The sequence below is a fragment of the Dipodomys merriami genome, unplaced genomic scaffold (assembly GCF_024711535.1).
Source record: "Dipodomys merriami isolate MVZ:Mamm:240054 unplaced genomic scaffold, mDipMer1.0.p SCAF_19, whole genome shotgun sequence".
In the NCBI taxonomy this organism is placed as follows: domain Eukaryota; kingdom Metazoa; phylum Chordata; class Mammalia; order Rodentia; family Heteromyidae; genus Dipodomys; species Dipodomys merriami.
Window position 1 is genome coordinate 28757686 of NW_027203270.1, and position 121896 is coordinate 28879581.

The 121896-nt window shown below is 49.5% G+C and overlaps 5 protein-coding genes, 1 long non-coding RNA gene and 2 other non-coding genes across 16 annotated transcripts in view; 6 read left to right on the forward strand and 2 right to left on the reverse strand.

Annotated features, from left to right (window-relative positions):
• The window catches only part of Stac2 (SH3 and cysteine rich domain 2), a 16869-nt gene extending 11517 nt beyond the window's left edge, over window positions 1–5352 (forward strand). For 2 of the 4 annotated variants that reach the window (XM_070028142.1, XM_070028146.1), the window contains 4 exons: window positions 1657–1754; window positions 2089–2140; window positions 2873–3010; window positions 3830–5352. In XM_070028142.1, the coding sequence (XP_069884243.1) occupies window positions 1657–1754; window positions 2089–2140; window positions 2873–3010; window positions 3830–3934 (393 nt within the window). In that variant the 3' untranslated portion in view covers window positions 3935–5352. Of the gene's footprint in view, window positions 1–1656; window positions 1755–2088; window positions 2141–2872; window positions 3011–3574; window positions 3786–3810 lie in introns of those variants that run through there. The other 2 variants (XM_070028143.1, XM_070028144.1) reach the window with 2 other exon arrangements.
• A 6305-nt stretch (window positions 5353–11657) lies between these two features.
• Window positions 11658–15830, reverse strand: Rpl19 (ribosomal protein L19). Its single transcript, XM_070028147.1, has 6 exons — window positions 15762–15830; window positions 14777–14883; window positions 13926–14048; window positions 12367–12487; window positions 11947–12057; window positions 11658–11870 (listed from the first exon to the last, which is right to left on the reverse strand). The coding sequence occupies exons 1-6, from the start codon at window positions 15764–15766 to the stop codon at window positions 11747–11749; spliced, it is 591 nt and encodes a 196-aa protein (XP_069884248.1). The 5' UTR covers window positions 15767–15830; the 3' UTR covers window positions 11658–11746.
• A 5951-nt stretch (window positions 15831–21781) lies between these two features.
• Cacnb1 (calcium voltage-gated channel auxiliary subunit beta 1) lies at window positions 21782–44120 on the forward strand. Of its 2 annotated transcripts, none has more exons than XM_070028148.1 (14): window positions 21782–22080; window positions 24550–24636; window positions 27610–27729; window positions 31814–31936; window positions 32447–32583; window positions 32785–32861; window positions 33241–33395; window positions 34428–34508; window positions 34939–34997; window positions 35166–35275; window positions 35417–35568; window positions 39609–39704; window positions 40409–40594; window positions 42235–44120. In XM_070028148.1, the coding sequence occupies exons 1-14, from the start codon at window positions 21997–21999 to the stop codon at window positions 42694–42696; spliced, it is 1929 nt and encodes a 642-aa protein (XP_069884249.1). In that variant the 5' UTR covers window positions 21782–21996; the 3' UTR covers window positions 42697–44120. The 2 variants fall into 2 exon arrangements, with proteins under 2 accessions (XP_069884249.1, XP_069884250.1); XM_070028149.1 differs by lacking the exon at window positions 33241–33395 and adding an exon at window positions 34144–34163.
• Window positions 44121–50801: 6681 nt separating this feature from the next.
• On the forward strand, window positions 50802–58522 carry Arl5c (ARF like GTPase 5C). 4 transcript variants are annotated; one of them, XM_070028152.1, is made up of 6 exons: window positions 50802–50894; window positions 51455–51515; window positions 53292–53439; window positions 54195–54278; window positions 55255–55406; window positions 57925–58522. In XM_070028152.1, the coding sequence occupies exons 1-6, from the start codon at window positions 50849–50851 to the stop codon at window positions 57971–57973; spliced, it is 540 nt and encodes a 179-aa protein (XP_069884253.1). In that variant the 5' UTR covers window positions 50802–50848; the 3' UTR covers window positions 57974–58522. The 4 variants fall into 4 exon arrangements, with proteins under 4 accessions (XP_069884253.1, XP_069884251.1, XP_069884252.1 ...); XM_070028153.1 differs by lacking the exon at window positions 57925–58522 and adding an exon at window positions 51832–52014 and having other exon boundaries at window positions 50868–50894; window positions 55255–56622; XM_070028150.1 differs by lacking the exon at window positions 57925–58522 and having other exon boundaries at window positions 55255–56622.
• Window positions 58523–58778: 256 nt separating this feature from the next.
• Window positions 58779–58850, forward strand: Trnac-gca (transfer RNA cysteine (anticodon GCA)). The gene has a single exon. It is a non-coding gene; the product is annotated as a tRNA-Cys (tRNA).
• A 636-nt stretch (window positions 58851–59486) lies between these two features.
• On the forward strand, window positions 59487–59558 carry Trnac-gca (transfer RNA cysteine (anticodon GCA)). The gene has a single exon. It is a non-coding gene; the product is annotated as a tRNA-Cys (tRNA).
• Window positions 59559–61256: 1698 nt separating this feature from the next.
• On the forward strand, window positions 61257–115154 carry Plxdc1 (plexin domain containing 1). Of its 2 annotated transcripts, XM_070028155.1 has the most exons (14): window positions 61258–61399; window positions 66659–66834; window positions 88369–88512; window positions 88778–88847; window positions 89383–89505; window positions 90280–90398; window positions 91317–91416; window positions 98132–98227; window positions 99596–99677; window positions 103531–103591; window positions 105934–106069; window positions 107121–107156; window positions 109664–109824; window positions 111298–115154. In XM_070028155.1, exons 1-14 carry the CDS (start codon window positions 61324–61326, stop codon window positions 111415–111417), a joined length of 1500 nt encoding a protein of 499 aa, XP_069884256.1. In that variant the 5' UTR covers window positions 61258–61323; the 3' UTR covers window positions 111418–115154. The 2 variants fall into 2 exon arrangements, with proteins under 2 accessions (XP_069884257.1, XP_069884256.1); XM_070028156.1 differs by lacking the exon at window positions 107121–107156 and having other exon boundaries at window positions 61257–61399.
• A 700-nt stretch (window positions 115155–115854) lies between these two features.
• LOC138831072 (uncharacterized) lies at window positions 115855–121632 on the reverse strand. The gene is made up of 3 exons (XR_011373104.1): window positions 121448–121632; window positions 121120–121232; window positions 115855–116638 (listed from the first exon to the last, which is right to left on the reverse strand). It is a non-coding gene; the product is annotated as an uncharacterized lncRNA (long non-coding RNA).
• Between the last annotated feature and the right edge of the window lie 264 nt (window positions 121633–121896).

Sequence of the window (121896 nt, forward strand, 5' to 3'; positions counted from 1 at the left end):
GCCTGCTTCCTACAAGGGCAGGCAATTTCAGGGTGCAGCAGGCAGAAGGTGTCTTTTCTTCCCAGGCCCAGTCCATCATTTCCAAAGTGAACAAGCACAGCAGGCAGAAGGGGTTTTGTTGTTGTTTGTTTAGTATTGGGGATTGAACCAGGGCCCTGGAGATGTAGCACAGGCTAGCTGCAGTTTACTGAGGGCTGGGATTACAGGTATGCACCACCTTGCTAGAGTGTCTTTTTTTTTTTTTTGTCAGTCTTGGGGCTTGAACTCAAGGCTAGCACTCTACCATTTTGAGCCACAAACCTACCAGTTTCTTAGGTTTGTTTTTTGTTTTTGTGGTTAACTGGAGATAAGATTACAGGCACACACCTGTAATCCTATCTACTCAGGCAGCTGAGATCTGAGGTTCAAAGCCAGCCCAGGTAGGAAAGTCCAGGAGACTCTGATCTCTAGTAAACTACTCAAAAAAAAGCTAGGTGCTAGGAATGTGGCTTAGTGGTAGAGTGGTAAAGTGCTTGCCTAGCATGCATGAAACCCTGCATTCAATTCCTCAGTACCACATACATAGAAAAAGCCTGAAGTAGTGCTGTGGCTCAAGTGGTAGAGTGCTAGCTTTGAGCAAAAGAAGCTTAGGGACAGTACCCAGGCCCAGAGCTCAAGCCCCAGGACTGGAAGAAAAAAAGAAGAGAGAGTGTGAGAGAGAAAGTAAGAAAGAGGGAGGGAGAGAAGGAAGGAAGGAAGGAAGGAGGAGAAGAAAGAAAGAAAGAAAGAGGGCTGGGAAGGTGGCTCAGTGGTAGAGCGCTTGCCTTGCATGCCTGAGGCCCTGGATTCGATTCCTCAGCACCACATAAGCAAAAAAAAGAAAAAAGCCGGAAGTGGCGCTGTGGCTCAAGTGGTAGAGCGCTAGCCTTGAGTTGAAGAGCTGAGGGACAGCGCCCAGGCCCAGAGTTCAGGCTCCACGACCGGACCCAAGAAAAGAAAGAAAGAAAGAAAGAAAGGAAGGAAGGAAAGGAAGAAAAGGAAGGTAGGAAGGAAGAAAAGCCGGGTGCCAGTGGCTCACCCTGTAACCCTAGCTACTCAGGAGGCTGAGATCTGAGGATAACAGTTCAAAGCCAGCCAGGGCAGGAAAGTCCGTGAGACTCTTATCTCCAATTAACCACCAGAAAACAGGAAGTGGTGCTGTGGCTCAAGTGGTAGAGCACTCCCCTTGAGCTGAAGAGCTGAGGGACAGCGCCCAGGCCCAGAGTTCAAACCCCATGACCCACAAAAAGAAAGAAAGAAAGAATGAAGAAGAAAAAGCCAGTAGTAGCACTGGCTCAAGTGGTAGAGGCACTATTCTTGAGTACAGAGAGACTCAAGGACAGAGCCCAGGACCTGAATTAAAGCCCCAGGACTGGCAAAAAAAAAAAAAAAAAAAGTCTCATAGGGATTTTCCTGCCTAAGCTGACTTTGAACCATGATCTTCAAATCTTAGCTTCCTGAGTAGCTAAAATTACAGGCATGAGCCACCAGAACCTGGCTAGAAGATCTTACTTCTATCACTGACATAGGACCCATTACGTCCTACCTCATGATTATTGGGGAAAGCATGCCCAGAATGCCTGGGCAGTGGGAAGAGCCAATGTGATGTTTACCGCTGACCCAGAGCTTCTCCCCCAGCTCCCCAGGCCGCCCCTGCGGAAGGATGTGGGCCCCATGTACTCCTACGTTGCGCTGTACAAGTTCATGCCCCAAGAGAACAATGACCTGGCTCTACAGTAAGTCCTCTCTGTGATTGGGCCCCATGGTACAGCTGCCGGACTCCAGCCTCAGGGATCTACCTCCCATTCCTTGCTACCCTGGCTACATGATGGGGTGGGGGACTTTCTGGAACCCCCTCCTTGCACACTTGAGGCTGCTGAGCCCAGACGGGCACCCAATCTACCCAGGGTTTAAGAGTGACTGGTGCAGCCCTTTCTGGGCTGTCCTCGAGAAACGCCTGCTGTACCTATGGTCACAGTGCACTCAAAGAACATTGAGGCTCCTCTCCCAGCTGAGGGGCATGCAGAGTGCCCAGCTGCCCAGATGCTACCCCAGCTCTGTCCTCCCCAGGCCTGGAGACCGGATTATGCTGGTGGATGACTCTAATGAAGATTGGTGGAAGGTAACTTGACAGAATGGGGCATGGAGGGACTCTGGCAGGCTCTGCCCCCAGCTTTTCTCAGGGTCCCAAAGAGACCTCCGTGTGTGTGTGTGTGTGTGTGTGTGTGTGTGTGTGTGTGTGTGTGTGTGTGTGTGTGTGTGTGTGTGTGTGTGTGTGTGTGTGTGTGTGTGTGTGTTTCTGTCTTTGCCAGGGTCCCAAAGAGACCTCCGTGTGTGTGTGTGTGTGTGTGTGTGTGTGTGTGTGTGTTTCTGTCTATCTGTCTGCCTTTGCCAGTACTTAAGGCCTGGCTGCTGTCCCTTACTTTGCTCAAGGCTGGTGCTCCATCACTTGAGCCACAACTCTACTTCTGGCTTTTTACTAGTTAACTGGAGATGAAAGCCTCATGGACTTTCCTGCCAGGGCTGACTTTGAATTGCAATCTCTGGATCTCAGCTTCCCGAGTAGCTAGATTTACAATAGTGAGCCCATGGGTGCCCAGCCAACCTCCCTTCTAACCACAGGCCCTGGCCCCAAGGCTAGGACCAACCCTGAGGCCTTGCTGACAGTTTGACTTCTTTGCCTTAGTTTTGTCCCCTGATCAGCTCATGCCCTTCCCATCTCAGAAGCACCAGCTGAGGGTTGGAATTATGACAACCCAGAATCTGGAGGATAATGGCATTGGCTCTGAGTGTGAACTAGGTCTAGAGAAGGCATGGGGGTAGCACTGGGGCTCAATGCCAACCTCATCCCCAGGGCAAGATCGGCGACCGGGTTGGCTTCTTCCCAGCCAATTTTGTACAGCGGGTGAGGCCAGGAGAGAATGTTTGGCGCTGCTGCCAGCCCTTCTCCGGGAACAAGGAACAGGGTTACATGAGCCTGAAGGAGAACCAGGTAGGTACCTGGGGTGCTAGCTTACGCCCTGCTGAGAGCATGGGAGAGAGGTGCAGAGACAGGGAAGGGTGCCCTGGGAAAGGTTTTGTGGCCTGACACAGGAGGAAAAGCAGGTTAGAAGTGAAGAGACTTCAGGGCCCTCCCATCATCCCCTGTGGGAAATTAGGGCTGGTGATTGATAGAGGCAGGGAGCTGAATGACCCTGGGGCATCACAGGAGCACTGGGTTGAGTTCAGAAGTTTGTTGAGTGCGGGTGGCTCACACCTATAATCCTAGGTACATAGGAGACTGAAATCTGAGGGTCAAAGTTCAAAGCCAGCCAGGGCAGAAACATCCATGAGATGCTTATTGTCAGTTAACCAGCAAAAACCCAAAAGTGGAGGTTTGGCTCAAGTGGTAGAGCTAAATGAGAGGCCAAAGCCCCGAGTTTAAGCCCCAATACTGGCACCAGGAGAAAAAAAAAAAAAAAAAAAAGCCCAGAAGTTTGGGTTTGAATGCTGATTCTGCCTCTGGCCTGTTGTGTCATTGTGGATGAGCTCTATTCCCTCTGTTACCTCCTCTGAGAAATGGATATAGGGAAGGACATTGGACCAGCTAATCTCCAGAGTCAGCCCTGAAGTGCTTCCTGGTGCCCACTGAGCCCAGGGCCTGATGCTGAACTCTGCACCTTCATGGGATCTGCTCCCATCAGCCCAGAAGACTCCATCCACATCTCCCATGGGGCCCGTTGTCCTCGGGGGTGGGTCCCCTGGGGCATCTGCAGCACTTGGGCCAGGGCTGTAGATCATGCCAGGCCTCAGCTGTGTGTCTTGCATCCAGATCTGTGTGGGCGTGGGGAGAAGCAAAGATGCTAACGGCTTCATCCGCGTCAGCAGTGGCAAGAAACGGGGCCTGGTGCCAGCCGACGCCCTGACCGAGATCTGATGGAAGCCAAGAAAACCCAGATGCCACCCCTGCCCATGCCTGGCCCTTGCTTCTGGCCCAGGAAGGGAGCAGGCATCCTGGCCATGCCCTTCCTCCCTCTGCCTCTCTCCTAGGCGCCACCCATCACAGCTTAGGAAACTTCTGCACTGAGGAAGGTTTATTTCTTGGGCAGGGTGCCCTTGAATGGGTTGATACTACTCTGGGACTTGGGAGCAGGGAGGAGAAAGTGGGAAGGAATAAGGTAGGTCCACCCAGTGCCCTGGCACGCCCAGTCCCCTTGTAATGCTGAGTCCTACCGTGGGGAGGATCCTTGCTGTGTCTTTCAGAGACTGTCCACATGCCTTTGCATGCCTGACCCACCCTCTCTGTCCACAGAGCCTTTGCTTGGGTCTATGTGTGTTTGCCCCTTTGCAAATGGGGCTTTGGGAGGGGGCGTATCCCTGTCCCTTAGCTCTCTACCCTGACTCAGGGCCATAGGAGAGCCCTGAGTCCATCTCTTGGTCTCACCACCTCTATCACTCCGTCAATTCTCAGGAAAGTTCTGCAGGAATCTCTCCCATTACTTGAAACCTGGGCGGACAGAACCCGGAAGGGCTGAGGTCTGGGGAGGGGGTGACAAATAGGAGACTGTCTCTTCAAGGAAGCCCATCACCACAGAGCAGCCTCATCAAACTTCGTTTACCAGAAGAGGGTGTCCAAGAACATCGTGGACACAGAAATCCAACTAAGAACAAGATACTGGCCTATGCTTGGTTAAAACAACACCCATTTCACTGTCGGTCCTCCACTCCCTCCGTCACCAGGAACAGCCAGCCAAGGGATTGTCAGTTCTAGTTCCCCCAGGAGCCCCACCCAAAGGACTGACTTTCCTTACCCTTTCTTGCTGGAATCTGCAGTGCACAGAACTGATGTTTTGGGGGGCCCCTCTTGTTGGGTCTTCTTTGTCCAGGACAAAGAGCTGTGGGTGAAGATATCCTGGGGTAGACAGGGAAGGTGGAAAGCTCAGACTGATATCTGGGCTGGGATGTGAAGTAGCAAGGAGGCCTTACTATGGGGTGGGAAGTGTGAAAAGGACCTCTCCCTTGCAGGCTGCTTTAGTCTGGTGCCAGTCCCCTCACCCCCAAGCTCAGAGCCTCCTCTTGTGCCCTTGGTTGTGTCAGCCCAGCGCCACTCATCCTGGGCTCAGTCACACCCTCCATACAGCGAGAGTGACACAGATTCTTCTATCCCACAGACCTTGCCCCACTTCTCCCCAGCAGAGGGGGGCTCAAGCCACACTGCCCTGTTTGCTGCCATGAGGCCTCCCCCCCGCCACCCCCCCGGGGTGGGCCCAATGCCCACTGTACATGAGGCTGCATGATGAGTCTACTGGGGTACTGCCAAACCCCCAGACTCCTAATTAAATGTTTCTTGTCCCAGCCTGACTACTTGCTGCATCTGACTGAGATGGAGGAGGGGTAGGGAGCAAAGGGTGGGGGGTGCTTCCACAGGGGCCGCTGATGGAGGGTGGGACCTGGGAGGTGTGGAGATCTCTGGAACCTAAAGAAAGGGGGGGGGGCAGGGAAGCAGTGATTTGGGAGGCTGGGGGGAGGGGATGCCCCCCCCCCCCCCGCAGTCACTTTCCCCATATGCTGAGCACTTGAGTCGAGCAGGGGGCCGGCCTCTACCTGGGGGGGTGTGTGTCTGGGTCACGGCCTGCCCATCAGGGAGTGCCCCTCCCACCCTAGGCCCTCCTGCCCTGGCCAGGGAAGGGTGCAGTACCCGCCCAAGATCAGCCTCACCCCCGGTCCCCCAAGACCGAAACGCTGGCAGAGGGGACAGTTGCGGATATTGGGACCCTGAGGTGACTCAGCCGTGCCCGTCATCGGGAGCCTGGCGTGAGAGGCCGAGCGTGCCCCGCCTGGCGCAGCCGGCCCGACGCCCACCTGCTCCGGCACAGCGGCCTCCTTCTGCGCCTCTCGGGCAGCCGCGTCACCGACGCAGCGAGCACGTCCTGGGCTATTTATAGGCCGAGGGGAGCGCGGTGGAGCACGAGGCGGGCTGCGTGGGGGTGCCAGGGCACCGTGGCGCTGCCAGGCTGCAGAGGGGGAGGGGCCTTCTCTCCTGACAAGTGTCCCCCTCCCTTTCCTGGGTCCCAGAACCCACCCTCGGCGTTAGGAAGGGCAGGAGGGGCCAGACTTTGAGTCCCTGTCCTTGAGCTTTCTTTGGGGCTCTTCACCCAGAGAAGTACCTAAAAATTGGATGTGTGTGTGTGTGTGTGTGTGTGTGTGTGTGTGTGTGTGTGTGTGTGTGTGTGTGAAGAGGAGGGCAGCCCTCTCCCTTTCTATGATCCCTGTCTGTGGGAGTAGAAGAAGGAAATAAAAAAAGGAGGGGGGTCACTCACCTAGATTGAAGGCTCAGAGCTGGACACTGGTGGCTCATGCCTACAATCCTAGTTAAGGAGGGCGAGATCTGAGGATTGCAGTGCAAAGACAGCCACGGCAAGAAATTCCAGGAGACTTGTATCTCCAATTAGTCATCAAAACTGGAAGTAGAGCTGTGGTGGGTCGAGAGGCACAGCACCAGCCTTGAGCAGAAACAGCTAAAGGATCACACCTAAGCTGTGAGTTCAAGCCTCAGTCCTGGGGCAGGAAAAAAAAGGAGACTCTCATAGAGAGGGGAACTCAGATAAAGACATCTGCTGTACCAAAAGGAGCAGGCCCCAGGCTGGGAAGGTGGCTCCATGGTAGAGCGTTTGCCTTGCATGCCTGAGGCCCTGGGTTCAATTCCTCAGCACCACATAAGCAAAAAGAAAAAAGCCAGAAGTGGTGCTATGGCTCAAGTGGTAGAGCACTAGCCTTGAGCTGAAGAGCTGAGGGACAGTGCCCAGGCCCAGAGTTCAGGCCCCACATCCGGACCCCCCCCCCCAAAAAAAAAGCATGCCCCAAACTTCCAGTGTTTTATTTCTCTCCATGATTCCATAGGGAAAGCCTTGCTGAACCCCCTCCACAGATGAAAATACTGAGGCATAAAAATGGTAAGTGGTTTTTTCATCCAAGGCTAAGACCAATCTGCCCTTTTCAAACACAAGGACGTTGAGGCCCAGAGCCAGTAATGACTTATCACAGAGTAAATCAATGGTCACTGTTTTTGTTTTTTGGTGCTAGTCCTGGGACTTGAACTGAGAGCTTCACTTTATTGCTCAGCTTTTCTGTTTATGATTGGTACTCTACCCTTTTTTTTTTTTTTTTTACTAGTTAATTGGAGATTAAGAATCTCACAGACTTTCTTCCTGCCCAGGCTGGCTTGGAATCACAATTCTCAGATCTCAGCCTCCTAAGTAGTTAGGATTACAGGCCTAAGGCACAGGTGCCTGGCAATGACTGTCAATAGAAACCACTTTTTCCCTTCAATTCAACTGTTGTCCTGACCCTAGTCCTTCAATGCCTTAAATCACCAAGATGGAACTAGAGACAGGGCTCCAGGGATGGATCTCCCACCTCACTGGAAACAGCAAAACTCTTGTAGCCACGCCTCTGCTCGCCCAGAGTCTGCCACTAGCCGGCAGCTGGTCTGGACCCTCCTCCTCCCCAGCCTGTTTGCTGCACTGCTGAGCACAGCAGCTTTTTCTGGTGGCTGACAGCATGTTCCTAGCCTAAGGGCTGGGAACAGCTGGTATCCCCATAGTAGCCCCTGCTGCCTGCCTCTGTGCCTACTCTTAGGGATTTGGACCCACAACAGCATTGGCCTAAAGCAGAGAATGTCCAGGAACCCTCTGGTAGGGCATCTACCATTTGTCTCTGCTCTCTGACCTACAGTTGCCCTTCACCCTCACCCCAGCCTGATTTTCACCTCATTTGCTGGCAATATGCTGGGTAAGTGATACTCTGACTCAGGTAGAGGTGCAAAAAAGAGAGTCTGGGAGCCAGACAAGGGACAGAGACAGATAGTGAGGTAGAGCAAGGCATAGGAAGCCCCTCCATGCACCCCCACCCATCTTTTGTATGTGTGCCAATACTAGGGCTTGAACTCAGCTAAACTCTCACTTGGCTTTTTTCTTCAAGGAATCCTCAGATCTCAGTATCCTGAGTAGCTAGTATAACAGGCGTGAGCCACCAGCGCTCGGTTCCCACCTGTCCTAGCCTGCTCCTTTCAACTCCTTTGGCCTTCTTCATCCCATTGCCACCCAGGGCTTGAATCAGCTATAGGACCTGCTGAAGGAATGCCTCTGGGGATGTCTAGCCTGTCTCTTGTCCCTGTCTCAGCTACAGAAAGGAGGCCAAAGTTCCTCATAGCCCTTTCTTAGCTCACAGCCCAACTGCATGCCTTCACAGTGTCCGCTCTGAGTCACACCCTCCCACAGCTGGTGACCCAGAGCTGGACTCAGGTGATACTAGTTGGGAGGCAACACAAATTCTGGTGAGTCATTGGCTCATCAGGGCCTCATTTCCTCATTGAGATATAAGTTGGGCTTGTTCAAAGAGTGTCTCTTGGTGGACAGTGAACCCCTTGGAAAAGTATATGAGTTATGAGGTCAGTTGTAGGCTTTTGAAAAGATACACCTTTTTTGGGGGTGGGGGGAGTTGTGTACTGGAGATAGAATACAGAGCCTTGTTTGTACTAAGCATACACTCTACCATTGAGCTGTACCCCTAGCCCCAGGTACATCCTTTAACTGGATCTTCATGAAGCTCTAAGCTCTAGAAGAGATGCCCCTATATAGTTCTTTCTGTTTGAGGCTTCCTGGGATTTGACCACTCCCCACCCCCATCCAAAGCACTGCTCTAGAAAGGGGTTGGAGGCCCATATGGCTTACTTAGGGTGTTAGCCAACCAGTAGTAGGTAAGGTTCAGAAAAGTAACATGGGGCTAGGGTGTAGGTAGCAGTGATAGAACTCTTGCCTAACATGTATGGAAGAAGAAGAGTGACTCAAAGCTTCTGAGAGGCATATCTCTCAACACAGCCCATCCTAAACCTTCCAAAAAATAACAAAAAACCCAATCAGCTAATGAACCAAACAAAAAGCCCCAGAGAGGACTGTGTACACCCATAGTGACCTGTGAGTGAATAGCACCATCTCCTGGCCCAGGGTGGAACTGGCCATAAGCTCAGGGCCTATGAATGGTCCAGTGCTTGGAGTACCTTGTTCTCTACTGAAGATGGGGTGGGCTGGTCTCCAACACCCTTTCTCTCTAATTCAAACCTGGCAAAGACATTTCCCCACATCGAGATGCTATTTGGCTATGGCCTTTCCCCTTCTGGGCCTCAATGTTTCCACTTAGGAAGGCAAAGATTTAGAGCAAGAGCCCATGGATAAAGAGCACACAGGGCCAGGCGCTGGCGGCTCACACTTGTAATACTAGCTACTGAGGCTGAGATCTGAGGATCATGGTTCAAAGCCAGCCCGGGCAGAAAAGTCTCTGAGACTCTTATCTCCAATTAACCACTAGAAAACCGGAAGTGGTGCTGTGGCTCAAGCGGTAGAGTGCTCGCCTTGAGCTGAGGGACAGCACCCAGGCCCAGAGTTCAAGCTCCACAAACGGGAAGGGGGTGGGGGGTGGAGGAGCACACAGGCTGCTCTAGTGGACAAGGGAGTTCCTTGCCTGATGCCCATGGGTGGTAGTGTGGGTGGATTCTTTGGATGTTTTAAGTCTAGGCTTCCCAGTCTTCTCCACCTGGATAGGGATTATGGAGCTGAGGAGTCTGCTAGTCCCAATGCCACTTCAGACCTGTCTATTCCATGTACCCTGTACATGTCAGAATACTGCTGCTGGTTATTCTAAGCATTCCCAGAAGATGGGGAGCAGGGAGGTAACCAGGAAGGGCATACACATGATCAAGATGTGCTTTATTATACTAAGCAAGTGCCCCTTGGCCCAACTTTCTCCCCAAAGTCAGTCCAAGTTATAACACTCACATGTAGCTGCCTGAGACCTCTTCTACAAAATATATGGCCCTTATTGCCACTCAGCTACTCTTCCTCTCCCCGTCCCTACCCTGATTGGTTTGTGTCTTATACTTCCAAGGCTTGGAGGCTTACGCTCGTGACTGCTTTCACCTTCAGTGTCTACTCCACTCCTATTTCAGGCTCTGTAAAACTTATAGATCCACAAGTGGAAATGGTGACCTTACTTCAGTATGGAATCAATGGAAGTTGATGTAATGTACTTACAAGTTCTTGGCTCACAAAGCAGATTTTTATTGAAAATATTATTGGCAGTTGTCACTACCAGTTAAGTGGGGAAAATAAAACCACTTCCTGCTAACAGCAAAAAAAATTCATTAAGCAGACATAAATTAAGCAACTATGAGACTGACATGCCTGTATTCTGATTCCTGCTGGAGGTCTTAGTGACCAACAAGTTGGTCATAAACTAGGGTAAAGATTGAACTCAGGTAAAGACACTGGTGGCCTGTCTGTAATCCTAGCTACTTGGGAGCTAGAAAACAGAGAAGGTGGTGGTCCAAGACCATCCAGAGCAAGTTTTAAGAATCATCTTGACTGGGCGCTGGTGGCTCACACCAGCTACTCAAGAGGCTGAGATCTGAAGACCTCAGTTCAAAGCCAGCCAAGGCAGGAAATGTCATGACACTCATTTTCAATAAACCACTCAGAAAACTGAAAGTGTGGCACTGCGACTCAAAAGGTAGTGCTCACCTTGAGATGAAGAACTCAGGGACAGCACCCAGGCCCAGAGTTCAAAAACAAAACAAAAAATCCAAAGCAGCTCAGGCAGGAAAGTCTGTGAGACTCTTATCTCCAATTAACTACCACAAAACCAGAAGTGACACTGTGGCTCAACTAGTAAAAGGGCTTGCCTTCAAGGGATAGCACCCAGGCTGAGTTCAAGCCCAGGACTGAAAAAAAATTTATCTCAACAGAAAAAGCTAGGCAATAGTGGTACACAAATGTTATGCCAGACACAAAGGAAGCATAATAGGGAACTGTGATCTAGCCCAAAAATCATTTCATCTTAACAATCAGGGTTGGAGGTAATAATTAGGGATCAGTAGTATATGTAGCACCTGGATAGTAACTCAAACCCCAGCATGACCAAAAACAAGGTGGGGGGAAAAAAACCTTTTAGTAAGAAACAAGTTTGTAAGATGGGTTGCTTAAGTAAGAACACCTTAATAAATTATACCTGTTTAGACATCTTAAGTAGTCCATTTCTGGATGAGTACAGTAATAATCCCCCACTGTCTAGGAGAACCCTAGAACAGTAGATTTCAAGTGTAGGCCTTAGAGTGCAGTTAAGAAGCACACTTTTGGGGGGGAGGGTGGGAAGGGACGTGAAGGGTAAACAAAAGGAGGAGGCTGCAATGCTTGGTAAGAAATGTACGCATTATCCTGCCCATGTAATTGTAACCCCTCTGTACAGTATGTTCACAAATAAAATAAAATATAAAAAAAAAGCACACTTTTTCTAGGCACCATTTAGAAAGTGTTGTATTCATCCTCCTGTCCCCTAGTGCTAGGACTGTAGGTGTATACAACCATGATGGGCCAGAGGGTATTCCGAGCATTGTTATTTTGGAGGATTGGGCTAAACGGCCAATCTTTGCCTACCTCCCAAGATGGCCCTGCATCCCAGTAAGGCAAGACCAAAGATATCTCTCTTGCAGTTGAAGTCAAAAGGAAATGGACTAATTGGGAAAAGACTACCGCGCAAGCCTGGTATGGCTAGCTCTGAAGATGAAATCAGCTCTGAATACTCATTAAAGCCAGAAATTTTGCAACCAGTAGAGAGGAAACAAGATAAAGGCTTGTTTTATTTCAACGATTGATCTGTGTAATCAGAGGCCACTATGTACAGACATGAGAGGGAAGCTTCATTTCTTGGTCTCTTCCTCCTTAGATAGAGTCTTGATGATCTCTTCCTTCTTGGCCTGAAGACGCTCCTCACGACGCTTCCGGGCTTCCTTGGTCTTAGATCTGCGAGCCTCAGCCTGGTCACTGAGAGAGAAAAAAGATGGTTAGTTTGGAAAGACCTGCTGGAGAAGCTGAAGTATAACCTTAGACTTCAACTTACGCCAGGAGTTTCTTGCGGGCCTTGTCTGCCTTCAGCTTGTGGATGTGTTCCATGAGAATGCGCTTGTTTTTGAACACGTTCCCCTTAACCTTCAGGTATAGGCTGTGATACCTGCAAGGCACAACAATGACATCAGAAGTGGGCTTCTGTGGACTTCTCCATCCCAGGCCACTAAGCTTAAACGTTTATTTTGTATCACATTTACCAAACTCAGACTTTTAGTACAGTTCCTAAACTTAAAGATTTTGATTTGCAAATAAATTCAATCTTAGGTTAGTCGAAGGGCATACACAAGAGTGGGGATGACAAAGAAAAACAGACCTTGGAAAGGCCCCATTCCCAAGGCCACTGAGACAGAGCTCTGTGCAAAAAGTGAATCATTAAGGAAACGAATGGGTCTTAGTTGGAGGGTAAGCTCACATGTGGCGGTCAATCTTCTTAGATTCACGGTATCTCCTCAGCAGCCTTCGCAGAATCCTCATCCTCCTCATCCAGGTCACCTTCTCTGGCATGCGAGCGTTGGCTGTACCCTTTCGCTTCCCTGTAGGGAAAGGAGTCAGAAATATTATCTGATGTTAATTAGACCCCTTGAAGCTTCAGTTACTGAAGCTACCTGAAGGGTCCACAATGAACCTGTAGTCTCATTTAAGCAGTCTCATTTTACAGATGCTGATTCTAAGTATTTAGCTTCTTTCACTTACTGAAAAAAAATTTTTTTTTTTTTGGTCAGTCGTGGGGCTTGAACTGTGGGCCTGGGCGTTGTCCCTCAGCTCTTCAGCTCAAGGTGGGCGCTCTACCACTTGAGCTACAGCGCCACTTCCAGTTTTCTGGTGGTTTATTGGAGATAGGAGTCTCACGGTCTCTCCTGCCCGGGCTGGCTTTGAACCGCGATCCTCAGATCTCAGCCTCCTGAGTAGCTAGGATTACAGGCGTGAGCCACCAGTGCCCGGCTTGAAAAATATTTTGACAATACTTGAGTTCAGGCCCCACGACCGGACCAAAAAATAAATAAATAAATAAAAATAATTTCCTTGGGTTTTAGGAAACATAGGCAACTTAAAAGTTTTCTTCTGGAGTTGGGGGCCAGTGGTTCATACCTGTAATCTCAGCTACCAACCCAGGAGGCAAAGATCTGAGGATCAGAGTTCAAAACCGATTCAGACAAGAAAGTCTATGAAACTCTTATTCCCAGTTACACCAAAAACCGAAGTGGAACTGTGGCTTAAATAATAGTGTGCTAGCCTGGGGTGGGTGGGAGATAGGAAAGGTAGGTGGGAAACAAAGGAGGAGGCAACAATGCTTGATAAAAAAATCTACTCATTATCTTGCCCATGTAATTGTAACCCCTGGGTACCGTATTTTCACAGGTTAAAAAAAAAAGAGAACAAAAAGAACAACAAAAAAAATCACGATAAAGACATATAAAACTCACAAACAAAAAAAGTGTTAGCTATAAGGCAAGAAGTTCAGGGATAGGCCCTGAGTTCAAGCTCCAGGACCAGAACCAAAAATAAAGATAACATTTCAGAGATAGGGTCTTACTACATAGCTCAGGCTGGCCTCAAACTAGATCTTTCTCTGAAGTCTCCTTCCTAGTGCTGAGATCAATTACAGATTGTATACCACCACACTGGACCCACACCAGGGTAGCACAATAAGCTGGAAGTGATCTTCATTCTTCTGAAACTATCCTGACATTACAAAGTAGTTTCATAAAACCATTGTTCAAGTACCCAGTTCAGCATAACACAGGGACTTTACCAAGAATATTGTCAATTCCAATATGTTCATATGAATACAAACAACACAATCGAATACCATGGCCAAGTGATAAGAAAAGAACACAACACAAAACAGATCCCGAATGTACTTGTTTGAGTTTTAATTTTGCTGGGGGTCAAACCCAGGACTCTAGCTCCTAGCTATGCCCCCCATCTTGTACACTTTAAGTCATAGGCAGAAATAAAAATCATGCTTACCTATACCCATATGTCTACCCTTTCGGCGAGCCAAGGTGTTTTTCCGGCATCGAGCCCGGGAGTGGACAGTCACAGGCTTGCGAATGATCAGCCCATCTTTGATCAGCTTCCGGATCTGCTGACCTGGGAAAGCACAGTAACATAATCATTGAGTGGAGACCCTATAGTCTGAAAAAATCTTGAAATTTACTCTTTGCTTTTTAAAACTTTATTGGGAACGTGTGGCTGCCTATAATCCTAGCAACTCAGGAGGCTGAGATCTGAGGGTCATGGTTCAAAGGTTTATGAGATTCCACTATCTCCAACAAACTACTCCTAACAAGACAGAAGTGGAAATGTGGCTCAAATGGTGGACCATTAGCCCTGAGGAAGAAGAAAAAAAAGGCTCAGAGACAGCGCCCAGTTAAAACTCAAGGACTGAAGGGGTGGGGGAACCTTTACTAGAGTTTGAACTCAAGGACCCATGTTAGAGGCAGACAGGCCTCCTACCACTTGAGTCACAACCTCACAACCTCCAACTTGATTCCTTGCCTTTTAATAAATGTCTTAAATGTTTTCGAGTACACTTAAAAGATCATCCTTGATATAATGTAAAGCAGGAGCCTTAGAGCAATTTATAGGACTGCTATCTGTTTAACTGCTATGAATAATCAATCATAGGCCAACAGGCCTGTTTATTGAGTGACTGCATTAACTTCCACTCTATCCTTCAGGAATCCTCTGATAGTTCTGTATTTTGAGTAACATTTTTCGACAGGTCACTTTGGTTGTGAGCTTAGGTTTGTACATGTAATTGATGTTTAACAAGGCAAGAGGTAAATGGATAAGAGCCAGAGAACAAAAATACTCACGAGAGTTGGCATTGGCGATTTCATTGGTCTCATTGGGGTCCAACCAGACCTTCTTTTTGCCACAACGGAGGACACTAGAGGCAAGCCTCTTCTGCAGCCGGAGCATACTGGGACACAAAAGGTTCCCTATTAAGCCCTGAAGTCACTCGGTACTCAAGAATGGGTTTCCCAAACAGAACTCTACCTTCCCAAGTATTTCAATACGGTAAAAGTTTACAAATAAGTAAAACATCAAGACACACACATAAGTCTAAGTGCACTTCCTCCTAAGGGCAAATAAATCTCCAAAAACAAAATCGAAATCATCGTTAAAGCCCCGGACGGTGTTAGCATGTCACATTGGAAGATTTGAAAATCCAATTAAACCTTGAACCTCAAATCTGTTTTTAACTCTGTTAAAAGTAGTACGGGAGCGGTGGTGTTTATCCCCTCTCTGGTATTCGGCTGAGTTTTAGTGCGATCGACTTAGGAAGGCAGATTCCTTTGCTTTCTGGCCTCGTAACTAAGTTTTGTCACGGTCGTAAACTACAACTGATCATCCTTAAGAGGTGGAAGGCGTTCAGAAGCTACGCGTCGCCTCACCCCGGGCGTGAGGCCTGCGCGAGGCCGGTCCCACGTCACATGGTAGCAGACAATCTGCTCGGCTCTGGGAGCGCCCAGGGAGCCGGGGATGAGGGGCGGGGGGAGCCGACTGCCTAATCCCCATCGCCGGCTCTGTTCTACCCGGGAGTCGCCGTCGCGGCGCTGCCACGAGCGGGACGCAGCGGCCGCCGGGACGGGCCTTTCCGGGTCTCGGTTCCCGCGACTCTGCCCACCCCCAGCTCCTACGGGCCGGGGCCTAGTGTGCTCCTTCTACCCCAAGTTCTCGGACCCGCCGGTTCGGAGTTGCCCGCATCTCCTCTTCTCTATACTGGACCATGATACTCGGCCCCGCCAACCCCTTCTGTCTCGGGTCAATTCAGAACAGAGCCCCGCGCACCCTCACCTCATGGCTGCGGCCGCAGCAGCGAAAGGAAAGAACTCGCTCCGGATTGGCTTCTCCCATTATCTGTGAAGGGGAGAGCCCAAATCCATCCCCATTTGTGTTCTCATTCCCCTCTGAAACTTTCATCCTCTGAAACCACCCCCACACTCATATCCTTCCTAGTGACCTGGGATAATAGGAACCTAGTATCCGAAATCGGCTTTAAACTTAAAAACGTAGAAAATATACCCCTTCCGTAAGACAAAGTGGTATAGCCCGACTTCCCAGTACACATGCGCAGTAAGGATATTTGATCACGTGGGTAGTGGACGGCCGGAAGTCACGCTCGATGGCGCAGGCAGAGGGAGGAGTTTGGTTCCCAGGGCCTAGCCGAATAGTTTAAATTCATCCTTCTGTGGAAGGTTGTTGTGTTAGATTAAAGGTGGTGAACGAAGCAAGAGAGAATAATGAGAGATATCAAATAAAGGTAACTTTTTATTTACGTGAGAGCTCCTGGAGCACAAACTATCACCAAAAGACTACGTTTCTGTGCCACTTGTTAGATCCTTAGATGCCGGGTGCCTGAATTGCCTCCTCTGTAAAGTGGACTTTAATTCTAATATTTGTGTTACATGAAGTAAGCTTTGCAAAAGAAAACATTAAGACAGCAGGCTTTTTGTATATGCCAATCCTGGGGCTTGAACTCGGGGCCTGATTGATGTCCCTGAACTCCTGTAGCTCAAACTAGCACTCTTACCACCGGAGCCACAGCTCTATTTCCAGCTTTTTCTGTGATTAATGGGGGATAAAGAGCCTCACCGACTTCTTCCTCCGGCTGGCATTGAACCGCAATCTTCAGAATGCAGCATGCACAGAACCTAGCAAGTAGCACACACCTCAGAAACACTGCACTGACTGGATAAATGTCGAAAATCAAGGGGAAAAAATTAAATGGCTTTGGATGACCCAAGCAAAACACCAGAGGGAGTGTTTTGGGTTTAAGAATCATAAGGAGCAAGGCGCTGGTAGCTCACACCTGTAATCCTAGCTACTTAGGAGGCTGAGATCTGAGGATGGGGGTTCAAAGTCAGCCCAGGCAGGAAAGTCCCTGAGACTCTTATCTCCAATTAACCACCAGAAAACCGGAAGTGGCACTGTGGATCAGGTGGTAGAGTGCTCGCCTTGAGCTGAAGAGCTGAGGGACAGAGCCCAGGCCCCAAAGTTCAAGCTCCATGACTGACCAAAAAAAAAAAAAAAAAAATCATATGGGAAACCCAAGGCCAAGTGGATCATGCCTGTAATCATAGCTATTCAGAAGGCTAAGATTTTTTTTTAACTTTTAAATTGTTATTATAAAGGTGATATACAGAGAGGTTATAGTTACATAAGTCAGGTAAAGAGTACATTTATCCTGAGGCTTGAACTCTGGGCCTGGGCACTATCCATGAGCTTCTTTTGATCAAAGCTAGTGCTCTACCACTTGAGCCACAGACCTACTTCCAGCTTTTTCTGAGTAGTTTATTTCCTGCCCAGGCTGGCTTTGAACCTCGACCCACAAATCTTAGCCTCTTGAGTAGCTAGAATTACAGGCATGAGCCACTGGAGCCTGGCTAAGAGTACATTTCTTTTTTTCTTTCTTTTGGGTCCGGTCGTGGGGCCTGAACTCTGGGCCTGGGCGCTGTCTCTCAGCTCTTCAGCTCAAGGCTAGTGCTCTACCACTTGAGCCACAGCGCCACTTCCGGCTTTTTTCTTTTTGCTTATGTGGTGCTGGGGAATCGAACCCAGGGCCTCAGGCATGCAAGGCAAGCGCTCTACCACTGAGCCACCTTCCCAGCCCCCAAGAGTACATTTCTTTTTGGACAATGTCACCACCTCCCTTATTCTCTCCCAGTTTTTCCCTCCCATCCACAAATTGTACAATTCATTTTCAATATAGTGTCCAGTGAGTACCATTGCTGCATTTGTTCACTTTTTGTTCCTCCATTTCTGTGAGAAAGCTGAGATTTTGAGGATCACAGCTGGGAGCTAGCAGGGGCAGGAAAATGTGTGAGGCTCTTATCTCCAATTAACCACCAAAAAGCTGGAAGTGGAGCTGTGGCTCAAGTGGTAGAGTGCTAGCCTTAAGTAAAAAAAGCTCAGGGATAGCACCCACATCCTTTATTCTAGCTCCAGGACAGGCACAAAATAAAGGAAGAAAGGGAGGGAGGATGGAAGGAAAGATGGAAGGATGGTAGGAAGGAAGAAAGGAAGGAAAGAAGGATTCTTTAAAAACAGAATCAGATTTGAGGTCTGGTTTCAATGGTTGTTTGGTTCAAGTTGGCTTTCTTTTCACCTGTTTGTTTTTGAGAGATGATTGTACTATGTTGTCCAGGCTAGCCTTAAACTCTGCAACTTTCCTCCCAGTGTTAGGATTACAGCTGTGCAACACCATGACAGGCCTTCATTCTGTCTCCATCTGAGCTTCTCCTGGCAAGTATAGTTGAGAAATCCAAAAAGAAAACTAATGTCTCATAACAATACAACATTTTATTTTATTTCTTGCCAGTTGTAGGGGCCTGGGCACTGTCCTTCAGCAATTCAGCTCAAGGCTAGTGCTCTACTACTTGAGCCACAGTGCCACTTCCAGTGGTTTTCTGGTGGTTTATTGGAGATGAGAGTCTCAGGGACTTTCCTGCTCGGGGTGGTTTTGAGCCATGATTCTCAGATGTCAGCCTCCTAAGTAGCTAGGATTACAGATGTGAGCCATTGGCACCCGGCACAATACAACTTTTTAAAACCTCATTTTGCAGCTGAAGTAGATTAAAAACACAGATCTGTCTGGGTTTTCAAAGCTCAGGCTTCCTGGTCATGCCAGGCTCTTGTTCCCAGTGAGTAAATGGGAATCTCAGCCCACAGTTGGAGCTATTCTTGGTATAATAAATAGTACTGGACTTCAGCTTAGTCACAGTTCTTCCCCCAAGTGACATGATCAGAGAAAAAACTATAAACATCAAGGGCATCCATGGCTCATGCTTGTAATCCTAGCTACTCAGGAGGCTGAGATCTGTGAGTCTCCTAGCTCCAATAAATTATCCAAAAAACCATAAATGGAGCCGTGGTTCAAGTGATAGAGCACTAGCCTTGAGGAAAAAAAAAAAGCTCAGGGACAGCTCCCAAGCCTTGAATTCAAGCACCAGCACTGACAAAAATTAAAAAAAAAATAAAAAAATAAAAAAATAAATAATAATAATAAAAAAAAATCCAGGGTGGACCATGTCTACAATTCTAGCTACTCAGGTGGCTGAGATCTGAGAATCACAGTTCTGTTTTGTTTTATGCCTCTTCTGGGGCTTGAACTCAGGATCTGGATGCTGTCCCTGAACTTTTCTTGCCCAAGGAGACTAGCTCTCTACCACTTGAGCCACAGCTCCACTTCTGGCTTTTTGAAGTTCATTGAAGAATATCACAGACTTTCCTGCCAGGGCTGACTTTGAACAACCATTTGAAGATCTCAGCCTCCTGAGTAGGTAGAATTACAGAAATGAGCCTGAGCACCCAGCTGAGAATCATAATTCTAAGCCAATCTAGGCAAACAAATCCATGAGATTCTATCTCCAATGAATTCTCAAAAAGCCATATCTGGCCGGGCACCCAAGGCTCATACCTGTAATCCTAGCTACTCAGGAGGCTGAGATCTGATGATGCTGATTCAAAATCAGCCCAGGCAGGAAAGTCCATGAGACTCTTATTTCCAATTAACCACCAGAAAACTGGAAGTGGCACTGTGGCTTGAGTGGTAATACACTCATTTTGAGCTAAAGAACTCAGGGACAGTACCTAGACCCAGAGTGCAAGTCCCATGACAAACAACAAAAAAAAAATGCCATATCTGGAGATATGGCTCAAGTGATAAAGTGCCACTGGGGATTGAGAAAACAGAAGCAAGGGGGCCTAGGGCTGGATTTCTAGCCCCATCATTGGTACAAGAAAAGAAAGAGAAAAGCTAGGCACAGGTGGCTCATCCTAGCTACTCAGGAGGCTGAGATTTTTTTTTTTTTTTTTTGTCGGTCATGGGGCTTGAACTCTGGGCCTGGGCGCTGTCCCTCAGCTCTTCAGCTCAAGGCAAGCGCTTTACCACTTGAGCTACAGCGCCACTTCCGGTTTTCTGGTGGTTTATTGGAGATAGGAGTCTCGCGGTCTTTCCTGCCCGGGCTGGCTTTGAACCGCGATCCTCAGATCTCAGCCTCCTGAGTAGCTAGGATTACAGGCGTGAGCCACCAGCGCTGAGATTTTTTTGAGGATCACAGCTGGTAGCCGGCCTGGTCAGGAAAATCTCTAAGATTCTTTTTTCCAATTAGCCACCAAGAAGCTGGAAGTAGAAATATAGCTCAAGTGGCAGAGTGCTAACCTTGAGTAAAAAAGGGACAACGCCCAGGCTCTGAGTTCAAGCCCCAGGACTGCCAAAAGAAAGAAAGAAAGAAGGAAGAAAAGAAAGAAAGAGGAAGGAAGAAGGAAGGAAGGAAGGAAGGAAGGAAAGAAGGAAGGAAGAGGGCTGACTGGGAAGGTGGCTCAGTGGTAGAGCGCTTGCCTTGCATACATGAGGCCCTGGGTTCAATTCCTCAGCACCACAGAAACAGAAATAGCCAGAAGTGGCACTGTGGCTCAAGTGGTAGAGCACTAGCCTTGAGCTGAAGAGCTGAGGGACAGTGTCCAGGCTCAGAGTTCAAGCCTCACAACTGGAAAAAAAAAAGAGAGAGAGAGAGAGGATGAATGAAAGGAAAGGAGAGGCGGGGGGAAGAAACAGAGGGTGAGAGGCTTTGCTCCATTAATTTGGCCTTATTTTAGGGGAAGTTGACTTGGAAAAGTCTTCATCAATTTTTCAAGGAACAGGGAAGGGGGGGGGAGATAGGAAGGAAATTGACCCTCATATCTTGACTCTGCTCTGCTCCTAGAACATCTACAGAAAATCTAGCAATCTTTTCACTCTTATCCTCCCAGTAATCCCAAGGGAGCAAATCACTAGTGTCAGAAAACCCTTTTGTGTGTGTGTGTGTGTGTGTCATGGGGTCTGAACTCTGGGCCTGGGCGCTGTCCCTCAGCTCTTCAGCTCAAGGTGAGTGCTCTACCACTTGAGCCACAGCGCCACTTCTGGCATTTTCTGCTTATGTGGTGCTGAGGAACCAAACCCAGGGCCTCATGTATGCAAGGCAAGCACTCTACCGCTGAGCCACCTTCCCAGCCCAGAAAACCCATTTTTATAAGAAAGAAAACGGAGGCTTCAAGAGAAATGCAGTGATTTGTCCACTGCCACACAACCAGAAAGGACTTGGAGTCTCTTACTCCTCCTTGCCATCAGTCAAGGTTCAGGCCTTCGAAAAAGGGAGAGCAATGCTAGGTCAAAGATCATGAGATCTGATTTCTGGCCTGTCTCACTTCTCTCAGCTCCATATTTCCTCCTCTTTCCTTTCTTATCTAAGGTATGGACCCTTGAGGGCCATAGGAACTCAACAAGGGCAGATGCCTTCCTGGGTCCCTGGGATTTCTTGTTGTGTGTTTTAGAGGCTCACCTCACCCCAGGTGTCAGCCCCCAGCCAGCAGCCAGGTTGGGGAAGCAGAAACAATTTTGCTTGGTTCCAGGAGACCTGGGGCCCCTTGCTGGAAAGAAAGGAGTTAAAGTCAGGTCCCAGGATCAACGGGACCGGGAAGTTCCGGTGGCCCCCAAGCAGGAATCGGTTAGAGAGACCCATAGGAATAATGGTTTAGGACAGAAAAGGAAGCGGTGCCAGCCATGCCAACCGGTGCTGGGGATACACTGGTCACCCCCTGTCACGCACCACACCCTCACCCCCAGCGGGTGGCCGTCACCCTGGGCCGGCAGGAGGCCAGCGATCCAACCCCTCCAGAATCCCCAGGGCCGGCCCCCCTCGGCCTCCCTCTCATTGTCTGCGCGCGGCGGGCGGAGGGGCTGCGCGGGGCGGGGCCGGCGAGGAGGGAGGGAGCGAGGGAGGGGCGGTGGGAGCGGAGGGGGCGGGGGGAGATGCTGAGCCTTCAGGGGCGGAGGCGGCGGCGGCGGCGGCGGCGGCGGTGGGGAGAGCGTGAGCGCGAGCGCGAGCGCGGAGGGAGGCCAGGCGGCGAGGGGCAGCCCGGGGCCCGGCTGGGTGGCCGCGCTCGGTGCGGGCTGCGCGGCGCCGCGCCGCTCTCGTCTCCGACCGCCTCTCCCATGCGCTGAGGGTGCCTGGCTGGGCCGGGCAGGCGGCCGGAGGGAAGGCTCCTCTCCATGGTCCAGAAGAGCAGCATGTCCCGGGGTTCTTACCCACCCTCCCAGGAGATCCCCATGGAGGTCTTCGATCCCAGCCCACAGGTGAGGGCTCCGTGCCGGGCAGGCGGGCAGGCAGGAAGGGAGCCGTGGTTGTGGCCATCGGGATGGGCTCGAGGAGTCCTGGGAAGGAAAGGGTTATTTATGCCGACGCCGAAGGGGAGAAAAGGGTGCCTGCGCCCCCCCCCCGTTCTCGCAGGTTAATGATTGATGGGCGTCTGGCCCGGAGTTGGGCTGCGGTGTGGTGGAGCGGGGAGGGGGCGGGTGGGCTGCCTGTCACTCTCGCCTCCTCGTCTCCCCCGCGTCCCGGTCCCTGCTGCTCCGGTACTGGCCTCAGTGGACGGAGAGTGGGGGTGCTGGCGGGGAGATCCGGGCCTTGTGAAGAGGAGGCTCGAGAGTGAGCCAAGGCCAGGGGCGACGCTCAGCACGCTTGGGGGCGCCGGGCGGGGGTGGGTGGGGCGGGGGTGCACCGGGAGATGGCCGAGTTGATGGTCAGAGGGCGGTGCCAACAAGGCCTTCGAAGCTGCAGACACTGGCTTTCGAGGGTGGAGAAGCGGGGGACAGTCCTGAGCCGGGATTCATTCCCCCTACCGGCCACCTGGGTTTCTTCTCTCTGTCTTGGATTAGTTCCCTTCCCCCCCCCCCCCACCCACGTTGGCTTGCCCTTCTCCCCAGCCCCCCTAAAACGCCTCCAAAGTTTGGAAAGTTGGACTGATGCCAACTCACTGTCCTGGAGGGGAGGAAGCTGTTTCCCTGCTTGAATGGGGTTTGCTGACCCCCTTCACACTTACGCTCCTGAGTTACCCCCAGATAGGAGCATTCTTGGGCAAGGTGGGTTTCCATAGAGTGACCAGCACAGTCTAGGGCAGTCATGCCAGGGGATTTCTCTGGGACACGTCCTTCTCCAAGGATAGCATTAACTCTTGCATTGCTGTGGCCAGCCTAAGCAACTGTTATCTGCCATGAGAGTGTGGTTATGGGTGTGTGTGTGTTGGGGGGGGGGTCAGGTCAGACCTAAAAATACTTCCTTCCTCCACCCCAGGCCCCTTGGAGCCTGAGAGGCAGCTGACTGAGGCCTTCCTTTCAGCTGTCCCCTGTCCCTCTGAGCGCCACTCCCTTTGCCCAGTGAGGGGTGGGGTGGATGGTGTGAAAGTGTCTGGGGCACACTGTAGGGATCCTCTAGGTTTGTAGGGAGCTTGAAAACTACCTTGGGAATGAGAGAAGAGGAGGGGATGGAGGCTCCTAGAAGAATCTTAAGATTCTTTCATCTCCCATTATCCATTCGCCTTCTTGTACCCAGGTCGCATGAGCCAGAGCCTGAAGTGTAGTTGTGGCTCATCTAGGGTCTTTAGCTGAAGGAAATCTGAGATGGAGGCTGGGACAGGGACTCAGCTGGGAACTAAGCCTCAGTCATCTAACGTTCTGGACTGAGTGAAGGCCAAGTGTGTGTGTGTGTGTGTGTGTGTGTGTGTGTGTGTGTGTGTGTGTGTGTGTGTGTGTGTGTGTGTGTGTGTGTGTGTGGAGGGGAGGGTGTAGAAGCAACTCCTCCTCTGAAGGCCTAAAGGTACCTGAAACCTATGGCTGCCTGATATTCAGGTAGCATCCATCTGCCTCAGCCAGGGGCCCTGTCAGAGAGGCCAGCCAACCTACAAGGGACCTGTGGGACTGTGTCCTAGGCTTGGCTTGGGGTGGGGCTAAGGGGCTTTTAGATTGATGTAGCTGGGTTGGTACTTTGGGGGTGGTAGGATAGGGCATGGGCAGCTGGGGAGGGAGCATTAGAGGGAGTTCTTGCCCCCTTGGAAAAGATATGGCCACTATGATTATGAGGAAGGGGCTGAGAAAAAGCGTCTCTGCCCACCCACCAGGGCACTAAACCAGAGGTGAGGTTTAGTATTTGATCTCCAGATAAGGTTTCATGGTGCTTCCCTCAAAATGTAGCTTTGGGTCTTCAAGAGCCCAGAGCCACCAACCCCTCCATGCACTAGAAGACAAGAATTGGACTCAGGGGAGAAGCCAGGCTGGGCCTGGGTTGTCCATCAATCCTTCTTCTCTCTAGAGTCCAGGCACACTCAACTGGAGCTGAGAGGAAGCAAGAGAGGACTTTCCTCTCCCCCCCCTCTCTCTGCACCCCCAGCACTGCAGGCAGCCTCTCCCTTCCCCAGAGGCTCTGCAGCCTGCCCAGCATCTTAATTAGCTTTGCTGCCTAATGAGCTTCCAGCTCCTCAGACGTTCCTCTTCCCAGCCTGTGGCTTGGTTTGGGGGGTCCCTGTATGAGCCTCCAAGGCTCTGTTCACTGTTCCCTACAGTGGTTGTGGTCGGAGCCCTTCCTGTGAGATCAGAGACCCTCCCTCCCTTTGGGCTGTACCACTTCTGCTAGAAGAGGCAGGGGTGGGAGTGGGGCTGTGCAGAGCACGAATGATATTCCCCAGGCTTGGCTGTATCATTAGCCCTGGTGGGATGAGGGCAGGAAAAGGGCCTGTCTGATTCCACTCTTGTTCCTCCTGGCCTCTCCAGGGCAAATACAGCAAGAGGAAAGGGCGGTTCAAGCGGTCAGATGGGAGTACGTCCTCGGATACAACATCCAACAGCTTTGTCCGCCAGGTAATGGGGAGGCTGGGCTGGGAGTGGGAGGTGGCTAGTTGGCAGAGGACAGCTTTGGTGAGCTGGCCTGCAGCATTCTTCAGGCACCCTTCCCCGTGTCATTTGTCACCTGCTTGGAACCACCCCAACACCCTGACACCCTGTGACCTCTCCTAGATGCGCTGTCAGCTGCACCCACTGCCTCAGCCCCCACCCCCGCCAGCCCCTCCTCCAGCACCAACCACCAGCCCCTGCGCCTGCCTGCCTGCGTCATCTCATTCAGGGACAGCCTGGCCTGCCTCCTCCTGGCTTGCTTCGGGCTGTCACCCACTCCCCCTGCCGGCTGTCTGCTTCTATGTCCTCCCCCAGAATCTGTGACAGGGTGGGGTGGAGGCAGGTGCTAGGGAATGAGGTGCTGGGACATTTAGGTCCCTGGAGCCCTGGGTAGGTATGGGCCAGGGAGACACATTCCCGACATCCAATCATACAGGGAAAGTGTGATGGGGTAGGCAGGAGGTATTTTGATTTTAGACTGGAGTCCCACACCCCTCTCTGAAGGTAGAGGTGCTGAGAGTAGTTTTCTGGGCCTCCTGCACTCAGCCAGGAAGCTGCCACTTGCTTCTCTTCCAACTCTCAACCCTGGGCCATCTTAGGCCCAGGGAGAGGCAGTGAGGAGGCATGTGGTTGCTATGACTACTGAGCATCTCAGCAAAACCTGGTACCCAGAAAAGGCGAGAGGAGCTTGGGATCAGACAAGGCAAGGAACACATAAAAGAGGAAACACGCAGGGCATGTGAGGGCAGAGGACTGCAGGTGGGAGGACACTTCTAGGGATGAGCCCCTTTTCTCCCCAGAGCCAGGAGAGAGGGCAAGAAGATCCCCCACAGATTGGAGTGAAGATCTTTTTGATTCTTCTGCCTCTATACTTGGCACATGTGAGCTTAAGCTTGACTTGGGCATTTCAGGAAGGGAGGCCTTCATCCCGGTGTCTGTTAAGTACACAAACAAATGGGAAGTCCTTTTTTTCAATCACTCCCTCATCCCTCCTGTTGCAGAACTGGGCTAGAGCTAGCACTAGGAAGATTGATAGTATACTTTTGTTATCCCTGTTGGCAGGAAAGCACCTTGGTTCCTTTTATTCATCTTTGCCAAGCAGGAGGTCAGACCCCAGCCTCTAATTCTTCCTCCTCTCATCTCCTAGCACCTATCTCCAGTAGGTGGCAGGAATGGGGTGGGGGGAGGTAGACCTTGCCACATCTCTGAGCTAAATATACCCCAGCAGTTTGCACATGTAGCAACTCTGCTTGTAACCTGAGCCTGTTGGGGGAAACAGGCAGCGTGGGCTACCTCCTAGGCCAGTGGGGCTGGGCACTGAGGGTGCCGGGATGGAGGCACCCAGCCGGACCCTGGTGGTGGTGAGCTGGGGATGGGCAGGTGGTGGGTGAGTAGAGCAGCCCTTGGAAAGCTGGTGGAGCCTTCATCTAGCCGCTGGCTGCTTCCTTGCTGTTTCCTGTCTCTTACTATTTCTGGTGTGTATGTGTGTGTGTGTTTGTGTGTGTATGTGTGTGTGTGTGTTCGTGTGTTCATGTATGTGTGTTGGTATTGGTGTCTGTGGGTGTCGGGGGTCAGTGAGCAACTCTGTCGGTTCATCTCTGCATCAGTTTCACTCTCTGTCTATCTCTGGCTCTCTGGCCGTCTCCCTCACTCTGGGTGCTTCTGGAAGGAGGGCAGGAAGGTGGGTAAACTATTTTTCCTTCTTGCTTTACATTTTTTTTCAGCCTGTAGTGACCCCCAACTCCAGCCTGTTTTCATGATTTGTCTGAGAAAAGGGTGGGCACCTATCCCAGCTAAAATCCAGGGACCTCTGGGGAGAGGTGGGACTTGGTCATCTCTTTCCTGGGTCCCCTTCCACGCCAAGCCAATGGGCCTTCCCCTCTCAGTAGCTTTTTTGTGCCATCAGGAAAGATCCCACCTCCCCACAGTCCTGATCCCACTTCCTAGCTCTGTCAGCTACCAGCCCAGAAATCACACATAAACCTACACCTCCTGTCTCCTGCACTTAGGTGGATCCCAGCCTCAGGGACAAACACCTCTGGGTATCCAGGATGGCTCAGTCACACACAGTCCACATATACCATAACCCTCCCGGCCCTTCCTCCCCCCCCCGCCCCACTTTTTGCCATTGATCTTTGAAATGTACACATGATTCAGCATGTTCATGACCTGTACTGACAGGTCTATGCCTGGTACATGTGTGTTACACATCTGGGTGTGTCTCTAAGAGAGTCTCTTGTGTGGTCACAGCTAGCGTCCTGGCACACCCAAGTTTTTTAATCTGCCTTGCACAGCCACCTGACAGTCTAATGTTGGGGAAAAGGCTGCCCCATGACCTGCTCTTACCCTGAAGTTTCTGTGTGTGACATCAGAGAATTGTGGTGTGGCCTGATTCCGGCAGAATATCAGCTAAAAGGGCAGGAGAGGTGGGACTCTGGCTCCCTACACCCTCAAGTAGAAAATAGCATTTGTTTTGGTAGCCTCATCATGCTGAGCAGACTACCCATTGGCAGTAATGCAGAGACTTAAGCCTTAGCTGGTGGCTGCAGTCCCTGGAAGGGATGCCACTAGGCTTCTGTTGAGACTTCTTAGTGATGCCGGTGGCAGGGCAAGGAAGGAGGAGCAGGGAGCAGGACTCGTCCCCTGGCACTCCTCCTCTGCCTTATGCCCCTATCAGGTTCCCTCTCCTCCCAGGGCTCCAGGCAGCTGTCCTTGGACTTGCCTTAACCCCCTGCTTGCTGCTGTCATTCTTCTCAGGGCCACACTCTACCCAATAAGACTGCAAACTCTGACCATTAGTCCCTTCTGCCTCCTCCTTGGCATCATGCTGGGTTTCCTGGGGCTTGAGATATTGTGGTGGGTGGCACCTCCACACTTTCCTTCCAGGCCCAGAAGCCAGGGAGGTAGCTCTAGCCTTGAGCTGGCCCCCTCTGCTTTCAGGGTTCAGCGGAGTCCTACACCAGTCGGCCGTCAGACTCCGATGTATCTCTGGAGGAGGACCGGGAGGCCTTAAGGAAGGAAGCAGAACGTCAGGCCTTAGCTCAGCTGGAGAAAGCCAAGGTAAGGGAGATGTGGGAGGGGCCTGCTGGTATGATTTTCCTACAGATTTCCAGATCCAACAGAGCTAGAATCAAATCCTGACCCATCACTCCAGTGGTGCACTCTTGACCTCCATGGCTCTCATCTTCCCCTGTAAAATAAGGATCATAACAGCTGCCTTAGATGTGGTATGAGAAGTGCCTGGTACTGTTTCTACACACAGTAGGGGCTTGATAGACACTAAAAGTGCCTGCTTCTTCCTGAATCAAACTGCTTAGGCTAGAATTGAAACCCTGATATAATATAATATTATATATATATATATATATATATATATATATATATATAATTTTTTTTGGTCAGTACTGGGAATTGAAACCAGGGCTTAGCATTTTCTATCTTTTTTTTTGGGGGGGGGGAGTCTGGTCGTGGGATCTGAACTCTGGGCCTGGGCGCTGTCCCTCAGCTCTTTAGCTCAAGGCTAGCAGTCTACCACTTGAGCCACAGCGCCACTTCCAGCTTTTTTTTCCTGGTTATGCGGTGCTGAGGAATCGAACCCAAGGCCTCATGCATGCAAGGAAAGCACTCTACCACTGAGCCACTTTCCCAGTCCCATTTTCTATCTTTTGTTGTTGTTTTTTGTTAGTCGTGGGGCTTGAACTCAGCGCTTGGGCACTATCCCTGAGTTTTTTTGCTCCAGGCTAGCTCACTATCACTTTGAGCCACAGAGCCACTTCCTGTTTTCTGGTGCTTAATTGGAGATAAGAGTCTCAGGGACTTTCCTGCCCAGGCTGGCAACCTAGATCCTCAGATCTCAGCCTCCTGAGTAGCTAGGATTACAGATGTGAGCCACCAGCATCCACAAACTAGCACTTTCTAGGCAAGTATTCTATGACTGAGCTATACTCCTGGAAATTTTGTTTTTATTATACTATATAACCCAGGCTGATCTAGAATTTACAATCTTTTACCTCTACCTCCAAGAGTTGGTATTATAGGTATGTGCCACTATGTTAGGCTATTTTTAAATTTTTATTTTGAGACCAGGTCTTGCCATATTGCAAAGGTTGGACTCAAACTACTGGTACTTCTGTCTCCGCCTCATGAGTGGCTGAGATTACAGGTATTTACTACCATATTTGGATAAATGCCAGGTTTTTAATAGGATATGCTCTGAAATTGTTGTTTTCTAACAGACAATGGTGATGAAGCATGATTACTTAGATGATTTTGAAATCTTTGCGGTGCTGGGAATAGTTTTGGACTCTCCAGAGCGTTAAACATGTGGAACAATTAGCAGTTCAAATATCTAAATAAATGACAGCTACTTAGTAGTAGTTGTCCCAACCTATTTGAAAATTAGAGACAGAAGGATCATTTGAGCCCAAGAAGTTGATGGCCAGCCTGGACAACATATCAAAACCCTGACTCAAAGGAAAAAAAAAAAAAAATGAAAGCAAGGGCTGGGAAGGTGGCTCAGTGGTAGAGCGCATGCCTTGTATGCCAGAGGCCCTGGGTTTGATTCCTCAGCACCACATAAGCAAAAAGAAAAAAGCCGGAAGTGGTGCTGTGGCTCAAGTGGTAGAGTGCTAGCCTTGAGCTGAAGAGCTGAGGGACAGCGCCCAGGCCCAGAGTTCAGGCCCCACGACTGGACCCAAAAAAAAATAAATAAATAAATAAAAAAATGAAAGCAAAAAAAGGAAGAAAATGGCAGAACACTGCTTCCATCCCTCAGTTTGATTTCACTGTACTGACTACCTCAACTGGCCTCACAAACCATGAAGAAGCAAGATAGGAACACACAGGAGGAAAATCCCGAGATTCTTTTTCTAGGGATGTGCTACTCATATAAATAGGGAGCCAGGAAAAGTTTCTCCCTCTCTTTCTCTTTTTTTTTTTTTTAACTTTATCCAGTTATATTAAAACAAGTCCTTGCTAAAATCCCAAAATAAATAAACAAATGCAATGAAGATAAAATGAAGCAACAGCATAGGATTTTTTGTAGGAATCAATGAGACACTACACATGAAGCCTGTGATAGTTCCTAGTATGATGAGCAGTCATTGCTGGCAGTGTTATTGTCATTCCTCCTGTTGGCATTCTAGGCTCCTCCCACTTGCCCCCAATACTTGCAGTCTTCATATTTCCCATCACCCATCACCCTGGGAGACCTGCATTCCTATTTATTTATTTATTGTTAGTCTTGGGGCTTGAACTCAAGGCCTGGGCACTGTCCCAGAACTCAGAGCTTTTTTGTTCAAGCTAGTGACATACCACTTTTTTTTTTTTCCTTTTTTTTTTTTTTGTCGATGTGGTCATGAACTCTGGGCTTGGGCACTGTCCCTCAGCTCAAGGCTAGCGCTCTACCACTTGAGCCACAGAGCCACTTCCGGCTTTTTCTGCTTATGTGGTGCTGAGGAATCAAATCCAGGACCTCATGCATGCAAGGCAAGCACTCTACCACTGAGCCGCCTTCCCAGGTCTGCTCTACCACCTTGAGCTGTAAGCAACACTTCTGGTTTTAAGATAAGAGTCTCATGGACTTTTCTGCCCAGGTTGGCTTTGAACCATGATCCTCAGATCTCAGCTTCTTGAGTAGCTAAGATTACAGGCTTAGCCTCTGGTACCAGCTCCTTTTTATTTTTTTGGTACCAGTATAGTAGCTTGAACTCAGGACTGGGTGCTGTTCCTTAACTTTGTACTCAAGACTGGTGCTCTACTACTGGATTTAGAGCTCCACTTTCCTGCTTTTGGTGGTTAATTGGAAATAAAAAGTCTCATAGACTTTTCTGCCTGGGCTGGCTTTGAATATCTATCTCAGATCTCAACCTTCTCAGTAGCTAGGACTACAGGCATGAACCACCAGCCCCCAATTTCCTTTTTTTGGGGAGAGGGGAAGGTCGGTCATGGGGCTTGAAGTCTGAGCCTGGGCTCTGTCCTTCAGCTCTTTAGCTCAAGGAAAGCGCTCTACCCCTTGAGCCTCAGCCCCACTTCCGGCTTTTTCTGATTATGTGGTGCTGAGGAATCAAACTGAGGGCCTCATGCATGCAAGGCAAGCACTCTACCATTGAGCCACCTTCTCAGCCCCTCCCCCCTTTTTAAAAAATAGTCCTGGGGCTTGAACTCAGGTCCTGGACACTGTCCCTGAGCTTCTTTTGCTCAAGACTAGCACTCTTTCACTTGAGCCACAGCCCCACTTCTGGCTTTTTCTGTTTATGTGGTACTGAGGAACCAAACTCAGGGCTTCATGCATGCTAGGTAAGCACTCTCCTACTAAGCCACATTCCCAGCCCTAATTTCCTTTTTTAAATTGCTTTCTTTTTAATTTTTAGGCAGTTTTGGGGATTGAACTCAGGTGTTGTATTACTTGAACCACATCCTCAGATTTAGTTCATTTCTGAGCTAAGTTCTTAACTTCTTGCTCAGGCTGGCTTTGAGTTGAGATCCTCTTATCTTTGACTCTAGAGTAGCTGGAATTACAGGTATATACCACCTTTCATTTTCATTGAAAATTTAACATACATACAGGAAACCACACAAACCATTTAATGTTCATTCTGTTTATTATTGTTTTGTTGGTCATGGGGCTTGAATTCAGGGCCTGGGGATTGTCCCTGAGCTCTTCTTACTCAAGGCTAGCACTATACCACTTTGAGCCACACAATCACTCCCATTTTTCTGGTTGTTAACTGGAGATAAGAGTTTCTCAGAGACTGGGAAGGTGGCTCAGTGGTAGAGCGCTTGCCTTGCATGCCTGAGGCCCTGGGTTCGATTCCTCAGCACCACATAAGCAAAAAGCCGGAAGTGGCACTGTGGCTCAAGTGGTAGAGCGCTAGCCTTGGGCTGAAGAGCTGAGGGACAACGCCCAGGCCCAGAGTTCAGGCCCTACGACCGGACCCCCCCCAAAAAAAAAAGAGTCTCTCAGACTTTCCTGTCCAGGTTGCCTTTGAACTGCAATCCTCAGATCTTAGCTTACAGGTGTGAGCCACCATCACCTGGCTTTAGTGTACATTTTAATTATTTACAAAGTAAACAGCTCCATTATTATTATTGTTAGGCTTTAGCCCTTTGGTGTCAACCTTTCCCCCTTTTGTGTACCTCCTAGACTAAGCCAGTGGCTTTTGCTGTGCGGACTAACGTTGGCTACAATCCATCTCCAGGAGATGAGGTGCCTGTACAAGGAGTGGCCATTACCTTTGAGCCTAAGGACTTCCTGCACATCAAGGAGGTGGGCTGGGTGCCTGGCACCTGGAAGGAGGATGGGAGTGGGTGCCAAGGGAAAGGCAGCCCAAGCTATTGTGGGCGGAAAATGTCTCCTGAGCCAAGCTGCTATGGCATCTTAGACAAATCTTTCTACCTCTCTGAGCTTCTAATTTCTCATTGTTTAATGGGTGGTAATGTCTAGGTCACTTTGTCATGTGGCCTGTGGCTGGAGTGGTGATGAGCTTGGAGTGTATAAATGTCTGCATTTGCTCCAGCAGCTTGGGTCCCAGAGGCAGGAAAGACTCTCTTCTTCTCTCTAAGGGAAGGGCACCATGGCCAGAGGGGATGATAGTTCTGGTATTGCCTTGAGAGCTGTGGAGGGGGGTGGGCACTATGCTTACAGGCTGGAGCTGGGGTAGAGATGCGTTGTGTGCAGGGTGAGCAATCCAGTGATTCCCCTGGAAGGGTGACTGTGGCTTGCACCTCCACTGCAAGACCTCCTGGTCTCTTCCACCCCACCTGCTGTTGTTTGCAGAAATACAATAATGACTGGTGGATTGGGCGACTGGTGAAGGAGGGCTGTGAGGTCGGCTTCATCCCCAGCCCCGTCAAACTGGACAGCCTGCGCCTGCTACAGGAACAGACAATGCGCCAGAACCGCCTCAGCTCCAGGTGTCTGGCTTGGGGGGAGGGGGAGCTCTACCACCCTGGGAGAGGCTACCAGCCGGGACTAGGCCTCACGGCTAGCCCCATTGAGCTGCTTGTGGGGATACTGGAGGACCTCTGAGGGCATAGCTTATAACAGGCCTGGGTTCCCCGCCTGCACGCCCACCCCATGGCTCACCAAATCCATTTGCCTCCCTGCCCACGCAGCAAATCAGGTGACAACTCCACTTCCAGTCTGGGAGACGTGGTGACTGGCACCCGCCGCCCCACACCCCCTGCCAGTGGTAAGAGTTTTTCTGCCAAACTAAGGGGTGGGGAGGTGTTCCTGGGTGGGGTGATCACCCCACTGCCTGACCCCCTCCTCCCTATAGCAAGGGAGTCTCCCCTCACGCAATGAGTACCCCTCCATGAGGCATAGGGTACCCCAACAAGCTACACCTGTCATGTCTCTCCTCCCCCTCTTCTTTGGTAGCTCCATCTCTCTGACTGCCCCTCCCTGCCCCTCAACCCCCCCCCCCATTCATTTCTCCCAGCCCTGTTCCATTCACCTCTTCTTCTTTCTTTTTTCCCCCATCCCATCCCTGTGTTCTGTTCTGTGTCTCCATGCTCATCTCACTCCTCTCTTCCTCACCTCCCTCTCCTTCCATCTCACCTCTGGTCCAGGTAATGAAATGACTAACTTAGCCTTTGAACTAGACCCCTTAGAATTAGAGGATGAGGAGGCAGAGTTTGGGGAGCAGAGCGGCTCTGCCAAGACTAGCGTTAGCAGTGTCACCACCCCACCTCCGCATGGCAAGCGCATCCCCTTCTTTAAGAAGGTAATTGTGACTGGGTTCCTGCAAGGTGGGTGGTGAAGGCCCAGCTCTTGGCAGGGAGAGGGGGCTGGAGTGGTCAGATGCAATCGGGTTTATGCTGTGGGCCTCAGGGCTTCCCGCTAAGCTGGAGGAGGGCTGGGGGCGGGGGGGACATCCCTCTCCACATACAACCCCACCTTGGCCATTCACCAGGAAGGGGTGGCTCTTGCCCTTGGAATTCTGCCTGCCCTGTGGAAGCAGAGATGGTGATAATAAGACATGATCTTTGGTCACTACCAATGCAGTGGAATAGTCCAATGTGTGCCCCCCTCTGGCTTGTGAAGTGGGGAGCGGGATGGCATTCCTTCTTTGTAGGCACATGGGGGGGGTCTCTTGGTTGCAGAGAAACACAGATAAGGGACCCCTTAAAATTTATGGGCTGATAGGAGGTGGGCTCCAAATTAGGGATTATCATATTTGCTCTTTCCCAAGAAGTGGAAGAAGGGTAGGGCTTGTCCAACGATGCCCAGGTCCAGTGGACTGATAGTGCCTCCTGCCCTGGGCCAGGGCCACTTCTCCCTTGCCCTTGGCATGGGGTCCTGTTCCCTTTCTGGCTCTGTCTGTCACTAACACGCATGCCCTGTTATCTCTCCTCGTCTGCCCGCTCTCCCTCCTTCTCTGGTCCTGGCTCCTCCCTTGCCCTTTGCCCCTGCCTGGGTGCCCTCCCCTTTCTCCTCCTCCCCTCCCCTCTCCTGGCAATCTCTGGACCCAGCCAAACAGAAGCAGAAGTCGGTGAGTATCACAGCTTTCTGTGTATCCCTCTCCACCCCTGGGATGAGCTGGGAAACCTTCTAACACCCACTCCCATATCTACCCTCTCTTCCCTACCCTTCCTGGTCCTCCCTGGCCATCCCTTCCCAACCCCTCCTTGATCCCCACATCTGGGCTCTGGGACCAGGGGGAGGAAAGGCTGCATGGGGGAATTGGAGGCTGAGGGAGAGGGTGAAATGCCATCTCCACTCTGGGGTTTCCCTTCCCTGCTTCCCCCCACCCCAGACAGAGCATGTGCCCCCGTATGACGTGGTGCCTTCCATGAGGCCCATCATCCTGGTGGGACCGTCGCTCAAGGGCTATGAGGTAGGAGTCTTAGAGGGGAGTGGGCCCAGAGGGACCAAGACCTTCAGAAAAAATCCACAGAAAGATCCCCAGACCCAGAGAAATCCACAAGAGGGGTCTAGTTCCCCAGGGTATCCTCTCCCAAGGGCCACAGAAATCCAGAGAAAATCCCTAGAAGGGCCTACCCTACAGGAGACACCCTTAGAGGGCCTCAGTCCTGCAAGGATGCCCCTAAAGAGCCCTCCAGAGATACCTAGAAGGACCTTTGAAATCACACTACACTGGAGTCCCAGCCCCAGAAGCCCCCCCCCCCCCCATCACACGGCAGCAGGCCCCTTCATCTCAGCACTTTTTAAAGAAGGTGGAATGTGAGGGTCCAAATGCCCATCAGGCCAACCCCAGCGTGGTTTTTCAATTCCTGACTTCTCCCCCTCCAAACTCTCAACGGCAGGTTACAGACATGATGCAGAAAGCTTTATTTGACTTCTTGAAACATCGGTTTGATGGCAGGTAAGACCCTGGGAGCTGACTTTCCAGCCCCACCTACAGATGAGCAGGCTCTCTGGAAGGACAAACCTTGGATTGAGGGACAAGAGGCAGGCCTGAAGGCTGGGGCCTGGGCCGTGCATTCTAGCCCATCCTGACTCCCCCCATTCCCTCCTGTGCCTCATCACCCAGGATCTCCATCACACGAGTGACAGCTGACATTTCCCTGGCCAAGCGCTCAGTTCTCAACAACCCCAGCAAGCATATCATCATTGAGAGATCCAATACCCGTTCCAGTCTGGGTAAGCTATTCACCTCCTCTACTCCCTGCTTCCTCTTCTGGACCACTGGGTGGGATGTGGGAAGTCTCTAGAAACTTCTCTTTTCTGGCTACCTCCTGGGCACTACCTTACATCCCCCTCCCCATGACTTCATGCCCCTAGCTGAGGTACAGAGTGAGATTGAGCGGATCTTTGAGCTGGCCCGGACCCTTCAGTTGGTCGCCCTGGATGCTGACACCATCAACCACCCGGCCCAGCTCTCCAAGACCTCGCTGGCCCCCATCATTGTTTACATCAAAATTACCTCTCCCAAGGTAGGTGCAGGGGCATGACCCCTGTGGAATGGCATGGTTCACGAAGAGGGCTCTGTAGTTGGCCTGCCTGGGTTCACTTGTTTCCTAATGGGGTGACTGAATAGTTTCCCTCTCAGTAAAACCCCATCCTGTGGACATGGGAAAGAGGCAGTCTAATGTGAATACACAGCAATCAGCACAGGGCCTGGGACCACATACCTCATCATGCACTAGCTATTACTGACATGATTATTAGGGACATGCATCCAATCCCCTGTTTCTACTCCGGTTGACTCCATCCTTAGACTAAATCACTGAAATAATTATGCTTTTGTCCCAATGTCACTCAGCTACTTGGCAGGGAGAAGTCTTTCCTGGCTCTGATGTCAGCCTTTTTTAAAAAAATTGTGCTGTCCTCATTTGGACTTGAATAGAGAGGGTATTGATAGGAAAGCTGATTTACTTGTCATGTTGCAGCTCCTTAAACTTTCTGTCTAATTGTTAGTGAAGACTTGAGGAATGTGGAGTGTAGGGTGAAGCTTTTGAAGTCAGTTTTTTTTTTTTTTTTTTTTTGTCGGCCGTGGGGCTTGAACTCTGGGCCTGGGCGCCGTCCCTCAGCTCTTCAGCTCAAGGCAAGCACTCTACCACTTGAGCTACAGCGCCACTTCCGGTTTTCTGGTGGTTTATTGGAGATAGGAGTCTCACGGTCTCTCCTGCCCGGGCTGGCTTTGAACCGCGATCCTCAGATCTCAGCCTCCTGAGTAGCTAGGATTACAGGCGTGAGCCACCAGTGCCCGGCTTATGAAGTCAGTTTTTTTTTTCTGTTGTTGGGGAGCAACTGGCCTTGTGCATGCTAGGTAAAGCACTCTATTATTGAGCTAAATCCCAGTCTTAAGGTTTTGTGGGGGTTTTTTTGCTTTATTTTTTATTGGTGTATATTAATTATATAAGGGGTCTCATTATAATATGTCATACCTGCATATAATGTGTGTGTGTGTGTGTGTGTGTGTGTGGTGTGTGTGTGTGTCTACTAGGGCTTGGACTTAGGCCCTTGCTTTTTTTTTTTGCCAGTCCTGAGGCTTAAACTCAACACCAGGGACTATCTCTGAGCTTCTTTTGCTCAAGGCTAGCACTCTACCACTTGAGCCACAGTGCCACTTCTGACTTTTTCTGTGTATGTGGTACTGAGGAATGGAACCAGGACTTCATGCATGCTAGGCAAATACTTTACCACTAGGCCACATTCCTAGCCTGCCCTTGCACTCTTGCTTGGCTGTTACACTCAAGGTTGGTGCTCTACCACCTTAGCAACACCTCCATTTTGGGCCTTTTGCTGGTTATTTAGAGATAAGAGTGTCTCAGATTTGTCTGCCAGTTCTGGCTTCAAACTTCAATCCTCAAATCTCAGCTTCCTGAGCAGCTAGGGTTACAGGCACGAGGCACCAGCACTCTGCTAGCAAATAATGTGCTTAGATCAGATTCACACCCCTACTCTTGTTAGGTTTTGGAGTTAGAAGGCAGTGTGGGGTTGAAATCTTTGCTTTGGTTGATTTTCAAATTCATTTATTGGTGTTAGTTGTTTTTATTAAGCTTGGGATTTGGGGGGAATTACTTAGTCCTTAAGTCTCAAATAATTCACTTACTAAATGGCATTCCTTCTCTGATGTGATTATATTTTTGATGCTGAGGATGGAACTCAAAGCCTCAAGCATGCCAACCATACACCCTACCATCAAGCTACATCCTCAGCCTCTGTTATTTCTGAGAGATTGGAGGTGATAGAGATAAAGATCCCAGAAGACTGACTCATGATGACTGGAAGTGCTACTAACTGTTGTTGTTCTACATTAACATCTTAGGAACTAGTTTTAAGTTTCCAATGAGATAAAAGTGACGATGGAATATAAGTACTTGGGAGTGTGGGAGCTGAAAGGATCAAATGAGGTAATGATGCAAAAACATTTTGTGACCTAGAAAGTAACAGATGCCCACAGAGGTTATGGTGGGTACTCTTGAGCTAGACTTAACAGCACTGTGTCCTTTTGGCAAGTTACCTAACGTCTCAGTGCCCTGGTTTTGTCATCTGTAACAAAGGCATTCTTGGGCTGGGAAGGTGGCTCAGAAGTAGAGTGCTTGCCTCACATTTATGAGGCCCTGGGTTTGATTCCTTAGCACCACATAAGCAGAAAAAGCCAGAAGTGGTGCTGTGGCTCAAGTGGTAGAGTGCTTGCCTTGAGCTGAAGAGCTGAGGGACAGCGCCCAGGCCCAGAGTTCAGGGCCCATGACCAACAAAAAAAAAAAAAAAAAAGAAAGAAAGAAAAAGACATTCTCCAATGAAGACTAAGTAAATAGACTGATCATGCAAGATGTCTGGTACCCACAAAGGTACTCTGTGTGTGTGGTGTGTGTGTGTGTGTGTGTGTGTGTGTGTGTGTGTGTGTTACTGGGAATTGAATCCAAGGTTTCATACTTGCGGGACAAATGCTATCCCAAGTTCTATTTTGTTGTTGTTGTTGTTGGTGGTGGTGGTGGTCATGGTCATGGGGCTTGAACTCTGGGCCTGGGCACTATCCCTGAGCTCTTCAGCTCAAGGCGAGTACTCTACCACTTGAGCCACAGAGCCACTTCTGGTTTTCTGGTGGTTAATTGGAAATAATAGTGCATGGACTGGGACTGGAAGGTGGCTCAGTGATAGAGTGCTTGCCTTGCATGCAAGAGGCCCTGGGTTCAATTCCTCAGCACCACATAAGCAGAAAAAGCCGGAAGTGGTGCTGTGGCTCAAGTGGTAGAGCACTCATCTTGAGCTGAAGAGCTCAGGGATAGTTCCTAGGCCCAGAGTTCAGGCTCCACAAAAAAAAAAAAAGTGTACAGACTTTCCTGCCTGGGCTGGCTTTGAACTGTGATTCTCAGATCTCAGTCTCCTGAGTAGCTAGGATTACAGGTGTGAGTGACCAGCTCCAGGCTTCAAGTTCTGTTTTTTTTTTCTTTTCTGTGTGTGTGTGTGTGTGTGTGTGTGTGTGTGTGTGTGTGTGTGTGTATGTGTGTATGTGTGTGTGTACTTGGGCTTCAACCAGAGATTTCACACTCTTGCTTAGCTTTTTTGCTCAAGGATGGTGTTCTACCACTTGATTAGCTGTACTTCTGGCTTTTTGGTGGTTAATTGGAGATAAAGAGTCTTATGGACATTATTACCTGGGCTGGCTACTCAGCCTCCTGAGTAGCTAGGATTAAAGGCATGAGCCACCAGTGCCCAGCCCAGTTTTCTTTAATGTGGAACAATTCTTTAGTCTTTCACGACACTGACATCTTAGTATAGCCCTGTTAATTTTGCAAACTATCCCTCAGTTTTATGCTTCCTTATGATTACTTTTAAATGTTGCATTTTATTATAATCATTATTGATTATAATTAAATTTAACTTTAATTTATTTAAAACTAAATTTATTTATTTTAATTATAAATTATAATTATTATTAATAATAACTAATGGGATTATTGTCAGAACTGAATTGAGAGTACAGAAAGCACACATCAATTGGTTAAGGTGGCATGCCTCTCTACCTGTAGTGGTCCCAACTACTCATCAGACTGAAACAGAAAGATCACCTTTTCTGGCCTGCCAGCCTGGGTGAACATAGCAAGACACGATCTCAATAAAAAGCACAGTGGCTCAAGTGGTAGAGCGCTAGCCTTGAGCATAAGAGCTGAGGGACAGCGCCCAGGCCCAGAGTTCAGGCCCCACGACCGGGACCAAAAAAAATAAATAAATAAAATAAATAAAAAGCACAATGACTGTTAACACAGGTTAGAGGAAGTAAAGCTGGAGGATGAAGCCCATAGACAAGGTTGGGCATGGGGGAGAATTACTGTCCTTCACATAGACAGCCTGAATGCATGTGGGGTGGACACAGGCCCGGTGAGGTCATTTTTGCAGAGGTGCCCAGGGCTGAGAGTCATGGAACATTCCATAGTCCTAACGCTGGCTCTTCATTCTGACTCCAGGCAGAATCTGACCTTGGTACATTGCCTGGGTCCCTCTAACTCTCCTTTCCCCAAACCAGGTACTTCAGAGGCTCATCAAATCTCGAGGGAAATCTCAGTCCAAACACCTCAATGTTCAAATAGCAGCCTCAGAGAAGCTGGCACAGTGTCCTCCCGTGAGTGCCCAGAACTGGGGGAGAAGGGGAGAAGGGTATTTGGTTTCCTCTGGTCTGCACTGAAGACAAAGTGACCAGAAACACCTGGGCCAAGGTCTGTGGGTACAGACCGATCTTGGGAAAGACAGACAAAGGGTAGACCCACGCAGGGATTGAAACCCCCTCTCTCCTAGTCATGGCTATCTTATTTCCAGAAGGAGGTAGTTGGGCTGAGTTGCACTAGCAGACTTCTGGCAGGTCTGCCAAGTCCCATTCTCCATATCCCTAGGCTTTTTTTTTTTCCTGGTCCTGGGGCTTGAACTCAGGACCTGGGTGCTGATACTGAGCTGTTTTTGCATAGTGCTCCACCACTGGAGCCACAGCTCCACTTCTGGCTTTTGTGGTAATTTATTGGAGATAAGAGTCTCATGGGCTTTCCTGCCCCAGCTGGCTTTGAACCATGATTCTCAGATCTCAGACTCCTGAGTAGCTAGGAGTCTCACAGACTCCTGCCCTGGCTGGCTTTGAACCATGATTCTGAGATCTCAGCCTCCTGAGCAGCTAGGAGTGAGCCACCAGACACCGGCCAGGCCACCCCCAGGAGGCTTCTTTTTAACTTTGTCCTTCAACCCCCTTGGCTCCACCCACTGCACCCAGGCCACACCCTCAACCCCTTGGACACGCCCCCGCTCATCCCAGCCCTGCCCCTAACCCCACCTCCGCAGGAAATGTTTGACATCATCCTGGACGAGAACCAATTGGAGGATGCCTGTGAGCACCTGGCCGAATACTTGGAAGCCTACTGGAAGGCCACACACCCACCCAGCAGCACGCCACCCAATCCGCTGCTGAACCGCACCATGGCTACAGCAGCCCTGGCTGCCAGCCCTGCCCCGGTCTCCAACCTCCAGGTACAGGTGCTCACCTCGCTCAGGAGAAACCTCAGCTTCTGGGGCGGGCTGGAAGCCTCTCAGAGAGGCGGCAGCGCGGTGGCCCAGCAGCAAGAGCAAGCCATGTAGCAGGTCCCCCTCTCGCCTTCCCTCCAGGAGTGGAGTGCAGAGAACACTGGGAAGGAAGGGAAGAGTTTTATTTTGTAAAAAACGTGGTTGAGTGGCACATTTCTGGTGTCTGTGGTTTTTGGTGGGGCTGGGGCTGGCTGGTGCTGCCTCCCTGGTCCTGGTTTTACCCGTTGGACATGAGACCTGATTGGGCCCTTAAAAAGGCCAGAGACTAATGAGGAAAATAGGAGAAAGATTCACTCACTGGACTCCACACCCATTTTAACTCAGGGCCTTGCACTTGTGTTTGTTTTTGTTTTCTACTTATGGCTGACACGCTACCATTTGAGCCACATCTCCAATTCCTCCGCACCCCTTTTAGAACCACAGAGCAGGAACTATTAGCTCCAGAGAAGCTGCTGCTATGTCAGAGCGTTAACTTCCTGGTCCCTCAGGAAGGGCCCAGAATGAGCATCTTCTATGAGTTGGTGCTGTGCTAGGAAAGGCCCTCCTTAGGTATCCACTGGGCCTCACCCTCCTCCTGTGGAAGCCACAACCCATCATCTGAGATCATACCATTAAGTATATGGTTCTGGGGGTAGAGCCAGCCCAACTCCATGAAACCTTCCAGGCTGCTGTTTTCCAAGCCTGTTTTCAGCAACAGCCCACTTGTTTACCAGGCCCCCAAGAAGCACTTCTGTGCTCTTTCTCCACTGAGACCCCAGAAACACTCCCTACCTCCTCCCAGAGCTCCAAAAAACTGGGTCACACTGCAGAAACATTTGCTTAGGGTCACACAGTTTAAGGTGGCAGGGTGTGTGTAGAACTTGATCCTCTTTGCAACCTACCTGACAATCTCTACTGTCCGTGGCCAGCAACTCAACTTCAGGGAGCATTTGGTGATGACAGCATTGAGCCACCATGGGAGGGGGGGGGTCTCCAGTTGAGGAAGGTGACCCATCAGCTTTTTCTAGCTTTGCATCCTTGTTGGGGCGGGGGGGGGGGGGGGAAGATGCTGTCAGCCCTGGAGACTCATCCAGGGAGGAGATGCGTGGGGTTCTAGAAGCCTGTGATTGAAGTCTGGTGTGGGCTGAAGAAGCAAGGGTCAGTGGAGTTTGAGTTGAAATCTCTTAATGTATTTGGAAAAGTGGAAGGATTGACTAACCTAATCAACCACTAGTGAGTGGCAGCAGTACTAATGAAGTGTTCATGATGATTAACCTCAAGACATTAATGATATGCATTGAGGAAGTGGTGACTAATTGTTCAGGGGCTTCCTTACCATAGTTTCTGTGAGAAATCGTGAGTCCTGACTTACCACGAAGTCGGTGCCCCAGCCCTAACAGTGGTGCAAATGTGTGCAGCCTTTTCCTCTGGCTGGGTTCTAGAGCCATTTGCCCAGGTACCAGGTACCCCTTCCCTAGATCCAGTGCCCTTCTCCTTCAGCCAGGCTGGGTATCGTGGTGCTGTCACTAACCTGCCTTGCTTTGTTGTGTTTTTCTCACCCCTGCCTGCCTGATCTGCATGGTGTGTGCCGTCTGTCTGCTAACCAGGGACCCTACCTTGCTTCCGGGGACCAGCCACTGGAACGAGCCACCGGGGAGCACGCCAGCGTGCACAAGTACCCGGGAGAGCTGGGCCAGCCCCCGGGCCTTTACCCCAGCAGCCATCCACCAGGCCGGGCTGGCACCCTGCGGGCATTGTCCCGCCAAGACACGTTTGATGCTGACACCCCCGGCAGCCGAAACTCTGCCTACACCGAGCCGGGAGACTCATGTGTGGACATGGAGACCGACCCCTCAGAGGGGCCGGGGCCTGGAGACCCTGCCGGGGGCGGCACTCCACCAGCTCGGCAGGGCTCCTGGGAGGATGAGGAAGACTATGAGGAAGAGCAGACCGACAACCGGAACCGGGCCCGGAATAAGGCTCGCTACTGTGCAGAGGGTGGGGGTCCGGTGTTGGGGCGTAACAAGAATGAGCTGGAGGGCTGGGGGCAAGGTGTCTACATCCGTTGAGGCGGAGGCTGCTTAGTGGGAGAAGGACTCGGAGCCCGGGGAGGGGATCCAGAAGAGGGGCTCACCGCCTGAGCTGTGTCTTGCCTCCAGGAGGCGCTGTCTCCCTCCTTTCAGATGCCTTTGCTCAGTGTTTGGGGTTTCTTTGATGGTTATCATTCCAGCTCCTGGGAGGCCTTTACGCCCCAACAGTAGGTTTTTCCCTACTTGTTTGTGGTTGATGGTTGTTGGATACCCATCTTCCTGAACTGGCCCATTTCCCCCATCTTAGGGGGCCTCTCCTCTCCCCCTCCCAAGAGAAAAGGTGCACTTCCTTAAATCTTTCTACTCGGGCCTTTAAGTGAAGGTCCTAAATGAGGAGGGGCCCCTTCTTTTCCCAACTTGGGGTATTAGTGAAGGGTTGGGTGGTTTGGCTGGAGAGGGAAGCCACAGAATCTTCCCCCATGGGGGCTCTCTTTCCCCACACCCCAGATCCAAGGTCCATCACCATGCCCCAGCTTTCTGGCAGTATTCTCTGGTAGGTGAAAGCTACAACTTGGACACCCATAGGGAGTGTGGTCTTGGGGAGGGGTCTGGGTGGGAACACAGACATCAGAGGTGTACCCTCTGCCCTCTGTGACTGTGGCAAAGCCCATGGCAGAGAACTTGGAGGACTGGGCAACTTGAGATGCTGCTACCCACCCCACCTCCATGTTTCAGCCCTTGCCTACCCAGGAATGAGCTTTGCCTACAAACTCTCCTGCCTGCTGCCATCAGAAGAGGGGGGGCCCACTCTGCATCTGAGCCCCCCGCACATCTCCATGCCACTTGGGTGTGGAGACTATGAACAGTCTGGTCCGCTTCATTCTAAACCAAAAAAACAAAAAAAACAAAAACAAAAAACCTGCTCCTTCACCATCATTCACTCTGAGGCCTCAGGGGAGAGGCCTGGTGGGTGGGTACCCAAGAGGTGACCACCACCCCAGGGGCCACCTGGGGACCTACCTGGGTCTCTCTCGGGGGACTTGGCTGCTGCTGCTTTCTGTACTTGCCTCTTGTGATCCTGTCCTTTACTAGTGTCCACTTCTCCCAGGAGAGGCCTTGGTAGCCCCCTCCCCTAGAGTGCCCTCCGCCTCAACATCCTTCTAGCCCAGCAGTCCTGCCCCTCCCTCAGCATCCTAGCTGGGCCAGAGAGAGCCGATTGTGCCAACGAGGACTGGGCCCTGCCCGGCTGCCCACCTCAGGGATGGGTACCCCCCCTCTCCACCTCCTGTGCCAATGTTGTCCCACCCTCACCTGAGGGTGGGGTGCAGCTTTCACTTACTGGTTAGAAGATACCACTGCCCAACCTATCCCCTGTCTGGTGTTCTGTTCGCCATCTATCTGTCTGTCTTGTCTGTACTCCTGTAGGAGAAATATTTTGCCACATATAAAACCGCCTTCCTATCCTTTGCGGCTACCTCCTGAGCCTGCCTCTTTGTCCCCGCCACACGGTTGCCAGCTCAAACAGCCTCACACGCACAAGGCACGTGGGAGCTCTGCCCACTTGCAGGGGCGGGAAGGGGAGGTGCAGGAAGCTGTGCCAGAGTTGTTGTTTTGCAAGGTTCTGCTGCTTCTGACACATCATCTTCAGGACTGACAGGAACTGCGTGGCTAGTCTCAGCTCCCCATTCAGCTGCAAGCTCAGACTTTTACCTGGCTCCCCCCACCCAGCACAGCCTGGGGACGTGGGGACTGAAGTGTTGCTGGGGGTGGTGGGGAGAGATTCACTGGTGCCTGGCACGTGCTTGTTTGTCTGCTGTGACCTCACTGAGCCCCAGCAGCTCAGAGAGAGAGGGGCTGAGCTTCCCGTTCCACTCATGCCCAGCTCAAAGTGAATCATCACTGAGGTTGGGAAGATGATCGACGTGGGTGCAGAGAAGACTAGGGACTCCCACCGGTCCTGCCTGAGTGAAGTGAGAAGAAAATCATCAAGTGGCTGGCCCCTCTCTGCCATTACCAGCTGGCAGGATGTGGAGTCTAACAGCTCCTACCGCTGTCACCTGTGTCCTATTTCATATAGCAGCTGCAAGCTTTCTCATGGTTTTTTTTTTTCCTTGCATTTTCTTCTTCTTCTTCTTCTTTTTTTTGTTTTTTTTGTTTTTTGTTTTTTTAGTGCCCTCAAGGTTAGCCCTCTACCACTTGAGCCATAGCTCTACTTCTGGCTTTTGGATGGTTAAATGGAGATTAGAGTCTCACAGCCTTTCTGGTGTAAGCTGGCTTTGAAACAAGATCCTCAGGTCTCAGCCTTCTGAGTAGCTGGGATTACAGGCTTGAGCACTGGCATCTGGTCTTTTTTCTAGTTTCTGAGGTGATCTGGAACATGCATACACCTAGGTCCTCCTCAATGCTCCAGTGCAACATGTGTGTGTGTTTTCACAGCAAACCTCCAAGGCCCTCCAGATGAGCAGTCAGCATGTCACTGAGAAGAGCAACTGGCCCAAAGTCAGGTGGCTGACCCAAACTTTCTAAAGGATTGGTGTCCAAGTTGCTGAGAGGCAGGTCTCTGACTCCCAGCACAGTGCTCTTCGCACTACTTTTCCATTTGAGTCAATGTTTATTCATTGAACAAACATTTATTCAGCACCTCCTGTGTACTAGGTCAGAGAGGGGAAGGGGTTGGGGAGGAAGAAGCAGGTGTCTGAATATGTTTATTTGCTCCTCATTTAACTCTACCTGAAATTACATTTGCCCAGAACTTGCAAGAAAGGCTTCTCCTCGTTGATGTAGAGATACAAGAAATGGGGAGAGATTTTGGTTTCTTGGTAACCACAGCTCTCAACCCACTCTGGTTGCTCAGTCGGCAAGCTAGTGGCTGTCAACATGTGAGCATCTCAACAGCCATGACATCAGCTGGCCCGGCTCCCACAGTCACCGCTGGGACTAAGGGACAGAGGCATGGAGGACTCTTCCTAGCTGGTAGCTCCCTGACGAGCTGGTTCTGTGTTTGTGGTGGACCCTGCCCCAGCGTGAACAGGAGTGGGGCAGGCCACAGACCCTAGGGGTGATCTAAGGTTTTCACTGTTCTAAAATGAAGTGAGTTGAGCTAAGGCCTCCATGGCCCCAAGGTCCAAGGGGTGCTCTTTCCCAGTACCCTACAAGAAGTCTTGTGTTAGTGGCGGTGATGGCTTCCTTAGAGAGAAATGACTCACCTCCCAAACCAGTCCTTTCCACCTGTCTCTCAGAAGAGTGTGTGTGTGTGTGTGTGTGTGTGTGTGTGTGTGTGTGTGTGTGTGTGTGTGTGTGTGTGTGTGTTTCTAGACTTTAAATTCTGGCCCAGGTGTTTTGTCTACTTGGTCTGTTTCCTGAATCATATTTGCTGAGTAAATGAAACATAAATTGTCAAATGAATAAATAAATGAATGTCCCACCACCACCAAGAGCTAGGTCCTGGGCCTCCCTGCAGAGTTAGGCTTTTTACCCCCCTTGTGATAAGGTCTCACTATAGCTCAGGCTGACCCTAAACTTCCTTTGTGTGTATGCCACTAGTCATGGGATTTGAACTCAGAGCCTGATCACTGTCCCTGAACTTTTTGTGCTCAAAACTAGCTCTTTACTACTTGAACCACAGCTCCATTTCTTGCTTTTTGGTGGTTAATTAGAGATAACTTTCCTGCCTGGGCTAGCTTTGAACCGATATCCTCAGATCTCATCCTCTTGGGTAGCTAGGATTACAGATATGGTTTAATTGTTCCGCCTCAGTCTCTCAAAGGTTGGCATTACAGTTGTGTATCACTGCATCTACTCGGAGGTAGCTCTTCAGTGCATCACTTTCTTCCTTTATGGTACTCATGCTGGCCAGGCAGGCCACTTTCAATTTTGCATTTGGTGGAGGATACTCAGTGCATGAAGACATGTCTTTCTCAGCATTCTCCCACCCACCCCCCCCAAAAAATCGGAAAAATATGGTAGGAATGCTTACAATACTGCTGTTGCCCCCAGCACTCTTCTGTGCCCCATACTGACTTTTAGCTCCAGCCCCACTTGTTCTTTTCCAGGGCTGAAATGGAATCCACCTACATGGGATCTGGAAGTCAAGCCAAGGAGCATGAATATCTGTGCTGAGTGAGCAGTTTCCCTCTGCTTTCTTTCCACAAGCTTTTCCTTCTTCCTCAGTTCTCTCACATTTGTGTTCACGTTCTTTTTTTCTTTTTTTTTTTTAACATTCCAAGTACATATTTTCAGACTGCAGCTTAATCATTCTAAGTCAACCCAATAGCAACACAGTTCTAACTAACCAGGCTCTGGGCCAGGCAGGAAGGGAACATGCACTGGTGAATAAGATACAAATTCTATCAGAGCACTGGTGGCTTGTGTCTATAATCCTAACTATGCAGGAGGCTGAGATCTGAAGATCCCAGTTCAAAGGCAGCCTGGGAAGACAAATACAATGGTTTCTTATCTCCAATTAACCAGCAAAAAGCCAGGAGTGGAGTCTATGCTTCAAGTGGTAGAGCACCAGCCTTGAGCAAAAAGCTAAGCCAGAGAATTAGACCTCGAGTTCAAGTTCCTGTACTGGTACACAACATACAATGCCAAAACATACAAAAATTCAAACATACAAATATTTCAAAGATACAATTCCTAGCAGTAGTCATGTGTGATTGAAGGAAGCAGGCTGGGAAATCTACAGGCCCTTTGTAAAAAGTGGCTCCACGTTGCTGGAGAAACCAAGCCAAGCTTTTGTGAGCAGGTGGCTTTTACACAGGGTAGCTGGAGTCCCTTTCAGAGCACCTGGAGGAAATGCAGAAACAAAGGCACATTTGGAAGAGCTAGGCCCATGTGGGCAAGAACCAGTGAATGCAAAACCCGGGAGATAAATGTACAAATGCAGGTGGAAGCTATTCATGGAGGCTCTTGAATATGAGAATGGGAGGCTGCTCTGGAGCCAGAGGGCAGTGGATGGTTATTGAAAGCTTCTGAGTTAGGGAGTAAGAGTCCCTGACCTTTGCTTTTGGAATACTAATAGGGCATGAAGAAGATGCTCTGGACAAGGTGAGGACCAGTTAAAAAATTACTTGTCAGTGGAAGAAAACCATCGTGGGCTGTAGGAGGACAGTGGCAGTGAGGTGGAATGTGATGACCACAGTCTCTTTCTCCTTGATTTGAAGGCAGGGGGCGCAGAACACCCAGACAACTTCAGTGTTTTCTGAGGGTGACAGAATCATCCACTTTTCTCAGCCTGAAACTGCTGTATTTTTCCCACTTCTCTTGTGTTTTTTGGGGTTTTCACAGTTTGTGCAAAGAAGGAAATTCACAAACAACAACCTTCTTTTTTTTTTTTCTCTCCCTCTTCTCACCAGGCCTTCTGTTTCTCTTTTGGCCCATGTTTCCTGTACTTCTAGCCTTACTACTGGCTTGCCTACTTCTGGCACCTGTGGTCCAGCTGATCAGGCAACTAAGGTAGGAGGATCACTTGATTCCTCTCCAAACCAAAACTAAAACCAAAAGACCAACAGAAGAATGTTTCTCTCCAAGCATAGTGGTTCACACCTATCATCCCAGCACTCTAGAGGCTGAGGTAGAGGGATCATGAGTTCAAAGTCAATCTGGACTACAAAAAGCTATAGGTGGGGCTGGGAAGGTGGCTCAGTGGTAAAGTGCATGCATGAGGCCCTGGGTTTGATTTCTCAGCACCACATAAGCAAAAAGAACAAAGCCAGAAGTGGTTCTGTGGCTCAAGTGGTAGAGCGCTAGCCTTGAGCTGAAGAGCTGAGGGACAGCGCTCAGGCCCAGAGTTCAGGTACCATGATTGGCAAAAAAAAAAAAAAGCTATAGGTTTGGCCGGGTGCTGGTGGCTCACGCCTATAATCCTAGCTACTCAGGAGGCTGAGATCTGAGGATCACAGTTCAAAGCCAGCCCAAGCAGGAAAGTCCATGAGACTTATCTCCAATAAACCACCAGAAAACCAGAAGTGGTACTGTGGCTCAAGTGGTAGAGCACTAGCCTTGAGCTGAAGAGTTGAGGGACAGCGCCCAGGCCCAGAGTTCAAGCCCCACGACTGACAGAAAAAAAAAAGAAAAAGCTGTAAGCCAGCCTGAAATATAGTGATCTGGGCACCAGTGGCTCCTGCCCATAATCCTAGCTACTTAGGAGGCTGAGATCTGAAGATAACCATCTGGGCAGGAAAGATAGTTATTTCCAATTAACCACCAGAAAAATGGAAGTGGCACTGTGGCTCAAAGTAGTTGAGTGCTAGCTTTTAACAGAAAAAGTTCAGGGACAGCTCCCAGGCCCTGAATTCAAGCCCCTAACCAACAAAATGAAAAAAGAATATACTGTTGAGACAGAAGAAGAAGAAGAAGAAGAAGAAGGAGGAGGAGGAGGAGGAGGAGGAGGAGGAAGAGGAGGAGGAGGAGGAAGAGGAGGAGGAGGAGGAGGAGGAGGAGGAGGAAGAGAAGAAGAAGAAGAAGAAGAAGAAGAAGAAGAAGAAGAAGAAGAAGAAGAAGAAGAAGAAGAAGAAGAAGAAGAAGAAGAAGAAGAAGAAGAAGAAGAAGAAGAAGAAGAAGAAGAAGAAGAAGCAGCAGCAGCAGCAGCAGCAGCAGCAGCAGCAGCAGCTGGGCGCCAGTGGCTCATGCCTGTAATCCTAGCTACTCAGGGGGCTGAGATCTGAGGATCACGGTTCAAAGCCAGCCGGAGTAGGAAAGTCCGTGAGACTCTTATCTCCAATAAACCATCAGAAAACTGGAAGCGTCGCTGTGGTGCAAATGGTAGTGTGCTCGCCTTGAGCAGAAGAGCTGGGGACTGCGCCCAGGCCCAGAGTTCAAGCCTCACGACCAAAAAAAAAAAGAAAAATCACCTCATATGTTTCTCTTCTGTTGGGGGTTTTCTTATTTATTTCTTTATAGGTTTGCCTATTTAGTTTTTTTTTTTTTTTTTTTTTTTTGTCAGTCATGGTGCTTGAACTCTGGGCCTGGGCGCTGTCCCTCAGCTCTTCAGCTCAAGGCTAGCGCTCTAGCACTCGAGCCAGAGTGCCACTTTCAGTTTTCTGGTGGTTTATTGGAGATAAGAGTCTCATAGACTTTCCTGCTTGGGCTGGCTTTGAACCGTGATCCTCAGATCTCAGCCTCCTGAGTAGCTAGGATTATAAGTGTGAGCCACTGGCTCCCGGCTGTCTGTTTAGTTTTTTTTTTTTTTTAATCTGCTTATAACAAACCTTTGTGTAGAGGGCTGACTTTCAATAGATCACAGCAAGGGAGCTGTTCTGCCACATACAAAACCCCAACCCAGCAGCAGGTTGTCTATGAATGGTTTAGCATCAGGTAGGTTCCACATGAATGTGCACATGTGTTACATGAGTTTGTGGGTTTTTTGTTGTTATTGTTGTTTGTTTTTAAGGGTCTTGCTATGTAGCCTGGGCAGGCTTAGAACTCTACATCCCCCTGTCTCTGCCTTCCCAGTTATAGGTGTGAGCTCCTCCAAGGGGTTTTAGTACCTGGGTCTTTACTGCAGGGTCTCTGCTGGAGATTTCTATTCTAGCCCTGTCTGAATTCAGACACCATTCTTGAGATCAACTGCCTGACCAGATCGTTTGTCAGTGGTGTGTAGAAGAGACCTCGGTTTCTCCTGGAAACTTCCTGAGAGGGACCTGAAGGTGGGGAAGGGACCATGCCCTTTCCCAGGAGATAACATAAGGCCCCAAGACTGGAATAACTAGAATACTTCTTAAGACTGGAATATTCTCCCACATCAGAGAGGATCAGAGATCCCTGTGTGTCTCACAGTTGTAGGTGCCTGGGGTCACCTGGGTCTTTAATCTAGGGTCTTGCCCTAGCATTGGCTCTTAGGGGAGGGAGAGCTGGCATCAGTGATTTGCAGTGAAGCAGCAGAACGCCCAGAGAACTTGTCAGAGTTTTCTTAGGGCGAGGGAAGGCTATAGAGTCTGAGACTCCCTTTTCCTTGCGTCTCCAGGGTCCAGGTCAAACAGAATATGGTCACGATAACCTTTCATGCCAGCCCTCCCTCTCCCAGGGGATTCCCAGGTGGAGCCGGTGGCACGAGGGTTTCCCCAATCTCGTAGGCAAAACCCGATTGGCTCTGCCCTGGGGGCGGGGCTCCCAAAACTTAAGTGAGACTCTGGGTAGAAAGAGAGAGAGAGACGATTGACTCCTACTGCTACTAGGTTTGGGAGGTGCCATGGGACAACTGATCGCCAAGCTGATGGGCATCTTCGGGAACCAGGGTAAGGGGTACACAGGGCACCTCGTGATCTCTTTGATTTCGTTGTCTCCTGGGGCTCCCCGGTTTAGGGTCGTTGAGGCAGGCGTGCTGGGGATCCTTGAACTCCTAGAGTCCTATGTGGGAGTTCTTCTCTTGCTTGGGGTGGGGTAGGGTGGGGGTCTCCTCGATCCTTGTGCCAGCCCTGTCCTCGGGTCTCCGCGCTTCCATGTGCCAGGGTGCCGGGTTAGAAAAGCCTCCTTCTTCCCCAACTAAACGGCGCTGGGCTGGTGGATCACTGCCGGATTTCCGCAATTGTGACTTAGGGTTTGTCTCTTTCCCACGACCCCCTGGCAAGCCCAGAGCCTCCCAGACTCACCCCCCATGCCCCCCGTCCCAGTCCCTTTTCTAGAAATGTGGGTGGTAGGGGGACTCTCTTATCCGCTGACCCAGGGCAGCATAGGTGGGAAGTAGAAAGTGGTGAGGTGGGCAGAGACCCCCCCTGGAACACTAGGGAGGAGGGATGAGCCCTTAGTTAATCATCGGGTTTGAATATGACCCTGCCTTTCCCTCGGATGCCTCCAGAACACAAAGTCATCATCCTCGGGCTGGACAATGCAGGAAAGACCACCATTCTCTATCAGTTGTAAGTGTCTGGGGTGGGGAGGGAGGGGGCGGGGCGGAGAGGGCGCGGGGAGAGGGGCGGGGCCTCCCAGTCGACTGACAGGCACTTGGGCCAATCGCCAAAACCCTCCCCTTGGTTCTGTAGCCACCGGGAGGGAAGGGTGATGGGAATGAGGATGAGGTTCCTGGCCTCGTGGCCGTCGGCCTGGCATTGGAACCCTGCAGCTGTGGGCAGCTCCAGATGCCACGGCCTCCGCCCTCCACCCTGGGCCACGCGCACACCCTGTTACAATCTGGACAGGTCTAGAAACCGGCCTCCTTTCCCGCACCTTGCACAGGTTAACTTGGGTCTCCAGTCTCCACCCCAGCTCCCGGGGAGGGCTCACCCTGCAGACCCCAGTCCTGCAGAGCTGCACACGTGCTCAGGGCTGCACCGCTGCGCTCGCGCTCACGACGGCCTCTCTCCCCTTAAGGAGCTCGTACTTTGTGGAGCTAGAACAAAGACTTTCCTGAAAAAAGCAGTATGTGTAAAAGTTATTTATTTTGTCGGTCGTGGGGTTTGAACTCTGGGCCTGGGCACTGTCCCTCAGCTCTTCAGCTCAAGGCTAGCGCTCTACCACTTGAGCCACAGCACCACTTCCGGTTTTTTTTCTGCTTATAGAGGTGCTGAGGAATGGAACCCAGGGCCTCATGCATGCGAGGCAAGCTCTACCGCCGAGCCACCTTCCTGACCCCTGTGTAAATATTTTTGAAAAATCTAAAAGTTGCTGGGGGGGGAGGGTGTCAAGTGGTAGAGCTCCTGCCTGGCAAGCGTGAGGTCCTGAGTTCAAAATCCAGGATGGCCAAAAAATAAGATTAGAGCAGAAAAAATTCAAGCAGTGCAGAGTAAATGTCCTTGTCACTCCCAGATTTTCTCCTTATTCTAACCAACATTATGAGCTTTGAAAAGCATTCATTTTGTATGTATGTGCTTCTGGGGCTCGAACTCAGGGCTTGAACACTGTCCCTTAGCTTTTCTACTCAAGGCTGGTGCTCTACCACTTGAGCCACAGCTCTACTCCTGGCTTTTTGCTGGTTAATTTGAAATAAGAGTCTCATGGACTTTGCTAGCTGGGTGGCTCAGGGAGTCTGTGTGGCTGAAGCGGTGGCCTCCTATCTCAGTCTCCTGAGTAGCTACAGTTACAGACATGAGGCACCAGTGCCCAGCTCACAAGCAATCTTCACATACATGTGCGTCTATTCCATGTCACTGGGAGTGGGGCATTTGTCTTATGGCACTTACTTAGATCTTTTTCCCAAGCCCATGCAACTCCAAGTGTGGTCCACAGACCAGAAGCAAGGACAGCATCTAAGAGCTTGTAAGAAATGCAAAAAAACCCTGGGTACTGTGAGTGATGGCCCATATGTGCCATCCCAGCACTTGGGAAGCAGAGGCCAGAGGATCTATAGTTCTAGGCCAGTGTGGGCTGCAGAGTAAGAACTTACCTCACTGCAGCTCAGCATGTTGAATCAAAAACCTGCATTTTTACAAGGCTTTCCATGATTCAACTACATATGAAAATTTGAGATTGCCCTAAAGACTTTCCCTTCTGTGGCATCCAAGCCTGCTCACTACTTGATCTCACTTCTGCCTTCATTTTCCCTAGGTCAACCCTGGTCCCAGCTTCCCCAGCAGGTGCTTGGTTAAGCTTGTTTGAGTTGTTCTGACTTAGACTAGGCTATGCATTTTGGGAATAAGAGATGGGGGGGGGGTCAGAGCTGGAAGTAGGCTGGGCTGATTCTTCTCCTGCCTCTCTAGCCTGACTAATGAAGCGGTTCACACGTGTCCCACCATCGGTAGCAACATGGAAGAGATTGTTGTTCAGAAGACCCACTTCCTCATGTGGGATATTGGGGGGCAGGAGGCTCTGCGCTCCAGCTGGAATGTCTATTATGCCAACACAGAGGTGAGGAGGACACCAGGCCTGTGGGGGATCTCCAAGGCAGCTGTGTGATGTTAGCTTGCCCACTTACCCTCTCTGAATATCCGTTCTGCTGCCTATGAAGTCAGGGTTTAAGAACTTCTCCAAGTCATGATGGAAATTAAATAACAACAGAACAATTGCTAACGCATGTGTGCCAGTACGTAACAGTGCAGTATCTATCAACATTTTTTTGAATCCTAGGTGGGGCATGATGGTGTGTATCTGTATCCCAGCTAGTTGGGAGGCTGAAGCTGAAGGATTATGAGTTCTAGGCCAGCCTGATAACTTTGTCTGCTTCTAGAAGTTTTCTATTTGATATTCTTCATGGCAGAGGCCCTTTGTCTCCATGGCAGAAGTCAAACTCCACGGTTTAATTCTTGGAGTGGGACAAAGCAGTTTGAATTCCAGCACTGTTACTCACAAGCTATGTGGCTCAGGGCAAGGTAGTTCATCTGACTGGGCCCTGTTCTTGTCTATAAAATGGGAGTCATAATAATAATGATTCCCCATGGTGATCATGAGGCCTAAATGGATCCAGGAATCTCCAGGGCTTAGCACCACCCACCGTGTACATCAGGTATGTGTATTCTGTCTGCACAGAAAGGCAGATAAAAGAGAACCAGGCTGTACAGTTCCTTTCCTGTGGGGCTGGCAGAGGCCAGTGGGCAGCACTGTGGATAGAAATCTGTTCCCCAAAAAGAAAGCCCCACCATTCATGGCTTTCCTCTGCTGGCCAGTTTATCATCCTCGTGATTGACAGCTCAGATCGGGATCGGCTGCTGACTACTCGAGAGGAGCTGTATAAGATGCTGGCCCATGAGGTAAGGAGAAGGCTCAGTGGGTCTAGCTGTGTGTCCTTAGTCCAATCACATAGTCTCTCTGAGCTTTGTTCCCAATGCCCTAGGCTGAGAGCATCTCTCTCATCTGTCCCAGATGAAAGATTGCAGTGCCCTCAACACAAGTGATCACAGAAGCCAGAGTTGCTTTGTTTTGGGGCTGAACTCAGGGCCTGGGCACCGTCCCTGAGCTCTTTCGCTCAAAGCTAGCGCTCTACCAGTTTGAGCCACTCTGCTCGCTTCCAGTTTTCAAGTGGTTAATTGGATATAAGAGTCTTACAGACGGGCTGGGAAGGTGGCTCAGTGGTAGAGCGCTTGCCTTGCATGCTCAAGGCCCTGGGTTCGATTCCTCAGCACCACATAAGCAAAAAGAAAAAAGCCGGAAGTGGCGCTGTGGCTCAAGTGGTAGAGCACTAGCCTTGAGCTGAAGAGCTGAGGGACAGTGCCCAGGCCCAGAGTTCAGGCCCCACAACCGGACCCAAAAAAAAAAAAAAAAAAAAAAAAAAAAAAGAGTCTTACAGACTTTCCTGCTCAGGCTGGCTTTGAACCATGATCCTCAGATCTCAGCCTCCTGAATAGCTAGGGTTACAGGTGTGAGCCACCAGTGCCTGGTCGCACTTCTTGCTGTGGGGATCTGGGCAAGGTGCTTCTTCTCTGTCTCTGTCACTGTCTCTGTCTCTCTGTCTCTGTCTCTGTCTCTCTCTTGCTCTCTTTCTGCTGTTACTAGGGCTTGAAGTCAGGGATAGCGGACTTTCTCTTAGCTTTTTTGCTGGTGTTCTACCACTTGAGCCATAGTTCCACTTCCAGTTTTGTGGTGGTTCATTCAATATAAAAGTCTCATGGAGTTTTCTTCCTGGACTGACTTTGAACTGCGCTCCTCAGATCTCAGCCTCCTGAGTAGCTAGGATTACAGGCAGGAGCCACCAGTGCCTGGACTTGACTAGGGCTTTTCTATCTACAGGCACTTCGAGATGCTTCAGTCCTGATCTTTGCCAACAAGCAGGATGTGAAGGACTCCATGACCACGGCAGAGATCTCCCAGTTCCTCTCTCTCAGTACCATCAAAGATCACCCATGGCACATCCAAGGCTGCTGTGCTCTGACGGGGGAAGGGTCAGTGGCAACCCCCTCCTGCAGAACCTGGACCATGCGTGGGATGATAGACCACAAGATCTTGTCCTCTGTCATTCCTCCTGTCAGAATTTGGTTTCCTATTGGCTCTGGCCTTAGTCAGATGAGCACTTGTCCACAGCCTGGGTGCTGTGGGTGCTCTGTGGGCAGGGCAGAGTCTCTGCTGACTGGGGGCTGTTAATAGTGAGAGGTAGCACATTCCCCAGAGGAACCATCATTTTAGTAACTAGGAAGTGTTGAGAAGGAAGTGAAACTGGGTAAGAATGATGGGGGGTGGGCAGGGACTGGTCTGATTGGATCCTGGTGGGCAGCAATAACATTTTCCAGGAGGTTGCCCTTGAGCCAACACCTCAACAAAGCAAAGGAGATGATCATGGAAAGGCTCAAGGGACAAACCTTCCAGTTGAAGTCATTGACTCTTCTGACATTGGATTTTTTGATCTGCCATCCCTACAGCTTCTGCAGAGAGTAAATGGTGGCACTGCTTCATCAAATCTTTCTGAGTACTGGAGAAACAGCAGTGAACAAGCAGACACATAGCCCTGCCCCTTGTGATACGCAATCCTAGCACACCTATAATCCCAGCACTTGAGAGATGGAGGCTGGAGGACCCCAGGCTTTACCATGAGCTGGGGATTTTGCATTTTTAATAAGATGGCAGAGGGAAGCTGCTGAGAAGGAAACTATTTTTCCAATTCCCAGAATAATACCTGGCACACAGTAGTTGTTCAAGAAATGAGGTCACTTACTCTGTGTAGACAGTCAGAGGAGCAGAGTAGTATAAAACCCAGCAAATACTTTCAGGGTATGAATGAGTTGGGCTACCCCAAAAGTACATTCCTTTGGTTTCGGACAGTTCCCTTTTCTTGGACCTCTTGAATAGAATGGTAGCAAGCTAGGAACCCAGTGTTTTCTTTTCTTTCTTTCTGGCTCCAAATTGGAAAGCCTGCTGCCTCAGCCTCCTGAAACTTGGCTGCCAGTATCACCCCCAGAGTCCTTTCTGAAGAAGATGCGTTAGGCAAGTTAGTCAAAGGAACCACAGATTTCCTTTTTGTGCCTGTCCTGAGGCTTGAACTCAAGGCCTGGGTGCTGTCCTTGAGCTCTTTTGCTCAAGGCTAGTGCTCTACCACCTTGAGCCAAAGTGCCACTTTTGGTTTTCTGGTGGTTAGTTGAATAAAGGTCTCATGGATTTTCCTGCCCACGCTGTCTTTGACCCATGATCCTCAGATCTCAGCCTCTTGAGTAGCTAGGATTACAGGTGTGAGCCACCAGTACCTGATGGAACTACAGATTTCTTTCTTTCTTGCTATGAGCCACCCGTGCCCGATGGATTTCCTTCTTTCCTTCTTTCTTTCTTTCCTTCTTTCTCAGTTGTGGGGCTTGAATTCTGGGCCTGGGCACTGTCCCTGAACTCTTGCTTAAGGCTAGTGCTCTACCACTTGAGCCACAGCGCCACCTCCGGTTTTCTGGTGGTTTATTGGAGATAAGAGTCTGAAGGACTTTCCTGCCTGGACTGGCTTTGAACCATGATCCTCAGACTCAGCCTCCTGAATAGCTAGGATTATAGGTGTGAGCCCTTGGCCCCCGGCTAAGGAAGCACAGATTTTTGGTAGTATATTTTCCCCTCTCTGTTAAGAAGGCCCTCCCTTCCCTCAACCCTATAGTCAGTTTGGTCCAACCAGTATTTCCTAAGTACTCCCCACAAGCCAGGGCCTGGAGATGACACATTCCATCTTGCTTTGAGCTTGTTTACTCTTTCATGGGAGAAGTTCCTTGTGAAGCTTCTTCCCTGGCAGTTGAAATCATCCTGCATTGTCACTAGTGACAACAGCTGGGACAAAGACCCAGGCTTGCCCAGAGGTATTGCTAAGGGACCGAGCAAGGTGGGACTCCAGTTTGCTTCCTCAGAGGAACCTTCCCTGACTCCCAGAGGCCCTAGTACATCTCCTTCACAATCACTGAAGCATGGTTTGTGGATTTACTGCTTGGAGCACTAGCTTGACACCCATGCCTCTGCTAGCCAGTAAACATCAGAGAATGTGATTGCTTTATGTCAGAAATCTCTGCCCCTGACCAGCACAGGTGACTCACGCCTGTAATCCTAGCTACTTAGGAGGCTGAGACGTGAAGATCACAGTTCAAAGCCAGCCCAGGCAGGAAAGTCTGTGAGACTCTTATCTCCAATTAACCACCAGAAAACTGGAAGTGTCGCTGTGCCTCAAGTGGTAGAGCCTTAGCCTTGAGCTGAAGAGCTGAGGGCCAGCGCCCAGGCCCAGAGTTCAAGCCCCACAACCCCCCACCCACCCCCAAAAAAGAAATTTCTGCCCCTGACCCAGATAGTACTTGATATATTATAAGAACTCAGGTCAGTTGCCTTTGGATATTAAATGACTGCATGTCACCTTGGCTGCTCCCTTAGTCTGCTCCAGCCAAGGCCTTCGCCTTCAAGGCCATCACCTTACAGAAGTGCTAATATCCTGCCCCTTTTTCCCTCCCACAGGCTGCCTGCCGGGCTCCAGTGGATGCAGTCTCAGGCCTCTGCTAAATGATGGCCCAGCCCCAGGCCCACTGGAAACTATGGGCATTCTGCACAGTTCAGTGTGGATGAGAAACCCCAGTGACTTTTGTGCTTTTCTCTGATTCACTGGTGGTTGCCGAGCAGCTATGGACAGTTGTCACAGCCAACTGTCACAGAGGAGCGAGTCCACAGACCCTAAGTTGCTCTGGCAAAGTTGTCATCCATTCTACAACCTCAGTGTTCTGGAGACCCCAGGGGAGCTGCGGGGTGTGTTGGGGAATGGGGAAGTGCAGCCCAGCACCCAGACAGGGAGGGACCTTTCACACCCTTTCACCCTTGCCTCTGAGGTGCTTACTCTGATCAAAGGGCTTGAGCTTTGGGCCGCCACGTGCTATCCCTTCCCTTCCCTTCCAGCATCCTTCCCTGAGAACCCCACTCCTCCCAAGGGTTCCAGCTTCCTATGGAAACTATTTATTTTGTTTGTCTTTGCATCATGATTTTTTGCCCTTTACATTGCATTAGGATTTTTTTTTTAAGATGCAGATGTAGTAATAAATATGTTGAAAATTGTTCATCTTTTCTACATGACTGTTTCTCAAACTGACTTGGTCTTTAAAGCTCTCAGAATATGGGGGGTAGGGGGGAGGGGAATGGGAGGCTGCTGCAAAGGTTCATGTGGCCAGGGGGCTGGCTTAGGTGCTTTAAGCTGAAGGGCATTCCTGATAGCATGAAGTTTATATTCAAGGAATCTTCAGATCAAAAGCGCAGGGAAGATTAGATAACGCTACACCCTCATCCTACCAAAGTGTATTCAAATGGAGCTGTGTTAACGCCACGGGGGTATAGCTCAGTGGTAGAGCATTTGACTGCAGATCAAGAGGTCCCCGGTTCAAATCCGGGTGCCCCCTCTGTGGTTATATCTTTTAATGTTTTGTGTGAGTATCCCTGGCCCCGTTTAGATGTTGTCAGGCAAATCGGAACGGAGTAAGCCTGGGGCCCACTCACTCTTCTACGCTTGGGTACGGGTGTGTGGGACTTCCATCCCCGCGCTTGCCATCGCTCGGCCTGTGTACCTCCAACGGGGCACGGCGGGGAGGACGCGCCGAACAACCCCCTCGTGGAATGACAGGTGTCGCCTGTGCACCCCGAGTGCGGGTCACCCCCTGCTCCCCCTCAAAGGGAAGCCTAAGTTTCCAGGAGCCTGGAACGGCCTAAGAAAGGAAAGGGGAGGCGGGAGAGGCTGCCCGAGGTTGTGCAAGGGAGAACGGGGCGCCGAGGAGCAGGGGACTCCGGCGAGCCGGGGAAGCGCCCCGGGAAGGGTTTCGGAGACCCGCACACTCTCTGATTCCATTTTCCTCCCATCGTCAATAGGAATCTTTAGCTCAGAGCGTTGGGAAACGCGTCCGGTTTCCAAGCGAGCGATCTCGATGGATCTAGTCGGTTTCTTGAAAATCTCCGAGACTATTTCCCTACTTTTGGTAGGGACGCACTGCGCCTGCGCAGGCGTAGCACTAAGGAACTACCAGCGGCCGGCCACCAGCAGAGGGGGTATAGCTCAGTGGTAGAGCATTTGACTGCAGATCAAGAGGTCCCCGGTTCAAATCCGGGTGCCCCCTTTCCTTTCTATTTTCTTCTCTCGAAACTGGGAATTTCTAGAGTGGTGTTTGTAAAAATATGCACCACCTGCGTTCGTGTCAGAAATGCAGATTCCCCGGCCTTGGCCCAGACCTAGTGAATTCGATACACGGGTATGAAACACATTTCCTAGAAACCTGGAAATAGGTTTTAATAAGCGCCCCAGGTGACTCTGACGATGCTCGAGTGCTACACATTTCAAACACGTGCAAGTCATTTGCTCTCAACGATTTCCAAGTTGCGAACAGCAACTCTGAGCCCCACTTGCATCTTATAAGATGGACCTCGGCCACGCCAGGCTCGGAGATTCTGTAGGGATCTGAAAGTCCATCCTGGGCTTCCTCACCTCCAACGAGGTGCGAGGCGGGGGCGAGCGCTGGAGGTGGGCACCGCGCCTGCGCAGGCCGGGGAGAGAGGGTCTGGCAGGAGGGTAAGGGGTAGCGGGGGAACGTGGGGAGACTCGGGGCGCGCGCGGGGAAAAGGGGCGATCCACCTCAAAACGCCGAGCGTTGCGGCTCACCACGTGTCCACTGGAGGGCAGTCAGCAGCCACCGCTGCAAACCGAGCCCATTTGATCTCTGGGAGTCGGTCAAGTTGGGCTTTAAGTTAGACATCCAGCTCTACCTTAACGGTCCCAGAGTTCCGAGGATCGGAGGTTTAGGGCTGGAGGAGGGCGGCCTCCCGGGACCCTGGGTCCTGAGGAAGGAGGAACTGGGATTCGGGGTGGGGGGGGGGGTGGGGGCTTTGCTTCCTTCCTCAGGCCTTCTTTTTGACCTCGGTGACAGGCAATTTGCTCCTTCCAGCTTACACTGTCCCTCCCCTCTCCCCACCCGGCCCCCTCCTTCCGAGGACATCCACCCCCCCAGGAAGTCCAGCACCCACATTCTTCCTATGGCGATCGTGAAGGTCCCCAGGCCTGGGGCCCCCTCCCCCTGCCCACGCCGGCGCCCCCAGCTCCTGGCTTTTCCCACGAAGTAGGTCGGAGGCGCCTCCGCGTCCTGACCTGATTGCCTGCCGTCTATTAAATCTCCTAAGTTGCGGGTATTTTTATTCTGTCCTGGAAGCGAAAAGAAAAAAAAAAAAAGATACTGTGTCCCCAGAGCCGGGTGATGACAGGGGGTGCGCGGGGAGGGGCCCGTGCAATTTCAGAGTGTGTGTGGGGGATCCAGACCCCGGCACCCCCTAGGTTGCCGTGCTGGGGGTGGGGTGGGGTCTCGAAGGAGTTTGGGAGGGGAGTGGAATCGGGCCGCTGTGGGGGTACAGCTGGGGGTCCTGGCGGTGGGGTCGTTTCGGGGTGTGTCTAACATCGCAGCCCCTCCGAACTCCGAGGGTCCGCTCAGAGAGTCGCGCTGCCTGGAGGAGGGGGCGCTGGGGTTGGGGGGGCTCCCTCTGGGCCTTCCTCCTGCGTTTCCTGGGGAGCGGGGGAGGGGCGCAGGACCCTTATCGACAGCGCGGGGGGTGGGGGAGGCAGCTCTGGAGGAGAGGGAGGAAACCCAGGCCGAGGGTCCCCAGCCCAGTCCCTCGCCACCCCCCTCCCCGCCCCGCCCCGGAGCCCCGGGGAGGCGGGGAAGTCGGGGCGCCCGCCCGGCCCCGCCTCCCTCCTCTCCCCCCTGCGTGGCTCGCGCTCCGGCTCCCCAGGCCGCAGCGCCGCCGCTCCGCTTGCTCCGTGCGCCCCGCGCTCTGTGCGCCCCTGCCCGGCCCGGTCCCCTCCCCAGCGGCGGGCCGGGGGCGAGCCCGGCGCCCACCATGCGGGGTGATCTCTGGTTCCTGGTGCTGGTGCTTAGGGGGGCGGCCAGCGCGCTGAACCCCCAGCCCCGAGCAGGTAGGAGACACCGGAACGGCGGGGTGGGCGCAGGCAGGTGCGGACCCGATGGGGAAGTCTGTGGTCCGGGAGGCCTGGGCTGGGGGAGTGAGGAGGAGGGACTCCACTTTCCCAAACACCCGAGGGGTACAAGGCATCGCATTGGACAGCGACGCCTCCTTACCTCCTTGGAAAGACGCTGGAGGGGGTTCTGTAAGGCTGTGGCCCCCAGGGAAGAGTGGGAACGGTGGGGACCCCCTGGCTGCTCTAGGGGACCAAGCTGAATTATAACGGAAAGAGTACTGGAGGACCTTCCCCCACACCCCTTTCCTTTCCTCTTCTCTGTCCCCAGTCCAGCTGACCCAGGCTGGGTGTGAGACCTGCCGGGTCTACCTGGGGACCTGCCCTCACTTGCCTCTCCCCCAGCACAGCCACAGCTGCCTAACTTGCCACTGCAACCCGCGGGGTACAGCAGAGAAGCAGGAAGCTGGGAAGAAGCAACTTGTGCCCCATCCCCAGCCTCAGTGGTCCCCTGGGTCTCTTGCTCTGTTCTGCCCTAGTGGCTTTTGGCTTTCCACTGATCGACCTCTAGATTGGGTGTGAGCAGGACTCCTAAGCTATACTTTCTCTGGGGAAGACAGAGATCTATGTCTCCCTGGCCTAGGTGCCCCTCAGGTGAGGGAAGGGGGTCTTCATAGGACAAGGGGGGGAAGGTGGGATTTGCCATCAGGGTTGATGGCCTCAGTGTGTAGCTGAGCCTGGGTCCCTGTTGAGAAGGTACATGGAGGGGGGGGAGGTGTGAACAGAGGGCAGTGGAAGGAATGTGTTCAGAGGCTGCAGGTGCAGAACTACCAGTTTTCAAGGCACCAGAGACTCTGCTTCTAGGCTTGTTTCATTTGCTGTGCAAAATGCTTTACCTCTCTGGGCTTTCTCCATTTACAAAGCCAGGCTGTAGGCAAAATCATTGATGTGGTTGTGGGATTTGAAGGATCTCTCCCCCCCTACCCCTTTTAGGATCACCTTTCCTTCTCAGACATGTATGAGAAACAAATAATTAGGCAGGGGGGACCCTATTGTAACCAGGAAGGGATTAGACAGGTTAATTTCTGAGATCTTTTGTTGCCCCAGTCCGGTTGCTCTTCTGAATTCAGCTGTGTTGGGTTGATGAGGGGTGGAACCTCTGGAGAGGAAAGGGAAGGGGAAGAGAAATCAAGCTTCAGGAGGGAGCCAGACCCAGACGTGGCTGAGCTCTGACTTCTGAGTCAGGGTGGGGTGGTAGATTGAGGAAGGCCAAGAGGAGGAAGGCAGAGATAACCCGGCTGAGTAGAGAACACCTTGTTTTCTCAGCATTGACAGGCTCCACTGTGAAGCATGGACTTTCTCTGCAGCAGGCAGGTTGAGGTAAGACCTGAGGAAGCTGTAAAGAAGCCAGGGGACAGCTGTCGACTCCCCATCAAGTGCTTTGTTGTTGTTTTTTTCCCCAGCCAGGCTGGATTTGGGGAGGCAGGGGATGTCATGTGGAAGGGGACAGGTTGGGAGATGGTCCCCAGCTGGTCTGGGTTTCTTCAGGAGGGAGCCTGTGTGGTCAGGAAAGAGCAGCTAGCAGCTCCTAGCAGCCCTCACTTCTGGCTCTCTGGGCTGGTGCTAGGGAACTGTGTTTCCAGGTTAGCTCCCATGTTTAGGGTCAATGGCACCAATGTTAGGGACCCTCCAGGAACACAAGCCAGTGCCAGCCCTGCTCCCGCATCCTGTTTTGTTTTGGTTGGTCGTGGGGCCTAAACTCTGGGCCTGAGCGCTGTCCCTCAGCTCTTCAGCTCAAAGCTAGCACTCTACCACTTGAGCCACAGCACCACTTCCGGCTTTTTCTGCTTACGTGGTGCTGAGGAATGGAACCCAGGGCCTCATGCATGCAAGGCAAGCACTCTACCACTGAGCTACCTTCCCAGCCTTCCCTCCTCCCCCCACTCCCGCATCCTTTTTTATTTTTATGTGTGCCAGAACTGCTTGAATTTAGCCTGGGTGCTGTCCATGAGTTCTGTTGCTCAAGGCTAGCACTCTACCACTTGAGCCACAGCTCCACTTCTGGCTTTTTGTGGTTAGTTGGAGATGAGTCTTTTGGATTTCTCCTGCCTGGCCTGGCTTCAAAACCTGGATCCATAGATTTCAGCCTCCTGAGTAGCCAGCTTTCCTGAGTTTAAATCCTGCTACCCAATGATTGCATGACCTTGAGAGGTTTCTTATCATCGTTGTACCTCCGTTTCCCCATGTATGAATGAATTTACTAGTACCTATCTCCTGGAGTTAATGTGGAGGTGAAATGAGTTCATGTGTTTAAAGCCCCTGGAACAGTGCCAGCCCAGTGTAGCAGCCTATAACAATTAGAGGCAACAGTCCTTAGACTGGCCACCACTAACTAGCTTGTGTTCTGGAAACTTCCTGACATTATATAGGGAGCAGGGGACACTTTCTTTTTCCTTTCCTTTTTCTTTTGTCTAAAGCCAGCACTCAATTCAGTATCTGAAGCTTGCTTTTGCTCTTCAGCTGGTGCTCTACCCCTGAACCATGCTTCCAACCCCTCAGGGGACCCTTTCACATACAAAGGCCGGGGAAGAGTGCTGGGGACAATGAAGGGGAAGGACCTAGGTATGCCACACACATGATGAGCACCAGCAGGGAGGATGGAGGCTTCCTGCCAGACTTCCTGGGTGTGCATGCGGGTACAGTGGTTGCTCCCATCTTGAGCTGAGGGCTGATGTTCTATGCCAGCCAATTGGGAGGAGGGAAGGTGGCTGAGTGACATCCCTTCAAGGTCAGGCCAAGCAAGGCCCAGCTCCTCACTGTCCCCATCTACCTTCTCTCTGCCTTCCTGGACTGTATGTCCCTGTTCCTGGCCGGAGCCCTCTTGTCCAAACCTCCACCTGAAGCTTATAGCAGGCTGATCATGGGGGTGATGCGCATCCTCATTTTAGTGCCTTATCAGAGGAGAATGGAGCGTCCCTAGCCTACAGCTGTGTATGGCCAGCCTGGTCTGTGGGGAAGACCCATGTGTCATCTCCCTGTCCTCTTCCCTCCACCATCCATTGCCTCCCTCCACCATCTTTCCTGGTTAGTGCCACTGATGGTGTGATCACCAAGCTCCTCTCTTTGTTCTACACAGCTCCTATCCAGGCCCAGTCCTGCCCATGCCCCCGACTGCTTGCCGAAAGACCCATATCCAGCCCAGCACAAACAGTTCTGTCTCTAAGGCAGCTTCAGGCCCTGCCCAGGAGGGGTAAGGCCACCCTGGCATGGGTCTGGGCAGGAGGCAGCTGCCTCCTAGCCCTGGGCTCTGTGCCATCCGTGGGCAGCCAATGGATATCCTGAGGATGAGGGTCAGGACCACCCCTCTCCCCACCTTCTCCAGGAGCATCTGGTTGTGATTAGGGACAGAGAAGTGAGAGGGGCAGGCAAAGGTCCAGCAGGAACCAGCAGCCAAGAATGACTTAATTGGATAAAATGTCTAATGACAAACTGGAGCCCCACAGCAGTGTCCTGGCCAGGCCTTGCCTCTACCTCTATCCTTGCTAGCTCCCAGGAGTTAATTCCCCACATCGTGTCCTCAATTAGGCAGTGATCGAGTGCTTACTGTTTGCAGTCTTCTTTGAAGAGAGCAGAGCCAAGCCTGGGGAAACTCAAGGGAGACAGGCACATGGTCACATCAGTGGTGGCTTCAGGAGAGTGACAGCCTAGGAAGGTGGCTCAGTGGTAGAGCGCTTGCCTTACATGCCTGAGGCCCTGGGTTCGATTCCTCAGTTCCACATAACAGAAAAAGCTGCAAGTGGCTCTGTGGCTCAAGTGATAGAGTGCTAGCCTTGAGCAAAAGAAGCTCAGGGACAGTGCCCAGGCCCTGAGTTCAAGGCCCAGGACTGGCAAAAAAAAAAAAAAAAAAAAAGGAGAGTGACATCCTGAGGCCTTGGCAGTGGTGGGGGGTGGGGGAGGAGGATTGGGGCTGACAGAATGAGAACTGAGGCCCATTTAACCTGGGATGGGCTTATCATTGATGAAATCACAGGTGTGGGGTGAGGAATGGCATCCATCTGTCTGGTGGGCTGGGTTCCTCATACATCCAGAGTGGGTAGACAATTGGAAGGAAAATCTCCATCTCAAATGGAAAAGGATGTTTTTTTGTGTCATTTAGAACTGATTTAGGGGTTGGATGTGATTTAGTGGCTGAGGTGATTAGAGAGGATCAAGGATGGAGGCTAGGCCTGAAGAGAAAAGTTTGAGAGACCTACATTTCAATCAAGGATCTGAATGTGGTGGTATACAACTATCCTCCCAGCTACTTGAGAAGTACAGATAGGAGGATTGAGGTTTAAAGCTGCTCTTGACACCTTATCTACAAAAGCCAAAACACTAAAGCTAAAAAGACTGGAGGTGTGGCTCAAGAGATCAAGGCCCCGAGTTCAAATACTAGTACCCCCAGCCCCAAGAGGAAAAAAAAATTGATTTAACAACCCGAGGGAACTGGAAAGAACATGCAAGTGTTAGTTCCTGGGCGAGGCTTTTCCAATTCTGTGCTGGTGGCAGACATTGCTAATGGATCCTGCCAATCTCTCCTATGAAATCCAAATGAAGCTTTAGAATTCTTTTCACTGACTGCTGCTGGCTGTCACTAATGAATTGGAGACAGCATTTGAGATGAAACTGTTTGCCTTGCCAGCTGGTCCCTGTGTCCCTAGTTTTATGGGGAAAGTGACTTGGCCAAGATCAAAGCATACAGGTAGTGAGGAGACTAAGATGCAGATGCAGCCACAGTGAGGGTCCATCAGGAGAGTCACTCTCCACACCTAGAACCTAAGTCTGAGCAAGAAGGCAGAGAAGTTGCCCACCTTGAATGCTGTGGAGAATATAAAATGGCTCAGTCATCTTACATGAACCATAGTATCAAAGTTCTATAGAGCCAGGCAGAAGTTGAGAATACTCACCCCTTTGGGAACAGATCAACCTGGATGTGAAGCTTTTCTCCGGCTCTCGATGTGACCTCTAACCTCTGAGCTTGCTTCCTCTCTACAGAACGGAGAGCATCTGTCTCTGGCAGAGGGGTGGTGAGAGTTGAAAGCATGGAATATGCAAGCTGTCTGGTGTGGCATTGAACACATGGGTTTGGGGATGTGCTGTGTATCGGCTGGATGATTTTGGTGTTGAGACCTCAGCAGGACATGTGGGCCGGTTGTAATTGAACCCTCTCTTGGTTCCTTACTGTGAGCTGCTGGCACTCAGTTTCCTGTCTTCTCCCAGGTCACCATGAAAGCCAGGCCTCTGCATGGGCTGGGAAGACCACACGGGGCTGGAATCAGACAGCCCGAGGAAGCCCTGGACAGGTGTCTGAGCCAGACAGGACCCAGCTGAGCCTGGACCTGGGTGGGGGCCCCTTAGCCATTGACACGCTGCCAGACAACAGGACCAGGGTGGTGGTAAGTGTTGGGTGAATGGGGGGGGGGCATGGAAAGTGGGGGCTGTCCTGGTGCCCCAGGTGCACATATCAGACACGCCTCACACAGCCTTTGGGGTGAGCCCTGGAGATTGGCTCAGCCACTCCTTCCAATGGGCCAATTAAAGAGAGGAGTTGCCAGGCACTGGTGGCTCACGCCTGTAATCCTAGCTATTCAGAAGGCTGAACTCTAAGGATCTGGTTCAAAGCTAGCCTGGGCAGACAAAGCTGAGAGAGACTCATCTCCAATTAATCAGCAAAAAGGCAGAAGTAGAGCTGTGGGAAAAGCTAAGGAACAGTGCACAGGCCTTGAGTTCAAGCTCTAGTACCAATATAAAACAAAACACCCAAAAGTCCCTCCATACTGTCTACTCATCCCTTTCCTCAGCATGGTACCTGTGAGCTGTCCCAGCTTCCACCTCCATCTCCCCATGTCAACTGCTGCTCTTGATAGGTCCCTCATAGACATAATCTGTGGACAGCCTCTGGTGGTGGATGAAGATTTGACATTTATATTCTTGGCCACCATTACTTTGCTATATCTTTAATCTTATTTATTTATTTATTTGGTCATAGGGCTTGTCCTCAGGGCCTGGACACTGGGCACTGTACCTGAGCTCTTTTTTGCTCAAGGCTAGCACTCTACCACTTTGAGCCACTTCTGGTTTTTGAATGGTTAATTGGAGATTAGAGTCTTATGGAGACTTTTCTGCCTGAGCTGGCTTTGAGCAGCAATCCTCAGATCTCAGCCTTTTGAGTAGCTAGGGTTATTAGCAAGAGCCACCAGCACCCAGCTTTTTTTTTTTTTTTTTTGGTTGGTCATGGGGCTTGAACTCTGAGTCTGGGCTCTGTCCCCGAGCTCTTCAGCTCAAGGTGAGAGCTCTGCCATTTGAACCACAGCACCACTTCTGGTTTTCTGGTGGTCAATTGGAGATAAGAGTCTCATAGACTGCCCAGGCTGGCTTCAAACCACAACCCTCAGCTCTCAGCCTCCTGAGTAGCTAGGATTACAGGTGTGAGCCACTGGCGCCCGGCCCAAATATAATTTTTAGTATAGTGAAACCTGTGAGCTCTTTGTTTCCCACGGAAACCTTGCTCCTGCCCGTCAGGCAAATTGTTTCTCCTCTGTTCTCTTGGCCCTGGCTCCTCTTTTTCCTGCTTTCCCCCCACCCTTAACCATTGTGCTTCCTGAATTTCTCATAAGAGGAAAAATTCTCTTGAGAACTTACAAGTCTGAAAATGCCTTTATTCTCAATTTGATTGATGGTTTTGTTGAATATAGATACATGGATTAAAAATGAGTTTCCTAGACGCTGATAGCTCATGCCTATCAATAATCCTAGCTACTCAGGAAGCTGAGATCTGAGGATTGTGGTTTGAAGCCAGCTTGGGCAGGAAAGTCTCTGAGACTCTTATTTCCAATTAATCACTCAAAAAAGCTGCAAGTGGAGCTGTGGTCCAAGTGGTAGAGTGTTAGCTTTGAGAAAAAAGCTCAGGGACTGCACCCAGGCCCTGGTTCAAACCCCAGGACTAATAAATACACAATAAAAACTTTCTCCCAAAGTGTGAAGGCATGTCACCTTGTCATCCAGTGTCACTTTAATAGCTTGGCTGTCACTCTTGTTTCTGACATTTCTATATACCTCTGAAAGTTTATGGGTGTTTCCTGTGAACCCAGCTTTTGGGAATCATGATGATTGTTTTTTTCCATTCCTCATGCTGGTCATTGGGGGAACCTTTTCAACTTGGGATTGATATTAGTGAATTCTGGATTTTTTTTCTGCTTTAATTCCCCCCCTCCTCTTTTTTTTTTTTTTTTTTTTGGTGCTGATCCTGGGGCTGAACTTAGGACCTGAGCACTGTTCCTGAGCTGGTTTTTGCTCAAGGCCAGCACTCTACCACTTGAGATACAGCTCTATTTCTGGCTTTTGTAGTTTATTGGAGATAAGCATCTCATAAACTTTCCTGCCCAGGCTGACTTCGAACTGCAATCCTCAGATCTCACCCTCCCTGAGCAGCTCGGATTATAGGCATGAGCTACAGGTACCTGGCTTCTAAGAGTTCTTTATTATTTTGCAATATTTTTCTTTAATTAATTATTACTACTACTATTATTATTTTTGTCAGTTGTTGAACTCAGGGCCTAGGCATTGTCCCTAAGTCTCTTGGTACTCAAGGCTAGCACTCTACCACTTGAGCCACAGCACCACTTCTGGTTTCTGAGTTAAGGTTAATTGATGATACTCTCACAGGACTTTTCTGCCTGGGCTAGCTTTGAACTGCAATCCTCAGATATCAGCCTCATCATTAGCTAGGATTACAGGTATGAGCCACTGGCACCTGGCTTATTTTTTCTTTTAAAGCCTCTTGTTCTTGTACCATGGGTGAAATATCTCCTCTCTCTCTAAGGATATTTAACAAAGTTTGGAGTGTTTTGTTTTTTCCCTCTCTGTTACTGAATTTTCCTTTTACCTCAGTCTCTGAAGTGACTTGGCACCATGAATAATTCTGTCTTTATTTTAAATTTTGAGACTTCGTTCATCAAAATATCATCAGTGTTAGGCACTAATTTTGATTTTTAAAATATCACTCTAAAATATTCTTTTTCTTGATCCCTGAGCTTTTTGATGCCATCTCTCTGACTATTGCATTGGAGGTAAGTGCCTCACCCACTCTATCCTAGCCCCAAGCCTAAGGACACAGCCCCACTCGCCTCCCTTCTGCCCTGCCTTCTGGCTTCTGCAAAGCAAAGGCCAGGCCAGGCATAGAGAAAAGGTGGAGTGGGCAGGCAGGGCTGGAGAGGTCTCTGAGGAAGGGTCTCCTAGCATCTTAGCCCCACAGCTTTGCCAGGCCCTGGGTTAAATAACTGTTACCTGCTCAGGGCCAGACATGATCGTCAGAAAGGCCAGTTTTTCCCAGTCTTTACAAAGAGGATCTGGCAGAAGACCAGCCACAGAGACACAATTTCTGGAAGCAATTGTCTGTGGGTGTTTGGGACAGACAGTGGGGGCTATTGAGAACAAGGATGGCTTCAATAACACCAGAGCTTCGACAACAACAGCACACATTTTGTTTGTTTGTTTTTCCTGCACTCTCGAATAGACTTGTTCAAAAGTATTGAAGATGGAGCCTGGGAATTTGTTTCTATAAGGTTCCCCGTGTAGCTGGGTGCCGGTAGCTCAACACCTGTAATCCTAGCTACTCAGGAGGCTGAGATCTGAGGATCGCAGTTCAAAGCCAGCCCAGGAAGAAAAATCCCTGTGAGACTCTTATCTCCAATTAACCACCTTCAAATTGGAAGTGGTGCTGTGGCTCAAGTGGTAGAGTGCTAGCCTTGAACACAAAGAGGCTCAGGGACTGTACCCAAGGCTCTGAGTTCAAGCTTCACAACCACTACCACCACCAACAATAAAAAAGTTCCCCATGTGGGGCCAGGTGTATTGATGCATGCTTATAATCCCAGCTGTGTGGTAGGTGGAGAGCAAGGTTCAAGGCAAGTTCCACAAAAGTTATTGAGACCTTATTTGAAAAATAAACTGGGCTAGGAAGCACATCCCTGGGGTCCCAGCTACTTGGGAGGCAGAGGTAGGGAGATGCAGGTCTGAGGCTGGTCCAGGCAAAAGCTGGAAATTCTATCAGAAAAGCAAACACCTAAGCAAAAACAAAAGGACTGGTAGAGCACTTGTCTACCAAGTATGAGGCCCTGACTTTAAGCTCTAATACGACTAAAAGAAAAACATAGTTCCCCACAGAGGTCATATCAGGAAACAAGGCCTCATCCTAAGTGGCCAGATGAAGCTACCTTGGATAAATATAAATCCTGGCGCTGAGGTCTCGCGAGAGTTTGGAGAGCTGCAGGTTAGTAGCGTTGCAGAGAAAGAGATTCTGGGTTCCTCACTGCACGTGGGCTGGGATGAGTCAGGCACATGGAGCTGCTGCCAAGGACTGAAAGGGGGGAAGTGGCGCATTAATGGCAACCCGTGACAGTCTGGGGACCAGGCCAGGCCTCTGGGGATTTTGCAGGCTGTTTCTTGGCTCGTGTCCCACTTTGAGGTGGTTATCTCAAGACCAGAAGATTCCAGGAGGCTGACACAGGATGGTGAAGAGACTTGACACCTAGACCTGGGAAGGGATGGCAGAAGGCATGCAGGGTACTTCCTGGTATACCAGGTTCTCGATGCTGCAGGGATCTAACGCTGAAGGTTCTAATCACTGCAGGGATGCAGCTGGGGCAGGGGGGAATAGATCTAATGTTCTCCATGTCACATGTCACCTCCCGAACGATCTCTGTATTCGTTTGCACTGCCTGTCTTTCCTGGAGCCCCTGGAGAGCCCAGGCTGTGGCTCTGTGGTCAGTGCCTAGCCATGGCAGGTACCCCTTCTTCAGGGGAACAAGGGACAGAGGAAGTCCTCCATCTAGGTGGTGCCCGCATCCTGTGACCTTAAGAAGTCTTAGTGGCAAGAAGGAGGCAAGATGAGGCACAATCAGGAAGTGGATACTTCAAGCAAGTTCCATTTGGTCAGCTCCAAAATGTTCTGAAGTTTCCATAGGAAGACATCTCTTTGTCCATCTGTATCACAGCCTGGTCTGTGCCATACCAACCCGGCTCAGGGACCTCTGTCCCTGGGCCCATCTCAAGGAGACAAAGGGCCTGATGAATGGGCATCCATCTCTTGCCTTCTCAAGCACCCCCAACTGAGAGCAGCTTGCTGTGGGCTCTGTGCATTCAGCCTGTACTGGTCAGAGCCGCCTCCTCTGTGCATCCCTGCACACAGTCTACCACCACCACCACCACCTCAGACTCCAGCTCCGTGGTGGAAGAACACTTGCCTGGCAAGCACTCTGGAGGCCCTGGCTTTCTTAATTCTCCAAGAACAAGGAAAATGAGACTTTGGGTGCAGTTTTCTTGTTCTGTTTTGGCATTTTGAGGTCCTTCTCCAAAGGGTTTCTTGGTTCCATGGTGTAGGTCTGGGGCCAGGATTTGGGAGGAACCCAGCTAAAGGCAGTTCAGTTCGGATTCAACTTCAACATAGCACGGCTCCCTGCTTCCCACCCCAATCTTCTCCCAGCCCAGCTTCCCTGAAGTCCCCCTCCTCTCTGGTTCAAGCACAGCTTCTGAGCTCAGATATCATGACAGGCCCAGAAATGCCAGGAGGGTGCCACGCATCCAGGAGAGTGTGGTGGGGTTGGGGGTGTAGGGGGGAGGGGGAGGAGCTAGTGAATGTGATGCCTGCTTGGTTTCTACAACCTTCCAAAGAAGGCAAGTCCTAAAGAAGTTGTGTGGGTGGGAGGAGGGAGGGGAAAGTTGGGATCCAAATTTTGGAGAGAAGAGATTTTTTTTTTGAGAAGAAAGGGTGTGTGTGTTGGGGGGGGCAGTGGGGTGAGTCCAGATGTCTGGTCTCCAGCTCTATTTGGCAATCCTGGCTCTACATTTTGATCCTGATATGTCCCAGCTGCACGGCCTTTAACTAGACACAACCCCTCAGTTAATGAACGTGACATTGGGAACCCTTGCTTGCTTCAGATTTCCAATATGTACTGCCCAGCATGGTGCTACATATCTGTAATCCCAGCACTTAGGGGTCTGAGGCAATAGGATCAAGAATTCCAGGGCTTGGGCTGGGAAGGTGACTTAGCATCCATGAAGCCCTGGGTTTAATTCCTCAGTGCCACATAAACAGAAGAAGCTGGAAGTGGTGCTGTGGCTCAAGTAGTAGAGTGCTAGCCTTAAGCAAAAAGAAGCTCAGGGACAATGCTCAGGCCCTGAGTTCAAGTCCTAGGACTTGCCAAAAAAAAAAAAAAAAAAGAGTTCCAGGGCTATGTAGCAGGACCCTGTCTAAAAAAAAAAACCAAAACATAAAAACACACACAAAAAAATCTAAGCTGGGCACTAGTGGCTTCTGCCTGTAATCCTAGCTACTCAGGAGGCTGAGATCTGAGGATCACAGTTCAAAGCCCGCTGAGTCAGACAAATCCATGAGACTCCAGTTAACCAGCAAAAAGCCAGAAGTGGAGGTGTGGCTCAAGTAGAATGCTAGCCTTGAGCAAGTGGCACACACACACACACACTCACACAAAACAGCCACGTGCTGTTGGTTCATACCTAATCCTAGCTACTCAGGGGGCTGAGATCTGAAGATCATGGTTCAAAGTCAGCTCAGGCAGGAAAGTCCATGAGACTCTTATCTTCAAATAAATACTCAGCCAGAAGTGGAGCTGTGGCTCAAGTGGTAGAGGCTAGCTTTAAACACAAAGAGCTCAGGGACACTGCCCAGGCCCTGATTTCAAGCACCAGGACCAGCAAGAAGGAAGGAAGGGAGGAAGGGAGGGAAAGGAAGGGAAGGGAAGGAAAAGGAAGGGAAGGGAAGGAAGAAACGGAAGGAAGGAAAAAGAAAAGAAAGTGGGGGAAGGAAGGAGGGAAGAAAGAAAGGAGAAAGAAAACTAAACAGACAACAAAAAAGTTCTCAGCTGAGGCTTGTAGATACTGGGTTATCAGAGTTGAGTCTGAAGAGCAAAATGTGAGGTGGGGGATGTTCTCTCGGTTCCAGTGATGTCCCCTCCTCTCCAGTAGCCCTGTGGTGCTCCCCTCCCTCCATGCCCATCTGCTTAGGCTGTGTTTCTCTTCCATTCTAGTCCTTCCTGTCGATTCTTTCCTTTTTTGTCCATCATGGGGCTTGAACTCTGGGCTTGGCCTTTCCCTGTGCTCTTCAGCTCAAGGCGAGCGCTCTACCCCTTGAACCACAGTGCTACTTCCAGTTTCCTAGTGGTTTATTGGAGATAAGAGTCTCACGGACTTTTCCTACCTGGGCTGGCTTCAAATCAGGATCCTCAAATCTCAGCCTCCTGAGTAGCTAGGATTACAGGTGTGATCCACTGGCGCCCAGCTTCCTTTTTAATTTGGGAAGGTTGGTCCCTTCCCACTCTTCCTTTCCTCCCTTTTTTCATTCTTCCCTTCCTCCAGAACTCCTAGATTCATATAACATAAAGTTAACTATTATAATTATTAAGACAGCTTTTGCTGCATAGCCAAAGATGGCCTCAAACTCAATCTTCCTTTTGCAGCCTCTGGTATGCTGACATTACAGGTGTGTACCATCATGCTTGACCTCCTTCCTTCCCCCCTCCCTCCCTCCCTTATTCCCTCTGGGTTTATTTTCGTTGTGAGGCTTGCACTCAGCTTTTTTTTCCCCTCAAGCCTAGCATTCTACCACTTGAAGCCATAGCACCACTTCTGGTTTTCTGGTGGTTAATTGGAGACAACTCTCAAGGCACTTTCCTTCCCTGGCTGGCTTCAAACCACGATCCTTAGCTCTCAGCCTCCTGAGTAGCTTGGATTACAGGCATGAGCCATCAGTGCCTAGTATCCCTCTTTCTTTTCTTTCTCCTTTCTTTTTGATCCCTCCCATCCCCTCCCATCCCCTCCCTTCCCCTTCCCTTTCCACTTCCCCTTCCCCTTCCGTGTTGCTCAGGCTGGCTTAGACTCCTAGCTCAAGCAATCCTCCTTCCTCAGTCTCCTGAATATCTAGGACTAAAAATGTGCCACTGTGCCTAATTTAAGATTATCCATTTATTTATTTATTTATTTTTTGAGTCAGGTCATGGGCCTGAACTCTGGGTCTGGGTGCTGTCCTTCAGTTCTTCAGCTCAAGGCTAGCGCTCTACCACTTGAGCCACAGTGCTACCTCTGGATTTTTTCTTTTCTTTTTTTTTTTGCTTATGTGGTGCTGAGGAATTGAACCCAGGGCCTCAGGCATGCAAGGCAAGCGCTCTACCACTGAGCCACCTTCCCAGTCCAGATTATCCATTTATTATTATGTTGTTGTTTGTTTTTGGTGGCGCCAGAGATGGAACCCAGGGTTTTTGTTTTGTTTTTGCCAGTCCTGGGGCTTGAACTCAGGTCCTGGGCACTGTCCCTGAGTTACTTTTACTCCATTCTTCCACTTGAGCCACAGTGCCACTTGTGGCTTTTTGTGTTTATGTAGTACTGAGGAATAAAACCCAGGGCTTCGTGCATGCTAGGCAAGCACTCTACCACTAAGCCACATTCCCAGCCCTAAAATGAACCATTTTAAAATGAACAATCCAATGACATTTAATACACTAATAATGCAGTGTGGCCAACATCTGTCTAGTTCCAAAACATTTTCATCACTGAAAGGATTCTCTGCATTGAGCAATTGTCCATCCCTCAACCCCACACTTGGACCCTGATAGTTACCAATCTGTTTTATTTCCTTTTTCTTTTCTTTATTAGCATATATTAGCTATGCTGGGGGGGGTTCATTATGACATTCCCACACATGCATGTAATGTATCCTAATGTATCCACTTCATCCTCTCTGCTATTTCTACTCCATTCTCCTATTTTTCTTTTTCTTTTGTATGTGTATTGGTCATGGGGCTTGAACTCTGGGCCTGGGCGCTGTCCCTGAGCTCTTTAGCTCAAGGCTAGCACTCTGCCACTTGAGCCACAGCACCACTTCCAGTTTTCTGGTGGATATTAGAAATAAGAGTCTCATGGGCTTCTCAGACTGGCTTTGAACCACAATTCTCGGATCTCACCCTCCTGGTGGGTAGCTAGGATTACCACTGATGCTGGGCTTCAATTCTCTTTTCTGAAAACAATTTTAATAGGTTTTATTGTTCTATATTCACACATGCTAGTAAACTATAATGCCCACATTCATACTCATTTACCCTCTTTGTTAGCCCTTCCTTGTCCACTTTCTATTTCATGTGTGTACACACGCATGTGTGTGCATGTTTGTGTGTCTTTTTTCACTCAAGACTGGTACTCTATGAATTGAGCCACATCTCCACTTCTGGCTTTTGTTAACTAATTGGAGATAAGAGTCTCATAGAAGATGGGCACTGGTGGCTCACACTTGTAATCCTAGCTAATCAGGAGGCTGAGATCTGAGGATCACAGTTCAAAGCCAGCCCCAGTAGGCAAGCCAGAGAAATTCTTTTTTTTTTTTGGTTGGTCCTGGGGCCTGAACTCTGGGCCTGCGCGCTGTCCCTAAGCTCTTCAGCTCAAGGCTAGCACTGTACCACTTGAGCCACAACGCCACTTCCAGCTTTTTCTGCTTATGTGGTACTGAGGAATCGAACCCGGGCTTCATGCATGTGAGGCAAGCACTCTACCACTGAGCCACCTTCCCAGCCCCACCAGAGAAATTCTTATCTGCAGTTAACCAAAGGAAAACCAGAAGTGGTGCTGTGGCTCAAAGTGATAGAGCACTAGCTTGAGCAAAAAGAGTTTAGGATTAGCACCCAGGTCCTGAATTCAAGCCTCATGATCAACAAAAAAAAAAAGTTTCATGGACTTTCCTGTTGGGTTGACTTCAGACTATGGTTTTCAGATCTCAGTTTCCTGAGTAGCTAGGATTACAGGAGTGCTTGGCTATTCATGTTCTACTTTTGTGGACTTACCAGACTGGGTGTTTCTGCCTTCACAAAATTTATATGCTGAAAGAGAGCCACTGATACTCAAATAAGCATTATTTGTAGGACATACAAATATCATACAATATATGTTCAAACCTTTTGTGTCTGGTTTCTGTCCCTTAGTATGATAGTTTTCTGTTTTAGGAGTTCTGGGGTTTGAACTCATGGCCTTATGCCTGCTAGGTCAGCACTCTACCACAGAGCTACACCTCCAGCCTCTTTTTTTTTGCTGGTGCTGGGGCTTGAACTCTGGGCCTGGGCGCTGTCCCTGAGCTCCTTTTGCTCAAGGTTAGCACTCTGCCACTTGAACCACAGTGCCACTTTTGACTTTTTCTGTGATTAATTGGAGATAAGAGGCACACAGACTTTCCTGCCCAGGCTGGCTTTGACCCTCAATCCTCAATCTCTCTCCTGAGTAGCTAGGATTACAGGTATGAGACACCAGTGCCTGGCCCTGTTTATTTCTGAGATAGTGCCTTGCTTCCTGCCTGGGCATGCACCTGGGCTGTAATCCCTCTGTTTTAAGCTTCTTGTATTAGCTGGGAGGACAAGCACACACACCTGGGCTCAGGTCTTCTGAACCTTTCTGCCCAGACTGGTGTCAAAAACAATCCTTCCAATCTCAGATGTGAGTCCCTGGCACTCAGCTTTGTTTCTGGTGTCTTGAGCCCAGGTGGCTATGAAGTCCAAGCTGGCCTCAAACTTGCCATACTCCTGCTTCAGCCTCTTGAGTTCTGGAATTACAGAACTCACTTTGGCAGCATAAAGTTTTTGAGACTCATCCATTTTATGGTTAAGTAATATTCCATTGTATGGATATACCATAAGTTATTTAGTATGGACATTTAGGCTGTTTCCACCTTTTGGCTATTGGGAATAGTACTGTTATATGCCTTATTGTAAATGTTTTTTTTTTTTTTTCTTTCAGTCATGGGGCTTGAACTCTGGGCTTGGGTGCTATCCTTCAGCTCTTCAGCTCAAGGCAAGCGCTCTACCTCGAGCCATAGCGCCACTTCCGGTTTTCTAGTAGTTAAATGGAGATAAGAGTCTCATGGAGAGGCTGGGAAGGTGGCTCAGTGGTAGAGCACTTGCCTTGCATGCCTGAGGCCCTGGGTTCGATTCCTCAGCACCACATAAGAAAAAAAGCCGGGAGTGGTGCTGTGGCTCAAGTGGTAGAGCACTAGCCTTGAGCTGAAGAGCTGAGGGACAGCGCCCAGGCCCAGAGTTCAAGCCCCACCACCGGACCCCCCTCCCCAAAAAAAAAAAAAAAAGAGTCTCACAGACTTTCCTGCTCCAGCTGGCTTTGAATCATGATCCTCAGATCTCAGCCTCCTGAGTAGCTAGGATTACAGGCTTGAGCTACTGGTGCCCAGCTGTTTTGTTTTGTTTTTTGGTCCAGTTCTGGGGCTTGAACTCAGGGCCTGGACACTTTCTCAGAGATTGTTTTTCTCAAGGTTAGTACTCTTACCACTTGAGCTACAGCTCTATTTCTGGCTTTTTACTGGTTAATTGGAGATAAGGGTCTCTTGGGGCTGGGAATGTGGTTTAGTGGTAGAGAGCTTGCCTAGCATGCATGAGGCCCTGGGTTTGATTCCATGGTACCACATAAATAAAGTCTATTTTTTAAAAAAAGAATCTCATGGACTTTCCTGTGCAGGCTGGCTTCAAACTGTGACCCTTGGATCTCAGCCTCTTAAGTAGCTAGGATTGCAGGTATGAGCCACCAGTGCCTGGCTGTAAATGTATTTTCTTTTAAATGTGTTTTTTTTCCCCCACCATCCTAGTGGGTTGTGAGTGGTACTGCTTTGTAGTTTTGATTTGCATTTACCCTATGAATAATGATGGTGGAGATCTTTCCCTGTGTGTGTTGGCTGTCTGTGTATCTTCTTTGGAGAAAAGTTTACCCAAATCCTTTTCCTATTGGTTTTTCTTTGTTCATTTTTAAATTGGGATGTTTGTCTTGGGAACATTCCTTAGGTCTTCTGAGCCAAGCCTACATCTTCCCTGTCAACTGATGATGCTGTTGCCCATGTGTTCCTGAAAAGATGTACAGCAATGCACATGAAGGCCTGGCACAGGGCTGATAAACAATAAATACTGGCTGACTCTGAGTTAATCTGTGATCTGTGGTGATAAGCTATTCTAGTTTGCCGAGAATGGTCTTGGGTTTAGCACTGAATAGCTAATATCCCGGGATAGCTCTAAGCTCCAGGTGAACCCCAAGTTGGCCCCAGGTAAGATAGGATGCATCTAATATGTCTGAAAGTTTGTGTCCCCCACATATTTTATATGGAACCCCCAGGAATGGGATGAATGCCCTTGTAAAAGATGGTTGAAAGCAGGGTGCTGGTGTCATCCTAGCTACTCAGGAGGCTGAGAAATTAGGATCATAGTTAAAGTCAGCCCACATAGAAAATCCATAAGACTTTTTTTTTTGTCGGTTGTGGGGCTTGAACTCAGGGCCTGGGTGCTGACCCTGTGCTCAAGGCTAATGCTCTACCACTTGAGCCACAGTACCTCTTCTATTTTTTTTTTGTTGTTGTTGTTTGATTTTTGTTGGTCGTGGGTCTTGAACTCTGGGTCTGGGCGCTGTCCCTCAGCTCTTCAACTCAAGGCTAGCACTCTACCACTTGAGCCACAGTACCACTTCCAGCTTTTTCTGCTTATGTGGCGCTGAGGAATTGAACCCAGGGCCTCATGCATGAGAGGCAAGCACTTTACCACCTTCCCGGCCCCACTTCTGATATTTGAGTGATTAGAGATGAGTCTTTTCTGCCTGGATTGGCCTTAAACCCCAATCCTCAGATCTCAGGCTCCTGAGTAGCTAGGATTACAGGTGTGAGCCACTAATGCCCGACTCCATGAGGTTCTTATCTCCAATTAGCCAGCAAAAGTAAAAACTGGACGTGTGGCTCAATTGGTAGAATACCATCCTTGAATGAAAAAGATAAAGGGGAGTGTCCAGGCCCTGAGTTCAAACTCCAGTACCATCTGGCACACACACACACCACACACACACACACACACACACACACACACACACACACACACACACACACACACACACACACACACACACACACACACACACACACACACACACACACACACACACACACAGCATTGAGAGAGCCTATCTGCTCCTTCACTGTGTGAAAACCCATTAACCAAGCACCATCTGTAAAGTCCTTAACCCCACACTGAACCTGCCCTTCCAGCCTCCAGAACCGAGGACAGCACATTTCTCTTATTGATAAATCACTCAGCCTAAGGTACTTTTTTTTAAAATAGCAGCCTAAATAGGCTCAAATGCTGCCAAGTCATTGCTTTAAACCAGTCTCTACATCAGAAACTTGGGGGTAAATAATGCTTCAGAGTTTTCATAAGCTCATTGCTTAAGAAAATTAGCCACAAAGGTCCCTCTGAGGCCTCACCTGAAAGTACAGAGGTAGGATCTCAGTAACAAAAGCAAGTGCCCTAGCCCGGCAGCAGCCGGCTCTGCCCTCCCTGTGCTCTCAGTATAGTTAGGCCAGCAGCAGTGGCAGCTGGCAGCCCCTGAAAGCTTGTCAGACCTGCAGGATCAGGGCTGAGTCCCATGTAATTAATCATCTTACTCAACTTTCAGAAGTACAGCTTCTACCAAAGGCTTTCAAGTAGGAGAAATCATTCCGGATACAGAAAATGCATCAATGTGTTCATCACAGTAGTATTTATAAGAGAATGAAAACTGAGCCATCATCCTGGCATTTGGGAGGCTGAGGCAGGAAGATCTTGAGTTCAAGACTGCAAAGCAAGACTCTGTGTTAAAAATAACAAGCTGGGTGCCAGTGACTCATGCCTGTAATCCTTGCAACTCAGGAGACTGAGATGCGAGGATCATGGTTCAAAGCCAGCTTGGACCAAGAAAGTCTGTGAGACTCTTGCTCCAATTAACTACCTGAAAACTGGAAGTGGCACTGTGGCTCAAGTGGTAGAGCACTCACCTTGAACTGAAGAACTCAGGGACAGCACCCAGGCCCAGAGTTCAAGCACTACAACCATCATCAACAACAACAACAAAAAGCAAACTATATAAATGATCAGTAAAAGAGAAATAGTTAAGAAAGTTGTGCCTAGTTATTCAGGAGGATGAGATCTGAGGATTATGGTTTGAAGCTAGCCTGGGCAGAAAAGTCCCCATGAGACTCTAATCTCCAATTAACCAGCCAAAGCCAGAAGTGTAAGTATGACAAAATAAGTACCAGTCTTGAGTGGAAAAAACAAGCAAGTGCAGGAGGCCCTGAGTTCAAGCCCTAGTACTGGGGTACACAAATGTATGTGCATACACACACACACACACACACACACAAATGTACCATGCTTGCCTTTCTACAATTTGTGACAGGTGTTGTGTATCTCAGCTGAGGTTTGGAAGGGAGCACCTGGGAGATAGTGTGAGATGTTATCTGTTTTCTGTTGCTGTGATAGAATACTTGAAGCTGAGCAATGAGTAGAGTGGAGGTTCACTTAGCTCACAGTTCTGTGAGCTGGAAGGCCATGATCCATGGGGTCATGTGCTGAGGGTCATGTGCTGCATTATAACATGGTAGGGAAAAAAGCACAGGCAGCTGTGTGCAGAAGAGAGAAAGCATGAGGTGTGGCCTTGCTTTCTAACAACCTGCTCTGTGGTAAGGAATCCAGGCATGCAGTAGCTTCATTGTTTCCCCTAATGACCTGATCACCTGGTAAAAGTTCCACTACCCTCCCAACACTGCTATGTGGGGAACCAAATTTCCACAGGACTTTTCAAAAAGGCCAGCCATCACGTGCAGATGCTTGAGCTGAGAGAAAAGAGTGTGGATGGATGGGTGGTGTGATTAGAGGGCTAACCTTGTTCTATCTAGGGCTTTATAGCAGCTGCCCTGTGAGACAGTTGTTCTAATAGTCTACTTCTTTATCAGAACAGAGAGGTGAAGCCATCTACCCAAGGTCACATAGCTACTGAGTGGTAGAGCTCAGACAAGAACACAGATATGTCTGCCCTTAGAAGCTGAGCTTTTTTTTCTTTTCTTTTTCTTTTTTTTTGGTCAGTCATAGGGCTTGAACTCTGGGCCTGGGTGCTGTCCCTGAGCTCTTCAGCTCAAAGCGAGTGCTCTACCACTTGAAACACAGTGCCACTTCCAGTTTTCTGGTGATTTATTGAAGATAAGAGTCTCACAGACTTTCCTGCCCAGGCTGGCTTTGAACTACTATTCTCAGATTCTCAGATCCTGAGTTGCTAGGATTACAGGCATGAGCCACGGGTGTCTGGTGAATCTGAGCTCTTTGAGGTTCATGGTTCTCAAACTTTCGCAGTCAAAGCACCCGTGGGGATCTTGGGGAGCCACTCAAGCCCCTCAGTGGTGCTGATGCTGCCATCCCTGGAACACACTTGGAGGAGTAGGGATTCCACACCTCCAACATGTTCCCGTTGGGCTTGTAAGGCCTCTAAGGAATGGGGGCAGCAGGGCCTGGGGTGTCCCTGCCCTCTTCTCACTTCCTGGCTTGGACCCAGCTACTGCAGTGCTATCCCTACCAGCCTGGCCAGCCGTACTCTCTGCCGGGGCCTGCAAGGCTCTCTTGGTTTCCTGCCAGCATCTCCACCTGCCAGTTGGCTGGCAGGTGACAGGCTGATTGTGACAGCTTAGCTGGAGTTCCTTTCCAGAAACAGCCTGAGCTCAGCCAAGGTAAATGCAGCCCTGCTGTCAGAAACCAAGGGCCTGCGGAGTCTCAGGGCATGAATAATTGAGGCAGAAGAGACACTTTTACACAGATGTTTAGGATGGAGCTGGGGTTGTTTGGAGGAAGCAGACCTCCATAATCAAGAAGTTTTCTGGGAAGGTCCAACAAAATTACTGTAATAGCTCCTACTGTGGGCCAGGCACTGGGCCATGAGCTTTCTGCTGATCTGTTTTGTCTAATCTGTTCAAGCATGCAACAAGAAAGGTTAACGGTTGGTGGGGACTGATGACCAACAAGGAGAGGGATGCTTGCTAGTAACTACTGTGAAAGGGAGCCAGGGTTTAAACTTGGGTCTGGCTGACACCATAGCCCATGCACCTGATCTGGGAGTCGTGGTTTTTAAATCACCGAGGTTCTGAATGCTCTATATAGTTGTGGGGTTTTTTTGGTTTGTTTTTTTTTTGTCAGTCGTGGGGCTTCAACTCTGGGCCTGGGCGTTGTCCCTCAGCTCTTCAACTCAAGGCGAGCGCTCTACCACTTGAGCTACAGCGCCATTTCCAAGTCGTGGTTTTTAAATGGTGTTCCATGGAACCTGTAGAGGTTCCCAGAGATTCTTTACGGGCTTCTATGGGGTGGAGGGTGATGGAGAACAAAGTAGCACAGCGGGCTGGGCCCTAGACCCATCTCAGTCCTTCCGTGAGCATGACTTTACTTTGATATGATTTATATACTGAGCTACCATGGAAGATTTGTTGGCAGAAAGGATTTCATGGACAAAAATGTTTGCAAGCCACATCTTGTGGCCTCTGAAAAATGAATGTGGATTACTGAGTGGATTTGCTGAAAGTTGTCTGGATCCTGCTGACTGTCTGAATCCTCAGTCACCATTGTCATTTTTTTCTGTGGTAGGTTAATAGATTGTGTGAATTTCTGGGGCAGATTCACCACCAGTTATGGTCTCTTCCTCCTCCTCCTTCTCCTCCTCCTTCTCCTCTTCCTCCTCTTCTTCCTCCTCTTCTTCCTCCTCCTCTTCTTCCTCCTCCTCTTCTTCTTCCTCCTCCTCCTCCTCCTCTTCCTCCTCCTCCTCCTCCTCTTCCTCCTCCTCCTCCTCCTCCTCCTTCTTCTTCTTCTTGTGTGATGCAGAGAATGGAACTCAGGGCCTTGTGTAAGCTAATATGGGAGCCTTGAAGTCAGCCTTGAGCTTTTGCTTAGCTTTTGCACTCTACCATTTGAGCTAAACCTCTTCTTTCAGCCTTTTGCTGGTTAAGTGGAGATTCTCAAACCTCAGGCTTCTGAGTAGCTAGGATTACAGGCATGAGCCACTGATATTTGGCTTCCCATCCTTTTTTTAAATTTTTCTTTAAAAATAGGTTCTCAGTAAATTGCCCAGAATGGTCTCAATCACAAAATCTTCCTGCCTCCAAAGTAGCTCAGATTACAGGTGTGAATTATCATGCGTGGGCCTGCACAGTCTGAAGAGATACAGTAGTATGGATTTCAGAGATTGGCTATGGTTTAGATGTGGTTTGAATCACCACTGTGAAGTGTGGGGAGGGTGGAGAGCTAATCCCACTATGGAGATGTAGGGCTGGGCCAGGTGCCAGCAGCCTATAATCCTTTTTTTTCTTTCTTCTTCTTTTTTTTTTTTTTTTTGTTGGTTGTGGGGCCTGAACTCTGGGCCTGGGCAGTGCCCCTCAGCTCTTCAGCTCAAGGTAGTGGTCTACTACTTGAGCCACAGCACCACTTCCAGCTTTTTTCTGCTTATGTGGTGCTAAGAAATCGAACCCTGGGCCTCATGCATGCAAGGCAAGCACTCTACCACTGAGCCAACTTCCCAGCCCCATCACGCCTATAATCCTAGCTACTCAGAAGACTGAGATCTGAGGATCTTGGTTCAAAGCCAGCCCAGGCAAGAAAGTCTGTGAGACAGAGAAGTGATTAACTGGAAGTGACGCTGTAGTTCAAGGGGTAAAGTGCATGCTTTGAGCAAAATGAGCTCACAGATAGCACGCAGGCCCTGAGTTCAAGTCTCAGGACTGCTCCCCCACCCCAACTACCCCAAAAAGATGGGGCTGGGAGAAGACTGTGACAAGCTAATGTCATGGGTTGGAGCCCTTAGGATTCAATCCTGGTGACCTTAAGAGAGCAGGATGTGACCAGGGAATATGGACACCCTGTCATGCATGTATGAGAGTGTTCTTTATATTGATTTTTTTTTTTTTTTGGTTGGTCGTGGGGCTTGAACTCTGGGCTTGGGCGCTGTCCCTGGACTCTTCAGCTCAAGGCGAGTGCTCTACCACTTGAGCCACAGCACCACTTCCAGTTTTCTAGTAGTTTATTGGAGATAAGAGTCTCAAGGTCTTTTCTGCCCAGGCTGGCTTTGAACTGTGATCCTCAGATCTCAGCCTCCTCAGTAGCTAGGATTAGAAGCATGAGCCACCAGAGCGCCCAGCTGCTTGTATTGATCTTTATCACACCTGGTTCCCCCCAGGACTCTGCCAGCCAGAAGCCCCTGTGAAATTTGGCCCATCAAACTTAGGCTAAACCATGGGCCCAAACAAACTTCTTGTTAAACCTACGCAGCTTGCAGTATTGTAGTGTTGACACCGGGATGGACTGAGACAGTTAGAGGGGGCAGCTCCTTCAGTTCTGAGTCTCCTTTTTTTTTTTTTTTTTTTTTTTTGTCGGTCATGGGGCTTGAACTCTGGGCCTGGGCACTGTCCCTCAGCTCTTCAGCTCAAGGCGAGCGCTCTACCACTTGAGCTACAGCGCCACTTCCGGTTTTCTGGTGGTTTATTGGAGATAGGAGTCTCACAGTCTTTCCTGCCCGGGCTGGCTTTGAACCGTGATCCTCAGATCTCAGCCTCCTGAGTAGCTAGGATTACAGGCGTGAGCCACCAGCGCCCGGCCTGAGTCTCCTTGAGTTCAAAGGGACACCAACTTGTGTCAGATAAGAGGTGCCAGTGCAGGGCCCCTTGAGAACTCCAAGAATGAACCCCCTCCTCCGACCTCAGAGCTGGGCCCAGGGCACACCATGGGATCCTCAGCACGGCCACGCCGGCAGGGGCACAGACCCAGACCATTTGTCTTCCTGTGGTGCACAGGATTCACCTTTGGCCTGGGCTGCTGTAGGTGAGGCAGGGAGAGATGCATTGGCGTCTGTTTAGGCATCATAGCTGCAGAGCGTGGCTTCTGTCACTTGCCAGAGTGCTGAGAAGCAGCATCCTGCCCTCCCCCAGCTGTCTTCAGCATTGCTCTGCTCAGATGCCCTGGGGGGAGGAGTGCAGTGGTTCTCCAAGCCCCTGAGAGCATCTGTTCCCCTCTTTGTGGCCTGCTGTTTCCTAAAGTGATCCAGATCCTGCAGCCACGATGAATGGAGGTAGCAGTAAAACATCCAAAGGAAGAGCAGGTCAACAGGGGAAACATCCAGAGGAGTATCTTTCTAGTCATCCCATCCCCCCCTCCCCTGCCCTCCACTTACCCCCGCCCCCCTGCCAGCTCCCTAGGAGAAAGGCATTCCTGCCCTTGGAGAACTTGTAGTCTTATAGGATAGATGGATGGACAGACAGCTGTGGAAGCAACAGGTATAAAAACAAAGAAGTCATCCTGAGTGTAAGACATTGCAGGGGGAGCTCAGGATATGATTAGAGGAGAGTGGGGGGAGAGGTTGGGGAGACCCCCCCCCGCCTTGTAGTGACCCTCACCCTGAGGTCTGATGGATAAGGAGTTGTAGGTCTCTGAATGGAGTGAGGGAAGAGATTTTAAGGACAGGATGCACAAAGGCCCTAAGGCAGGCTTAGTGATTTCTGGAACTGAAAGAAGCACTGAGAACAGGAAGAGAGGAGGAGGTGCTGGGGAGATCCAGACCACCATGTTTGAAATGGAGGGTTCCAGGAGGCAAGGATTAGCCACAGCCATAGCATGTGGTTCTACAGAATCTATATGGGCTTCCAAGTTGGGGTGTTCAGACTGCCTATTATGCATGTGTTTTAGCCTCCTCTCCCCACCCCCCGTATCTTCTCCTGCTCAGAGATGGAATAAAAACTGCTCACTTGCAAATCCCTGGAGGCCGGTTTGTCCACCTGTCTGCCAGGTCAGTGTGCACAGGGCTAGATGGTTGTTTTGCTGGTTTGTTTTTACTTAAGGAAGACTCCCCGTAAAGGATAGAGAATAGGAGAGGCAGAGCCCAAGAAGGGAAAAGCTGGCATTTCTCTCCTATGGAGTGCAGGGGAGGGCAGAGACTGTAGGTGCCTAGCATCAGCTCAGCTGCTTCAGTACCAGCCAGAGAGCAATGCACCCTCCTCTGTGTGAGAGAGTAAGTGTGTGCATGTGCATGTATGTACATGCCCTGGTACCAGAACTTAAACTCAAGGCCTTGTACTCTGCTGGTGCTTTACCACTTGAGACATGCCTCCAGTTGCAGCTTTTTTTGGGGGGTCCGGTCATGGGGCCTGAACTCTGGGCCTGGGCGCTGTCCCTCAGCTCTTCAGCTCAAGGCTAGCGATCTACCACTTGAGCCACAGCACCACTTCCGGCTTTTTTTCTTTTTGCTTATGTGGTGCTGAGGAATCGAACCCAGGGCCTCAGGCATGCAAGGCAAGCGCTCTACCACTGAGCCACCTCCCCAGCCCCAGTTGCAGCTTTTTGCTGGTTAACTGGAGGTAAGGGTTTTGCGGGATTGACTTTGAGCTGGGGATTGGCTTTGGACCTCCATCCTCAGATCTCAACACCTCCCGAGTAGCTGAGATTACATGTGTGAGCCACTAGTACTCAGCTCCCGTGTTTCTTCCCTCACCTTCCCCCCAGCCCTCCCTGACCTCAGGTCCCCAGAGAGTGTCACTTGTCAGAAATACAGAGTTTGCCTTCTGGCAGAGGAAAACAGAAGCTCCTGTCCCTGCTCCTGCTGGGTCCAGGGCAAGGGCTGGCTGGACAGCTGGCATCTTGGCAGGGAGAACATGGTTTGCTGTGTCTGCAGCTACTGCTGCTGGGAAGCCTGATTAATGACCCAGGATGCCCAGGGCATCTCTGCAGCCATGGCTGCCAAACCAGCCTGTGGCCCTGCCTCCCCGCTGCCTACCTCCAAAGCCTCCAGAAAGCTTCTCCCTCTTTCTTCTATTCTTTCTGCCAACCATTTATCCAGTCTCCTTGAAACCTTGGCCCCAGATTCTCCTCTGTGGGAGACACTGCTGAACAAACCCAGCCCACTGTGACCCCCTCAGGCCCATAAGGAAGAAAATTATGCATTGTTAGGACTCGCCCCTTTCACAGTCCCATGGTGGCTGCCACATGGGCTCTGCATTTGAGGGTCTCTGTAGGATGTTCAATCCACATATGGCCTGCCTCCTCCATCAGACTAGCAACTCTCAGGCATTAAGGAGCAGCCTCCTCTTTTTAGTCTGGTGGATGCTAAGATCCAAGTGTTTTCCCCTTAAATAAAAGGCCCCCAAGCCAGGTGCCGGTGGCTCATGCCTGTAATCCTAGCTACTCAGGAGGCTGAGATCTGAGGATTATGGTTCCAAGCCAGTCCAGGAAGGAAAGATCATGAGACTCTTATCTCCAATTAACCACTAGAAAACTGGAAGTGGTGCTGTGGTTCAGAGTGGTAGAGTGCTAGGCTTGAGCACAAAAGCTCAGGGACAGCGCCCAGGCTTAGAGTTCAAGCCCCATGACCAACCAAAGGAAAAAAAAAAAAAAGAAAGAAAGAAAAAAAGAAAAGAAAAAAGACTGCTAAAGGTCAGGCCAGCTGTCTGGGAGCTCCCAGAATACAAAGGTTCTAAGCTGGGCACCCCTGGTTTACGCCACCAGCTCAGCCTACAATCGTAGCTACTTGGGAGGCTGAGATCCAAGGATTGTGGTTTAAAGCCAGCCAGGGCAGAAAAGTCCCAATGAGACTCTTACCTCCCATTAATCACCCAAAACCAAAAACCATTTAATCACCAAAAACAGGAAGTGGTGCTATGGCTCAAATTGGTAGAGTGCTAGCCTTGAGCAAAAGAGCTCAGGGACAGTGCCCAGGCTCTGAGTTCAAACCCCATGACTGACACAAAAAGAAGAAGATAAAGGTTCTGCATGAGGCTATTCTATTTCTCCCCCATGCTCCAAGCTGCATCTGGTCTTGGTCATGCTTGGACACATTCAGGGGCTGCAAGATAAGCCTCCCGGCTTGTTTAGGTGTGGCAGGATTGAGCACTGGTGTAAGGGGCGTGGATGTGGCTGGGGACAAACCAGCTCTCTGAGCCCCAGGTCCAGCACCCTGGAATAGAGAGGGGTATTTTTTTATATGTAGCAATTTGGGTGGGGAGCAGCAGAGCAGGGCTCCTGGCCTTGACTGTTGTCTCATGCCTCTTTGGGCTGCCTCTGTGCCCACAGGAAGACAACCACAGCTACTACGTGTCCCGTGTCTATGGCCCCAATGAGCCCCGCAGCCGGGAGCTGTGGGTGGATGTGACCACAGCAAACCAGAGCCAAGTGAAGGTACACAGGATCCTCTCCAACACCCACCGGCAGGCTTCGGTGAGCATTCCTATCCCTGGCAGGGTAATCCAAGCTAGAGACTGGACTAGCCCATCCTGCCTGGGAACAGGCCTGGTGTGGCCTGAGGTCTGGGAGCTGGGGGGTTCTTGGCTACAGTGGGGACACTCATTCATTGTTCTAGAGGCCTTGGGGCCTGCTCTAGACATGTCTGCCCTGCTCTGTTCAGACAAGCATGGAGCAGTGTGGGCAAACAGTTCTTGGCCCATCAGCTCAGCTTGTGTTAACTCCTTCCTGCCCCCTACAGAGAGTGGTCCTCTCCTTTGATTTCCCTTTCTATGGACATCCTCTGCGGCAGATCACCATAGCAACAGGAGGTGAGGTGGAATCAGCAGGGGGCAGGTTACAGATCTCAGCCTGTACTTTAGGGGATGTTCTGGGGGAGAGAAGTGGGCTGGGAAGGGATCCACGCTTGGTCCACGCTCCGCTCTTAATCAGGGAATGTCTGGCCACTCCCATCACATCAGCTGACCCATATGTGTCTCCCTGGAACAGCATGGCTAGTGTGGACATCCCATAGGTCTTGCATTTCTCTAAAAGAGGGGGAGACAGAGGGGCAGCACTGAGAACTTGAGTTTCCATCCATATCAGGAATTTGAGTCCCATGTCCCACTTTCCCAAGGTTGGGGGAGGTGGGAGTCACCTCTTCTTCTTGCCTTTCCCCCCTCCCCACCATAGTCTGTGCCTTCCTAGAGGCATTGGGAGACCTTCTTAAGTCTGGGGCCCTCAAAGTACATATACATCAAGCCCAGAGCCCAGCAGGTAGGGATGAGGGAAAAGGGGACCCTTGAGGAAAAGCCTAGAGGCTCCCCCTAGAGGCCAGGTGTTACTGCTCTGAACTTCTCACCCTAGGCTTCATCTTCATGGGTGATGTGATCCACCGAATGCTCACAGCTACTCAGTATGTGGCCCCTTTGATGGCCAACTTCAACCCTGGCTACTCTGACAACTCCACAGTCACATACTTTGACAATGGTGAGACCATGCTTCAGTGTGCACGTTAACCCAGCATAGAGCATCCCTGGTCTGATCCCTTAATCGGTACCCAAGGCCGAGGGAAGGCAAAGGACTTGAGCATAGCCACACAGCCCAGCAGTGCCCCCTCACAGCTTTCTGGGTTTTAGTCTCATGAGTAAGATGGGGATGGCATGTCCTGCCTAGCAGAGTCTAATGAGATATGAAATGGAAACTGTTACCATACAATTCCCTGTTTGTCCTCCTTTTTATCTCTAGGGGGTCAGGAGAGACAAGAGGAAGGGCAGAATACGAGATAAGAGCTGGGCACCAGTGGCTCATACCTGTAATCCTAGCCACTCAGGAGACTGCTAGCCTTGAGCACAAAGAGGCCCAAGGACAGCACCCAGATGGGCAAGAGAGAGAGAGAGAGAGAGAGAGAGAGAGAGAGAGAGAGAGAGAGACAGAGACAGAGACAGAGACAGAGACAGAGACAGAGACAGAGAGACAGAGAGACAGAGAGAGAGACAGAGAGAGACAGAGAGAGACAGAGAGAGACAGAGAGAGACAGAGAAATAAGAGAGTATGGATTTGCATGCAGAAGCAGAAGTAGGACCCTTTGGTTCCAGGCAGTGTCTTCAGGCTGTACAACAACTGCCATCTCAAATTTGCAAATGACTTCCATCATCTTGAATAGACCTGATCCATAGCCAGTCCTCTCTGGCTTCCATTTTTGCAGGATCCCACTCCCTGCTCTACCTCCCTGCCCATCCAGGTCTCTGCTCTTCTCCTCAGGGACAGTCTTTGTTGTTCAGTGGGACCACGTCTACCTACAAGGCCGGGAGGACAGGGGCAGCTTCACGTTCCAGGTGGCCCTGCACCGTGGGGGCCGCATTGTCTTTGGCTACAAAGAGGTGAGGGGGCTCTGGCTGCAGAGATCATTGGGTCTTAGAGTTTTTCCTCGATTCAGCAAATACTTGTAGAGAATCTGGGTACAGCCTGTAGGCCCTGTTCTTGGAGTCATAAGTCTATATGGACAGAGACAAGTGCTCCTAAGTAGAGGTGCCTGGTGCTAGCAGAGGCCAGAGGAGGTTTCTCTGAGGAAAAGGACACAGGGGTTGGACACAAAAAGAGTGCTGAATTTCTGCTGTACCAGTTTAAGAATGCAGAGAGTAATGCATATAGATTCCCTGGTCAGTGAACATACCCAGGTGAACAAAGCACCCAAGACACACCACTGAACTTACAGAGCCCATGGTAGTATTAACCGACCCATGAGCCCGCCCTGTCACACTGAGACGATCCTTCCTGAAAAGGAGCAAATTGTTCCTAAACCAGAAGAAGAGGTTGTGCAGAAGAAAAACGTATTCCAGAAGAAACTGAAGAAACAAAACTTATGGCACGGGAATAAATTTAGCATAAAATAAATGCAAATAAATGAAAATGAAAAAGGCCACTCTGGCTTCAGAGCAGAGAACAGATTGTTTAGGGCTAGAAGATTATTCAGAGGAAAGATGAGGCAGCTTAGACAAAGACATAGAGAATGAGTTAGACTTGAGAGCCATTGGGCTAATAAAAGGATTTGGAGATATATTCAATGAAAAAGAAGAGAGAAAAGAAGAGGCCAAGAATGACTCTGGGTTTCAAACCTGCATGGAGGTACAGTCTACTGAATTGAAAATATGCGGAAGGTGGTGTGGGGAAGGTTTGGGACTGGGTAAGAATTTAGTCCTCAGTAGCTAAATAGGCACATAGGACTAGTGCTCCAAGAGGAGGCTAAACTGGCCCCAGAAAATGCTGGAGGGTGAATAGAGCCTCTTCTCCTGTTGTAGATCCCTATGGCTGTCCTGGAAATCAGCTCTTCCCAGCACCCCGTGAAAGCAGGCCTGTCAGATGCCTTCATGATTCTCAACCCATCTCCAGATGTGCCAGGTGAGTGTTCAGAGGTCCAGCAAGCACCTCATTTGGGGAAGACCCAGCTCAGTCAGAGGATGGCAGTTGGCTAGGGAGTGGGACTGAGGGAGGAAGAGGGCTAGGAATACCCAGTTTCCTTTTGATCAGTGAAACACCATTTTTCCCACTGTGTCCAGTAGGAAGCACTGGACTGGCTTTTAGGGGAGGGGTAGCCAGAGTCCTTGTACTCAGCACTTGCTCCACTTAGAAAACTTCCCAAAGATGTCAGGTGAGGGATAATAAGCCTTCCAAAATGCAAACAGTGGCTCTCAAGCAAGGGGATGAAAGGACCACTAGGCTGTCAGGAGACTCACAGTCTAGCCTCAGCCAGGCCATGAACTCTGTCCTGAAGTAAATGAGTCTCAGCAGCCACTGTAAAGTGGAAGAACCTCTTCCTCCAAGCTCTTCCTCCTGCACTGATAATTTAGGAACCCCAAATCTTTCCCTCTTGCTTTAGGACCCCCACCTCATGCCCACCAGGGTTTGAGTCACACCTCTGGGAAGGTTGCCAGTAAGCCACCTGCCACTTCCAACCTCAGCTCAGGGACTTGGCCCTGTCCTCCTCTGCAGAGCTGCATGTGTGACAATTCCATCAGGTGATGGACATCTGAGGAACATCATTCAGGACTGGGAAAAAGCCCTTGTCTGCTTGTCTCCCTCCTACTCGCGCCTGCTGTGAAATCTAGGGCTGAGGAAAATGTGGTATTTATCTAGAATCCAAATTCTAAGTCACTATGTATCAGACCAGTTGAGACACAATGGGGCAGACAGTCCAGCCCCCAGGACAGTCCTCTATCCTTGAGGTCAGAGATGCTGTTGAGTCTACCTGCTGGAAAAAGTGCACCAATGGCAGACACTGCCTTGTGGCTTCCTGCCTCTAGTCCTCTTAACCTCCATTTCTTCCGACCACTGTGAAATCAGATGTGTATCTAGCTGGCTCCTCAGTGCTTTTTAGGATCCAGATAAAATCTTTATGTGGTATTCAAGGCCCTTCACACCTGGGCATAGCATCTAAATCCTGCCTTTGTGCCCAGTGGTAGTGGCTCACACTTATAATTCTAGCTATTCCGGAGGATGAGATCTGAGGATTGCAGTTGAAAGCCAGCCTAGGTAGAAAAATCTGTGACTATTTGGATGCCAGCCAAGAGCAAAAAAGCTAAGTGAGAGACCCTGACTTCAAGTCCTGTACTGGTACAAGGAAGCTAACAAACAAAATACCCCTTCCATCAGCAGCCTCTCTTAAGTCCTGGTGTATGTATCCTTCTGTTCTCCCAACCTGCCAAGGGCTGGCCACATCCTGGTGACATAGTTCCCTGGTGGAAACCCCCCTCTCCCATTCCTTTTTATTTTATTTTTTTATTTTTATTTTTTTGGTCAGTTGTACGGCTTGAACTCTGGGCCTGAGCACTGTCCCTCAGCTCTTCAGCTCAAGGCGAGTGCTCTACCACTTGAGCTACAGTGCCACTTCTTTTCTTTTATTTTTTTAAACCACTGAGACCATGCATTGATTGGTCAGGCTCAGAACTCTGTATCAGCCAGTGCAAAACTGTTTCCTCTTCTCTCCCCCTAGCATTGTGCTGCACCTCCAACCCTCATCCTCCTGCCCTTCGCTGCTTCTGCCCCAGTAGGGGTGGTAATCCCCTGGGGACTCTCTGAGTTCTGAATAAATGTTAGTGCAAGGATCTGGATCCAATCAAAGAGTTCAGGATGCTACCCCAAGGATCAGCAGAGACCCCGTCCTCTGCTGCCTTTTGACTTTGACTCACTGTAAGAACAAGAGCCTGGAACCACTTGAGTTTGGGAGGGATTATTATTATTATTATTATCATTATCATTATCATTGTGTGTGTGTATGTGTGTGTGTGTGTGTGTGTGTGTGTGTGTGTACCTGAGTGCTGTCCCTGAGTTTTTGTGCTCAAGGCTAGCGTTCTACCACTTGAGCCACAGCTCCACTTCTGGCTTTTTGAGTAGTTTATTGTGACAAAGAGTCTCACGGACTTTCCTGTCCTGCTAGGATTACAGGTGTAAGCTGACAACACCCATCAAGGGAATATTTTGGAAACTGTATGCCTTTGTGTCTGAAGTTTCAGCTTGGAGGACCAGGCAAGGAATTGAAGAGATCTGGGAACTTTGAAATTGTAAATGGAATAAATAGGAACATAGACATTCATGCGTTTTTGTGGGATAGACTCTCCCACCTTTACTAGGTTTTAAAATGGGTCACATAGTGAATGCAAGACCTTGGGTTTAATCTCTAGGATAGGGAAAATAAGATAGGAGAAAATGGGCCATGACTCCTGCTTACAGGAGGGGTCAGAGGCCTCTAGTCAGATATCCTACCCAGCAAGCAGCGAATTTGTTTGGATTAAGCTGAACTGCAAATACCAGTCAACCCCAAATAACCATGACTTAAATGAGAAGCTCAGAGAGAAGCCTCCAATATGCAGACCCTCTTATCTCCATGGAGATAAACCAAACCCAGAACAAGGTAACTTCTGTATCCTTGTATCCAAGTTTGACTCCTCCCTGCCTGGGAAGATGTGAGGAATAGAATTTGGTTCCTTACAATTGGTGAAGACACTCTCCCAGCCAGTGAATCCTTTGTGGGGGAGGGGGAGAAGGCTCTGTCTTCTCCCAGGCTCCTCCCACCACCTCCTCCCACCCTTCATGGGGTTGAGGGAAGAGGAATTGAAAACAACCAGGTTTTCTTAAGCATTGCTGTATGCAAACAGTTATAATGCATGCTTTGAGCTGTGTGCAGAGCATCTTTGATGCAGAGAAAAGCCACGCACAGTTAGCATGGTCTGCTTAACACATGGGTGGCCTAGCTGCTCTTAATGTGGCTGGAGAGCCCGCCAGAAATCAGTCTAATTTCCTCTACTCATCAGCCTAAGAAACTCTTCATTTCACCCACAATATAAAAGGAAGGTGAGCATAGCCAACATCAAAACTGACAAGAGTCTGAATTAGTAGAACCGGCTAATGAGGATTTGATTATCAAGGGCTCCAGATTGTAAGCTGCTCTTTGGCTGGCCCCAGAATGGCCTCAGATGGCCCTAACACACTGGACCTTTCCCTTCTGCAGGCAGGTTTTCCTTCTCTGGGCCTCGGTGTTTGTGAATATTGGATGGCTGGGCCTAGAGATAAAACAGCATCTCAAACTGCCAGAGACGTAGCTTGGGGACAGCTCCTGTTCCACATCTGGAAAAGATCTCCTGGCCATGCACATGGAAGCCTTTGTCCCTGGGCGAGCCTCACATGTTGTTGAAATAACCCAAAGGCAAAGAACTGAAGCAGGGGCATTGAGGATTCTGTTTAGGAACAATTAAAAAAATATGACAAAGCCATATACTCAAACAAGTACAAGTTGGCAGTTGATGTGAGCCAGTATTTTCAATTAGAGACAGATTTGCACATACTCAGCCTCATCCCCTTCCGGCCACCATTCATCTGCCCCGCCCTGTGTTTAGAGTTTAGCTTATTTTCTGAGTCCATCTGGCCATCCTTGGCATATATCCATGCCTGGGGCATAGTCCCAGCTCTGCCCCCACCCTAGATCCTTGCAGGAGGCTCCCAGGAGTCCTCTCTTCCCTGGCTGCCAGTGTCTCTCTCTTTCCACTCAGTTTCCCTGACAAATAGATGTTTCATTATGCACTTGAGTCCCTTGTCCCTTAGCATTCAACCTTCCCTTTGACAGAGGATGAGCTCAGCACGGCATCCTTGCAGGTGGAGAGATCTAGGAAACCAGCTATAGAAAGAGGTCTGGCTGGCTTTCTCTGCCCTACCTGGGGACCACCCTTTTGGGAAAGGCCTCCATCTGCAGTGAGAGAGGAAGAAGAGTGTGCTTTCCTCTGGGCTGTGGCTGATGTTAGAATATGTTACTGAGGTTTTTAGGAGTCTGTAACCCATTCTTTTATTCACAGCCACTTCTTGAAACCCTGTTCAAGGCCTGGTGCCAGGAGCTGGGGGGTGTGGTGGGGAGGGCAGAGACAAATACCAGGTGAACTGTGTCTGTGCATTCTGTCCCTGGAGTACTCCAAGTCTGGTATGGGGGTGGGGTAGAAGTGGGAGATCGGACAGGAAACCAGATATTGACTTAGCAGTAAGACAGGTGACCCTGGACACTGCACAGGGATTGTGGCGCTCAGAAGAGGACCAGCTGACTGCCCAAGAGTGGGAAGCATGCACCTTGAAGGTGGAAAAGAAGAAGGAAGAAAAGTTGATATTAGACTTTAGATCCCATGACATCAGGTCCCGTGGAAGGCAAGAAATAGATACTTGGACTTTCTTCCTCTCCTCTCCTCTCCTTTCCTCTTCTCTCCTCTCTTCTCTTCTCCTCACTCCTCTTCCCTTCTCCCCTCTCTCCTCTCCTCTCCCTCTCTCCTCTCATTTTATTTGTACCAATTCTAGGGTCTTGACCTGGTGCTATTCCTGAGCTTTTTTTTGCTTAAGACTAGCATTCTACCACTTGAACCATAGTTCCACTTGTGGCTTTTTGCTGGTTAGTTGGAGATAAGAACCTTACAGACTTTTCTTCTCAGGCTGGCTTTTTTTTTGGTCGGTCATGGGGCTTGAATTCTGGGCCTGGCCACTGTCTCTGAGCTCTTCAACTCAAGGCTAGTGCTCTCCCATTTTAGCCACAGAGCCATTTCCTGATTCTTTTCTTTTTATGTGATATTGAGGAATTGAACTCAAGGCTTCATGAATGCTAGGCAAACACTGTACCACTAAACTACATTCCCAGCCCCTCAGGCTGGCTTTGAACTGTGATTCTCAGATCTCAGCCTCTTGAATAAATTAGGGTTACAAGCATGAGCCATTGGCACAGCTGCCTGCCTGCCTGTCTGCCTTCCTTCCTTACCCTCTCTCCCTCTCCCTGTCCCCCACCTCTCTCTCTCTCCTCTCTCTCTCTCTCTCTCTCTCCTCTCTCTCTCTCTCTCTCTCTCTCTCTCTCTCTCTCTCTCTCTCTCTCTCTCTCTCTCTCTCTCTCTCTCTCTCTCTCTCTCTCTCTCTCTCTCGTGCTGGTCCTGGGGCTTAAATTCAGGGCCTGGGCACTATCCCTGAGCTTTTGTGCCCAAGGCTTGTGCTCTACCACTTGAGCCACAGGTCCTACTTCTGGCTTTTTTTGGTAGTTAATTGGAGATAAAAATTTGTCTCGTGGGCTTTCTTATCCAGGCTGGCTTTGAACTGTGATCTTTAGGTTTCAACCTCCTGAGTGGCTGAGCCACAGGAGCCTGGCTTACTCCATGTTTCTTGTGTCAAAAATCTAACCCAAACTAGTTTAAATAGAAAGGGTACAGCAAGCACTGGCGAATGCTGAAGAAGCCCAAAGAACTAAAGGAAAAGATAACCACCTGGGAAGACAGGGAATAGCACTAGTACTTCCTGCTAATCTCTACAAAATGGCTTTATTCTGGCTTTTTCCATAAGCCTGGAACTATAGGCATCTATAGGCTCTGAGCTTGCATCTTCTCAACTTTGTTACAGGAGAATAAAAATGCTTCTTGATCCTAGTTGAAAACTCTCAAGGGAGGTCTCTGATTGGTCTAGCCCTAAACCAATCACTGTGAGACAGGACTAGTGAAAATGGTAGCTCCAGAGCAATCTACATGTAGAAATGGACTGGGCACAGTTTCCCCAATGGGAACACTGTTTCCAGAAGGAGGAAGGGTTGTTGGGTAGACCACACACTAAGTGGCCCTTTCCTCTTATGAGGAAACTCATTGGCAAAGGTCAGCTGCCAGCTGCTTGCCTTTCAGCGCCAAAAGAAACCAACCTGAGTCATGGTTTTGGGTGGGTGAGGTGGGATAATGGGAAATATCAAATCTCGTGAGAGTACCATTTTAGGACAAGCCCTTTCATCTACAGTTCCAGTGTTTTCCTTCCAAAAAAATATTGCGGCAGATTGTTTCTGTCTTTCCACTTCACAGAGAAGACACAGAGGCTCCAAAGCCTTGCCTAAGGTTAACCAACAAATCAGGAGCAGAACTTGACTCAGTTCTTGTGTTTCTCAATTCTGAAGTCCCGAGGGAAGTTTCTGCAGGGATTGAGGTAGGACTTAAGGTTGGCTTCTGGCCCTGAACCTTGCTCTCTCCATAAAGAAGAGAGTGGTGGAATATGTCAGGAATGTGCAGGTGGGAGCCTGCTTGTGTGCAGATGTCTACAGAGCATTCCTCGTGGGCCAGGTTCAGGGCCAGGTACTTACCACTCCACTCCTAGCAGAGCTTGGTGCAGAGCCAGTGGGGTAAATGCAATGGGCAGAGGGCACCTGGCCTGAGTAAGGGACAGCAGGGAGCTGGCTGAGGGGGGATGATCTAAGGAAGTAGGACTTCAGCTAGATCTTCAGCTTATCTGCACCAGTCAAGGAGAGAAAGGTGGGAGAACATGCAGATCAAGGGAATAGCAGCTATGATGGCTCAGAGGTATGAAAAGGGAAAGAATGCTTGCTGTCCTGATCCCAGGGGTAGTCAGGCCTCTGTACTGAGTATTTCAGCCTGCTCATCAGAGAGCATTATTCTCTAGGGTCAGCTCCTGTCCTCCAATCTCCCTTGCAGCCTTAATGCTGTTGTAGCACAGGTTGAAGATTATTTCCTTCTCGGTGGCCAATTGCCAACTCCTGGTAGGCCCTGGGTACAGATCTTGAAGCCCTCTGGCTGTAACATGTGCCTGATGACAAGTTTTGCTTCTGTTTCAGAGTCTCGGCGCAGGACCATCTTTGAGTATCACCGTGTGGAGCTGGACTCCAGCAAGATCACCAGTACATCGGCCGTGGAGTTCACTCCATTGCCAAGTGAGTAGGACTGTTCCCACCAGTGAAGGGCATTCTGCTAATCTGGAGCACACTTTGGAATGACACTGGGTTCAAATCGCAGGCCTGTCTCTGACTCCTGAGGGGTATAGCCACCTAATCTTTCCAAGCCTCCATCTCTCATCTGTAACCTCATCTGTGGCCACATGGCACCTCCCATCTAAATCTGTGGCCAGGGCAGAGTAACAGGTTGAATTGAGCATGGAAATGGCAGCCACTTCCAGCTTTTTTGCTGGTTAATTGGAGATTAAGAGTCTCATGGACTTGCCTACCACTGGATGCCAGTTTGCTTTTTGCTTTTTTGAGACATGGACTCACTTTGTAGCTCAGAATGGCCTAGAATTCACTGTGTAGCCTAGGGTCACCCCAAACTCTCAATCCACCTGACTCTGCCTCCCAAGTGCTAGGATTACAGGCATGCACCATATTTGCTCAATGAATGAAAGGATAAAGGAATCCCACCAAGGGTTATTGAGAGAAATGAATGAATAACAAGGAGCACTTACCATGTGTTCTTTCTCTATCTCCCTATCCTCTCACTTCATGCTCATGACAGGTGAGTCTTCTGGGTAGGTGGTAGCATATTCCCTTATTCACAAATGAGTTCCTGAGGCAACACAGGATGATACAACCCTCCAAGTCAGACTCCAGCCAGGAAGAGCAGAGGTAATGGTACCTCCTGTGCCATATGGATACCTCATTTCCCAGAGTAGAGTTAGAAGTAAGGAATAAGACACCCTATGCCCAGTTTGCCTGGACTTCTCTAGCGGAGGTGCAGAGCCCAGTCAGGACTCTGGTGGCAATCCTTCTCTGAGGCCTAATGTTTGGAATGGGCAGTAAGGACCCCCCAGCTAGCATGGCCTGGACATAAATGAACAACTTCTGCCACTTTCCACTAGAAACATTTTTTCTTTGACTTCACATACTTATAGGCTCTGTGATTTTTCTTCTGAGACCCCATGACACAGAATTCTAGGGTTATTTTTGTTCAATTAGTGGTTAATGTCTGTCTCCTCATATGACTGTAAGCCCCAGGGGGCAGGGACCAGGTCTAGTAAGACCTGGGATCCCCAGCACCAGCTCAGGGATGGCCCCTTTGTGATGGAGGAACGAAGTAAGGAAGGAAGGAAGGAAGGAAGGAAGGAAGAAAGGAAGGAAGGAAGGAAGGAAGGAAGGAAGGAAGGAAGAAAGAAAGAAATTTATGGCTTCTCTTCAAGTGTGGATGGTAGTAATGACCTCAACAGCCCCTGCTAAGTCAGGGACTCCATAGTTCCAGAACCCAGAATTCTGGAGTTTCACCCTTTCAAACCAGGTCCTGGTGTTGAGTGGCCGCTATTTCCTCTCTTGCAGCCTGCCTGCAACATCAGAGCTGTGACTCCTGCATGTCCTCAGACCTGACCTTCAACTGTAGCTGGTGCCATGTCCTGCAGAGGTTTGTACCAGGTTATGCACTGAGTCTCAACAGCAAACCATGGGCCAGAAGGCAGCAAGGGTCTACTTGTTGCCCATAGTTTTGTCAGTATTAGGGTATCTCTGATTCTTAGGGTAGGAATGTCACAGAAGTGAGTTTCTCCCTGAGGCTTGTACCTGATTAAGGTGATCGATCATGTGATTGGGTAGGGCCTTAGGTGGTGTCAGGCTTCTAGATTCTAGGTATTATGCCTGCCTCCATATACCCAAGAAGACTGGCTCATCCAACCTTTATGAGCAGGGCTTCATAAACAGTAGGCCATAGCTGTGGGCATCCGAGAATCACAGGAGCTCTTATAGACATGTAGATACTGGGATCCCTTATGTCAAGAACCTGGGAAGGATCCCTGGGCCTGCATTTTAATGTGGTGTCTCATTTGCAACCAAGTATGAGAACTGCTAGCTTAGCAACAGGCTGAGATGCAAAGATCCATTGCCCCTGACCCCAAACCACAGTCTCAAGATCTTTCCCAGGCTGAAACAAGGTTTCCTGAAAACCAGGAGTGTGGCTGTGGTAGGTATCCATGGAAACTAGGGAAGCTACAAAGCTGTGTTTAGCTGTGTTTGCTTAGTGTGGAAGCACGGAGAATTCTGGGTGAGATCCAGTGTCAGGGATAAAGTTCTTAAACCCGACTCATCTTCCACTCCTTGTTCTGAAATCATTTCCTCACAGATTAGACTCATAATGCAAGCTCTGTTCTCCGGTCCAAGATAAACAAATGGCAGGAGGGGTAGAAAAAGGGATTCCGGTGGGGACAAGTGCCCTCATGAGGATGGGAAGCCCGAGGAACTCTGAGAGCCTTTAAGGCAAATTGCAAAATTATAGGCTCCAAGTTCCCCTGCAGCTGTTCTGCAGCTGTCAGTGTTTCCTTTGCTCCTTTCCAAGTCAGGGAGCAGATATAGCAGCCCAGGCACATAGGACTGGTGGCCAGGAAGGTGGAGGGCGGAAAGGGGCGCTCCACGGGCCTCCCAGGTGTGCTTCCCACCAGCTGTGCTTGTACTCACTCTCTTGGGACTTCAGTTGATTGACTCTGTAGAATGGACAGAGGCCATGTGACTCAGGAAGACGTGGGTGAGGAACACTCTGTTATTTGAACTCTTCAAATGCCAAATAGCATTTAAACAAAGCCTCCAGGGGCAGGGAAGATACAGAGTCTCAGAATGGGTTGGCAAATTAGACCCTGGGCTCACTCTTTCTGGAATGGAGTTCTGCCAATTGTGGCCTCTGAGGTTCTCAGAATCACCAGCTGTGGCTCATGCCTGTAATCCTAGCTACTTAGGCAGCTGAGAGCTAAGGATCATGGTTCAAAACCAGCCCTGGCAGACAAATCCTGAGATTCTTTAATATCCAATTAACCAGTAAAAAGCCAGAACCGGAGTCATAGTTCAGAATGGTAGAGTGCCTGGTGCAGTGAACAACAAAACTGAGTAAGAACAAACAGAGTTTAAGCCCCAGTACCTAGTGCACGCACGCATGCAGGTGTGCACACACGCGCACACACATACAGACACAGACACACACACAGACACACACACACACACAGACACACACACACAGACACACACACACACACACACACACACACACACACACACAGAGAAACATATCCCTGGGACTAGTACCCCAGAAGTCTGAATTTTGGAGTGCTTCATCTTATGTGCTTTCCAAGTTGAGAACCATTATCTTAGCAGTGAGGAGATTCTTGAGATGGCCTCAGATGAGCCCTGACATATTGAGGCTGGCTGCCACTGTGTGACTCAGCGTTCAACCCAGGCTGAGCCGCAGGAACTGAAAATGGGTCAAATGAACACAAGCCCTCGATTTACCACCACTCCTAGTTAGTGGCTGCACCCCAACTCAGAGACGATGACAGTGTGAGGCGAGAGACAGGCTTCTTCCACAGGAAGAGCCTGGTTGGAGAAAGGCCAGGGCCTGGGCTGGTGGCCCCTGCTGAAGCCATCAGCTCCAGCACAAGCATGCTCCATCAGAGTGGGCAAGACTGATTTGAGCCGAAACCCCCTGTCCCCCACACACCTATGGACTCACTTCAACCCATGCCTTTCCTTGCCAGCTCTCTAAAGCACTGGCTCAAAATGAGAGTTGATTCCAAGTCCCTAGAAAGCTAAAACGCAGAGCTGGTTCAGTGGAATCCCATAGTTCTCTTTCCCTCCCCAGCCTTACCCTTCCCTCCTTCCTCCCTTCCCCATCCCCTCCCCTCCCTCTCCTCTGAAACTTTTTGGGATGTCCTTTCCTTGCTCTGGTGCTAGATCTGCTTTAGACAATTTCATATACCATGGAAGGTATCATCCTGTCATCCTACATTGCCCCCCCCCCCACACACACAGCCAACATAACGTCTAAGGGTGACTTTAGCCTCAGGATTCATTCAGGAAATGATGACTCATAATTCTGCCTCCTAATATCACTGTGAGGTCCCATGGGGGTGGTGCTGGCACCTTCAGGAGACCCTCAGGCAATGCCCTTTCTCATGCTCCTCTTTCACTCTGGGCCTGGCAACTCATTCTCACAGGCCTATATTGAAAGCACAATCCTTAACCCATTGGCTTGACCTAAAAAGAACTTGAGTCCCCACCTCCAAATCCTCCATTGACCCCAAAAATCATGGGCACAGAAGACCTGAGAAGGAACATGTGGCTGGCCCAGTTTGGCTACCCTGCAAGCAGAAGACATAGCTCAGAGCCCCAGAGGCCCTTTCGGAACAGACTGAGAGCCCTCCGGAAGCTGCACCCTTGGGTCTCAGGCAGCCAAAGGTGCTAAGTTAACTTGCTGAAAAGTCATTCATTCCTTGCCCTGGTGGCTCAGGATGTTATTCTTCCAGATGTCCCTGAGCTTGAGTAGAGCTTGGTGGCTTCACCCAGCATTGAAGAGGGAAGAACAGAAATTTAAATACGATACCTTAGAGAACACTCTGTATGGTACCTTGTCCCTAAATAGGCACTTGGTGTCTTCTAGAGCAGCCAAGATGGAAAAGCCCAGAGACCCTTTTTTTTGGGTCAGTCCTGGGGCTTGAACTCAGGGCCTAGGCACTGTTCTTAAGCTTTTGCTCAAAGCTAGCACTCTACCACTTGAGCCACAGTGCCACTTCTGGCCTTTTCTGTGTATGTGGTACTGAGGAATTGAACCTAGGCTTCATGCATGCTAGGCAAGCACTCTACCACTGAGCCACATTCCCAGCGCTTCAGAGACTCTTATCAGCTCATTTCAGTCTTCCAGCCTCTGGCCTGTAGTGACTATACTGGGAGACACTGACTAAGCATGCTGACCTTCAGCCCAGCTAGAGGTCACCTGCATACACACAGCTGGGCAGATGAAGCCTTGGTCTGGTAGCCAGGTACCACCAATACCTTTCTCTCCTTCCAGGAAGGAATGGGGGACAAGAAGGTCTACTTCAGTTCCCAGGTAACAGCTGCCTGGTGCCATTATGCCTGTGCAGTGGCCTTAGGGAACCTCTTACTTAGGCTGGGAAGAGCCTTCTCCTGACTGACATAAAGAACTGTCACTGGTGGGAGCTGGGAATATGGCTCAGTGGTAGAGCGCTTGCCTTGCATGCATGAGGCCCTGGGTTCGATTCCCCAGCACCACATAAGAAAAAAAGCCGGAAGTGGTGCTATAGCTCAAGTGGTAGAGCACTAGCCTTGAGCTGAAGAGCTGAGGGACAGTGCCCAGGCCCAGAGTTCAGGCCCCACGACCGGACCAAAAAAAAAAAAAAAAACTGTCACTGATTGGAGTATGTGGCAGGGGAGGGTTGCTCTGTCAAGCCCCTCACATACTTAACCTTTTGGTCCCCCCGCAGGTGCTCCAGTGGCTTTGACCGCTACCGCCAGGAATGGCTGGCCTATGGCTGTGCCCAGGAGGTAAGAGGCACGTGTGATCTTTGGTAGTTCCTATGCCAGGTGGGGGGAAAGGGGGCTGCCAGCAGTTGTCATTAGCCCTGGATGACCTTGTTTTTTTCAGACTCCTCTAAGCCAGTCAGCCCATTTTGGGTCCCTGAGATTAGTGTCACTGGCAACTGACCTCAAATAGGAATTCCTATGGTCCCTGCAAAGGCCACAAAGCCTCTTGTACCTAGTGGTATTAGTGAAGCCCCTGCCAAGGTTCCAACTCTCGCCCTCTGGCTTTTGAGGGAAGTGAGTGAATCTAAGGGTGAGGCTTATTCCAGGTACCTCCCATTTAGTGGCTTGTACAAACCAACAGCTAGAATTTTCCAGAACACTTAATACTTTTTTTTGGGGGGGGGGGTCTGGTCGTGGGGCCTGAACTCTGGGCCTGGGTGCTGTCCCTCAGCTCTTCAGCTCAAGGCTAGCGCTCTACCACTTGAGCCCCAGTGCCACTTCCAGCTTTTTTCTTTTTGCTTATGTGGTGCTGAGGAATCAAACCCAGGGCCTCATGCATGCAAGGCAAGCGCTCTACCACTGAGCCACCTTCCCAGCCCCAGAACACTTAATACTTTGATTCTGGATGAAGAACATCCTCTAGCCTCATACTTTGACCTGGCTTATCGATTAAGGTGATGTCTCACTAACTAGGCTCCAACCTTAATTCTTTGGGTCTCTCGAGTATCTGGAGGTCATCATGCTTGGCTATTTTAGTTTTGAGAAGGATCTATACCATCTGTACTATGTAGACCAGGCTGATCTTAAAAACTCTTGGTCCTGCCGGGCGCTGGTGGCTCACGTCTGTAATCCTAGCTACTCAGGAGGCTGAGATCTGAGGATCGCGGTTCAAAGCCAGCCCGGGCAGGAGAGACCGTGAGACTCCTATCTCCAATAAAAACCACCAGAAAACCGGAAGTGGCGCTGTAGCTCAAGTGGTAGAGCGCTCGCCTTGAGCTGAAGAGCTGAGGGACAGCGCCCAGGCCCAGAGTTCAAGCCCCACGACCGACAAAAAAAAAAAAACTCTTGGTCCTCCTGCCTCAAGCCCTCTGAGTACTAGAATTATAGGTGTTTACCAGCTCTCTCTTCTTTTAATACAAGCACATAATATGTGCTAAACACATCACTGTGTGTGTCTATAGTTGTTTTTATTTATTTTGGTGTGTGTGTGTGTGTACTGGTCCTGGGGCTTAAACTTAGGGCTTGGGTGCTGTCTCTGAATTTTTTTGTTCAAGGCTATCACTCTACCACTTGAACTACAGCTCCACTTCTGGCTTCTTTTTGGCTTTAATTGGAGATAAGAGTCTCACAGACTTTCCAACCAGACTGACTTTGAACTACGACCCTCAGATCTCAACCTCCTGAGTAGCTAGGATTGCAGCTACCAGCAGCCAGCTGTTAATTTTTGTTTTGTTTGCAATTTTTTTTTTTTGGGTCCAGTCGTGGGGCCTGAACTCTGGGCCTGGGCGCTGTCCCTCAGCTCTTCAGCCCAGGGCTAGTGCTCTACCGCTTGAGCCACAGCACCACTTCCGGCTTTTTTTTTCTTTTTTCTTATGTGGTGCTGAGGAATCGAACCCAGGGCCTCAGGCATGCAAGGCAAGCGCTCTACCACTGAGCCACCTTCCCAGCCCCTGTTTGCAATTTTTTTCTGCCAATACTGGGGCTTGAACTCAAGGCCTGGGCACTGTCCCTAAGCTTCATTTTGCTCAAGGCTAGAACTCTACCACTTGAGCCACAGCACCACTTCTGGCCTTTTCTGTGTATGTGGTACTGAGGAATCAAATCCAGGGCTTCATGCATGCTAGGCAAGCACTCCACCACTGAGCCACATTCTCAGCCCCCATTTTTTTTTTTTTGTTGTTGTTGGTCATGGGGCTTGAACTCTGGGTCCCTTAGCTCTTCAGCTCAAAGCTAGCCCTTGAGCCACAGAGCCACTTGCTGCTTTTTCTGCTTATGTGGTGTTGAGGAATCGAACCAGGGCCATATGCAGCAAGGTAAGCACTCTACCACTGAGCTACCTTCCCAGACGTCTAGTGGTTTATTGGAAATAAGAGTCTCATGGTCTTTCTTGCCTGGGCTGGCTTTGAACTGCAATCCTTAGATCTCAGCCTCCTGAGTAGGTAGGATTACAGGCGTGAGCCACCGGTGCCCGGCCCAATTTTGTTTTTTTGAGATGAGGTCTTATGTTGCTCAAGCTGGCCTCTAACTCCTGGGCTAATCAATCCTCCCATTTCATCCTACTAATTGCTAGAACTCAATAGAAGGTTTAAATGCATTCAGGGCTCAGCTCTGTCTGGACAGCAGTGCTGGAATCTCTCTTGCAGGCAGAGGGAAAGACATGCGAGGACTTCCAGGATGAGGAGCACTACTCAGCCTCCCCGGAAAGCTCCTTCAGTCCCTTTGACAGGGTCCTCACTTCCACCTCCTCCTCTCTCATCCTTGACAGCCTCACTACTGAAGGTAAGGCCTGAGCCTTGGGGCTGGGAGAGGCCTGGGGAAGAGCTACTGCATGGACACTCCTGTTCTCACAGGGACGCTGGACTGGTATTTCTTACCTTTGATCCTAGGAGGGACTCAAGCTCAGAGAAGCAGAAGCTGGTTTTGAGCAAGTAGATACTATGTGAGCCAGATCTACCTTCTAGTATTCAGGGCTACATGGATGCCCCCAGCCTTATGAACATTCCCTAGGGAAGTGAAGAACTAGAGCAGGGGCAGGAAGTTTGACTGGAAGGAAGTCATAGAGAATGAGCAAATGATGGGAAAAGCTACCAGTGTGGAGGAACTGAGTCCATGCCAAGTGGGGTGCAAAGTCATACATGCATTAGCATCCAATTATACTAATAATTTTGGAGTTTGATACAATTATATACCCATTTTATAATGAAAATACCAAGACTCAGGGGTGGAGGACTTGCCCAAGCTCACACAGCAAGGACCAAAAGCAAATGTCTTTCCCCAAAACTCTACTGCCTTTCTCTATGCTGAAAGAAATAATCCTAGCTACTTGGTAGTCTGAGATCATGGTTTGAAGCCAGTTGGGGAAAAAAAAATCCATGAGACTTTTTTTTTTGGGGGGGGGTCTGGTCATAGGGCCTGAACTCTGGGCCTGGGCGCTGTCCCTCAGCTCTTCAGCTCAAGGCTAGTACTCTACCACTTGTGCCACAGTGCCACTTCCGGCTTTTTTCTTTTTGTTTATGTGGTGCTGAGGAATCGAACCCAGGGCCTCATGCATACAAGGCAAGCGCTCTACCACTGAGCCACCATCCCAGCCCTCCATGAGACTTTTATCTCCAGTTAACCACCAAAAAAAGCCCCAAATAGAGCTGTGGTTCAAGTGGTAGAGTGTCAGCCTTAAACAAAAACAGCTAAGCACCCATTCCCTGAGTTCAAGTCCTAGGACCAGCACACACAAAAAAATGTTGGACTGAAACCCCTTAAAATCCAGACACTCTCAGGGTAACAGACCATACCCATTCCGCTAATCTTGTTCCTCTGATCTATTTCTTTGAAGATGACACCAAGTTGAATCCTTATGCAGGAGGAGATGGTAAGTACTGAACCACAGGCCCCTCTTCATCAGATCCTGGGCTTTGGGCCCACCCTGAGGAAAGTGGGTGAGCGGAGGGAGGGCTCAGAGGCTCTAGGCACAGGTCCCTAGGTTGAGGAACCATGTATACCTTAAACATTCCTGATTGTAACCTTCTGCCTTCACTTCCCTAAATGGGGTGGGATGAGGATTGTGGCCATGGCCCCTCCTTCTTCCTCCTCTGCATCCTGAAGTGTCCTTGGGTTGGCAGAGAATACATGATTTGCCAGTCACCAGATGTGGGATTCTCCCAGTCTCTGATGATCTCTCTGGACATGGGAGGGTCCCTTTTCCCTCACCCTTTTCCAAGAATCAGCTTGGCCCTTGTGCAGCCATGGTCAAGGGTCAATATAGAAACACATTCCAGCTTTAGACTGGATGTTCTCAGGGGTGTAGTGGGAGCAGTGAATTATTAACATCTGACATCTGATCTATCTCCCCATGAAGATAGAGCTATTGCCTTCCTGGAAAATGATATGAGTGTGTGCTGTTGGTGGTGGGGAGCCAGGCCATGTGCCCCTTATTCTCACCTTCATTCTCATCAACCACAGCTCTGCCCCTCAGATCCATAGGGTCACAGCAGGCTGATAGCTAGGGAAGCTGGTGTGGGGAATATCACCCTAGCCTTCTCACTGGTTGGCAGATGGAGATACGAGCCATGCACTAGAGTGCCCTGGATAGTTTCTGTTCTGAGTTTCCTCTGCATACAGCATGCCCAGAAGAGAAAAGGGATGGGGAGGACAATAATTCTGAATGTAGGCAACGTTCTATTTGAGGGCTCACCCTCTGTTGCCGCCCCTTCTACTTAACTATATAAAAATGATTCAGTATTTCTGATACTGACATGCACATCGCCCGTTTATTTTGTCCACATTCCTTTCAGATAGAGGGAATAAGCAAATGGACACACCCAAGTACGTCAGGAGACTAGGCTTTTTAGAGTCTGGCCCTGAATTTGTACTTCCTTGAGCCTAAACTTTCTGGGAGTCTACTACTACCTCGTATAAGTTATGGGTAGGAATAAATGTGCTTCCAGCTCTAGACTACAGGAATGTTCTGTCCCCTCCTGGGGATGCTCTCAAGAATGCAAGCTGATGGGGCTGGGAAGGTGGCTCAGTGGTAGAGTGTTTGCCTTACATGCATGAGGCCCTGGGTTCGATTCCTCAGCACCACATAAGCTGGAAGTGGCGCTGTGGCTCAAGTGGTAGAGTACTAGCCTTGAGCTGAAGAGCTGAGGGACAGTACCCAGGCCCAGAGTTCAGGCCCCATGACTGGCCAAAAAAAAAGGGGGGGCGCTGGGAAGGTGGCTCAGTGGTAGAGCACTTGCCTTGCATGCATGAGGCCCTGGATTCGATTCCTCAGCACCACATAAGCACAAAGAAAAAAGCCAGAAGTGGCGCTGTGGCTCAAGTGGTAGAGTGCTAGCCTTGAGCTGAAGAGCTGAGGGACAGTACCCAGGCCCAGAGTTCAGGCCCCACAACCGGAACCAAAAAAAGAAAAGAAAAGAAAAAGAAAAAGAATGCATGCTGGCTGAAGAACTTCTAGAGGACCTAGAATTCAATTTGAGGGCCAACTCTGGGATCCTAATTTTTCCCCAAAACTGAGGACATGATGAGTAAGACATTGCTGCCACCCTCCAGGAAGTCTCCTTCTAAGGGTGGACAGGGACAAGTCATAGTGTGGTCATTTGTTATCATAAGAGCTGATGCTTATTGATGAGTTTGTTCCAGAGTGTTAGGTTAATTATATTTATTGACATGATTTATCTCATTTTAACCCTCACAATAATCCCTCTTTAAGTAGTTATTATTAATTTCCTTGTTCTACAGAAGTGCTAACAGAGATCCAGAGAGGCTGATTTGTTCAGGATCACATAGCCAATAAGTGGCAGCGTATAGATTTGAATCCAAATAGCCTGATGGCTATTTGGCTCCAAATTGTCTCTCTCTCTCTCTCTCTCTCTCTCTCTCTCTCTCTCTCTCTCTCTTCTCTCTCTCTCTGTATGCTAGTGCTGGGGCTTGAACTCAGACCCTTGTGCTTTTCACTCAAGACGGATACTCTGCCACTTGTGCCACACCTCCACTTGCACCTTTTTGCTGGCTGTGTTCTATCCAGGCTGTGTTCAAATCATAATCCTCAGATCTCAGTTGCTCGGTTTACCGGAGTGAGCTACTGGTGCTGGGCATAGGTCCCAAATTCATAACCTTCAAATGCCCCTTATATGGCCTAGGTATCAGAGAGAGCTTTTCTTAGGATTTTTTATTAGACTTCTGGACAACTTTTTAAGTGCTTTTTGGAAAACATCTGAAAGGTGCCACTAATAATGATTTCCCCAACTCCAACTATGTATTTGGTAAGTTGACCCAAAAAGTTCTGTGGGCTTTTATCTCTGAGATTTTGTCAGAACCTAAGATTCTGTGGCCTGGCCTTCTGCACTCTCCTTTTTCTGCCTTCTGGTCTCTCCACAGGCCTTCAGGACAACCTGGACCCAAAGACAAAAGGTCCCCCCGTACACCTGGGCACCATTGTGGGCATTGTGCTGGCTGTCCTCTTAGTGGCAGTCATCATCCTGGTTGGGATTTACATCAATGGCCACCCCAACTCCAATGCTGCACTCTTCTTTATTGAGGTCAGTGTGAAGTTTGGCCTCAAACCTGCTGCTGCCTGCTTTTGCGTCATTGTTACCTGGGTCATTCAGTTCCCACTCTCCCCATCTCATCCCTTACCTACCACATCCCTGAGAAACCATTGCCAACTCCACATTATCCTTCTGTCCCAGTGGAACAGACTGTTGACCTTCCCCCATTTATAAAATTCTTTTTTTTGGTAGGTCGTGGGGCTTGTACTTTGGGCGTGGGTACTGTCCCTGAGCTTTTTCCTTCAAGGCAAGCACTCTACCACTTTGAGCCACAGTTCCACATCCATTTTTCTGGTGGTCAACGGGAGATAAGAGTCTCATGGGCAGGACACCAGTGGCTCATGCCTAGCTACTCAGAAGGCTGAGATCTGAGGATCGAGTTTCAAAGCCAGCCTGGGCAGGAAAGTCTGTGAGACTCTTATCTACAATAAACCACTAGTAAAACCGGAAGTGGCGCTGTGGCTCAAGTGGTAGAGCGCTCGCCTTGAGCTGAATAGCTCAGGGACAGTGACCAAGCCCAGAGTTCAAGCCCTATAACCGACAAAAACAAAAACAAAAAAAGTCTCATGGACTTTCCTATCCAGGCTGGCTTTGAACCACAATCCTCAGGTCTCAGCCTCCTGAGTAGCTAGGATTACAGGCGTGAGCCATTGGTGCCTGGCTATGAGGCTTGTATTCTTTGGGAGCTATAGTTAAGGATGATTCAGTTTTAGACTCTTCCAGAACTCTGAGGGAACAACTGAGGTGCAGCATGAGAGATTAGGCTCAACCCCTTTTGTTCTGAGCACATAATTCAGCAGGTTCCATTATTCCACCCCCCTCCCCCAACCTCAACTAGTTTATTACCTCCTAGAGAACCTCGTTCACTTCATAGAATTCAATTGAGTGGCCACAGCAGGTCCTTCTGTTTTTTTTCTAAGAGCCAAGGATGCAAAAATGAATAAAATCCTACCCTATTCTTCAGAAGGTCATAGTTTGGTGGCATACTGAGTAGATTTCTTGAAAGCACCTATGTAGCACAGGTAGCAGCATATGTCCTTGTCATAGATAGAAAATGGCCTACCTGGGTATCAACTGGGAGCTCCAGATCCCCAAACTCAGAGATTCTGATGGAGCAGGTTTTAAGTGAACCCAGGAATCATGCATTCTGGATGGTTATTTTGGCATTTCCAGAGCTTCATAGGTCATTCCAGCCATCACTGGCTGACTCTTTCTAGACTCTCAGTCCTTTGCTGTACTGCTAAAGCAGCTAGCTGTGAGTTCTGCGGACCACACAAACTCCTTCCAAACTCTGGCTCCCAGTGGTTGAGGGACTAGGGTAGAAAGTCTTTTGAGGGACACTGGCCCTGTTAGTTGGCTACCAGTGAGGAAGTCTTGTGAGAGAAAGTCTTGGTACTTACCTTCAGGGATGAGGTCCCCATGGGAAAGTCATGTCCACTGACTTTGCCTCTGTGCCCCCCGCAGCGGAGACCTCATCATTGGCCAGCCATGAAGTTCCGCAACCACCCCAACCACTCCACATACACGGAGGTGGAGCCCTCGGGCCATGAGAAGGAGGGCTTTGTGGAGGCCGAGCAATGCTGAAAGTGCCACGCAAGGAGACCCAGGGACGGGCAAGAAAGATGAGTCATAGCAATGCAGAGAAAAGGACTTTTCCTGGCATCCTTGAGCTTGCCCTGCGCCAGGAAGATGAGACAGCAGCTCATGGTGCCAGACCCACAGCTCAGTCCTCATACCCCAGACAAAGCGGGTTCAGCAGAAAAGCAACCATGTGGGTTTCTTAAAGGAATAGTAACCTCATCTCCTATGTGGATGCCAGGGATCCCTCCTTCAGAGGCTTTCAATGATCTACTCCGTAGCCATTCCACAACCTCCTCGCTCCTAGAGATGGCCTCATGCCCTGCTCCTGGTCTCTGGAGGCCTCTCTCATGGGTAACTGGTTAACTGAAGCCAAGGCTGCTACACTCCAGATCCATGGGCTTACAAGCTGTCCTATGGCCATGAAATTGGCCTACTTAGCCCCCAACCTCTGCAGCTCTGGAAACCTGAAGAAAGGGTTCCTTCTATTTGGGAAGCTCTCAGCCCTTGGGCAGTTACGTTGACTTCTGCATCAGGACATGTGCAGCCTGTGACCTGCCTCTGGCCCACCCGAACCCAGCTCCTACCTGGTCAACTGGGCCCTGCATAGCCATCTGTCTGATGGGGGCTCCTGACTCCGTGACTTGTCTGGCCCTGATTTACTTGCTGGCCTGATCTGGTGTTGACATCTGTAGGTATCTCTGAAGGCACAGCTTGCCTGGTTCATATTTTTCCTCTACCAAACTGGATTTTTACAATCATTACAGATAAACAGGGCACTTCAAGACCCTCTCCAGCAGAGAGGGTCAGTTGGATCCTGTTAAGAAGGCATACCAGCCAGAAAGGTTAGGGACAGAGGAAGCTGGCATGGCAGGGAAGGACTTTCTACCCACAACCTTGACCTAGAACGTAGCCTCTGTCTCTCTAGCTCTGAAAGAAGTATTGGAAGCAGGGAAGTTCAGGCTGCCAAACTGAGCTTGTTTTTAAGGGACTTCTGTCTATCCCAGTGATGGTGAGCTTCTGAAGGGCATTGAAAATTGAGATCTAGAGCTCATTTCATTCCAAGTAAAATATATCAGCAGCAAATAAATGTTAAGGCACTGTCTCCACTTAATCACACCCTTTTGTATGTCATGAGGGACCTGCAAACGAAAAGTTAGTCTGAGGACAAGGAAGGCAGCCTTCAAATACCCAGACACATCCAAACCTGACTGACAGCTCTGCAGCCACTCTGTGGTTTATCTGTGTGGGCTGCTAATGACAAGTAGAGTTAAACCAGAGAAGAGAGAGCTGGGGGACACAAGCTAGGGATGGGAGGTAGAATTTGAAAAAGAAAACAGACACTGCAGCAGAGTAGAAGTTTTGCAAGTATCAGAAGACAGAAGATCTGGAAGAGCTTGACAAATGTGACCAAACTCCTCCCAACCCTCACCATCTTTGCTGGAGCCCAACTAGCAAAGTCTACAAGGAGGGCCCCTGTATCTAAGATGGCCCACCAGGAAGTCGGTGGGTGGCACTTTACAGGGTTAGTTTTGGTCCCTGACTATCCTTAGGGTCTCTAGTGACACAAGCATTTCTATACAGATCTTGAGTTTGATCCCCAAGGATTTAGAGCAGGTCAGATGGGCAGCAATGGTGAATGACTTAGTTCAAGAGTGACTAGCCAGGTGCTGGTAGCTCACACCTATATTCCTAGCTACTCAGGAGGCTGAGATCTGAGGATCACGGTTCAAAGCCAGCAAGAACAACTAACCACCAGAAAACCAGAAGTGGAACTGTGATTCAACGTGGTAGAAGGCTAACCTTGAGCAAAAGAGCTCAGGGACAAACGTGCAGGCCTGAATTCAAGTCCCTGGCCAACAACAACAACAGCAAAAGTAACTATTTGGAGACACAGGTCTGAGGGTCCCTCTGCACCGGGCTGACAAACCCCATACACTGTGTATCATCAACTAGACTTCCAGGCCTTTCCGTCCTACAGGCATATTCATTTTCCAGGGAAAGGAAGTTGCCATTGGGGGAAGGAAGCTTTAGTTCTGTGAAATGGAACTGGGAAATTTTCTTTGTTATTCAGAGAGACAGAGGTCTTGGGAAAATTCTGAGGACTAAACAACAAATAGAAATAAAGGAGAATGCAGAGACTAAGTATAAGGGGACACCTTGAATTGGTTCCCTTCATTTAACCCCTCCTAGATTTGTGGTTTTCTCTAGTAAAGCCCCTGGGGTTTCTGATTCTGCAGCCATCATGAGCCCAGTGAGGCACAACAAATGGGCTCTCCAAGCTTGACTTGAAAACTTGATGGTGACCACCTCCCTTAGTCCATAATCAAATATCCCTGCCAGTCTCAACAGGCCCTATAACTCTGGAGGCCACTTGTTCAGACCTGGGCTGGAGCCTGAGATTGAAAATGTCCTTCAGTCATGTTGAAGGGGATTTGTTTTTGTTTTTGTTTTTGTCAGTCCTGGGTTTGGAACTCAGGGCCTCGGCACTGTCCCTGAGCTTCTTTTGCTCAAGGCTAGCACTCCCCTACTTGAGCCATAGTGCCACGTCTGGCTTTTTCTGTTTATGGGCTTCATGCATGCTAGGCAAGCACTCTACCACTAAGCCACATTCCTAGTCCCAAGTAGTTCTTGATGAACTTATAAAAACAAATTTTTTAATGTGTCTGTTTTACCAGGGCAAATGGATCCCTGTTTGCCGCTGTACACACAAATGTAACCTTTAATTGCTAAAAAAAACAAAAACAAAAAACAAAACTGTAACTGTGCTCAGCCAGTAACTTAGATTGTTAAAAGACAATGGAAAAAGTTGCCAGCCAAACCTCATGGTTCCAAAAAGCAGGGTGTTCACCACTTGAAGCAACCTTTCATCTGGCTGTGGGCAGGGCTAAGACTCTTCCCTAGGTATGGAGTAGACTCACAGACTAGCATAAAGCAGTGCTCAAGGGCTGGGAAGGTGGCTCAGTGGTAGAGTGCTTGCCTTGCATGCATGAGGCCCTGGGTTCAATTCCTCAGCACCACATAAGCAGAAAAAGCCGGAAGTGGCTCAGTGGCTCAAGTGGTAGAGCACTAGCCTTGAACTGAACAGCTGAGGGACAGCACCTAAGCCTAGAGTTCAGGCCCCACAACCACCCCCCCTCAAAAAAAAAAAAGTAGTGCTCAAGGTCTGCACCAGAACTCCCTAGCCATGAAAGTTTACACCAGAAGAGTGTCACTGATGGAATATACTCTTTATCTTCAGAAGCCTACCTGAACCTCTAGCACATCTAGAAGGATATGGGGATTTTAGGACTCTAGCTATCCTCACTAAAGCGTATGTCACACAGTTTGTGTAAATTTTCAAAGATAATAATAAAAAGAAACAAGTCTTTTATAACCTCAGCTATGAGTCAAGTAAAAAGCAAAGGGTTCAGAGTGCACACACCTTGGTCCTGATGACAACTTCTTCCCAAGTCTTCAGCCCCTTTCTTTGACTGGGAAAGAACTGGCACCCTGTACCGGCTCAACAGGGGAGCTCCTCAGACCACCTGCCCCACCTCCAACAGAACCACCAGGGAAGTAACCCCAGCTATGGATTTCTCTCGGGCTTGTAAATCCCTAGAAGGCAATCTCATGCATTTTTAATCTACTATCTAGAGATACAAAATAAATCGGAGTTAAGTTCATGCTGTCACATTTCTGGATGCTTTGCATTTGAACAACTTTAACAGCTTCCTTGGGCTTTTATTACTTTTTTTTTTTTTACTCACAAAACATGAGTTTGCAAACCAAAACAAATAGAGGAAAAATGTGAACTCCTCACAGCCAAAACCAGTGAAGCCAAATTTCAGGCTTCAGACGAGCCAGTTTATAAATAAACATGTTGTGTTTGCCAAGTAACGAGAAATGTGTTGGAAAAGGCAACATGGACTGGAGAGGTGGTGCTAAGCTGAATGTAGAGTCAGAAGGCAGGAGTTTTGACTCCAGCAGTGCCCATGAGGAGCTATGACGTGGGCCAAGTCACCGAACTTTCTTCCACCTGTTCATGCCTCTGTGAAATGGGAGGTGTTACAGTAACACTGATTGGTCTAAAGTAGGAACTTAGCAAATACCTCTGCTTGGTTTTCAATTTATACAGCATTCCTTTCTTTCCCATCAGGGTAACCAAATTGTTTTAGTTGGTCCAGAACTCTCCTGGTGTTACGTCTGAAATCCTTGCATCCCAGGAAGTCCCTTGACCCCAGAGAACATTGGAACATGCTATCTTGAGGCAGCTCTCATACTCTACTACCTGAAGAAATAATTCCTAGTGTGCCCAGATAGGAAGCTCAGACTTCCCTAGGATTGGTTGGAAATGCATGACTCAGGCCTACCTGCCCACTCTGCAAAGTCACAGTGTGAGTTTGAGCAGCTCTGGGGGATTTGTGTGACAATTTTTCTTAGAAGATCACAGCTGGTTGGGGAGGCACCATTCCCCCATTTCCCAGATGAGGAAACTGAGGCTCCAAAAGTCACTTGTTTATTTACTCATTCACTTGAGCTACATTTTTTTTGGGGGGGGGGGTCCGGTTGTGGGGCCTGAACTCTGGGCCTGGGTGCTATCCCTCAGCTCTTCAGCTCAAGGCTAGCGCTCTACCAACTTGAGCTATAGCTCCACTTCCGGCTTTTTCTGCTTATGTGGTGCTGAGGAATGGAACCCAGGACCTCATGCATGCAAGGCAAACACTCTACCATTGAACTACCTTCCCAGCCCATTGATCTATATTTATTAACCACCTATTGTTTGCCATTAAGTGAATTACCCTAGGTCACATAGTAAGTAACAGAAACAACTTCCAAACCCAGGAGTCTTCAGTCTCAAAGTTGCTCTCCATGTACCTCAGGGCAGTGCCAGAACCACAGCTTAATATAGAAGAGCCTGTGGATTATGACAGAATCCTCTGGCCTGGTCTATAGAACTCCTTAGCAAGATGCACAGCAATGATGTCCAATCCCTCCTCACTCTGGGCTCCCAAAACTGAGCTTCTCATCTGTCTGGTTGCACAGCCCCACACGTTTGCCACAAGCTTGCAAATGTCCTGTAGCTTGCCTTTTTCATCTCCTTGGGCCCAAGCTCCAGAAACTTCTCCACAAGAAGAAATAGAGCACTCTAGATTAATAGCCCATGCTATTTTATCTTCTTGAGTTGAAGACCCTGTCTTCAACTACTCAAGGGAAGTGGGAAAGTAAGAGGGAGTCTTTACTTGACCTGTTAAAAAGAGAAATTCTTTTTTAGAATTCATATTTATATATTTAAAATCAAACACAATTAAATAGAATATTAAGTACATGAATACTTCAACTTTAGAATAACAACAGAGGTGGTACATAGTACCAAAAACTTATACCCAGCCTTTTTGTTTCTTCTGTTGATAAAATGGTGTGCCTGTATACAATCAATATTACAATGGAATAAATTCTCTATTCATTCAAAACTTTCTCAAGGACAGAGGTGATAATTATATATATATATACACACACACACACACACACACACACACATATATATATATTCATTAAAAAGAGAAATTCTTTGAGAGGAGGAGGTCCCAAGGGATAAGTCAATTAGGCCCACCATTGTCCACAAAGCTAAAAGCATTGAAAAAGATATCTAAATATAGACCAATATACTTGCATCAGACTGTCACAGAGCTTTAAGTTTAAACCTTTTAGCCTCAGTCTTTCCTTTGTAACCACTGTGTGATTCAACGAACTGTTGAAAAGGTCAGACTCATCCTGACCAGCTGAGAAAAACTGGAAGATCTACAAAAATATAACATATTCAAGCCAGGGGTCACATCATGTGTCTGTAGTATCAAGTAGGAGAATCAAGAATTCAAGGCCAGCTTGGCCCATATAGCAATACAGCATCTCAAAGAACCACACACAAAACAACCAAAAACAAAACAGAACAAACACTAGCTATTTCTTAGGTTCTTCAGAACAACAACAAAAGACATGAGCAAGGAATATTGCAGAATTTATTCAGCACAAATCAAAGACTTACGTGACCCTTTAACGAGTCCTTAGTGATTTACTTCAATGACTCCTTTGAGAGGACAGGGCTTGGTGCCTAAGCTGGTTAGGTTATGGTTAGACCAGGTAAGGCATTAGCTATTTCCTTTTACCTTTTAATTATGCTAATGGTTCTAATTCCTTTTTAACAACAGGTTAAATCAGGGCTGGGGATGTAGCTAGGTGGTAGAAACTTGCCTGGCACATGAGGCCTGGGTTTGAGCTCCAGCGTCACAAAAACAAAACAGATTAAACCCTTGAATGAGACTTGGCAAAAACAGGTGCTCAGTGTATATTAGTAAAGGTACGTAGCTGGGCCCTGTTAGGAAAATGGAGGAGAAAGGAAGGAAACAGGCCGGACTCCATCTTCCACAGGTAAGGACTGTTTATTGAGACATAGCAGCAAGGGACACAGCCTTCCTGTGGGCTTAGAGACTGTGTATAGTGGTGGAACAGGTGTTTGTTTTGTTTTGTTTTGTTTGTTTGTTGGTCGTGGGGCTTGAACTCTAGGCCTGGGCGCTGTCCCTCAGCTCTTCAGCTCAAGGCGTGCGCTCTACCACTTGAACCATAGCACCACTTCTGGTTTTCTGGTGGTTTTTTTGGAGATAAGAGTTTCACGGACTACTTTCCTGCCCGGGCTGGCTTTGAACCATGATCCTCAGATCTCAGCCTCCTGAATAGCTAGGATGACAGGTATGAGCCACCGGCGTCCGGCTAGGTGATAGGTTTTTATGAGGTCTAAGCAAGGATTCAGAGGTCAATGAAAAAGCCATTAGGTAGGGCTGGGAAGGTGGCTCAGTGGTAGAGTACTTGCCTGAGGTAGAGTACATGCATGAGGCCCTGGGTTCGGCTCCTCAACACCAAATAAGCAGAAAAAGCCAGAAGTGGCACTGTGGCTTAAGTGGTAGAAGGTAGCCTTCAGCTGAAGAGCTCAGGGCCAGCACCCAGGCCCAGAGATCAGGCCTCATGACCAACAAAAAAAAAAAAAAGGAAAAAGAAAGAAAGAAAGGAAGGAAGGAAGGAAGAAAAAGAAAAAGCTATTAGGTCTAGGGAGGTGGGGGTTTTCCAGTTGGGCCCACAATGGATGTTTATAGCCAGGCTTAGATAGATTGCCCTGCCTGCGTTAGGCAGTCTGCCCATATCTTTGGTGGCTTGCCTGACATACAGACATCTGTATGTAGCTGGGGAAACAGGGTGGGAGGGTCAGTCCTTCAGGCCTAACCAGAAACTTCTCTCTTCCTCACCTGAGCAGTCCCTCCTGTGGATAGGATAATAGGAAGAAGAATGATAGGTAGCCTTCAGGGGCTTTCAAGGGCATAGAATGTCACAGCAAGCTCAGATGTGGCTTCCTTGGCAGGTGGTGCTTTTGGAAAGGCAGTGGGGTACAGGCCCATGGGAAGGCAAGGGAAGACCCTGAGCCTGGCCCAAGAGGGAGCCTCTAATCAATCTCTAAGTGACACAGTCGCCAGAAACTCAGGCTTAAAAATTCCCATCTCCCTTGCCTGCTTCCTCTCCTTCATGAGCAGAGAAGGTTGGTGTCCCTAGAAGACTGCAGAAAGAGGACAAAGCACTGGACACAGAGGCATTGTTTGCTCACAATGGCCTCCAGACTAGATCTGCCCTGAAGCTAAGATTCTTTGGCAAAAAAAAATAAAGCACAACTTAACTTTCAGTCCTCAGCACCCAAACATATGACTCTTAAAAGCTCACTGCACAGAACAAGGGCAGAAAGTGAAGAACAGAATACCAAAGGCTGTAAGAGTTCCTGGAATAAATTCCTTCCTGGCCCAGTCTTTGCCATCCAGATTCTCAGTTTCTGGGGAAGAATTAGGATCAAGTACTAAAATGCTAGCATCCTTTGTTTATGACTTACTCATCAGGCTTTTTGAGGAAGCTAGTCTGCCCCTGGGGCCTGAAAGAAGCAGGAAAGCCCTTCTTGTCTCTGATGTTAAGTTAAAGAAACACCCACATGGAGGCTTCTTCCATCTTAGTTTCTTCTTTTCAAGATGCTGTGTGGATTTGACAAGCAGCAATTATAAGAACCTGGAAGAAGGCAGGTCTCCCGTACTGGTTATATTTCCTACACTCATAAAAACAAGTTCCTCATCAATTTGGCAGACATGCTCTAACTCCTACCTCCACCCCCACTAATAATAAAAGGATTCCTTCTACAGGCTTTACAGCTCTGACAACACTTTCATGCGTTCAAATCTTAAAAGCAAAGCAACCAGAGCTGATGTGTAGGGGAGGCCATTCCGGCTCTCAGCACTGTCTCTCCCTAGCCCAAGTCTAAGCATGATGCTAAATTCAGTACAAATACAATCTACTTTGTATTGAAAAAAATCTTCCTGGCTTTCCAGGCACTTCCTCAATCTAGTTTGTCATCTAATCATTGTAGATCTCTTTTGAGGTTGGTAGCAACTCCCTCATAACCCTACCCCATTTTAGCATCCCTCTTTAAGCCTAAAGGCTTTAAGCTCAGAGCACTGAATGACTTTGCTGGCCCTACTGCCTCTCCCATGTACCTCTTTCTAAAATCTCATCAGAAACCCAGCTCTTCCCACCATGAGTAACAGAGCAATGAGAGCTAACGTGAAGGAGTGTCTTTCTCGGCACCAGGCAGTCCTTTGCAGCCCATATGCCTTTCATACCAGTAGATAGGAAATTGTCCATTAGAATATGTCTTCTTGCCTGGCATGGCAGTGCACACCTGTAACCCAAACCTGTAGCCTGTCCTACAAAGCAAGACCTTGTCTAAAACAAAACAAACATGGAAGTGAAGCTGTGGCGTAGGTGGTAGAGCACCAGCCTTGAGTAAAAATGCTGCCAGACAGCTGGGAGCCTGTAATCCTAGCCACCCAAGAGGCTGAGAACTAAGGATTGTAGTTTGAAGCTGGCCCAGGCAGATATTCTCCAAGTATCTACTAAAAAGCCAGAAGTGGCAGAAGTGGTAGAATACACAGACACACACACACACACACACACACACACACACACACACACACACACACACACACACGGGATTAGTTAAGACTATATGAATTAAGATAGGAAAGTGTCCACAATAAGACATTTTTTGCAACGTTCTCCCGTTATCAGAAAACTAAAATATACCTATACAATTTATTTTAAATCTTTCTATGATTTGCCCAAGGCCATCTAGCTAATTCGCTGTGGAATCACCATAGACCCTGGGTCTATGATGACTCCAAGTTCATTTTATTATCCCATTAGAACCCATTGAGATGAAGCGATTTTGGAGGACATAGAAGGCAAATTTTCAACAGTGTCAGGACTTTTGTCTGCAATATCCTTGGAAAGCAGCCAGCTAGCATCTGTTTGAATACCTCTAGCCACAGGGAGTTCATTATTATATTTTTTTTCTTTCATCAAATAAGAAGACATCTATCTACCCTCAAATCTGCTTTTGAATTCAGAATCCTCATTGAGGAGGTGCCCACTTGAGCCAGGGTGACAAGGTAGACTAGCTCACCTTGGTGCCTGGGGAAGAAATTCTTCCCGTTAAGGGTCAGCAGGTTCCATGCTTCTTCATGGATAAGGAACCCCAGCCTCCCGCCTCCACTGCCCAGAACTTCCTGCAGAGGAGCCCAGGTAAATCTTGCCTGTTTAGTAAGTAAGCTCTGCGGCTTTAGGGGCCACAGCTGCAGGAAATACCTGAATTTGTATTCACGGTAAGGCCTCCCACGGTTGAAATCCCACGGCTGAAAGGATAATGATCTGCCTGCTGAGCTGACAGTTTCCCATCTGGTGAGGGCTGAATTCTGTGCCTTTAGAAAAGACACCAGAAAAGTCAAGCTCTTGGCCTGGCTTTGACAGATCCTTTCCTCCCCCCCTCCTCCTCCCCTCCCATCAGCTATGCTAAGGGGGCGGGGTGGGGTGGGAGGGAGGAAACTGCTGAGGTTGATGTGGGGGAAGCAGAAAGAAGGCCTAGAAAGGAGGAGAGGATGAATCTAGGATGCTAATGAATTCTCTGTGATCTCACCCCCTCTCATCCAAACACTTGCTCCTCTGCAAAAATTGGTGGAGCTTCCTTGCCAGCTGGCACCTGAAAATGTGCCCAGGTAGACAAAATCTTGAGTCCCAGGTCAGCCTCTGAAATGCTGGCTCTCTACGAAGGGGTGAATGTCGAGACAGAAAATAAGAAGGATCTGCACTTCCGGGGTCTGTTTTCCTGGTCTGCCCCCATTACCACCCCTGCATTTGCCTCATAATGACAACAGAGCTGGAAACCTAGCAACATTACAGACCAGGCAACTGGCATCAACAACAACAAAAAGAATGCTCTCTAGGGAGTTTGTTGTTGCTTAGCAGGTGCTAGAGCTTGAATTCAGAGCTTGGGCACTCCCCCTGAGCTTTTGTGTGGAAGGCTGATGCTCTATCACTTGAGCCACAGCTCCACTTCCCAGCTTTTTGGGGTTAATTAGAGATAGT

What these genes read in the sequence shown, in the direction of transcription:
- Cacnb1 (XM_070028148.1), top strand. Translation starts at nt 21,997, where the DNA reads ATGGTCCAGAAGAGCAGCATGTCCCGGGGTTCTTACCCACCCTCCCAG. An exon ending in CTCAGCTGGAGAAAGCCAAG is followed by an intron (nt 27,730 to 31,813) that starts GTAAGGGAGATG and finishes TGTACCTCCTAG; the next exon opens with ACTAAGCCAGTGGCTTTTGC. An exon ending in TCAAAATTACCTCTCCCAAG is followed by an intron (nt 35,569 to 39,608) that starts GTAGGTGCAGGG and finishes TCCCCAAACCAG; the next exon opens with GTACTTCAGAGGCTCATCAA.
- Arl5c (XM_070028150.1), top strand. Translation starts at nt 50,849, where the DNA reads ATGGGACAACTGATCGCCAAGCTGATGGGCATCTTCGGGAACCAGG. An exon ending in TCTATTATGCCAACACAGAG is followed by an intron (nt 53,440 to 54,194) that starts GTGAGGAGGACA and finishes TCTGCTGGCCAG; the next exon opens with TTTATCATCCTCGTGATTGA. An exon ending in ATAAGATGCTGGCCCATGAG is followed by an intron (nt 54,279 to 55,254) that starts GTAAGGAGAAGG and finishes TTCTATCTACAG; the next exon opens with GCACTTCGAGATGCTTCAGT.
- Rpl19 (XM_070028147.1), bottom strand. An exon ending in AATCGCCAATGCCAACTCTC is followed by an intron (nt 14,049 to 14,776) that starts GTGAGTATTTTT and finishes GTGCTTTCCCAG; the next exon opens with GTCAGCAGATCCGGAAGCTG. An exon ending in GGGTAGACATATGGGTATAG is followed by an intron (nt 12,488 to 13,925) that starts GTAAGCATGATT and finishes CTTTCCCTACAG; the next exon opens with GGAAGCGAAAGGGTACAGCC.
- Plxdc1 (XM_070028155.1), top strand. Translation starts at nt 61,324, where the DNA reads ATGCGGGGTGATCTCTGGTTCCTGGTGCTGGTGCTTAGGGGGGCGGCC. An exon ending in TTGTCTTTGGCTACAAAGAG is followed by an intron (nt 90,399 to 91,316) that starts GTGAGGGGGCTC and finishes CTCCTGTTGTAG; the next exon opens with ATCCCTATGGCTGTCCTGGA. An exon ending in TCCTTATGCAGGAGGAGATG is followed by an intron (nt 107,157 to 109,663) that starts GTAAGTACTGAA and finishes GTCTCTCCACAG; the next exon opens with GCCTTCAGGACAACCTGGAC.